General features: G+C 41.8%; 2 protein-coding genes across 6 annotated transcripts; one reads left to right on the top strand and one right to left on the bottom strand.

The window, feature by feature from the left end:
- Window positions 1-37344: 37344 nt before the first annotated feature.
- On the bottom strand, window positions 37345-70319 carry LOC132767950 (uncharacterized). Of its 4 annotated transcripts, XM_067464057.1 has the most exons (9): window positions 70233-70319; window positions 58886-59137; window positions 52227-52484; window positions 50001-50108; window positions 44739-44792; window positions 42332-42418; window positions 40779-40844; window positions 40299-40364; window positions 37345-38438 (listed from the first exon to the last, which is right to left on the bottom strand). In XM_067464057.1, the coding sequence occupies exons 1-9, from the start codon at window positions 70297-70299 to the stop codon at window positions 38413-38415; spliced, it is 984 nt and encodes a 327-aa protein (XP_067320158.1). In that variant the 5' UTR covers window positions 70300-70319; the 3' UTR covers window positions 37345-38412. The 4 variants fall into 4 exon arrangements, with proteins under 4 accessions (XP_067320158.1, XP_067320160.1, XP_067320159.1 ...); XM_067464059.1 differs by lacking the exon at window positions 40779-40844; XM_067464058.1 differs by lacking the exon at window positions 44739-44792.
- Window positions 70320-77126: 6807 nt separating this feature from the next.
- Window positions 77127-111704, top strand: PLA1A (phospholipase A1 member A). Of its 2 annotated transcripts, none has more exons than XM_060763401.2 (11): window positions 77127-77413; window positions 83507-83708; window positions 88277-88454; window positions 91096-91204; window positions 94788-94889; window positions 99358-99447; window positions 101998-102165; window positions 103217-103306; window positions 105120-105228; window positions 106612-106779; window positions 107018-107259. In XM_060763401.2, exons 1-11 carry the CDS (start codon window positions 77347-77349, stop codon window positions 107046-107048), a joined length of 1314 nt encoding a protein of 437 aa, XP_060619384.2. In that variant the 5' UTR covers window positions 77127-77346; the 3' UTR covers window positions 107049-107259. The 2 variants fall into 2 exon arrangements, with proteins under 2 accessions (XP_060619384.2, XP_060619383.2); XM_060763400.2 differs by lacking the exon at window positions 107018-107259 and adding an exon at window positions 111146-111704 and having other exon boundaries at window positions 77128-77413.
- Window positions 111705-111979: the final 275 nt, after the last annotated feature.

Genomic DNA, 111979 nt, shown 5'->3' with positions numbered 1-111979 from the left:
AGAACGAAGGGTCCAAAGACTTTACTTTTTATTCAAATAGACATAAAACCTGGTCGAGGATCGACATGGTGTGGACATCCAAAACTCTCTTCACACGAATAGACGAAATAAATATACTCCCGAGAGACATTTCGGACCATTGTCCAATAGTAACGATTATAAACAAAGAAATAAGAATTAGAAAATGGAGACTCAATGAAAATTTACTTAAAAAGGAACAAGATGTAAAAAAGTATAAAGAGATAGTTAAAGATTATTTGAATATAAACCAGATAGAGGAAACCAAACCCCAAATTGTATGGGACGCATTGAAAGCGGTCCTAAGGGGACATCTAATACAACACAATACAAAAAATAATAAAATGAAAAATCAAGAGATAAATGAGATAGAAAAACAAATATCTCTCAAGGAAAGAGAGTTAAAATTAAACCCCCAGAAAACCTCTTTAACCAAATCATTGTCTGAACTCAAACAAAAAAAACACTACCTGGAATTAGATCATCAAGCAAAACAAATTAAATTTTTGAAACAATCCCATTTCGAAAATGCCAACAAACCGGGGAGATGGTTAGCTAAACAAGTGCAGAAAAAGAAACAAAAACTCCAAATAACAAAGTTAAAAATAGGAGATAAAACTATCACGAAAAATAAGGACATCTTAGAAGAATTTCAGAACTTTTATAAATATCTATATAAGAAAGATAATATATCAAAAGAAGAAATAGTGACATATATAAGCAAAATGGGCCTGGAAAAAATAAGTGATGAACAGAGAGAGAATCTAAATAGAGAAATTACATTAGAGGAAATTGATAAAGCAATAAGTAGAATGGATCCCAGCAAAGCTCCGGGTCCAGACGGATACACAGCAGGATTCTACAAAGTCTTAAAACAGGAATTAAGCCCATTATTACACAAAATTATGAATGAAGCACTGCAACTACAAGTAATACCGGATTCGTGGAAATTTGCAGAGATAACTTTGATTCACAAAGAAGGAACGGACCCCGCAGAAGTAAGAAATTACAGACCGATATCCCTTTTAAATACTGATTATAAGATCTTTACAAATATATTAGCCTCTCGGCTAAAGGATTTTTTGAAAGATTGGATCGGGGAAGAGCAGGTGGGATTCCTCCCAAACCGCAATATGAAAAGTAATATCAGAATTGTTTTGGACCTGATAGAACATTATGAACTAAACCATCAAAAAGAAGTAGCTTTTTTGGCAGTGGATGCGGAAAAAGCTTTTGACAATTTAAATTGGGATTTTTTCAAAATTATAATTCAGGAATTGGACATGGGGTTTGGCTTTGGCAATGCGATAAATTCAATATATGATTTACAGAAGGCCAAAATTATGGTGAACGGGAGGATGGGAGAAGAATTTGAAATTAGTAAAGGGGCTCGTCAGGGTTGCCCCCTCTCACCCCTTATTTTTATCATGGCTTTGGAAATTCTGATGAAAGGGATAAAGGAAGACAAAGAAATCAAGGGAGCAAAGCTGGGAAAGTACGAATTCAAAATTAGGGCATTTGCCGACGATGTGATAGGATTATTGAAGACCCAGTGGAACATTTAGAAGGATGGGTAAACAAAATTACTGAATTTGGAAATTTAGCGGGTTTCAAATTGAACAAAAATAAAACGATGATCCTAACAAAGAATGTGGACAAAAAGAAGCAAGATTTAATTTGGAAACAAACAGGCTTGAAAATAACAAAAAAACTAAAATATTTAGGAATTTGGATCACGGCAAAGAATAATCAATTGCTTAAAAATAATTATGAGACTTTATGGAATAAGATAAAAAATGATCTTCAAAAATGGAAATATTTAAATCTCTCTCTCTTAGGACGAGTTGCCCTGGTAAAAATGAACGTTCTACCCAAGATGACTTTTTTATTTCAAAATATTCCAATTGTAAGGAATGTGGAAACATTTAAGAAATGGAATAAGGACCTAATGAAGTTTGTCTGGGGAAATAAAAGACCTAGGGTAAAACACACTGTTCTTATAGATAAGAAAAACAGGGGAGGCCTGGCCTTCCCCGATTTAAAATTATATCATGAAGCAAACGCGTTGGCATGGATAATGGAATGGATGAAACTCTCGGAGGAGAAATTATTGTCACTAGAGGGTTGGGAATTGAGAAAGGGCTGGCATGCCTATACCTGGTACGAGCAGGAAAAGAAAGAAAAAGGGTTTGGTAACCACTTTATAAGATCGGTCTTACTAAGAACCTGGCTAAAATATAAACGAAACTTTTATTCAAAAACCCCCCTCTGGGTGTCACCCATGGAGGCGAACCAAAGAAGGTTGCTAGGGTGGCAAAAGTGGCCAAGATATAAGGACCTGTTGATCAAAAATACTGACGAATTAAAACCATACGAGGATTTAAAAAAGGAATTTGGAAAATTGTCGTGGCTACACTATATGCAAATATGTAGCTATTATAAACAAGATAAGAAAATAGGCTTTTGCCTGGAAGAAGATATATGGGAGAAATTGTTAAATGCAGAGAAAAAATTGACATCTAAAATTTACAGCAAACTACTTGATTGGGCAACAGAAACAGAAGTGGTTAAAAACTGTATGGTCAGATGGGCTCAAAATGTGAGAAGACCGATCCATTTAAGGGAATGGGACATGATTTGGAATAAAAAAATTAAATATACATATGCGACAAATCTGAAAGAAAACCTATGGAAGATGTTCCATAGGTGGCATATTACACCAAAAAAAATAAGTATAATGTATAAGAATACAGGAAATAAATGTTGGAAATGCCAAGAAGAGGAAGGCAGTTATTACCACATGTGGTGGTCCTGTAAAAAAGCACAAGAATTCTGGAAAAAAATACACACGGAGTCTCAAAAAATTTTAGAAATTACATATCTTAAAAAGCCCGAGTACTATTTATTAAACATTACGGATTCGGCTATTAAATTAGACCAAAACAAAGATATCTTATTGACATATTTAACAACTGCGGCAAGAATTACCTACGCAAAACACTGGAAAACGGGAGAAATCCCAGATACAGAGAGCTGGCTAATTAAGATCTTAGAAATCAAAGATATGGACAGATTAACATTTTTGTTAAAAAAGAACTCAGGAAACCCAATTCGAGAGACAGACTGGTCTCTCTTTGAAAAATATTTGGAAGAAAAGAAGAAAGAAGTTAACTGAGGAAGAAAAGTAAGAGAAGACTTAACAAGCAACAAAATCTCAGAATGGAAGTCAACAATGTACATAATTTTTTTTATTATTTTTATTTTCTTTTTATTTTTTTTTTTATTTTTATTTTTTTATTTTTTTCTCTTTTCCTTTCAGGCAAACCTATTTTCCTGTTGTTTTTGAATTTTTTTTTTCTCTTTTACATCTACTTTCTACCCTTTCACTGTTCAGTATTGTTCTCACTCTTTCCCTGTAACCTTCACGACACTATAAAACCTCAATAAAAATTTATTAAAAAAAAAAAAAAGGGTCTGGAGAACAAGCCCTATGAGGAGCGGCTTAGGGAACTGGGCATGTTTAGCCTGAAGAAGAGAAGGCTGAGAGGAGATATGATAGCCATGTATAAATATGTGAGAGGAAGCCACAGGGAGGAGGGAGCAAGCTTGTTTTCTGCTTCCTTGGAGACTAGGACGCGGAACAATGGCTTCAAACTACAAGAGAGGAGATTCCATCTGAACATTAGGAAGAACTTCCTGACTGTGAGAGCCGTTCAGCAGTGGAACTCTCTGCCCCGGAGTGTGGTGGAGGCTCCTTCTTTGGAAGCTTTTAAGCAGAGGCTGGATGGCCATTTGTCAGGGGTGATTTGAATGCAATATTCCTGCTTCTTGGCAGGGGGTTGGACTGGATGGCCCATGAGGTCTCTTCCAACTCTTTGATTCTATGATTCTATGAATGATGAAGATCAGAGACATCCTCAATTTAAAGATGACTTTTTTACTTCTCAAAGTGACTGTGTAAATCCAGCTAGAAGATTTATCAGCAACCCCCTCTTTTTCAGATGTGATATTGTCCTTTGGTTTTTGTCAGCCTATTAGAGGGAAACACTGATCTGCAGGTTTAAAAACATGATTATTAATAATTTAATGACACCTCTTGACAATCCCAAAACTAAGATAAAATTTAAATATTCAGAACTATAAAGATTGTAACCCAACAGTATTGAAAGGAGCAGGGGAGAGAAAAAACAGTCCACATTCCAAGCAGATATAAGAGCTGAGTTTCAACAAGTGAATAAGTTATGATCTTCAATGTTGGAAACGAAAACTGTTATTACACTCTTGAAGCTTTCTCGCCTTTTTAAAAAGCAGGATTTGGGATATTCCTGTGTGACAGCAAACTACTAAAGAAAGAAGAGGAAGGAAAGTGATACCCCGCTTCTACTGCTTAGCAAGTACTGACAAAGCTAAATTACTTAAATTATTTATTCAGTTATTAATTCATTTATGTAATATTTGATATGTCTTTAATTGACATTGTTAGAGACCCTAAATTGGGTCTTCTTAGGTCCACGTCGCGGGAGCACGAAAGGAAGGAGACAGTCCCAATGAAAGATCAAAAAACAAAGTTTTATTTTAGTTTCTTCATGAAGAAGTTGGACAGCCTGACAGCATACATAGATGCTCATAGAATCGTAGAATCAAAGAGTTGGAAGAGACCTCATGGGCCATCCAGTCCAACCCCATTCTGCCAAGAAGCAGGAATATTGCATTCAAATCACCCCTGACAGATGGCCATCCAGCCTCTGCTTAAAAGCCTCCAAAGAAGGAGCCTCCACCACACTCCGGGGCAGAGAGTTCCACTGCTGAACGGCTCTCACAGTCAGGAAGTTCTTCCTCATGTTCAGATGGAATCTCCTCTCTTGTAGTTTGAAGCCATTGTTCCGCGTCCTAGTCTCCAGGGAAGCAGAAAACAAGCTTGCTCCCTCCTCCCAGTGCATGTACTGCATGTACTTTCACGTGTACTGCTCTTCCTCCCTGTGGCTTCCTCTCACATATTTATACATGGCTATCATATCCCCTCTCAGCTTGTCAATATCTCTCTTGAATTGTGGTGCCTAGAATTGGACACAATATTCCTGGTGTGGTCTAACCAAAGCGGAATAGAGCATGGGTAGCATGACTTCCCTAGATCTAGACACTATGCTCCTATTGATGCAGGCCAAAATCCCATTGGCTTTTTTTTTTTTTTTTTTTGCCACCACATCACATTGTTGGCTCATGTTTAACTTGTTGTCCATGGGGACTCCAAGATCTTTTTTCACATGTACTGCTCTTCCTCCCTGTGGCTTCCTCTCACATATTTATACATGGCTATCATATCCCCTCTCAGCCTTCTCTTCTTCAGGCTAAACATGCCCAGCTCCTTAAGCCGCTCCTCATAGGGCTTGTTCTCCAGACCTTTTATCATTTTAGTCGCTCTCCTCTGGACACATTCCAGCTTGTCAATATCTCTCTTGAATTGTGGTGCCCAGAACTGGACACAATGCTACCCTTCAAGTGACTGCCATGCTCTTCTCTTGAAATCTGCATATCTTTATACCCCAGTGCAAACAATGCAAAAAGGGAAAGTACCACTGACATCAACAATTTTAACCTTTAACAAAAGAAAACCTTTTGATGGAAAGTACCTTCTTGTTCATGCAGACTCTGCACTTTACTACAACCTTTGAAGTTAACCACAACACAACATCCTGTGTAAGAAAGTATTTATTTATTTTATTTATTTAATGCACTTATTAACCGCCATTCTCAGCCCATAAGGGCGACTCATGGCGGTGTACAGTACACATATAAGACAGTTACAAAATCCATTTCAACAACATATAACAATACACAACTTACAGACTACACTAAAAATCCGCTTCGTCTCTTAGTAGAATCATAGCCAATCTCATATTCCTTCTTGTAGCTTCTTGTACCTCTACATGTCACATCTTGTTTCTTAAAAACGTTTTCTTCCGCATTGCTCTTTAACTACAAGAAAGGGTATATTTCTCTTGTGCTGTTAATTTCATTCAAAGCCCCTTGCTTAGCATCCTTCAACATAATTCAGTGCTATGGAATTCTGGGAATGGAGTTTTAAAAGGTCTTTTGCCTTCTCTGACAAAGAGTTGCCAGTGCCTCAGACTATAGTTCTTTGGATTTAAGAGCACATTTCTTACACACAAATAATGTAGCTTGCAACATACAGGCGGCTGCCGTATTTCTGTCCTTCCTAGTCCCAGACATTGTAGAACTTCTACATGCCCCTGCATTGATCGTTGCCCCAGGGAATGGTACACGTTAACTGAGAGGGTCACTGGTGGCAGATCTACAGAAACCTGGGCCTTGAGAGGCCAGGGCTAGAGTATTTAGAAGTTTTATAATCCAAGTAATCTCATGGAGCAGTTGGAATATGTGTTCAAGAAGGGGAAGAACCTGTGGGCATTTGAAACAATGGAAACCACACACCCTTTCACTGCAAGTGAATCCCCCAGGAGAGAACACCTACTTTTATTCATTACAAAACTCATTCATTTTTTTTTAAAAAAAATCACTTTATTGCAAGAATTTTTAGCACTGTATATTAAAAAGAATAGGGATTGGTTGGGGTGGGAATGAGGGAGGGAGAAAAAAGAAAGAAAAAAAGATTGGGGATTGGGGGCTTGGCAATTTAGTCAATTCTATGGGGAATTTATTTTTATTTTCCCCTCCAGTCTTCATCTTCTTCTTGATACTCTCGCGGCTTCATATGTTTTGAATATTTTTACTATTTTTTATTTTTTTATTTTTATTTCTGATCTTCTTTACTAGATTTTTCTCTTATTTTTACGTTTCTTGCCAATACTATTCTATTTGTACCAGATTGATGAGTTTCTGCTCCTGAAAGTATGCTTCCAGTATTGTCCAATCTGTCTTATGACTATCCATCTGATCTTGAAGAAGGAATGTTAATGAGTCCATGTCCATGTCCACATAGTCAGAGGTGGCCCTAGGTAATTTTCAATTGTAAGAAAACAGTATTTTGGTGCCCCCCCCCCCCCCCAACCAATCACTGATATATATTTTCTGTTCGTCGTGGGAATTCTGTGTGCCATATTTGGTTCAATTCCATCATTCATAGAATCAAAGAGTTGGAAGAGACCTCGTGGGCCATCCAGTCCAACCCCCTGCCAAGAAGCAGGAATATTGCATTCAAATCACCCCTGACAGATGACCATCTAGCCTCTGTTTAAAAGCTTCCAAAGAAGGAGCCTCTACCTCTATCATCAAGTTTGCAGACGACACCAAATTGGGAGGGATAGCCAATACTCCAGAGGACAGGAGCAGAATTCAAAATGATCTGGACAGATTAGAGAGATGGGCCAAAACTAACAAAATGAAGTTCAACAGTGACAAATGCAAGATACTCCACTTTGGCAGAAAAAATGAAATGCAAAGATACAGAATGGGTGACAATGCCTGGCTCGAGAGCAGTACGTGTGAAAAAGATCTCGGAGTCCTCGTGGACAACAAGTTAAACATGAGCCAACAATGTGATGTGGCAGCAAAAAAAGCCAATGGGATTTTGGCCTGCATCAATAGGAGCATAGTGTCTAGATCTAAGGAAGTAATGCTACCCCTCTATTCTGCTTTGGTTAGACCACATCTGGAATATTGTGTCCAATTCTGGGCACCACAATTCAAGAGAGATATTGACAAAGCCAGAATTCTATGATTCTACCACACTCCGGGGCAGAGAGTTCCACTGCTGAACGGCTCTCACAGTCAGGAAGTTCTTCCTAATGTTCAGATGGAATCTCCTCTCTTGTAGTTTGAAGCCATTGTTCCGCGTCCTAGTCTCCAAGGAAGCAGAAAACCAGCTTGCTCCCTCCTCCCTGTGGCTTCCTCTCACATATTTATACATGGCTATCATGTCTCCTCTCAGCCTTCTCTTCTTCAGGCTAAACATGCCCAGCTCCTTAAGCTGCTCCTCATAGGGCTTGTTCTCCAGACCCTTGATCATTTGAGTCGCCCTCCTCTGGACACATTCCAGCTTGTCAATATCTCTCTTGAATTGTGGTGCCTAGAATTGGACACAATATTACTGGTGTGGTCTAACCAAAGCGGAATAGAGGGGTAGCATGACTTCCCTATATCTAGACACTATGCTCCTATTGATGCAAGCCAAAATCCCATTGACTTTTTTTTTTTTTGCCGCCACATCACATTGTTGGCTCATGTTTAACTTGTTGTCCATGGGGACTCCAAGATCTTTTTTCACATGTACTGCTCTCGAGCCATGTGTCCCCCATTCTGTATCTTTGCATTTCGTTTTTTCTGCCTAAGTGGAATATCTTGCACTTGTCACCGTTGAACTTCATTTTGTTAGTTTTGGCCCATCTCTCTAGTCTGCAAGATCATTTTGAATCCTGCTCCTGTCCTCTGGAGTATTGGCTATCCCTCCCAATTTGGCGTCGTCTTTGTCGTCATTGGTGGAATTCAGAATGCTCTTTGATTGTAGGTGAACTATACATCCCAGTAACTAGAACTCGCATATGTCAAGGTCTATTTTCCTCCAAGAGCGCCTCAAGAGCGCCCCTGGGCAAAATAAACTGCTTACTTTGCGTCCATGTAACAATTGACGGTATTTCTTTCATGTGCCATTTCTGTGCTAATAAAGTTCTTGCCACAGAAGTTAAATAATAATATATTTTGTTTATTTTGTCTAATTCAAAATCTGTCAGGTTTAGTAAGTAATATTCCAGCCTGAAATTGAACTTTAATTTTAATATTTTTGGGAGTGTTAGTGTATTTTTTCCCAATACTTCTTTACATTTCTTTGCCCAGGGCCATCTTAACAACAATATATCTCCCCTAGGCAAAGCAGTGCACTGAACCCTCTCTACACAACTATTTTCAGGAATAAAAAAGCTATTAGTACCTTTAACAAAATCAGTGTTTTGACATTTTAAAGACAGGCTGCACAACAAAGATTAATCAATGCTAGATGCGGGGAATGCCGTGGATGTAGCGTACCTGGATTACAGTAAGGCCTTCGACAAGGTCCCCCATGACCTTCTGGCAAGGAAACTAGTCCAATGTGGGCTAGGCAAAACTACGGTGAGGTGGATCTGTAACTGGCTAAGTGGACGAACACAGAGAGTGCTCACTAATGCTTCCTCTTCATCTTGGAAAGAAGTGACAAGTGGAGTGCCACAAGCAGGGTTCTGTCCTGGGCCCGGTCCTGTTCAACATCTTTATTAATGACTTAGAAGAAGGGCTAGAAGGCATGATCATCAAGTTTGCAGACGACACCAAATTGGGAGGGATAGCCAATACTCCAGAGGACAGGAGCAGAATTCAAAACGATCTTGACAGATTAGAGAGATGGGCCAAAACTAACAAAATGAAGTTCAACAGTGACAAATGTAAGATACTCCACTTAGAGAAAAAATGAAATGCAAAGATACAGAATGGGTGACGCCTGGCTCGAGAGCAGTACTTGTGAAAAAGATCTTGGAGTCCTCGTGGACAACAAGTTAAACATGAGCCAACAATGTGATGTGGCGGCAAAAAAAGCCAATGGGATTTTGGCCTGCATCAATAGGAGCATAGTGTCTAGATCTAAGGAAGTAATGCTACCCCTCTATTCTGCTTTGGTTAGACCACATCTGGAATATTGTGTCCAATTCTGGGCACCACAATTCAAGAGAGATATTGAGAAGCTGGAATGTGTCCAGAGGAGGGCGACTAAAATGATCAAGGGTCTGGAGAACAAGCCCTATGAGGAGCGGCTTAGGGAACTGGGCATGTTTAGCCTGAAGAAGAGAAGGCTGAGAGGAGATATGATAGCCATGTATAAATATGTGAGAGGAAGCCACAGGGAGGAGGGAGCAAGCTTGTTTTCTGCTTCCTTGGAGACTAGGACGCGGAACAATGGCTTCAAACTACAAGAGAGGAGATTCCATCTGAACATTAGGAAGAACTTCCTGACTGTGAGAGCCGTTCAGCAGTGGAACTCTCTGCCCCGGAGTGTGGTGGAGGCTCCTTCTTTGGAAGCTTTTAAGCAGAGGCTGGATGGCCATTTGTCAGGGGTGATTTGAATGCAATATTCCTGCTTCTTGGCAGGGGGTTGGACTGGATGGCCCATGAGGTCTCTTCCAACTCTTTGATTCTATGATTCTAACATTTGAACATTATAACATGAGCCTTGAGCAGTTGTCATCCCCAACTGTTAATTGCATCCCACAAGTCTGTTACAATATTCTCTTTCCATAAATTTGCAAACAATAAAAAGTTCACTCCTGAATCCAGTACTGCCAGCTCTTCACTAGCCATCAAATCCCATTATCTCTAAGCCAGCTGCATTCATGTCTTCCCACGCCCCTTTCCTGGATGGACCAAGAACAGCAGCTCGAATTAAAATAAAGTAATGACAGCTTATTAAATTTCCCCACTACAACTGGAGCCAATCAAAAACAACGATGCATGGTGCCCCAGCACCCAGCAAGCAGAGCCTAGACTTCACCGACCTGGACCAATCAACAACTGGCAAAGTCCCTTCGTTTGAATAGCTGTCGAAGTGCTATAAATAAATCTGTATCTCAATAAATCTGTATCTAAGGCATGGTCCACGCCTTAGTCACCTCCAGATTGGATTACGGCAATGTACTCTACATGGGGCTACCCTTGAAGACGGCTCAGAAATTTCAATTGGTCCAACGGGCGGCAGCCAGATTGCTAACTGGAGCGACTTACATGGAGCAGTCAACCCCTCTGTTTAAGGAGCTCCATTGGCTGCTGTTAATTTTCCAGTCCCAATTCAAGGTGCAGGTTCTCACCTACAAAGCCCTGAATGGTTTGGGACCCGCCTACCTGCGTGACCACATTTCTGTTTACGAACTCATGCGATCTCTTCGATCATCTGGAGAGGCTCTGCTCTCACTCCTGCCCCCTCACAGGTGTGATTGGTGAGGACAAGGGAGAGGGCCTTCTCTATGGTGGCCCCCAGACTCTGGAACTCAATCCCTAAGGATATCAGACAAGCCCCCAGTTTGGCAGTTGTTAGAATCATAGAATCACAGAGTTGGAAGAGACCTCATGGGCCATCCAGTCCAACCCCCTGTCAAGAAGCAGGAATATTGCATTCAAATCACCCCTGACAGATGACCATCTAGCCTCTGTTTAAAAGCTTCCAAAGAAGGAGCCTCTACCTCTATCATCAAGTTTGCAGACGACACCAAATTGGGAGGGATAGCCAATAGTCCAGAGGACAGGAGCAGAATTCAAAATGATCTGGACAGATTAGAGAGATGGGCCAAAACTAACAAAATGAAGTTCAACAGTGACAAATGCAAGATACTCCACTTTGGCAGGAAAAATGAAATGCAAAGATACAGAATGGGGGACAATGCCTGGCTCGAGAGCAGTACGTGTGAAAAAGATCTTGGAGTCCTCGTGGACAACAAGTTAAACATGAGCCAACAATGTGATGTGGCGGCAAAAAAAGCCAATGGGATTTTGGCCTGCATCAATAGGAGCATAGTGTCTAGATCTAAGGAAGTAATGCTACCCCTCTATTCTGCTTTGGTTAGACCACATCTGGAATATTGTGTCCAATTCTGGGCACCACAATTCAAGAGAGATATTGACAAAGCCAGAATTCTATGATTCTACCACACTCCGGGGCAGAGAGTTCCACTGCTGAACGGCTCTCACAGTCAGGAAGTTCTTCCTAATGTTCAGATGGAATCTCCTTTCTTGTAGTTTGAAGCCATTGTTCCGGGGCCTAGACTCCAAGGAAGCAGAAAACCAGCTTGCTCCCTCCTCCCTGTGGCTTCCTCTCACATATTTATACATGGCTATGATATCTCCTCTCAGCCTTCTCTTCTTCAGGCTAAACATGCCCAGCTCCTTAAGCCGCTCCTCATAGGGCTTGTTCTCCAGACCCTTGATCATTTGAGTCGCCCTCCTCTGGACACATTCCAGCTTGTCAATATCTCTCTTGAGTTGTGGTGCCCAGGAGGAGCTTGAAAATGTGGCTGTTCCAGTGTGCCTTCCCTGAATAAAGGAAATAATGGCTCTGATCTGACCGATTTTCTGCTATGTGTCCTCTGAAGCACTTTATTAACCCATTTGATTGATCTCCCTACATCATTCTCTAAAACCTCCCTGTCTAGACATACCCTACTCTGTGCATGCCCAGTGTTTTTAAAAAAAATTAATCTATTACATCTAGCCCAGCCATAGTGTTTTAAATCTCTTGTGTGTTACTGCTTATATGTTAGTTATATTATTTGTATTGTTTTATTTTTCTTGCTTGCTTTGTTGTTGTACTGATGTATTTGTTGGACTTGCCCTCATGTAAGCCGCCCCGAGTCCCTTTGGGGAGATGGTGGCGGGGTATAAATAAATAAATATTATTATTATTATTATTATTATTATTATTATTATTATTGCCCTTATGTCAGTTTTTTCAGCACAAACTATGCCGACATGCACACTTGGCCAAGATGAATAAAAGCCTGTTCTTTGCCTTCATCCCATCTGTGTTTTATCCAGTCCTTTGGGAGCTTGACATGCCGGGCCAAAAACCCACAGTTCTTGTGGTAGCTGAAAACACACAACACTAAAATGCTTTCTCCTATTTTGGAATCTTTTATGTAGATGCTAACACATTAGTCAGATATAGTTCAATAAAATGAATCTTATTTCTTAAAGAAATTGCCTCAATAATGGGTGTGATAAAGTGAGTTGTGGGGCCTTAATATCCAAAGGCACCAGAAAGAACCCAACTGATCTTAGAAGCTAGATTGGATCAACCCTGATAGGTACCTGGATGGGAGACCACCAACAGGTGCTGAAGACTACATTTCAGAGAAAGGAACTGGCCTCTTAAGTATTCCACGCCTTAGTCACCTCTAGACTGGATTACTGCAATGCACTCTACGTGGGGCTGCCCTTGAAAATGGCCTGGAAATTCCTTATGATCCAACGGGCAGCAACCAGGTTGTTAACTGGGGCTCCTTACAGGGAGCGGTCAATCCTCCTGTTTAAGGAGCTCCACTGGCTGCCATTCATCTACCGGTCCCAATTCATGGTGCAGGTTCTTACCTACAAAGTCCTGAACAGTTTGGGCCCCACCTACCTGCGCGACCGCATCTCCATATACGAACCCATGCGATCCCTCCGATCATCAGGAGAGGCCCTGCTCTCAATCCCACCAGCCTCGCAGGTGTGATTGGTGGGGACAAGAGAGAGGGCCTTTTTGGTGGTGGCCCCTCGACTTTGGAACTCCCTAAAGACATCAGACAGGCCCCAACCCTGGCAGTCCTCAGGAGGAGCTTGAAGACGTGGCTGTTCCAGTGCGCCTTCCCGGAATAATTATCCCATAGCACTTTGTCCTCTAAAGCACTTTACATTTCTTTAGGTCTGCTCATATGCCCTTACAGAAACACTACTACCACCTTCTTGCTCATGTCCCAGCAGGGCCGTAGCCAGAAAAAAAATTCGGGGAGGGTTGACAATTTCGGCGGGGGAGAGGGGGTAAAAATTTCAGGGGGGGGGTTGAAAATTTCGGGGGGGGGGTTGAAACCTGCCTCCTAGCTCACGCTGAAGCAAAGAGGCAGAGCAACCTTCAACAGCCCACAGCTCCGCCCCTGTCAACCACCTCCACCAAGTCTGGCCTCCTTAATGAGAGCATTCAACACACATACACACAACTTGGTTGCTTCACTACATCGGCTATTGCTGCAAGTAATGACAGTGTGAATAAATTGACAATATTTGCTTGAGATAGTGCTTGCAGTTCTGGAGGGACTCTTAATTTTTTTGCATCTCATAGACTTAGCATGGGGATTGGGTTAACCATTTAAAATTCGTGAGTAAACCAGGTTTTTTTGTAAAAAATCTGAAACATTTCGGGGGGGGGTTTGAACCCCTAAAACCACCCCCTCGCTACAGGCCTGTGTCCCAGCATCATTTCCAATTTTAATTTTACATTTGGCCTTCCCACTGTGTTTAATTGTGTGTTGTCTTATTGATAATGTTGTATATTTTATTGTCTATGCTTTTTATTTCTTATTTTAATTACTTGTGTTGTCGTTTTATTGCTTGTATTGTTGCATTTGGGTTCGGCCTCATGTAAACCGCACCGAGTCCCTTGGGGAGATGGTAGCAGGGTACAAATAAAGTGCTATTATTATTATTATTATTATTATTATTATTATTCCTTGCCTAAGAAAATCCTAAGAAATTAATATAGTACACCTACAAAACTTCGTCACATCTGTAAAATAAACCTGCCTAACAAAGTGCGGTGCACAGATTCGTACCAAAGTCACCTTTGGACACTGAAAACACCTAGTTTAGACTGGTTTTTAAATCAGCATAATAATTATTAAAGAAGAATACTGAAGGGAAGGGGCAGGCAAGACTGCCAACAATTCACAGCTGGAGGTAAAATACAGCTTTGGAGCCAAGACTAGCCGGATTCAGCAGTAACCGTATTATAGAAGAGATTGAAAGGTTAATAGGCAACCAGCTGATGCTGAAAGAGAACAATTAGAAAGGTTAAGGGGCTTAAAATTAGATTAATGTCTGCCTGGAGCAGAAAAGCAGATTCCAGGAAAAATTAACATTGCAGTCTTTACCCTAGACTCCTTCTCATTCTCTCTCTCTCTCAATCTTCCTCCAAGGACAATTCTGCCCTACATGTTCTGACACATGAAGTTTTGGTTCACCATACTCATTATACTAGGAGCAAAAAATGTTAGTCTTGTTAAATCAAAACTCCTATCACCCCAAGCCAATACTGAGAGCTGATGGCACTTATAATCCAACAGCTTTGGGATAGAATGAAAAGGTGTGAGGGAAATCAATATGTTTCACCCATAAACAATTTTCAGCATCCTGAAGATAAATGGAGTGGGAGCAGAAAGGGGTAGATGTCATAAAGCTAAAAAAAATCTCCTCCCCACACTATATTCCTCCCAACTTTAGAGTAATCTAACCAAATATGCATACTCGGGAATAGCTGCCAGCCCTGAGTTTAATCTGCAAATTGCAAGCAACGCTGTATAATTCTTCTCAGAACCATGAACTTAAAGAGTTGAGGTAGATACTGGGTGAGATCCTGTGATTATGGTGAGTGGCAGTTTCTCAAAGGTGTGATGTTGAGGGGACAACTGCAAACAATATCAACTAGAAAGTTGTTGTTCATTCATTCAGTTGTTTCCGACTTCGTGACCTCATGGATCAGCCCATGCCAGAGCTCCCTGTCAGCCGTCACCACCCCCAGTTCCTTCAAGGTCAGTCAATCCAGTCACTTCAAGGATCCCATCCATCCATCTTGCCCATGGTCGACCCCTCTTCTTTTTCCTTCCATTTTCCCCAGTATCATTGTCTTCTCTAAGCTTTCCTGTCTTCTCATTATGTGGCCAAGGTACTTCATCTTGGCCTGTACTATCCTCCCCTCTAATGAGCAGTTGGCCTTTATTTCTTGAAGTATGGACTGGTTGGATCTCCTCGCGTTCCAAGGCACTCTCAGAACTTTCCTCCAGCAACACAGTTCAAAAGCATCTATCTTCCTTTGCTCAGCCTTCCCTATGGTCCAGCTCTCACATCCGTATGTTACTATGGGGAATACCATTGCTTTGACTATGCGCATCTTCGTTGCCAGTGTGATGTCTCTATTCTTCACTATTTTATCGAGATTGGTCATTGCTTTCCTCCCAATAAGAACTAGAAAGCTAGAGTCATCTAAATAACGTTTCTTTCAAATGAAATTATAGTTATCAAATTCACAGACACCAAATAATAACACTCAGAGGACAAGCTCAAAATCCAAAATATCAGAACAAAATCAAAACAGATATAGGATGGGTGACACTTGGCTTTGGTCCTCCAGGTGTTTTGGACTTCAAATCTCAGAAATACCAGCTGTTCAGAATTGTGGGAGCTGAAATCCAAAATATCTGGAGGACAAAAGGCTTCGGAGAGAAGCAATAAGACCACCCTCTTCTGCTTTTGTCAAACCACACCAGGAATCATGTGTCCAGTTTTGGGCACCACAATTCAAGAAGGATATTGTCAAGCTGGAAAGTGTTCCGAGAAGGTTGACCAAAACAATTAAGGGTTTGGAAGCCGATCTCTATGAGGAAAGGCTTAGGATAGTATGTATTTTTAGCTTAGAGAAGAGAAGGTTGAAAGGGTACATAGTAGCGATATTTAAATATTTGAAATGATGTTATATTGAGGAAGGAGCAGCATTTTTCTGCTGCTCTAGAAACTAGAACATGAAGCAATAGATTCAAATTGCAGGAAAAGATATTCCATCTAAACATTAGGAAGAACTTCCTAATGGTTAGAACTATTCAACCATGAATTTTGCTGCCTCAAAGTGCGATTAAGGCCCCTTCCACACAGCCATGTAACTCAGAATATCATGGCAGATAATACAGAATATCTGAGTCCACACTGCCATATAATCCAGTTCAATTTGGATTTTATGCAGCTGTGTAGAAGGGGCTGAAGTCTCCTTCTGCAGGATTTTAAACACAAGCTAGACAGCTTATCTATTGTGCTTTGATTGTATATTGCTGCATGCAGGCCCGTAGCCAGGATTTCGTTTCGGGGGGGGGGGGGGGGGGGCTGAATTTTTTTCAGGGGGGGGTTCGGGGGGGCTGAGTTTCGGGGGGGGGGTTGAGTCTGAGTGAAAGAGAGTCTAGCCTAGCAAACCTTTTGTATCATTACCCCAACAATACCCCCATGCATATGGGATATATTGAGTATGGTGATCAGATCATGATATGAATAAACATAACAGTTTAAATAATGCACCAGTAAGGCCTTTTCGCGAACCACCATGAGAATTTGGGGGGGGGGGGGGCTGAAGCCCCTCAAGCCCCCCCCCCCCCCCCCGGCTACATGCCTGGCTGCATGGCAGAGAGTTGGACTGGATGGCCCTTGTCTTCCAGCTCTTTGAGAACCTGTTTCAACCTTGGATTCATTTTCAGATAAATTATTGGATGGAATTGTGATGGTAGATGAAAGATTATTTCAGTTAAAGACAGAACTAAATATAAAAATTTGGTCTTGGTCTTATGCATGAGATGGAATGAAGATGGCGGTGGAGTGGAGGAACTATCTACAGTTCCATTGTCATGGACCGACCATTATCTAATCAGATTTGGACTAAGTGCAACTCTGAACCTCGGCAAGGGTGGGGGACCGACGGTCCACCCCAGGGGGATTATGGATCCAGATGGATTCCTGACAGCTCTTGGGGATTTTCCTACCATCATGGAAAGTGATTCTGTCAAAGCCCTGGAAGACCTCTGGAATATGGAGGCAGTCAAGGCAATAGACACAATCCCCTTACACAGAGCAGAACCAAATCAGCTCCGTGGTATAACACAGAGTTGGCGGCAATGAAGCAAATGTGTAGGAGACTAGAGCAATGTTGGCACTGAACTCACTCCAAATCTGGCCGAACACGGTGTATAGCAAATTGGTAGTCCTACTCCATGGCAATAAAGATGGCTGAGAAATCTTTTACAGCTGCCAACAGTGCATCCATCCCCTATGAGCTCTTCCTTCATAAATATAACTTTTTCACTACTATCTCATCCAGAGTTTTATCATTTTATGTTATGCATTAGGCCCGCCCACTGTATTTGATTTTTTGTCATGTTATTTTGCACTGTTTATTTGACCTGAATGTCTTATTTATTTCATTGTGATGTTATTTTGTTGATTTTCTTTTTCTGCAATGTATTGTTGGGCTTGGCCTCATGTAAGCCACTTCAAGTCCCCTTTGGGGAGATGGTGGCGGGGTATAAATAAAGAGGATGATGATGATGATGATGATGATGATGATGATGATGATGATTATTATTATATGCAAGGAACTACCCAGAGGTGCTGTTCCAGGTGGTCAGGGGACTCCTTAATCCTGATTCTCGGGTGGAATCCTCTGGTCACTCAGTTCAGTGTGAAAAATTTGCAAGGTTCTTTGCAGATAAGTCGCTTAGAACCATTCCGACCTAGACGTCTCTATTCATACAGTCTGTGTGGATGTAACTCAGATGCCTGCTTGTCAAGTTTTAATGGATTCATTTCAATTGGTGCAGTGTGCGGATGTGGACAGGATTCTTGGAGCAGCGAGACCCACCATGTATATTCTAGACCCTTGCCCTTCCTGGTTAATCAAACAACCCAGAGGGGGGTTGGTTGACTGGGTGATGAGGGTGGCAAATACCTTCCTCAGCCAAGGCCTAAATTTTCATCTAGCCTGAAAATTGCTGGTTTTATGTCTGGCTGCAAGATTGAGATAACCGGTCACCTTGGTAGGTGATCTACACAGAGAACTAGACAGGGGGAGTGTGTCCCTGTCGGTTCTCCTGGATCTATCAGCAGCCTTTGATACTATCGACCATGTTATCTTTCTGGACCTCATGGCTGGGATGGGACTCAATGGCACTGTTTTACAGTGGCTCTGGTCCTTCCTGGAAGGATGGACTCAGAAGCTGGTGTTAGCAGGCAAATCAAAAAATCTTAGAAGAATTGGCGGGAATTAAGGTAGTACCCAAAATCAAATATTTAGGGATTTGGGTAACAGCCAGAAATCTCCAATTGTTTGAAAATAATTATATAAATAAATGGAAAGAGATTAAACAAGAAATGTCAAATTGGGAAAAATTGAACTTATCCATGTTGGGGAGAATTGCAGCGGTTAAAATGAATATTTTGCCTAAAATGTTATATCTTTTTCAAAATCTGCCAATTATAAGGAACAACAATTACTTTAAAGAATGGAATAGTGATATTACGAAATTTGTTTGGAAAAACAAAAAACCCAGGATCAATGTAACGATTATGAACACGGTAAAGGAAAAGGGAGGATTTGGTTTACCCAATTTGAAATTATATTATGAAGCAGCCGCTTTAATGTGGACTTTAGAATGGAGTAAATTAGTTAACACGAAAATCTTAACACTAGAAGGTTTTGACCTTAGAAAAGGATGGCATTCATACATTTGGTATGAAGGAAAACACAAGGAAAAAAACTTTGGGAATCATTTTATTCGGTCAGCATTATTGAAAATCTGGGAACATTACAAGAACTACTTCTTTGAGAAAACTCCTCAATGGGTCTCGCCCCTAGAAGCAAATCAAAGACGACTTCTAGGTTGGACAAATTGGCCGATCTACAGCGATTTATTAACTAAAAGTGGGGACACGTATCTGTTGAAGCCACTGGAAGAAATTAGAAATAAATTTAAAAATGTTTCATGGCTGCATTATAGGCAAGTGCAGGAAATATTTAAACGAGATAAAGAAAAAGGTTTTGGAACTAAAGAAGATTTTTGGGATAAATTACAGAAAGGGGGGAAAAAGATAATTACAAAAATATATAAAAAACTGCTAGAATGGGCAACAGAAAGAGAAGTCATAAAAGAGTCCATGATACGCTGGGCCAAAAATATTGGAAGGGCAATCCGACTCGAAGAATGGGAAATTATATGGACAAAGAGACTGAAATACACCTATGCATCGGACCTCCAGGAAAACTGGTTGAAGATGCTGCATAGGTGGTACATGACTCCCCAAAAATTGAATATCATGAATAAACAGATAGACAATAAGTGTTGGAAATGTAAAATTCAAGAAGGTACTTTCTACCACCTTTGGTGGTCGTGTGGAAAAATTAATGAATATTGGAAAATGATCCATAAAGAATGCAAAATGATATTAAAAAAGGAATTTCCGTTTAGACCAGAAATGTATCTGCTGGGCATGTTTGACTCGGATATTTTTAAAGATAAGAATACTGAGAAGTTATTTACCTTCTTAGCCACAGCAGCGAGAATGGTATTAGCCAAAGTGTGGAAACAGGAGAAAATCCCCCAAAGAATAGACTGGATAAAAAAAATTATTGATATTAAGGACATGGATGAATTAACATTTTGGTTAAGACAATGTAATGGTCAAGGGATGAAACAAACAGATTGGAACCCTGTGGAAGAATATATCGAAAAGAGAGAATGTTTAAAGGTAATCTAAATAAGAGAGTGGGAAAGAAATGTTCAAAATCCTCCCTGTATATACTAACTGGTGATATTGGAAGTAAAGTAAAGAAGGGAAGGAGACATTGGAATATGTATTAGAGGAAAGTAAGACGAAAGGAAGTCACACTAGGGTGTAGAGTAGGTTGTTTATTGTTTTTCTTTTAATCTTTTCTTCTTTTCCTATTCTTGGGTATTTCGGGGTTTTAGTTGTATGGTGGTGGGTTATCAATCTACGATTATGTTATCTTCTGTTTTTCTGTTTTTATGCTTATGTTTATTATGGTGAAAACTCAATAAAAATTAAAAAAAAAAGAAGCTGGTGTTAGGGCATGCCTGCTCAACCCAATGGCCATTATCCTGTGGGGTCCCGCAGGGCTTGGTACTTTCCCCCATGTTGTTTAACATCAACATAAAGCTGCTGGGAGAGATCATCCAGAGTTTTGGAGTGCAGTGCCATCTGTATGCAGATGACAACCAACTATATTACTGATTTCCACCAAAAGCCAAGGAAGCGCCCAGACCCTGAACTGGTAGCTGTCAGCTGTAATGGACTGGATGAGGACAAACAAATTGAAATTGAATCCAGAGAAGACAGAAATCCTCCTGGTCAGTTGTAAGGCCGATCAGGGTATAGGGTGGCAACCTGTGCTGGATGGGATAACACTCCCCCTGAAATCACAGGTCTGCAGTTTGGAGGTCCTTCTGGACTCATCAGTAAATCTGGAGGCCCAAGTTTCCACAGTAACCAGGAGGGTCTTTGCACAATTAAAACTTGGCTGCACTTTGAAAAGCCAGACTTGATCCATGTCTTAGCTACATCCCACCTAGACTACTGTACTTCACTTAGGCGATCCCTCATTGGACGAGTAAGATGGTCTTCCTTGTGGATTCGTAGGTGGCTGTGCAGCCCTATTCTTGACCCACATCTTCTCCCACAGTGAAGGCATTGGCTTCCAGGTGGAAGGTGGTCCCGGTCGGGGTTGACTTGACGCACCTTCCTCCTGGCACGTTTCTCTCTTTCACCCTTCACTTGTGCCTCCTCGAACTCTGCAGCACTGCTGGTCACAGCTGACCTCCAGCTGGAGCGCTCAAGGGCCAGGGCTTCCCAGTTCTCAGTGTCTATGTGTGTGTCTACTGAGTCTACTGAGAACTGAGACTACTGTAATGGGCTCTACATGGGACTTCCCAAAGAGTGCCCAGAACCTTCAATTAGTCCAAGGAGCTGCAGCCAGGCTACTCACAGGTGCTGGACCCAGAGAGCGCATGACTCCTCTGCTACAGCACCTTCACTGGCTTGCCAATTTGTTTCTGAGCCCGATTCAAGGTGCTAGTTTTGATCTTTAAAGCCCTAAACAGTTCAGGTCAAACTTACTTATCTGAGTGCATCTCCTCATACCAACCTGCCCAGTGCCTAAGATCATCAGGGGAGCCCCTACTCTCACTTTCGCCACCATCTCAAATATGGTTGGCGGCGATGAGAGAGAGAGCCTTCTCAGTTGCTGTCCTGAGCCTTTGGAATATTCTCCCCAAGAAAATTAAAACAGTTGTTGGGTTATTGTAGCATAAATTAATATGCCCATGTGTTTTCATTTGGAAATTGGTATAATAGGTTATGACAACAAACTTCTGCAATCCAGCCCTTCTGGGTGTTTTAGACCAATGGTTCTCAAATGAAGCTCCTCCAGGTGGTCTAGACTTCAGCTCCCAGAAATCCCAGCCAGCTTATAAGATGTTAGGAATTGTGGAAGCTCAAGTCCAAAACATCTGGAGGAGCACAGTTTGAGAACCACTGTTCTTTACTATAGTTTCTATCATCCAATCCAAAATGACAAATTGCTATATTGATGGGATGATGAGATATAATTCTATACATCTGGAAGAAAGCATTTTTGGAGAAGGCTATATTTAATAGTATTCTAAAGAAGGAGGGGGGGTGAGAAGAAGAGCACTGCAGAATAACATGGCTATTCTCTTCTCAGTACATTTAATTTTCATGTAACCCAGTAAACCTACCTTTATGTGTAATGGAAAATGCCATGGGTTTGTCTAGTAGAGGGGAAACAGTGCCACCAATTGACGGTAGCAGGACTGGTTGTCAGTTTTAAAATAAACATCCAAGTCTTCTGGGCCTCTCCCTGGGTAATCTGTTATACCAGAGGGACCCCTAGTGACCTGTTAAATTATTGACAATTCTAAATAAACCAAAGTAGTGAACCAGCATAGCATTGTATGTTGGACTATGACTGGAGATTAAGTTGTGAATTTCTGCTCAGCATGGAAACGCACCTTCAAATTAAGTTTACAGATTTTTGCATTCTTTTTGTAAAGCTAATTTCTCCCACTGTTCATTCATCTTTGGTTACTTACTTAGGCGATCCCTCATAGTCCGAAAATGATGGTCCTCCCTTCAATTGAATTGGGCACAGTGTGATTCCAGGTGTGGTCTGACCAAGGCAGAATAGAGGGGTAGCATGACTTCCTTGGATCTAGACACTATACTCCTATTTATGCAGGCCAAAATCCCATTGGCTTTTTTTTTTTTTTTGCCACCACATGATATTGTTGGCTCATGTTTAACTTGTTGTCCATGAGGACTCCAAGATCTTTTTTACATGTACTGCTGTCAAGCCATGCATCCTCCATTCTGTATGTTTGCATTTCATTTTTTTTTCTGCCCAAGTGGGGTATCTTGCATTTGTCCCTGTTGAACTTCGTTTTGTTAGTTTTGGCCAATCATCTCTCTAATCTGGTAAGATCATTTTGAATCCTGCTCCTGTCTTCTGGAGTATTGGGTATCCCTCCCAATTTGGTGTCATCTGCAAACTTGATGATTATGCCTTCTAACCCTTCATCTAAGTCATTAATAAAGATGTTGAACAGGACTGGGCCCAGGAGGGAGCCCTGCTTGTGGCACTCCACTTGTCACTTCTTTCCAGGATGAAGAGGAAGCATTGGGGAGAATCACCCTCTGGATTCATTTGCTTAACCTATTTCAACTCCACCTAACTGTAAAGACATCTAAACCCATGGGAAACCCCCCATAGCTGGTTATTTGAGATGATTGTCCTCTTCCAGAAGGTTTTAGTTTTTCAAAAGGAAATTGAACAAAGGAGGAAGGGACTTAACTGAGCACCAAGAGGGTTTGTTACATGGTGCAGGCAAGCATCGGGAAGGCAATTACATGCTAACAGCAGTTTTTAAAAAACCTCCTTTTGCCACAACTCCTTCGATGCACACACATTCATGCACACACAGCAAATATGTATATCCATATTTGGGACTAATTCCTCTTTTCACATCATACTATGACAGTGAAAGTAGAACGAAAGTATCAGCATTGCTAGTTGTGTTAGTAATTCTGTAGTATAAGGAAGACCTGCAAACCAGCCAGAGGGACAAAAGTACAAAGTTTCAGGCCATTGTATGTTGGCTATTTGTTGCAGTGTGGTCGAAGTCCTAAAACAGACTTCTGTCTGGGAGCCGAAGTATACTACTCTGCCTTGCTGTTTGTGTCTCTCTTGCTCATATTCTATTCCTTGATGTTCTAAGGAAGAGAATAAAAGTGGGTGCTCTTTCTGGCCAATCTTCAAGGATAACCAGAGGCATAAGCTCACTTATCTTGGCACTCAACCCACACTGCTGTAATCAGCAGTTACTGGGCGTTGCCATTTCCTGGAAAAAAATGTAGTTCCGATTGGGAAAAGAACACTGTTTATGTGAGATAAACTCCTCTTAAAGCAATCATAAACATTTATTTCAAGTTATAATACATAAACAAACCACAAAGTAAAATTTAGATTGAGACTTTCATAAGCATTTCTACAGTAACTTCAAGTGTTCATCAGCCGTGTATGTCCCGTTCCCACAATGCTTGCAATGAGCATATAATATATAATGTATATTTCCTCTCTCTCTCTCTACACACACACATAGAGCTTCAATTGAGAGGTGCTCCAGGCCCCCCTCCCCGAATTCTGAGCTACTATAAATCTTGCAACAAACCAAAAAAAGTTATTTATAATTAAATCCCTTACAGTTGTCACAAAATATGGAGAAAACCCTCAATATGGTTGTACTTTGGTTTGTATTTTGATCTATTAAAACATACCTTTTTTCTCATTTGAGAAATACTGGGACATTCCCACCACATGTGGGAATATATACTCCATGCCGCACAGTTCCTCCAGCATTTCTGAAACGAGTTTTGTTTATATATTTCGTTTTTACCGAGGTTTGTTGTTCATTCGTTCAGTCGTCTCCGACTCTTCGTGACCTCATGGACCAGCCCACGCCAGAGCTCCCTGTTGGCCATCACCACCCCCAGCTCCTACAAGGTCAGTCCAGTCACTTCAAGGATGCCATCCATCCATCTTGCCCTTGGTCGGCCCCTCTTCCTTTTACCTTCCACTTTCCCCAGCATAATTGTCTTCTCTAGGCTTTGCTGTCTCCTCATGATGTGGCCAAAGTACTTCAACTTTGTCTCTAGTATCCTTCCCTCCAGTGAGCAGTCGGGCTTGATTTCCTGGAGGATGGACTGGTTGGATCTTCTCACAGTCCAAGGCACTCTCAGAACTTTCCTCCAACACCACAGTTCAAAAGCATCTATCTTCCTACGCTCAGCCTTCCCTAAGGTCCAGCTCTCACATCCGTAGGTTACTACAGGGAATACCATGGCTTTGACGATGCGGTTAGATACTAACAATATATTATGTTTAAAATATGTTCTCTTATTATTATTATTAAGTTTTATTGAAGGGGTTAAAATAAAATGGTCTCGGGGGGGGGGGGTACATAGATAGAGGTGGAATATTGTGAAGGAGATAGAAAAATAGGAAAGGATAGTAGCCTCGAAGAACCAGTAAAAAAAAAACCGTACCCAAACACTCAGGAGCCCAACATAGCATCAAGATAAAAATCTAGCTGAAAACACCGAAACACGTTTCCCCCAAGTTTGCAGACTTCCGCTTGTCCTTCTGAAACTGTTCATTCTATTATGTTAATATATTTGATTTTCTGTTTTCTCTCTTTAATGGATATCCTGTTCTCTCATACAGGAAGATATAGTTTATACTGAAAGGCTTTTTTCCATCAAGAATTTAATTTAACATTTGCCATATTTGTATGCAGATCAGGAATATAGGTTATAGATTTTTGACACTAAACCTTTAGAATTTGATGTTATTACTGCATACTTGCTTACAGGGCATGGCACCTGTTCACTCTGGAGAACATGTATTTGGATCTACATTGGTTTAATTGCAGCCAATTGATCTTGGATTTGTTACCAGACTTAGCTTTACCTTTGTACAAAAGTCTAGATCAGGGGTCTTCAAACTTTTTAAACAGAGGGCCAGGTCACAGTCCCTCAAACTGTGGGCTGGATTATAATTTGGAAAAAAAAACCAGGAATGAATTCCTATGCACACTGCACCTATCTTGTAATGCAAAAAACACTTTAAAACAATACAGTAATTAAAATGAAGAACAATTTTAACAAATATAAACTTATTCGTATTTCAATGGGAAGTGTAGTCCTGCTTTTGGCTGATGAGACAGGATTGTTGTTGTTATTGTTGTGTGCTTTCAAATCATTTCAGACTTAGGTTGACCCTGAGCGAGGGCCGGGTAAATGACCTTGGAGGGCCCCCATATTCGGCCCCCGGGTCTTAGTTTGAGGACCCCTGGTCTGGGTAGTCCTTTTTTGTTTCCAACCTTTAAATAATATCTTGATGGTAAAATAAGGATAACATATAATTAGGATCAATAGCAATGGCATCCATGTGAATTTATATCTCCATTCATAGAATCATAGAATCAAAGAGTTGGAAGAGACCTCATGGGCCATCCAGTCCAACCCCCTGCCAAGAAGCAGGAATATTGCATTCAAATCACCCCTGACAGATGGCCATCCAGCCTCTGTTTAAAAGCTTCCAAAGAAGGAGCCTCCACCACACTCTGGGGCAGAGAGTTCCACTGCTGAACGGCTCTCACAGAAGTTCTTCCTCATGTTGAGATGGAATCTCCTCTCTTGTAGTTTGAAGCCATTGTTCCGCATCCTAGTCTCCAGGGAAGCAGAAAACAAGCTTGCTCCCTCCCTGTGGCTTCCTCTCACATATTTATACATGGCTATCATATCCCCTCTCAGCCTTCTCTTCTTCAGGCTAAACATGCCCAGCTCATTAAGCCGCTCCTCATAGGGCTTGTTCTCCAGACCTTTTATCATTTTAGTCACTCTCCTCTGGACACATTCCAGCTTGTCAATATCTCTCTTGAATTGGACTTTGGTTTATTCCATTTATTCCATATCTTGAAAATATTATTTAGAATTTAGTAAACAAAATACGTATTTTGAACCTTTCAGAGGCCACATGAAGCCTGGTTCCAAATGACAACCAAGAGTGAGGTTTTCTTTTACTAGCATCTCTCTTTTATGATTTCCATTCTGGTAGCCAAATCTGTGTTGTTGTTGTTTTTATACGGCTCTTATCTACTCTCTCCTTTTATTTGTTTTACCATTCATATATCCCTGCTGTAGGCAGGCACACATAACTGCATTAAGAACAACTACAATAGAGTCCTACTGTTCTCCAGTTCAAAATTTATTTTTATTGAACAGTGCTGTAACTTGACAAATAAAGTCTGTTTCCAATGTCAATGCTGCTTTACAAAAACAATTCCAGCGGAATAGAGGACAATAAGGAAAGCTAAAAGGAGAGAAGTGCCAGGGATAAAAAAATATTGCAAAAAGGAGCTTCACAATAACTGATCTTGGAAAGAAGTGACAAGTGGAGTGCCGCAGGGTTCCGTCCTGGGCCCGGTCCTGTTCAACATCTTTATTAATGACTTAGATGAAGGGCTAGAAGGCATGATCATCAAGTTTGCAGATGACACCAAATTGGGAGGGATAGCCAATAGTCCAGAGGACAGGAGCAGAATTCAAAACGATCTTGACAGATTAGAGAGATGGGCCAAAACTAACAAAATGAAGTTCAACAGTGACAAATGCAAGATACTCCTCTTTGGCAGAAAAAATGAAATGCAAAGATACAGAATGGGGGATGCCTGGCTCGAGAGCAGTACGTGTGAAAAAGATCTTGGAGTCCTCATGGACAACAAGTTAAACATGAGCCAACAATGTGATGTGGCGGCAAAAAAAAGCCAATGGGATTTTGGCCTGCATCAATAGGAGCATAGTGTCTAGATCTAAGGATGTAATGCTACCCCTCTATTCTGCTTTGGTTAGACCACATCTGGAATATTGTGTCCAATTCTGGGCACCACAATTCAAGAGAGATATTGACAAGCTGGAATGTGTCCAGAGGAGGGCGACTAAAATGATCAAGGGTCTGGAGAACAAGCCCTATGAGGAGCGGCTTAGGGAACTGGGCATGTTTAGCCTGAAGAAGAGAAGGCTGAGAGGAGATATGATAGCCATGTATAAATATGTGAGAGGAAGCCACAGGGAGGAGGGAGCAAGCTTGTTTTCTGCTTCCTTGGAGACTAGGACGCGGAACAATGGCTTCAAACTACAAGAGAGGAGATTCCATCTGAACATTAGGAAGAACTTCCTGACTGTGAGAGCCGTTCAGCAGTGGAACTCTCTGCCCCGGAGTGTGGTGGAGGCTCCTTCTTTAGAAGCTTTTAAGCAGAGGCTGGATGGCCATCTGTCAGGGGTGATTTGAATGCAATATTCCTGCTTCTTGGCAGGGGGTTGGACTGGATGGCCCATGAGGTCTCTTCCAACTCTTTGATTCTATGATTCTATGATTCTATGATCTATCTCCATGTCTAGTTCTGTAGGTCTTGATGACGATTTTGATGCACATTTTTTAAAATGGGATTAGCCTGGCACAGGTCTTCCTTAGGATATACAAGAATTCTTGGGAAAATGTATGCTAACATTTAAAGGTGTGATTCATAGACCAGAAGGGTGCAAAAATACATATGTAAGAGGACAAATGGGGTGTTTGTTCAATATTTAGGAAGCAAGGAAGGATGGAAATGACTATTTGCTCATGTAGTTAGCCACGAAAAGGGATCGGCGACCCTATATCTTCATTTATAAAGCCCTAAACGGTTCCAGCCCAAGATACCTAACTGACCGCCTCTCGGCCTATGAGCCCACGAGGACTTGGAGATCTTCTGGGGAGGTCCTGCTCTCGATCCCGCCTGCGTCACAGGCACGGCTGGCGGGGACGAGAGATAGGGCCTTCTCGGTGGTGGCTCCTCGGCTGTGGAACACCCTTCCCGTGGACATCAGGCTAGCTCCCTCCCTGTTGATATTTCGCAGGAAACTAAAGACCTGGCTGTTTAAGAAGGCATTTGAACAAGAAGTGCAATGATTGGTAATTTGACCATAGGAATGGAACAACGGAGATGATACCGGATTGTGGGTTTGACGATGAGACGACACGGAATGGCTTTTGTAGTAATGTTGATGTTTTTGATGAGGATGTTTTTTGATAATGATGAATTGTGGATTATTTTACACTATGTCTTGTATTTTGCACCTCTTTTTCTATGTTGTACACCGCAGTGAGTCGCTCCTGGGCTGAGAATTGCGGTATATAAGCGAAGTAAATGAATGAATGAATGAATGAATGAATGAATTTATGTCTTCCACTTGTATTTTTCAAGAATGGATTGTGACATTGTGGGCTTCCAGTGTATCTGAAGTGTGAAACTTCCAGCTGTGAAGTACCTACCAACCTAATCTCCTTGAGTATGGAGACCCTCCCCTCAGGAACGGGCCAGTACCTCTCCAGATTTTTTGGGTTCTGCTGAAATATGTTCCTTTATTTATTTATTTATTTATTTATTTATTTATTTATTTATTTATTTATTTGCAGATTTTTATTCCCCCTTTCTCACCCCGCAGGGGACTCAGGGCGGATTACAGTGTACACATATATGGCAAACATTCAATGCCAATTTTGACATACAACATATACAGACATTGACAGAGGCTATTTAACTTTTTCTGGCCGTCAGGGGAGCTGTCGCTTTCCTCATCCATCTGCGACACTGATGAAGCACTTCCGCATTCCCCGCATGCTTTTTGCTGGAGTGCTTTGCTGGAGTCTTTTTTATGGCCTCACAAATTAGTTAATTTAGCCTCCCCACACTTTAAGGTGGTACCTAATTTTCCTACTTGACAGATGCAACTGTCTTTCGGATTGCAAAGGTCAACAACAGGCTACACAATTGGTTGGAAACCCACTCCAACCTGGGCTGGCTTTGAACTCATGACCTTTTGGTCAGAGTGATCTTAATGCAGCTGACACCCAGCCAGCTGCGCCACAATCCCGGTGCTACTTTTTAACCCAAGAAAATCTTCTCAAAAGTCAGGGGTCGTCTTATACTTGGGAGTAGTCTTATACATAGGAGTCATCTTATATGCTGGAGTAGCTTTATGCATGGGAGTCGTCTTATATGCAGGAGTAGTCTTATACGGCGGGAGTCGTCTTATAGAGCGGGTGCTGAAACTTCCAATCCGAATTGGAGAATCTATGGTTGCTGCATATGGGGGGAGCTCAAAAATGGCAGTGGCCGCATCCTTGCCATATGCAGCGACTGTATGAAAGCATTAAGGGTGACGCTGTACAAGTATGGTAGAAGAAAATCCATTTATCAGGATCTGTGGACAAATGCGGTCCCGATGGTGAGGTGAAGGGGTGCCTCACCGGGAAGGTGTAAGGTGCAAGCTGCAGGCGTCCAGAGCACCCGGGGTATGGAAAAAAAGAGATAGAGTGGGTCTGGGCCCAGAAAAACACACCTTTTTTACCTGTCTGGCCCACCCTTGTATCCTATTACCGTACCTCCTCCTCTGCCTCTCAGATCTCGCTCCTGAAGACTGCAGTGACGTGGTGCAGGGGCGTATGTGTGAGATCTGAGAGGCAGAGAAGGAGGTACAGTAATAAGAAAATTACCAAATTGAAATCAAATCTGATGCTTTTTAAAATTTTATTTGGTGTGCATTGGAAGAGGGATAATCTTCTATCCCAAGCTCTATATTTTAACTGGAAAGTTGAGGGTTGTCTTATACGCCCAGTCGTCTTATATGCCGGAAAAGTAGTATAGAATCATAGAATCATAGAATCATAGAATCAAAGAGTTGGAAGAGACCTCATGGGCCATCCAGTCCAACCCCCTGCCAAGAAGCAGGAATATTGCATTCAAATCACCCCTGACAGATGGCCATCCAGCCTCTGTTTAAAAGCTTCCAAAGAAGGAGCCTCCACCACACTCCGGGGCAGAGAGTTCCACTGCTGAACGGCTCTCACAGTCAGGAAGTTCTTCCTAATGTTCAGATGGAATCTCCTTTCTTGTAGTTTGAAGCCATTGTTCCGTGTCCTAGTCTCCAAGGAAGCAGAAAACAAGCTAGCTCCCTCCTCCCTGTGGCTTCCTCTCACATATTTATACATGGCTATCATATCTCCTCTCAGCCTTCTCTTCTTCAGGCTAAACATGCCCAGTTCCCTAAGCCGCTCCTCATAGGGCTTGTTCTCCAGACCCTTGATCATTTTAGTCGCCCTCCTCTGGACACTTTCCAGCTTGTCAATATCTCTCTTGAATTGTGGTGCCCAGAATTGGACACAATATTCCAGATGTGGTCTAACCAAAGCAGAATAGAGGGGTAGCATTACTTCCTTAGATCTAGACACTATGCTCCTATTGATGCAGGCCAAAATCCCATTGGCTTTTTTTGCCGCCACATCACATTGTTGGCTCATGTTTAACTTGTTGTCCACGAGGACTCCAAGATCTTTTTCACACGTACTGCTCTCGAGCCAGGCGTCCCCCATTCTGTATCTTTGCATCTCATTTTTTCTGCCAAAGTGGAGTATCTTGCATTTGTCACTGTTGAACTTCATTTTGTTAGTTTTGGCCCATCTCTCTAATCTGTCAAGATCGTTTTGAATTCTGCTCCTGTCCTCTGGACTATTGGCTATCCCTCCCAATTTGGTGTCGTCTGCAAACTTGATGATCATGCCTTCTAGCCCTTCATCTAAGTCATTAATAAAGATGTTGAACAGGACCGGGCCCAGGACGGAACCCTGCGGCACTCCACTTGTCACTTCTTTCCAAGATGAAGAGGAAGCATTAGTATATGATGATTACTTAGTTTTTCTTCCTCATTTCAGTGTAGCATCTCTTCTGCTTTGTAAATTGTGGTTTATGTTTGTGACACTGGTCGGGGCTGGGGTGGGGGAAACCCAGGCTGCTCTCACTCCATGTCTTTTTTTAAAAAGGGATTTTTTTTGTCTTCTTGAACTCCTTTTCCTTCTCCTTTTTCAGTATTCAAAGAGCACTTATACATAATCCTATTTCTGGTATTTCCTTCTAATAAAAACAGTATATACAGAGATAGTATTTATGACTACCCCATCCAACTCCGAGGTTCTTATATTTGCATGGATTTAGTGTGCAAGGCACACTAAATCCATGTGTGGCACATACAGTGTCAGCCACCATATAGTAAATTCAAGAGGGGATTCTCAAACAAGCCAGTGCTTATTCTGAATATTCCCTGAAAAACATCTGTAAATAATTCTTAAGAGTGTAGATCCAGCCTAAGGCATGCCCAGTTACATCTGAAATCACCAACAGACCTTTTTTTTCCAAAAGGCTCCAACAACATCTGACTAAGCCACTAAAAGTCCTTCATAGAAAGCAAGACATTGTTGTAACAAACATCCAAAACATTGTTGTAACAAACAGGATTCTTTGACAATTTTCCCTTTCTTCCAAGAGTTCCTTGGGCAACCAATTCAAATATTTTAATTGAGAGACTTTATGTACCAACGGAGCCCCCGGTTGCGCAGTGGGTTAAAGCACTGAGCTGCTGAGCTTGTTGATTGAAAGGTCGCAGGTTCGATTCCGGGAGCAGTGTGAGCTTCCGCTGTCAGCCCTAGCTTCTGCCAACCTAGCAGTTCAAAAACATGCAAATGTGAGTAGATCAATAGGTACCGCTCCGGCAGAAAGGTAACGGCGCTCCATGCAGTCATGCTGGCCACATGACCTTGGAGGTGTCTACGGACAACGCTGGCTCTTCGGCTTAGAAATGGAGATGAGCACCACACCCCAGAGTCAGACATGACTGGACTTAATGTTAGGGGACAACCTTTACCTTTTACCTTATGTACCAACAGGAAATTGCTTTTTTCTTAATATTTAAAACAATGGCAGAAGTAATAATACTTCCCTTGTATTTCAACACCTTGGAGGCCCTGTGCAGCCATTCTCAAATCCTTGGCTTTCTGATGTGGTGACGCATTTATAACTCTCTGCCACAGAAAAAAACTACATGTCCCAGAGAATGCTTTTGCCCAGAGGCGGCCCTAGGTAATTTTCAACGGTAAGCAAACAGTATTTTGGCCCCACCACCACCAATCACTGGTATATATATTCTGTTTGTCGTGGGAGTTCTGCGTACCATATTTGGTTCAATTCCATCATTGGCGGAGTTCAGAATGCTCTTTGATTGTAGGTGAACTATACATCCCAGTAACTACAACTCGCATATGTCAAGGTCTATTTTCCCCCAAGAGCGCCTCAAGAGCACCCCTGGGCAAAATAACTATACTGCAAATGCTTACTTTGCGTAATGGGTTAAGCCGCCCCTGCTTTTGCCACGGTATAGGTTTGGGTTAGGGTTAGTAATGTGCTGTAATTTCACATTGCACAATCTTTTTAATAAAAGCAGTCTAGAATTCTATTATCAGAATATGTAATTCATATTGGCAAGGAAAAAGAGCATGTATTTAATGTATTGGCCTGTTTTGAAAGCATCAGCTGTATTGGCAAATGTTGTTTGTGAAGGGAAAAGGTGCGGTGTTCTAGTCTGACATAAAAAAATGAAAGTGATCTTAATATTATTACTTCTGCAATGTGAATTTAATAAGAACATAACATGTAACATGGATGGAGAGTAAATTGTCCAGTATTCCTTTAAATCTAACTTGATCGTCAACATTTGTACCTTCAAGGCTGGTCAAATTGACAGTGTTGTAGACCAACCAGAGGCTGATGGTTTAACTGATAATTTAGAGAGGATTGTGAGCTTCCCTGTGGCACAAAGTGATGGCCTATCAATTCTGGGAAATGATAGTTCTCTCTGTGAGAAAACTGTCTTGGAAAGTGCAGAGCCTCAAGGGCATTCAGGGGAGTCAGAAGTAGCAACAACAGATAAGGAATCAAGTGAAGAGCTGAATGATAACGAGGGTTCCCAGGAGAATCCACCTGTAGCTACAGAGAACAACAAAAGTGTTTGTTTACAAATCAAAGCCAAAAATAGATTGTGTCATTCAGAGTTTATGTGGGAAGGTTGTGAAGGAAATTAATGGGAAACTTTATTTCATGGGTGTCATTAAACAAGTTGTTTGCCTTAAGATACATTCAGGCAATTGCTGTGTTAGAGTGAGAAGCTAAGACAGAGTTCTCTTGTTCTTGATTCAAGTCAAACTTTGATTTTGGATTTAATGTATCTTGGAAGTTCTCTATGTTCCTATTCAAGTTTTACTAGTTATACCTTCTGAATTGTGGAACTTATGCTGTATTTGTGATTTCTGTATGTTCCTGGACTTTGTCACCTCTGGAACTTTGAGACATTTGGATTATTTTCTGGTTATCACCTGTTGCTAAACCTTTTCAAATTATATATTTTCAATTCTTATTCCTGATTTTTATATGCTTTTTATATGTTTTTACAATAACCCGCTTATATTCCTGGGCTCCTGTGTGGTGTGGTGATCATAAGCCTGGAGTGCAACAGGCAGCTGTGACATCTTGACTTGTAGCAAGTTCCATAATTTCAGTGCATTTGCGTCAAATTGTGTTTTTAAATATTATTTCTAGACAAGGAATTTCTAGAAATGATTGTATAGATATCTTTAACTAAGTTTGAAAGAATAATAATTAATTTTGTTTCTCAAAAAGGACTAAAGAAGTACAGTAAGATATGAATAAAATGAAATAAAACATGTTTAATAGAAAAAATAAACACTGAGTAATCCAAAACAACATGTACATTGCAGGAGATGAAAGCAATAATTTATGTTTTTTTAACACTGTACATATTACATAAAATGTATGCATTTAGGACACAGCCTAGGAAAGGTGTGGACAGGCCAGTGTGATGGACTTGAGGCATAAATTGTTTAAAAAGTAGTTGTGAACTAATAAAGTCATGATTATAGAGCAATTAATTCTGTGAGGGTGTAGTTATTGGGGCAGAAAAAAATGAGAACATTGCCCCACAAATAAGAACACTGTTCTACTCATTGTTGAATGGAATGCCTTCAAAGCTTTCCCCCTCCTATAGAAACCCAAAAGGAAGGAAGAACTTCCTGACTGTGAGAGCCGTTCAGCAGTGGAACTCTCTGCCCCGGAGTGTGGTGGAGGCTCCTTCTTTGGAAGCTTTTAAACAGAGGCTGGATGGCCATCTGTCGGGGGTGATTTGAATGCAATATTCCTGCTTCTTGGCAGGGGGTTGGACTGGATGGCCCATGAGGTCTCTTCCAACTCTTTGATTCTACGATTCTATGATTCTATGAAAAGTGATCTTATAATCCTCCATCAAGCAAAACACATATTTAAGGATCACTCTCCAGGTTGTCCTCCATTAAAGACATTTAAGCAAACATTGCATAAGAAGCAAAGTCTTATGGAAACCCTGTAGGGAAAACCTTTTTGTGGAAGATGGAAGAGTCCATGATATGGTACCTGAATGTTTTGGTTGAATCCCTAACAACTATAAGTCTTTGCTGGAACAAAGTCATAGAGCGCCTGAAGTATCGGGAGAGTATGTTATCAGGCTGGCCTCTGGCTTTAAGGAAGGATGGTTTCAAGAATTCAGCTCAGCCTTGGTTCATTAGAGGTACCTGGTGGAAAATTACCCAGGAGGGTTAGCATAAGAGCGAGGCTTTTTTTTCTTTTTCAAGGCTTTTTTTCTTTTTCAAGGCTTTTTTTCTTTTTTCTGGAACCTCAATGCAGGTATAAACCAGTCACTGCATGAACTGGCCAAATCCGAGTTTTCCTTCTTGCTTTTCCGGGGGTCCCGCAACAGAAAGAGGAAACTGGTTTTTTTATATCTTGCTTTCTATCTACATCTATGTCAACTTTGCTGTAAATAAATCTTTCCTTATTCATCAATCATCAGTGTGCTTATTGTTTCTGGATCCACAAAAACTAATTAACAATTTGAAAAACAAACCCTTAGCTCTGTGAGCCAAAGCAGTACAATAAAATCAGGACCACTCCCCAGGTTGTCCGCCCATTCAAGACATTTGGTGACACAATGCATAAGAAGCAACGTCTAAAGGGAACTCCAAGCTCTGTGAGCCAAAGCAATACAATGAAATCATTCATGCCTTTGAGCAGGGGTCCTCAAACTACGGCCCGGGGGCTGAATGCGGCCCTCCAAGGTTATTTATTTGGCCCTCGCTCAGGGTCAACCTAAGTCTGAAACAATTTGAAAGCACACATCATCAACAACAGCAACAACAATCCTATCTGATCAGCCAAAAGTAGGCCCACACTTTCCAATGAAATACTAATAAGTTTATATGTGTTAAAATTGTTCTTCATTTTAATTATTGTATTGTTCTATAGTGGTTTTTGCACTACAAATAAGATACATGCACTGTGCATGTGATGTGGCGGCCAAAAAAGCCAATGGGATTTTGGCCTGCATCAATAGGAGCATAGTGTCTAGATCTAGGGAAGTAATGCTACCCCTCTATTCCGCTTTGGTTAGACCACACCTAGAATATTGTGTCCAATTCTGGGCACCACAATTCAAGAGAGATGTTGACAAGCTGGAATGTGTCCAGAGGAGGGCGACTAAAATGATCAAGGGTCTGGAGAACAAGCCCTATGAGGAGCGGCTTAGGGAACTGGGCATGTTTAGCCTGAAGAAGAGAAGACTGAGAGGAGATATGATAGCCATGTATAAATATGTGAGAGGAAGCCACAGGGAGGAGGGAGCAAGCTTGTTTTCTGCTTCCTTGGAGACTAGGACGCAGAACAATGGCTTCAAACTACAAGAGAGGAGATTCCATCTGAACATTAGGAAGAACTTCCTGACTGTGAGAGCCATTCAGCAGTGGAACTCTCTGCCCTGGAGTGTGGTGGAGGCTTCTTCTTTGGAAGCTTTTAAGCAGAGGCTGGATGGCCATTTGTCAGGGGTGATTTGAATGCAATATTCCTGCTTCTTGGCAGAATGGGGTTGGACTGGATGGCCCATGAGGTCTCTTCCAACTCTTTGATTCTATGATTCTATGATAGGAATTCATTCATTTTTTTCCTTCAAATTATAATCCGGTCCTCCAACAGTTTGAGGGACTATGACCTGGCCCTCTGTGTAAAAGGTTTGTGGACCCCTGCCTTTGATGATCACTCCCCAGGAAAAGGAGAGGTAACTCTTTGAAAATCTCAGGAAAAAGCAGCTGCATAGTATCGAAAACAGAAAGTGGAAGAGGAGAAAAGGCGACAACGAGAAGAGATGAAGCAGAAGCACGAATAGCACTTTCACAGACTAGAGAGTGGGCAGAACAGGAAGAGAAACAGCTTAAGCAAAAGCTGGCTCAACCTGAGGAGAAAAATGAGAAGGTGCAAGGGGGAAAATTGGCAGATGGCAAAGTTAAGAAGAAAGTGGCTGCTATCACCATCACCATCATCATAGGCTATCACTCGTGGCAGAGTATGATTGCCTTCCATGTGTAGGATCTTGGCAGTGGGTCAGTAAATGATTGTAGAGCAGTGGTTCTCATCCTGGGGTCCCCAGATGTTTTTGGCCTTCAACTCCCAGAAATCCTAACAGCTGGTAAACTGGCTGGGATTTCTGGGAGTTGTAGGCCAAAAACATCTGGGGACCCCAGGTTGAGAACCACTGCTGTAGAGATTTATTCTGAGTCTTCATATTCTTTTGCAGTGAGGATATTGATTTTCACATGGAAGGCAGTCCCGACAAAGATTGTCTTGACATACCTTCCTCTTGGCACATTTCTCCCCTTTGCCCTCTATGTGTGCCTCTTCACATTCCACAGCACTGTTGGTCACAACTGACCTCCAGTTAGAATGCATGAGGGCCAGGGCTTCCCAGTTCTCAGTGTCTATGCCACAATTTTAAAGGTTAGCTTTAAGCCCATCTTTATATCTCTTTTCCTTTTGGTGGCTGCCAAGAAGATGGAAGAAACTGATGCCCAGCACAAGGATGAAGAAGCATGAAAACAGAAAGCTCTGCAGCTGGAAATCAACTGAAGCAAGCAATCATCTAATGTCAGGATGTTATTTCGTTTTTATAAAGTCCCAAGCGGGAAGAAAAAAGCCAATGGGATTTTGGCCTGCATCAATAGGAGTATAGTGTCTAGATCCAGGGAACTAATGCTACCCATGCTCTTTTCTGCCTTGGTTAGACAACAACTGGAATATTGTGTCCAATTCTGGGCACCACAATTTAAGAGAGATATTGACAAACTGAAATGTGTTCAGAGGAGGGCGAATAAAATGATCAAGGGTCTGGAGAACAAGCCCTATGAGGAGTGGCTTAATGAGCCGGGCATGTTTAGCCTGAAGAAGAGAAGGCTGAGAGGCGAAATGATAGCCATGTGAGAGGAAGTCACAGGCAGGAGGGAGCTTGTTTTCTGCTTCCCAGGAGAATAGGATGCGGAACAATGGCTTCAAACTACAAGAAAGCAGATTCCATCTGAACATGAGGAAGAACTTCCTGACTGTGAGAGCCATTCAGCAGTGGAACTCTCTGCCCTGGAGTGTGGTGGAGGCTCCTTCTTTGGAGGCTTTTAAACACAAGCTGGATGACCATCTGTCAGGGGTGCTTTGAGTGCAATATTCCTGCTTCTTGGCAGGGTTTTGGACTGGATGGCCCACGAGGTCTCTTCCAACTCTTTGATTCTATGATTCTAAGAATCTTCTGTAAGAGCAAACCACTCTTATAGTATGGAACTCTCCACCATTCCCGGGTGGTAAATCTGAAACCATCTACTTTTCAGAGATGGTAATATTTCAGAGCAGATTTTTTTTTGGATAAAGAAAAATATTTTAAACATGTGTAGCTTCTTTACCCATATAATATCAATAAAAATATATATATTTGAAACTCTTAAAAAAAACAACAAAGGATTTTTTCTTGGCAAAATTTGTTCAGGATAGGTTTGTCTTCCCTCTGAGGCTGAGAATGTATGATTTGCCCAAGGTTACCCTGTGGGTTTCATGACTAAGCGGGAATTCAAACCCTTGTCTCCAATGTTCGAAGCACTCCACCACCATTGCCTGTGCTGCTGCTACGAAGTTCCACAACCCATCACTAGTCTTTAAATCTGTGCCAACTCCTTTTCAATCTTCAAGTTTTTCCAGTTGTAGAATTTCCTGAAATGGATACCACATCAATGCATTAATAAGAAAATTTAGCTTATACTATATCAGCACTTACAACCAGCAAAGGCTAGATCTACACAGCCCTATAATGCAGTTTGAAACTCATTCTCATTGTAGGGCACATCAGCCTAATGCTTGCCTTCAAAGAGCCATTGAATCCATGGATGAGGAATGTGTCAATATTCTGTCAGAGGCCCAACTATATTTTTTTGCTTAGTGGTCAGTGCTCTTTAATTTTTACCCAATTTGCCTCCCAGATGTGATTGAACCACAATGCTCAACATCGTTGATTATTCACCATGCATACCCATTGTATAATGGGAATTGCAACCTAACAGCACTTGTGGCTCTGAGGCTGGGGAAAGGTTAAAGGACATTTTAATGTTGGGTATCACATCCAGAGGTCTTGTATCCAAATTCAAACCCCACTATCCTGACTAAACAGAACATTTGGGGCCATTAATGCTCCGTTCAGTGGAACAGTTTTATGAACAGACTAGCCATCCCCTGCCACGAGTTGCTGTGGCCCAGTCTGGTGATCTGGAAAATAAATTAATGAGAAAGTGTTGGTAATGTCATTATGCTTGTGGGTAAACAGTATTTCTTGTTGTTTCTTTGTCAGTGTTGATGTGGAGAGTGTCTAGTTTGCCTACTCTGGAATATGCAACGTATCATAGTCCTTCTTTAGGGGTCCCTTTCAAACCTATGATACTATCTGTGTGTGCGCGTGTGCGTGTGTGAATCATTATCTATCTATCTATCTATCTATCTATCTATCTATATATCTATATTTATGACTGGATGGCTCTTTGTCAGGAGGGCTCTGATTACATTTTCTTGCCCTGGTGAAGAGGACTGGACTGGATGGCCTTAAGTATTTTCTGTTGGTCATGGGGGTTCTGTGTGGGAAGTTTGCCCCAATTCTGTGGTTTGTGGGATTCAGAATGCTCTTTTATTGTAGGTGAACTATAAATCCCAGTAACTACGAATCCAAAATGTCAAGGTCTATTTCTCCCAAACTCCATCTGTGTTCATTTTTGGGCATATGGAATATTTGTGCACAGTTTGGTCCAGATCCATCATTGTTTGAGTCCACAATGCTCTCTGGATGTAGGTGAACTACAACTCCCAAACTCAAGGTCAATGCCCACCAAACCCTTCTAGTGTTTTCTGTTGGTCATGGGAGTTCTGTATGCCACGTATTGTTCAATGCCATAATTGGTGGAGTTCAGAATGCTCTTTGATTGTAGGTGAACTATAAATCCCAGCAAGTACAACTCCCTCATGACAAAATAAAAAAAAATTGAGTGAAGAACATATATTGGGTTGTTAGGTGTATGCTGTCCAAATTTGGTGTCATTTGGCCCACTGGTTTTTGAGTTCTGTTAATCCCACAAACGAACATTACATTTTATTTATATAGATTAACAAAAAGAAGTCAACTCGAAATAAACACTAATACATTACTCACTCTAGGAGTAAGTGTGTGTTTTTACACCATGTATGCTTTGTCTAGTCTCTTAGTGTTCTTAAACTGAACTGATATTATCCATCCAGAGAATTAATAAGAAACACTGGTGGTTGAAAAGCAAGAAGGACTGTCCCATTTGGAAGAAAATAAAACTTCCTGAATTAAGTATATTGCTCTCTACTATTCTAGAAAAACTGTACGCAGCTGAGACTCTAACGTAGAGTTCAAAACAGGATGCAGAGACGAAAATCATTTAGGGAGGTAAGAATTAAAACCATTGGGGGGGGGGGGATAAGGGGTTTCTCTGCTACAGGGAGCCTGGTAAATCTTGCTAGAGGTTGTATGGAATAGGCAACTTGGTCCCACCTCACACATCTTACCTTCCCTCCTATCATCTTTTGAATTCTCATCAGGTGTTTCATTCAGCGGAACATCTTCACCATGGCCTTATAAACAGAAAACAAGAAGAAATCAACTCAAAATAAATGCTGGAACAATAGTCACTCTAGGAGTGTGTGTGTGTGTGTGTGTGTTTGGCCTTTGACCTGTGGGGTCCCGCAAAGTTCCATTCTGTCCCCCATGCTCTTTAACATCTACATGAAACCGCTGGGAGAGGTCATTTGGAGTTTTGGAGTATGGTGCCATCTCTATGCAGATGGCACGCAACTCTACTACTCTTTTCCACCAAACTCCAAGGAAGCCCCTCAGGTGCTGGACGAGTGCCTGGCCACTGTGTCTGTCTGGATGAGGATGAACAAGCTGAAGATTAATCCCGACAAGACAGTGGTCCTCCTAGTCTTGGTAAATCTTGCTAGAGGTTTTATGGAATAGGCAACTTGGTCTCACCTCACACATCTTACCTTCTCTCCTATCATCTTTTGAATTCTCATCAGTTGTTTCATTCAGCGGAACATCTTCACCATGGCCTTATAAACGGAAAACAAAAAGAAATCAACTCAAAATAAATGCTGGAACAATAATCACTCTAGGAGTTAGGTTAAACTTTACCTTACTCACGTCAGCACAGGTTGCCACCCTATACCCCGTAAGCCGGATCGGGGTATATGGTGGCAACCTGTGCTGGACGGGGTTGCACTCCCCCTGAAGTCACAGGTCCGCAGTTTGGGTGTCCTCCTGGACTCATCACTTACGCTTGAAGCTCAGGCATCGGTGGTGGCCAGGAGGGCCTTTGCACAACTAAGACGTGTGCGCCAACTGCGACCATACCTCGTGAAGGCGGATCTGGCCAGGATGGTCCATGCCTTAGTCACTTCCAAATTGGTTTACTGTAATGCACTCTACGTGGGGCTGCCCTTGAAAACGGCCCGGAAATTTCAATTGGTACAACGGGCAGCAGCCAGGTTACTAACCGGTGCTTCTTACAGGGAGCGGTCAACCCTCCTGTTTAAGGAGCTCCACTGGCTGCCATTCATTTTCCGGTCCCAATTCAAGGTGCAGGTTCTTACCTACAAAGCCCTGAACGGTTTGGGACCTGCCTACCTGTGTACGAACCCATACGATCTCTTCGATCATCTGGAGAGGCCCTACTCTCGCTCCCACCTCTTTCGCAGGGGCGATTGGTGGGGACAAGGGAGAGGGCCTTCTCGGTGGTGGCCCCTCGACTCTGGATCTCACTTCCCAGAGACATTAGACATGCTTCAATGTTGGCAGTCTTTAAGGGTTCCTTCCCAGAATAAGGAGAATCTCTCAGCAATATGCCCTCATAATGCACTTTAATACTGACTTAGTATGGACTGCATCCCTTAGTTTCTCTTTGAAAAATCCTATCCCAGTTAAACTTTACCTAACTCATGTCAGCATATTTTCAATTTTAATCTATTACATTTGGTCCAGCCATTTTTAAAACTGTTTATATGTCACTATTGCTTGTTGTTTTTTGTTTATGTGATTAAATGATTTGTATTTTATTGACTTTTTATTAATTTTGTGTTATTGATGTTTTTTGTTTGATGTACTTTGGGCTCGGCCTCATGTAAGCTGCACCAAGTCCCTTGGGGAGATGGTAGCGGGGTACAAATAAAGTATTATTATTATTATTATTATTATTATTATTATTTTACACCATGTATGCTATGTCAGACGTCTCTTAATATTCTTCAATCAAACTGATACTATCCATCCAAAGAACTACTAAAGAAATGCTGGGGATGGAAAGGCAAGGGTGACTGTAATGATTTGGAGAAAACAAAACTTCCTACAGTTCTCTAGAAGAACTGTATCCAATACAGCTGAGACTCCAATGCAGCAGGTTGTGTAAGTGAGAAAAAGACCTGAGAAGGTGGGAATTAAAACAATGGGGAGCAGAAATGGGTTTTTCTACCTTGTGAATCTGGATACCTCTCACTAAAGATTTTATGGAACGGGCAACCTGGCCTCATCTCACACTCCTTACCTTCGCTCCTGTTATCGTTTGAATCCTCTGATTCACCTCTGGGACCATTATTGGTCGGCATTTCATTCAGTGAAACATCAGCATTGCCTTATAAACAGATAACAAAAAGAAGTGAACTCAAGGGAATCTCTAATACATTCATTACTCTAGGAGTAAATGTATGTGTTTTTACACCATGCATGTTATTTTAGGGAGCCCCTGATAGCGCAGTGGGTTAAACTACTAAGCTGCTGAACTTGCTTACTGAAAGGTTGGCAGTTTGAATACAGGAAGCAGGGTGAGTTCCTGCTGTTAGCTCCAGCTTCTGCCAACCTGGTAGTTTGAAAACATTCAAATGTGAGTAGATCAATAAGTACCACTCCAGCAGGAAGGTAACGATGCTCCATGCAGTCATGCCGGCCACACGACCCAGGAGGCATCTTTAGACAATGCCGGCTCTTTGGCTTAGAAATGGAGATGAACACCACCTCCCAGAGTCGGACATGACAAGACTTAATATCAAGGGAAAACCTAAACCTTTACTATGTTATGTTAGACTACTATTTATTTATGACATTTATATGCCACTCTTCTCACCTCAAAGGGGACTCAGAGTGGCTTACAAGATATATATACATACAATATATTATATTATTAGCATAGTACAATATCAGTATTCTCTTTCTCTCTCTCTTTCTTTCTCATATATATGTGTGTGTGTGTGTGTGTTCGTTTTGAGTGACATCATAACTCAAAATCTGTTGGACAACTGGCTCCAAATTTGGCCATAAGACATCTACTAATCCAAGGAGTGACCATCACTCAAAAAATTGATTTTGTCATTTGGGAGTTGTAGTTGCTGGGATTTATAGTTCACCTACAAGCAAATAGCATTCTGAACTCCAGCAACGATGGAATTGAACAAAAGTTGGCACACAGTTCTCCCATGACCAACAGAAAACACTAGAAGGGTTTGGTGGGCACTGACCTTGAGTTTAGGAGTTGTAGTTCACCTACATCCAGAGCGCACTGTGGACTCAAACAATGAAGGATCTAGACCAAACTTGGCACGAATACTCCATATGTCCAAATATGAACACAGATGGAGTTTGGGGGCAATAGACCTTGACATTTGGGAGTTTTAGTTGCTGGGATTTATAGTTCAACCTTCAATCAAAGAGCATTCTGAACCCCACCAATGACAGAATTGGGCCAAACTTCCCACACAAAACCCACGACCAACAGAAAATACTGTTGGTTTTTTTGTGGTCTTTGACAACCCTTCTTATACCCCCTCCCAACCCCCATGTTGAGAGATGCTGCCTTAAGGCCAACCAGTCCAACTCCCTTTAGCAGAGTAAGAAAACCTAATCAAAGCCCTCCTGACAAACAGCCATCCAGCCATAGATATAGATATATGTGACTCTCTCTCTCTCTCTCTCTCTCTCTCTCTCTCACACACACACACACACACACATATGACACATATAGTATCATAGATTTGAAAGGGACCCCTACAGAAGAACAATTATATGTTGCATGTTCCAGTGTAGGTAAACCAGATATCTCTCCATCAACACTGACAAAGAAACAACAAGAAATACTGTTTATCCACAAACATAAAGAAATTACATATATTAGAAACCAACACTTTCTTGTCACTTTATTTTTCAGATTACCAGACTGGGCCACAGCAACATGTGGCAGGGGGCGGCTAATATTGTACTATACCAATATATTGTAATATTATTAGTAATATTACATATAATATAAAATATATAACTATAATATTGTATTATTATTAGTAGTATTTATTGTATTGTATTATAATATTATAAATATTATATGTATATACAATATATTATATTACATTATATTATTAGCATAGTAGAGCAGACAAGGTGGAACTGTCTTCTGGTCCCCTCACTCTTCACTCTGGCCCGGAGCAGAAGTTGGTGCTGGGGAGGGGGAGGGGCTCCCAACTGGTGACATAGGCAGGAGACAAGGTGGAACTGTCTCCTTAATGTTCTTCAAATGAACTACTGCTTTAGTACTTCCAGAGAAGTACTAAATAAACATTGAGGATGGAGAGGAAAAGGTGACTGTACCAATATGGAAAATAAATGCTTCCTGAATTAATTATACTATTTTCTACTATTCTAGAAGGACTGTATCCAATCACCTGAAACTCTAAAGCATACTTAGGGGATACCAGGGCAGGTGGGTGGTGAGGAAAGAGAAAGAGCATAGAGATTGGTGCACTGGTGGAAACACTGAGGAATTATTCAGATGTGTGCACCTAAGCACCTCTTTCTAATACAAGTTTTTATCCTGTTAAGCAAGTAGAAATGTTCTTGGAGATTGCGCCCTTCAATTGCCATAATCACTTAAGAGGCTTACATCTGGCACATGTGTCTCATGTTCATACCTGTATCTTCTTTGTCCTTGCTTTTCCGCTTCCTGATATCACACAAACGCCAACCTAGTAAAGAAATATATACTTCGTTGCCTATGCAGACAAATGAAGTTAAATAAGTTGATATTGACTTCTAACAACCATTGAGACTGATATTCTGGCCAAAGGAAATAAGGCCTTTTCTGCTCCTTCAAGGAAAATAAAGAAATCAGCACACACATATGCATCAGCATTTTAGACATGAGAAGGGAACACTTTTACTAGCTGCCTAATCATCTCTCCTCTTAGCACTTTTGCCGTCACCTTCTGTAAAAAGTCTTGGTGTCTTATTGGACCCTCTGCTCACAATGGAGGCCCAGGTCTCTGCTGTGAGCAGATCTGCGTTTTTCCATCTACGTCAGGCTAGGTGACTGGCTCCCTACCTATCTAGGAACGACCTGGCTACAGTGATCCAGGCAACGGTCATCTCAAGACTTGACTACTGTAACGCCCTCTACATTGGCCTTCCTTTGTCAGTGATCCGGAAACTGAAGCCCACCAACATTCCGTTTTCCGTTCTTGAGTTCGGAGTAGAGCAACTGCTTTGGGAGATGGTGGTCGGGCATCCTGACAACGTGGCCGGTCCAGTGGAGTTGATGGCGGACCATCGCTTCAATGCTGGTGGTCTTTGCTTCTTCCAGCACACTGACATTTGTCCGCTTGTCTTCCCAAGAGATTTGCAGGACTTTCCGGAGGCAATGCTGATGAAATTGTTCCAGGAGTTACCTGTGACATCTGTAGACAGTCCACGTTTCGCAGGTATATAGCAGAATTGGGAGGACAATAGCTTTATAAACAAGCACCTTGGTATCCCTACGGATGTCCCGGTCCTCAAACACTCTCTGTTTCATTCGGAAAAATGCTGTACTCGCAGAGCTCAGGCGGTACTGTACTTCGGTGTTGATGTTGACTTTGGTGTAGAGGTGGGTGCCAAGGTAGCGGAAATGGTCAATATTTTCTAATGTTACACCATTAAGCTGTATCTCTGGCATTGGAGAGGGGTTGGCTGGTGACTGCTGGAACAGCATTTTGGTTTTCTCAATGTTCAATGAGAGGCCAAGCTTCTCGTATGCTTCTGTGAAGGTGTTTAGAGTGGCTTGTAGATCTTCTTCTGAATGTGCACAGACGACATTGTCATCAGCATACTGGAGTTCTATAACAGATGTTGTTGTAACCTTGGTTTTGGCTTTCAGTCTGCTGAGGTTAAACAGCTTGCCATCTGTCCGATAGATGATTTCCACTCTGGTGGGAAGCCTCCCATCAACAAGGTGAAGTATCATAGCGATGAAGATGGAGAAAAAAGTTGGGGGAATAACACATCCCTGTTTGATGCCTGATTCCACCTTAAATGGGTCACTTTGGGAGCAATGGCTCCCAAAGTTTGACTCATCACAGCATGGAGGGTTGGCTTCTCCCAATCTGTTTGAATGCATCCCTGCATCATCCCCCCCCCCCCCCCTAATATTGCACAGTGACATCACCTGGAAGTCTCAAACTAATGTCCCCATGCATTTTTAACTGACAGAATGCATACTGATTTTCCAATCACTGTGAAAGCAGCACATTAGATAGTTATTAAATCGTAGTAAATAAAAAAAACACGATTAGAATCAAGTGAGCAGTTACTCTTTCTGTGATGTTTTGCAAACAGATTCCAATGGATTACTGACGAAACGGGGCAAATGTCATGTGATAGGACCTATTCAGACTCACTTTCAAAGAGCCTCAGAATAAGAGTACATCCCAATGTGCTAAGGTCTTAGGAGTGTGTGTTTTACATCATGTATGTTATGTTGGTGACTCTTAATGCTCTTCTAAAGAACTGATACTATCTAGCCAGAGAATTACTAAAGAAACACTCAGGATGGAGAGGCAAGGAGAACTGTGCTATTTGGGAGAAAAATAATACTTCCTGAATGAACTATGTTACTCTTTATTATTCTAGAAGGACTGCATCCAATGCAGCTGAGACTCCAACATAGACTTGTCCAAAACAGGATGCAGGGAGAAAAATAATTTAGGGAGGTAGAAATATTATTATTATTTATTCATTTCTAACTCGCACCTCTCCCCCAGAAGGGATTCAGGGCAGTTCGGGGGGGGTGTTTATGAAGTGGGCAACCTGGCCCCATTTCACACTCCTCAACTTCCCTATTGTCATCTTTTGATCTTCTGATACATAATCTTGCTAAAGAGCCCTTCCACACAACCATTTAATCCAGAGCAGAATGTGGATTATAAGACAGTTGATTAGCTCTGGAGTACTTACACAAGACCGGCTGCACATTCCCAAGAAATCCACACAGAACAATTGAATCTCTTAATCCATTCTAATCTGAATTTACCCATCAAAACCAAGTATTTTTTTTATTTTTCCTTATCTAATAGCAAGGAAAAATGTATTTCCTGACTAGCTTCTGATGCTGAAAAATGTTGTAAACGACTGAAAGGGATGGTTTTCCCGTGGAATGCTGTGCTTCCACTGATTAGGGAGAAACTGTTTTTTTTTTTTCAATTTGAAGAAGGGAGGAAGGAAAGTAAGAAAAAAGAAAGGGTCTTCTATTACGCAATTGCGTAATAGAAGACCCGAAGAATAACTTAGAGGAGTGGATAAAAACAATAAAAGAATTCGGCAAAGTATCAGGTTTTAAAATTAATATGGAAAAAACTAAGGCAATAACCAAAAACATTGAGAAAAAGGAACAGGAAGAAATAAAAAACAAATGGAATATACAGATAGTTAAAAAGTTGAAGTATTTGGGAATAATATTAACATCAAAGAACCTACAATTACTACAAAATAATTATATAGAAAAATGGAAAGAGATAAGGAAAGATCTGGAGAGATGGAAAAATATAAACCTATCACTATTGGGGCGAATCGCAATAGTAAAAATGAACATCCTGCCAAAACTTTTATTTTTATTTCAAAATCTGCCAATTATTCGGAATAAAAAAATCTTAAAGGAATGGAATAAGGATATTAAGAAATTCATCTGGAAAAACAAAAAACCGAGGATCAGCTTTGATAACATGACAGAAAGAAAAGAAAAAGGAGGTCTAGCAGCGCCGGACTTTGAGCTATACTTAGAAACGATAGCACTACTCTGGGCTAAAGACTGGGCAAAATTAGAAAAGAAAAAATTGTTAATATTGGAAGGGGCAGATTTACAAGAAGGTTGGCATACCTACGTATGGTACAAGGGGGAAAAAAACGAGAAGAATTTTGGAAACCATTTCATAAGATCAACAGTGCTGAACATATGGGAGAAGTACAAGGATAAATTATACAATACAACCCCTATGTGGGTATCCCCCCTTGAGGCAGGACAGAGACGATGTACAGGGTGGCGTGAATGGATAAAATACAAAGACTTACTAAAAATAGAGGAAGGGAACTTAATTTTGAAATCACAAGAAGAACTGAATACAGTAGATCAAAAGGTCTCCTGGCTGGAGTACTGGACCATAAAAGAAAAGTATAAAAGTGACAAAAAGATTGGTTTTAACCAAGGAAAAAATTTCTGGAACAATATTATGGAGTCAAGAAAGAAATTAATAACAAAGGTATATAAAAAACTACTAGAGTGGAAATTAGAAGCTAAAGAAGATAAAAATTATAAAAAGAGATGGAATGAAAATATCAGAAGGAATATTAAACAAGAAGAATGGGAAAAAATTTGGAAAGAAAAATTAAAATATTGCCAAGCCATTGACCTGAAAGAGAATTGGCTAAAAACAGCTCATCGCTGGTACATGACGCCGAAGAAATTAGGAAAGGATAATAGAAATTCTAACACGGACTGTTGGAAATGCAAGGAAGAGGAGGGGTCATACTTCCATCTTTGGTGTACGTGCAAAAAGGCAAAAGAATATTGGAGGGGGGTACAAACAGAATTACAGGAAATGTTAAAAATCAAAATACCATGGAAGGCAGAATTCTTTTTATTGGGGATGCATGAGTTAAAGATAGGGAAAAATACAGATAAAATCATATTCCTGATTACAACAGCAGCTAGGATCTGTTACGCCAGAAGGTGGAAACAGAAGGAAATTCCGGACGAAAATGAAAGATTAACAAAAATTTTAGAAATTCTAAATATGGACAGACTTACCTTTTTACTATCAAGAAGCAAAGGGATGAACATGAAAGAAACAAATTGGAAAGATGTGATGGACTACTTCAAACATAAAAATAAGAAGATTCTAATCTAATGGAAGAAGAGAAAGACCAAAGGAAGAAAAAGAGAAAGAATTTGAGAAGAAACAGGAAAGAAAAGGAAGAGAAGAAAGAAGAAGGAGAAGATCTCGTGATGACCCCAGGAAGTCAAAAGCAGTTACTACTCTGATTTTTAACCAGGTTTTTGGGCTTTTCTATATTCTTACTCTGTTTCTTGTTTCTTTTCCCTACCTTCTTTTTCCTTTCCCTATTTTCTTTTACATTTAGCAAACACAATTTTTCCTTTCGGGGTTTCTTTTAGATAACATATTACACATATTTAAATCACTTTGCATTTTAACTGTAACTATGAAAAATTTAATAAAGATATATTAAAAAAAAAGAAAAAAGAAAGGGAAAAGAAAAGGGAGGAGGGGGGGAGAAAGGATGGAATTAATAAAGAAAGACAAAAATAATAATAGAAAGAAAAGAGGGGAAAGTGTGTGAGAGAAAAGAAGGGAAGAGGAAAGAAAAAATAGAGAATGGGGAAAAGAAGAGGGAGAGAGGAGGAAAGGGAAGTTGGAAATGTATGAGGGGGTCAGGAAAGGCAGAAAAAGAAAGAAGGGATGAACAAGGGAAGAAAGCCTAGAAGAGAAAGGAAGAGAATGAAGGGAAGAGAAAGGAAGAAAGGGTTATATGATGGAAAGCAAGGTGAGATGGATAGATGGGTGAATGGATGGAAGGAAAGAGAGAGAGAGAAGGAAAGAAGGAAGGAAGGAATATAGGAAGGGAAAGAGGGAAGAGAGAGCCACAAAGAAAATGCAGGGTATATACATTACTACACCATAAAAGGAAGCTTTGAAATTGATAAAATAAAATCTGATATTAATATTGCCATTATTTTTAGATATTTGTTTAAAAATCTGTATGCAAACACAAACAAGTGTACAGAACCAGGATTTTAACATCAAACAGTTATCTTGCCAACTTGCTTGCATTTGTGTACCTTAATCCTAGTAAACTAGGTCTATTGAAGAGCAGGGTATTCTGGAATAGAAAAAGTTAACTTGGCATACCTTTCTTCCACAGACAAAATATAACCACTGCAATCACTGCAGTCACTGCAATCACTGTAACCACTAGCGGAATCCACCGTGTTCGTCGACTTCGCCCTTGATCAGGTTCTTAAAAACAAGTCAAAAGTTAACTGAAAAAATGTCTGCTCAAATCAATATGGCCAATGACTTTAGATGTTCAAAGAAATTAATACCATGAAAACAAATTCAAAACACTGAATGCAAAATGGTCAGCGTTTTCACTGAATAATTTTGATCAAATCTGAGAAAAGAAGTAGATGGTCCACCTTTTCAAACTCAGAAGCCAATTTTAATCCTACTTACAGTACAAAACTTTGTACATTCCAGTAACTTTCTCCCCTACCCATACAGTGATCTACTCATAATGTCTTTAGGCAATATTTTTCCTCCTGCCTTTGCACACACACACACACCCCCCCCACACACACACACATACAGAACACTAATTTGTCACCTCTCACCTACCTATAGGTTTTGCATTTCTATGTAAAGCTCTATTCCTAGGAACATTGAGGAAGTAGACAAAGGTCCCAGTTACACAGCCATATAACAAAGTTAGAAACTTCTTTCTCTAAGGGAGCTTCCAGACAGGAAAAAACCACAACAAAGTGAGTTTTTAAAACCTGCTTCTGTGTGGGTTTCTGTCCGCACACCTCCCCTCAAAACCCAAGCTTTCCCGGGAGGTGTCTAGATGAAGGGATGGGTGCCGGGAGCCCAAAAGTGCAAGATGGCTGAGGGCACTCACCCCCCCCCCCCGGATTGTCCCCGAAGTGAGACCCCACAGGCCCAAAACCCTATTAGACCCAAGTTTTTCAGGAAGGCCCAGGTCTAATGAGGTATTTAATTAATTTGGAATAGCTGTGCTTTACTCCAAATTCATTTTTCCTGGAGGCATCATTTGGTCATTTCTGGTAAAAGCCTGCATTTTGGGGCCTGTCTGGAAGGGCCCCCAGTTAGTCTATGTTGCCACAAGATCCTTTTTGCAAACTGATTTGACAGTTATTCTTTCCCCCAAGAATTATCATATCATCATCTTGCATTTATTCCCTAAACCAAAATTCAACATAGTTTATAAATGTAATTATTTTTGTCTATGGATACAAACATCAGTTAAACTGTTAATCATATGAAAAACCAAATAAAAACATACTATTTCCTCATTCGAAAGATCAACCTCAACTGAGATGAAGACATAAAAACCCAAAGCCATTAGGAAATTGGGTTGTTTTAGGTTTTTCCGGGCTATATGGCCATATTCTAGAGGCATTTTCTCCTGACGTTTCACCTGCATCTATGGCAAGCATCCTCAGAGGTAGTGAGACCTCACTACCTCTGAGGATGCTTGCCATAGATGCAGGCGAAACGTCAGGAGAAAATGCCTCTAGAACATGGCCATATAGCCCGGAAAAACCTAAAACAACCCAGTGATTCCAGCCATGAAAGCCTTCGACAATACATTAGGAAATTCTTTCAATTCACCAGCCTTTTAGGGCAGACCCACAAACCTGGAGAAGCTCTGAGTCCTATTGAATCTAAACCCACCACACACCGAGGCATACAAGATAATCTAGAAAGTGTAGTTCTGTCATCATAAAAGAGGACAAGGATCTCACAGTAACCACATTATTTATTTATTTATTTATTATATTTATACCCCGCCCTCTCTCACCCCAAAGGAGACTCAGAGCGGCTTATAAGTTATAGGTACATACAATACATTATAATACTAGCATAGCATAATATTAACATTATATGTTACTATATTGCACCATACCACTATACTGTAATATTATTAATAAGATTACATGTAATATATAATATATAAGTAATATTATTATATTGTATTATTATTAGTATTATATTGTATTACATTATAATATTATTATCAATATTATATGTATATACAATATATATTATTAACATAGCACAATATTAGCATTATACATTACTATATTGTACTATACCATTATACTGTAAAATTATTAGTAATATTGCATGTAATATATAATACATAATTAATTAGAGTGCTACTGCCAAGAATTTTAGAAGGAGAGCATGACAAATGTCTCAGTGTTAAATAATAAAAACATCATTGTGTGATGTATTTGACTAGTTCCACTTAACCTTGGTTAGGCTGCAATCTGCTGATGCAATCTCACTTATTAGTTGAGAAAGAACATAGGGGCAAATAACCAAAACACTTACTTTTTGAAAGACATTCCGTTAACGTGATGGACATATTGGTCTGAACATTGTAGATGTGAATAATGCATGTAATTTTCTCAGAAAGGCTTTCATTCTTTGGCAGTATAATAGACTGTCCACGACCAAAATCTTTTCCTCTGTCTTCCCAATAGTATGACACAGGCAGATTGTGGGTGTCTATCTGTGGAGGCGGTGTACAGTTTACCTGGATGTAATCACTGTGATCAGAACAGTTTAAAACAGGTGGTTCTAGATATTCTGGGGGATAGAAGAGAAAAGAAATCTGCATTATCTACTCAAAAACTGCATAACTTTCAAAATTAGATGATTTTATTCTATTTTTTAATTAAAAACTTGTTTTTATAAAGAACAAAAACTGAAGATCGGTTCTATGATGGAACAGCAACATATTTAATTTTGAAAGAAGATGTAAACAGTGTTCCCTCGACTTTTGTGGGGATTACACAAGTAATCGACAGTGCAAAACCACAAATATCTTGGGTACAAGGGGAATAGGATGCCATTGCCACAATTCCCAGGGGACTAACTATCATAATCTCAAGGATAAGAAGAGGAGGAGCTGGCCTCACACACCACTTTGCTTACCCTGTGCGATTCCAGTGCCATAAGAGCCTGTTTTGCCCAGGCAAAGAAAGGGGGAGAACGGAAACATGAGGCAAACAGGAAGCAGAGAGGAATCAGTCTTGTTGCATAACTGCAACATCACTTACCCTGCAGATCTGACTCTGCCTCCTCTTCCTGTCTGCTGTATGTTTCTGTTCTTCCCAATATCCCCTTCCTTGCCCAGGTGGAACAGACAATTGCGTGTGGATGGGCGACACTCCTCCCGCCCACCAGGAAAGACATGGACACATAGATGGAGTAAAAATTTAATTTATTGATTACAGGAACAAAGGGTTGGCTGCCAGGCATGGGTTCTGGATCAAGATCGATCAGCCCGCTGCTGACTGATACCTAAAGAGTCCAGGAGGGGGCCCATCGGCACAAAACATGGCACCCCTGGGAACCACCGGATGTTCCCTCCCCGGCCAGTAACAAGATTCAAGGTCCATACCAAATGCCAACCGAAGTTGTGACGAACAAATAAGGAACAACAACTGCAACACTGTACCAAAACATAAAACATGCAGGGTGGGCGGGAGGACAACACGAAGCAGGCCTGGTGCCTGCCTAGCCCTGCACAGCCTACTTAAGGCTGCTGGGCAAAAGAAGCGGCCGGCCCCTGGCCAATGCCAGGTGCTGGGTGGGGCCGGCCGCTGATTGGCCCACTGACCAAGCGGCGGAAAAACTTCCCGCCACGCAGGGGGCTTCTGGGAAGGAGAAGCCCCCTGCTACCTACATGTCCGGCGGGAGGGCGCCCCCCCCCCCCACCGCAACAGGCCTTGCCAGATAAGTGGGGCAATGAATTTGCAGCACACAGGGAGAAGGTGAGGGTCAGATCTGACTAATCTTCTAAGCTGCATGCTGCAAGTGCCAGTTTCACCCAGGCAAAGGAAGCAGAACAGAAGCACATGGCATGCAGGAAGAAGAAGAGCGGGCCACACACACCGTTTCACTTATTCAGAGGATCCAGCTCATCTTGCCCTTCCTATGTGCCCTGAATGTCCATTTCACCCAGGCAAAGGAAGAGAGATACCAGGAAAAACAGAAGCATGGGGCATGCAAACCTTCTGAACAGCCTCCCTGCTTATCTCCTGCCACTGAATGTTCACAGAGCAGTCCTAACTTCAGGAAGACTGATGGTGGCACAAGCTCATGAATAATCAAGTCATCATGAAACAGAGGAATAAATGCAGTATTTTAATAGGATATACACTCAGTTGTTCATATTCATTGGATTAGTGCTGCAAAAGTGGAGAAACTGAGAAATAAAAAACCACAATTTTGTTTACCTGGGAGAACACCTTTCTAAGAATAACTAGATCCTCAAGTGCAACTCAATGGCAAAATTTCACCACAGGAGTCATGCTGGAGGACTTAAGAGATTTCTAAACAGAGACAGCATTAAATCCTCAAATAATCAAAATCCACAAAAGTGAAATCCAAAAATGTGGAAGAATGGCTGTATTTATGAAGATCTTATTTTGATAGTCCAATATAGTGCAAAAGGAAGATTAGCAGAGTCAGAGACTGAACATTAAAAGATGAAGTCTTACAATGGTTATTCAAAAATAATTGAAACTCCTTTACCTATAAATGATGTGGCAACAGGTCTGGTTATTTATCTTATAACGTCAAATGGTAAAGGACAGGCCCGTAGCCAGGATTTCGTTTCGGGGGGGGGGGGGCTAAATTTTTTTCAGGCGGGGTTTCGGGGGGCTGAGTTTCGGGGGGGCTGAGTCTGAGTGAAAGAGGGTCTACCCTAGCAAACCTTTTGTATCATTACCCCAATACCCCCATGCATATGGGATATATTGATTATGGTGATCAGATCATGATATGAATAAACATAACAGTTTAAATAATGCACTAGTAAGGCCTTTTCGCGAACCACCATGAGAATTTCGGGGGGGGGGGGCTGAAGCCCCCCGAGCCCCCCCCCCCCCCACTACATGCCTAGATACAGACATGTTAGAGCAGGATGAGAGAAGAGCAACAAGGATGGTAAGAGTTATAGAAGCCCCTCAAGCACCTCCCCCCCCTTACTACATGCCTGGTAAAGGATTTTCCCCCCCAAAACTATCTGGGACAATTCAATCATTGTAAATCTCCTTTTGAAGATCTCTTATCCAGAAAACCCGATGATGAGATCCAAAATGAAATAAGTGCCAGTGCCAGTGCCAGAAGATGAAACACCCAGATTGGATGGTACTCAATACAGTTGCCTAAGAGATTGATTTGATTTGGGGGTGGCATCAATAGGCACAGCTATGGTGACAGAGTTCTGTCTTGGTAGCTGTTTGACAATGCAGGATCTCTCTCATAGTGTTTGTTTGTTTGTTTGTTTGCTTGTTTGTTTTGCTGCACCAGGAGTGGCAAGGCTAGAAAAATGTGATATGCTAGACTGGCTCCCTCCCAGAGGGTCCTGAGGCCTTTGAGAATTATTCAAGGAACAAGTGCTTTTAATAGTTGTGCGGCAGTTATTTTTTTGGTCTATAAATTCATTCATTCTCTCTCTCTCTCTCTCTCTCTCTCTCTCTCTCTCTCTCTCTATCTATATATATATATATATATATATATATAATTGATTTTAATTCTATTGCTTTAATTACATATATTTTGTTTTCTGGAAACTAGAATTAGATGAAAGGCAGAATAAAAATACAGTTAAAATAATGTTGTTTAAGAGGTTCAGAATAGCAAGCTGAAAATAGCAAAGACATGAAATAACTACTGAAAAATGGCAAGAAGTGCAAAAGCAGAGTTACAGCTAAACACTCGAGAAAACAAAAATAATGATAACTGCAAATTTATATTATTTTAAAGTGGATGATAAAAACACTGGCATGGTATAAGGTTTTGTATAACTTGCCTCATGCATTAATCAAAATAATGCATGTCTATATAAATAAAAATGCAATGTTCGTTTGTGGGATTCATAGAATCATAGAATCTAAGAGTTGGAAGAGACCTCATGGGCCATCCAGTCCAACCCCCTGCCAAGAAGCAGGAACATCGCATTAAAATAACCCCCGACAGATGGCCATCCAGCCTCTGTTTAAAAGCCTCCAAAGAAGGAGTCTCCACCACACCCCGGGGCAGAGAGTTCCACTGCTGAACAGCTCTCACAGTCAGGAAGTTCTTCCTCATGTTCAGATGGAATCTCTTCTCTTGTAGTTTGAAGCCATTGTTCCGCATCCTAGTCTCCAGGGAAGGAGAAAACAAGCTTGCTCCCTCCTCCCTGTGGCTTCCTCTCACATATTTATACATGGCTATCATATCCCCTCTCAGCCTTCTCTTCTTCAGGCTAAACATGCCCAGCTCCTTAAGCCACTCCTCATAGGGCTTGTTCTCCAGACCTTTTATCATTTTAGTCGCTCTCCTCTGGACACATTCCAGCTTGTGAATATCTCTCTTGAATTGTAGTGCCCAGAATTGGACACAATATTCCAGGTGTGGTCTAACCAAAGCGGAATAGAGGGGTAGCATTACTTCCTTAGATCTAGACACTATGCTCCTATTGATGCAGGCCAAAATCCCATTGGCTTTTTTTGCCGCCACATCACATTGTTGGCTCATGTTTAACTTGCTGTCCACAAGGACTCCAAGATCTTTTTCACACGTACTGCTCTCGAGCCAGGCATCCCCCATTCTGTATCTTTGCATTTTGTTTTTCCTGCCAAAGTGGAGTATCTTGCATTTGTCACTGTTGAACTTCATTTTGTTAGTTTTGGCCCATCTCTCTAATCTGTCAAGATCGTTTTGAATCCTGCTCCTGTCCTCTGGACTATTGGCTATCCCTCCCAATTTGGTGTCAGAACTCAGAAACTCAGAAACCACTGGACGAATTGACACCAAATTTGAACAAAAGACAACAACTAAAGCAATCTATGTCTTTCACTAAAAAAAAAAATAACTGGAAAGAACTTAAACCCCCCACAAAGCTAAATGACTATACAGAGCATGCATTAAAAGAACACCCTCCCCCACCCCTCCCTCCTGCACGAGTGGAAAAAACCCAACAGCTTGAGAGAGGGAGGGAAAGGTGGCCGGTATATCCCTCTTGCTATCCCCTGCCTCTCCCTTCCCAAAGGTTTCAGAGAGAGGGAGGAAGGGAAGGAGGGAGAGAGAGAGAGAGAGAGGACACCCTCCTCCAGATCCACCCCTCCCTTTCCTTCCTTTCCTTTCTCGCTGTCGGCAGCATGGAGGTGCCTCCGCTGTGAACTCACACAGGAGGGATTCTATGTGTGTGTGTGCGTGTGCCCAGAAAGCTCATCCATACTGAGTTATGGGAAGGAATTCTGGGAAACAAAGTCCAATATTCAAAGAAAGGGCAAAAAGGCACACTCTGTGAGTTAGAAAAGGCTGCCCAGGAAGGTACAATCAAAACACTCTCAAAAGATGGCCATTCATGTTTACTTTATAGCAAACCTTGGCTATAATATATCTACAATAATAATATCTATATATCTATCATAATAATATCTATAAATCTATTATATATGTGTGTGTGTGTCTATGATATCTATATGTCTATAACAACAATACCTACATGTCTATAATAATATCTGTATGTTTGTAATAATAATGTCTATATGCCTATAATAATATCTATAGGTCTATAGTAATATCCATATGTCTATAATCATAAAATCTGTCTGTCAATAATATCTATACATCTATAATAATAATATTTATATGCCTATAATATCTGCCTATAATGATAATAATAATAATAATAATAATAATAGCTATATAATATCTATAGTAATAATATATATATGCCTATAATAATATCTATAGGTCTGTAATTATATCCATGTATCTGTTGCCTGTTTTTGCTCAAAAGATGTTTAGCCCTGTGCTCCTTCTATTTTTTATCAGTTTTATACTAATTCGTGCAATGCTTCGAGTCCCCCCAGGGGTGAGAAAGCCGGTATATAAATACTGTAAATAATAATAATAACATTTTGATATGAAATAAAAATAACATCTATATACCTTTAATAATAATATTTGTGTCTATAATAATAATATTTATATGCCTATAATAATATCTATAGGTCTATAACAACAACAATAATAATATCTATTTAATATCTTTGAACCGGATTATATGGCAGTGTGGACTCAGGTAACCCAGGGCCCTTCCACACATCCATATAATCCTTTGGCCTCGAGGAGACTGAAAAGGGGCCTATATTAGGTTGACACTTTGCCACTTCAGTTGTGTATTGATAGCTTAGAAATCAGCTCTTCCTCTTTTCTTTCTTTCCCATTTCTCCACAATGGGCCACAGCAACGTGTGACCGGGTACAGCTAGTCCAAAATAAAGAAATAAATAGAAGAACAGTTATGACGGTATTATACATTGTCCTAAGTGTAAAGCTATATCATGGAACCAGGTTTGTCCATGCCATAGTCTTATCTGATTTCTATATATACTTGTGAAACCTGGACAGTGAAGAAAACTGACAAGAAAAATGTCCATTCATCTGAACTGTGATGCTGGAGGAAGGTTCTATGGGTACCATGGACAGCCAAAAAGACAAATGAAGGGGTCTGAAATCAAAGAAAGCCTCAACTTTCCCTGGAAACCAAAATGCAGAGGATGTATCATGAGACAACACAACTAATTAGAAAAATGGCAATGTTCAGCAAACTGAGAGAGAAAAAAACATATGAAAGGTGGCTAGACTAAATCAACGAAACCTTGGCTTGACTCAATAAGATATTGATGTATTTGTAGGATGGCCACTGTTGACACTGACCTAATGGAAATTACACTGGGTTAAGTTACATAAAATACATTACTTTCATTCTAAGTGCCAGCACAATCTGCAATGCAATATAGCACTCCATCTATTAGCCTACTATATTATTTGAAGTTTTTACTACAGTAGCCAAACTGTTTATTGCTCTGTACATTTTTACAAATAGTTCAAATTGTTGGGAAAAAGGAAAAAAAAACCTCTGCTCTGCACTTAGTATTTCTATGCCAGTAGAATTTACAATCGATCTTGCATATTGCTACTTACCTAATATTTTCAGACAGAAATATCTGTATTCTATTATACGTCCAATTTCGATTTCTGCTGTGTAAAGTCCATCATGACTGCGTGACACATTTTTGATAATATAGTTGCCATTTAAATTATCAGAGATCACCCACTCAGCCACAATGTGTTCTTCTTTTTTCCAGGTAATATAGGTTGGCGTGCCATCAACTACTGGCTCCAAGACAGTATCTGTTCCTTGAAAGGCAATGATCGGGTTCTGCAAACATTCGCCTACAACCAAAGAAATAAAAATATGGAAACACCAGTAAGCTACTTGATTGATCCTGAAATGGGATTCAGCATATTAACTAAAACATTTATGGGGGAACGAAAACACTGGAAGAGGCAACCTGTTTTCCCAAAACAATAAACCTCACAATGATGTCTGTGTGCTTCAAGATGCCAGTCGACTTATGGAGACCCCATGAATTGCATTGTTTTTTCTTTGGCGAGAAACACTCAGAGGTGATTTTACCAGTTCCTTCCTCAGATATATAGCCTACAGCACTTAGTATTCATTGGCATTTCCCTGTCCACAGCTGACCCTGCTAAGCTTCCAAGATCAGGCACAGTCTGGTGCCTTTAGGCTGGTGTTTCTCAACCAGGGGGTCGGTACCCCTGCGGGGGGGGGGGGGCGCAAGGGGGTGTCAAAGGGGTCGCCAAAGACCATAGGAAAACACAGTATTTTCTGTTGGTCGTGGGGGGTTCTACATGGGAAGTTTGGGCCAATTCTATCATTGGTGGCTCTTTGATTGTATGTGAACTATAAATCCCAGCAACTACAACTCCCAAATGTCAAGGTCTGTTTTCCCAAGCTCCACCAGTGTGCACATTTGGGCATATTGAGGATTCATGCCAAGTTTGGTTCAGATCCATCACTGTTTGAGTCTACAGTGCTCTCTGGATGTAGGTGAATTACAACTCCCAAATTCAAGGCCAACACCCACCAAACCCTTCCTGTATTTTCTGTTGGTCATGGGAGTGCCAAGTTTGGTTCAATTCCAATACTCTTTGATTGTAGATGAACTATAAATCCCAGCAACTGCAACCCCCAAATGACAAAATCAATCCTCCCCAACCCCACCAGTATTCAGATTTGGGTGTATTGGGTATTTGTGCCAAATTTGGTCCAATAAATGAAAATACATCCTGCACATCATATATTTACATTATGATTCATAACAGTAGCAAAATTATAGTTATGATGTAGCAACGAAAATAATTTTCTCATTGGGGGATTACAACCACATGGGGAACTGTACTGTTTTATTATTATTATTATTATTATTAATAATCATCATCATCATCATCATTTTTATATACCGCCACTCCCCGAAGGCTTAGAGTGGTTTACAATATACATATGCGATACATTACATTTAAAATCAAAGAAAAATTTTGATCAGCAAGATTCAAATGCCAGCCTAAATAAATAAGTTTTACAAGCTCTACAAAAAGATAGTAAGTCTTGGAGAGCTCGTGTTTCTGCTGGCAAGGCATTCCACAGGTAAGGAGCCACCACTGTGAATGCTCTACGCCTAGTAGACATCAGGTGAAAGGTCCTATAATTGGGAACTTCAAGGAGATTCTGATCGTCTGAACGGAGTGATCTCGGGGGTTGGTAGGGGGTGAGGCGGTCCCTCAGGTACTCTGGCCCCAGGCCATATAAGGCCTTAAAGGTAAGAATCAGCACTTTGAAGGTAATCAATCGGCAACCAGGCAGTTGCGGCAAGATTGGAGTGATATGACGCCTCGCTTGAACCCCTGCAAGAAGCCGGGCGGCAGCATTTTGCACTAGTTTAAGTTTCCAGATCACCGATAAAGGCAGGCCTATGTAGAGGGCGTTACAGTAGTCCAACCTTGAGATGGCCATAGCCTGGATCACCATGGCCAGGTCATCCCTGGACAGATAGGGAGCCAGACGCCTAGCCTGACGCAGATGGAAAAATGTGACTTTGCTTGCAGCGGAGACCTGGGCCTCCATTGTCAGCAGAGGGTCTAAAAGGACTCCCAGACTTTTTACCAAAGATGACGGGCATAATGTCATGCCATCCAGGGTAGGTAACCAGATCACTCCTCCATCCAAGCGACCCAACCAAAGGATATCTTTGCTGGATTCACCCTCAACCTGCTGGCACACAACCATCCAGCAACGGTCTCAAGGCATTGATGGAAATTATCGGGTATGGAGTCTGGTCGGCCTTCCATCCTCAGAATGAGTTGAGTGTCATCAGCATACTGATAGCACTCAAGCCCAAAGCCTCACACCAGCTGGGCAAGGGGTCGCATAGAGATGTTAAACAACAGGGGGGAAAGTATAGCCCCCTGAGGGACCCCACATTCAAGAGGGGCCCTCTTAGAGAACGACCCTTCCCTCTCCACACATTGGCCCCGCTTTTGAAGGAAAGAGGACAGCCATTTAAGGGCCATCCCCCTAATTCTAGCCACGGCTAGGTGGTGAATCAAAAGGTTGTAATAGACTATATCAAAGGGGTCACGGCAATAAGAAGGTTGAGAAACACTGCTTTAGGCTATTTAATCCTTTTCACAAGTAACTAAAAAGCCTCCAAAAACCGATAGCGCACATTTACTGTGTGCTTTCAGCAGGAAGAGTGGGAGACTTTTTTACAAAATGCTTAACTGGGGAGAAAGTGGGATCTTTGAAAAAACTGTATGCATAAGGTTCTTGTGGGTTTTTTAGGGCCATGTTCTAGAGGCATTTCTCCTGACGTTTCGTCTGCATCTATGGCAAGCATCCTCAGAGGTAGTGAGGTCTGTTGGAAATAGGAAGATGGGTTTATATATCTGTGGAATGGCTGGGGTGGGGCAAAGAGCTTTTCTCTGCTGGAGCTAGGTGTGAATGTTTCAACTGACCACCTTCATTAGCATTTGAAGGCCTGGCTGAGCCTGGGAAAATCTTTTGTTGAGAGGTGTTAAGATGTGCCTGGTTGTTTCCTCTCTGCTGTTTTGCTGTTGTAATTTTAGAGTTTTTTTAATACTGGTAGCCAGATTTTGTTCATTTTCATGGTCTCTTCCTTTCTGTTGAAATTGTCTATATGCTTGTGGATTTCAATGGCTTCTCTGTGTAGTCTGACATGGTGGTTGTTGGTGTGGTCCAGCATTTCTGTGTTCTCAAATAATATGCTGTGTCCAGGCTGGTTGTACTTTCACCCACCCATGTGCCTGCCCCTTGGAGCTATAGGAGCTTTCCTTAGTTGGATGTGACTATTATACGAGGAATCATAAAAAACCCAAAACCGGGGCCCCAAAAAGGAGGGTGCGACTATTATGTGATGGCAATTATTATGCAATGAAATACAGTAATTACTTGTTATCTGAACATTTCTCTACTTCTGGTTACTGAGAGTTAAACAGGCTTAATTTAGTTTTGTCCCATGTTAGTAAAACTTGGGGGGAAATCCGGAATTTGCTTGAATCTCTGGAATAGCTTTGCAGCAGGGTGGGCAGCAAGACTGTATCCAATTTGGATTGGTTCAAGACACTGTGTGTGATTGCTTCCAGGGTCAGTCCGGACCATTTCTGCTCCACACTGGCCCTGAATTTACCAGCCAATGTAGACATGGCCTTCGATTCAGATCCCCATTTATTAGTAATGCATACTTGGTAACCCAGCAATTTCTCTCAGATCAACACTGTAACACAATGTAGCTAATGTGATACATTGAAATTGTGTTCTCAAGCTCTTTCCTCTTTTGTCATTCACATTACTATTCCTAATCAAGCATGCAATGGCCAGAATCTGGTACAAGCTTCAACTGCAAAAATATTAGAACCAACCGTGCCATCCTATCCCCAATTTCTATGTATGGTTGTGAAAAATGAAATGAAGAAGACCAACACGACAAATATCAACATTTTAGAAATATGATGTTGGAGGATAGTTCTATGGATTGCAAAAAAGATAAATAAATGGATCTGAAACCAAGTGACAAGAAAACTCTCACTAGAAGCCAAAATGAATGAAATGAGGTTATCATACTATTGACACATCAAGAAATGACAAGGAAAAAAATGTTAATGTTAGGAAACATCAAAGGCTATTGGAAAAGAAAGTGAAATGATAATATGAAAAAGGATGACCAATATACAGATAGGTTTATTCATTTAAGGAAGCCACAGCCTTGAGTGTGTAAGACTTGAGCAGCTATATGGTGTGATCTCTCATTCACCAGAAGAATCATAGAATCATAGAGTTGGAAGAGACCTTATGGGCCATCCAGTCCAACCCCCTGCCAAGAAGAAGGAATATTGCATTTAAAGCACCCCCGACAGATGGCCATCCAGCCTCTGTTTAAACGCTTCCAAAGAAGGAGCCTCCACCACACTCCGGGGCAGAGAGTTCCACTGCTGAACGGCTCTCACAGGCAGGAAGTTCTTCCTCATGTTCAGATGGAATCTCCTCTCTTATAGTTTGAAGCCACTGTTTCGTGTCCTAGTCTCCAGCGAAACAGAAAACAAGCTTGCTCCCTCCTCCCTGTGGCTTCCTCTCACATATTTATACATGGCTATCATATCTCCTTCTCAGCCTTCTCTTCTTCAGGCTAAACATGCCCAGCTCCTTAAGCCACTCCTCATAGGGCTTGTTCTCCAGACCCTTGATCATTTTAGTCGCCCTCCTCTGGACACTTTCCAGCTTCTCAATAGCTTTCTTCAATTGTGGTGCCCAGAATTGGACACAATATTCCAGGTGTGGTCTAAGAGGAAGCTGACAATAGCAACAAATGGAATAAGTGAGTGGGACCAGGCTATATTTGCCCCCTTCTGCACTTACCACCCCCTGCTTCCCAACTTTGTGTCTTTTTCAGTCGGCCAGCAGAGGTTGCTGCTGTTGCCAGTGTATGGCTGCAGTTCCATGTACTGCATCTCCCAAACCCTCCCTTTGGCTGCTTGCTTCTTTTAAACACGTTTCCTGAAAACTTGTTCTGATTCAGACTGTGCCCCCACTTTGCAGAACTTCCGCTTTCAAGAAATACTATCTTGGAACAGCCCTCCTCCCTCCACTTTGCAAACTGTGCTCAGAAACAGTCCTTGAGAGCAGCTCTTGTTACATCCTATATAGATTTCTGCAGCATGCTCTACATGGGGTTGCCTTTGAAGACTGTTCAGAAGCTAAAAATGGTCCAACAGGCAGCAGCCAGGTTTCTAACAGGAACGGCATACAGAGAGCATACCACTCCCCTGTTACGTCAGCTCCACTGGCTTACCGAGCACAATCCAAAGTGGTGGCTTTGACCTACAAAGCCGTAACAGTTCTGGACCAGCTTACCTGTCTGAACATCTCTCTCTCTCTCTCTACGATCCACCACGGAGGTTAAGATCTTCTGGGGAGGACCTGCTCTCAATCCCGCCTTCTTCGCAGGGTACGAGAGACAGAGTCTTCTCAGTGATGGCCCCTTGGCTATGGAATTCCCTCCCCAATAAAATTAGAGCAGCCCCCTCCCTCCTAACCTTCAGGAAGCAAGTTAAAACCTGGTTACAGGACCAATCTTTTGGCTAACAAGTTAGTGCAATACGAGTATACAGAGTTGTGAAATGACTAATGGAATGGCCTTGGATTTGACTCTGGATAATGTGATTTTAATAATTGTGAAAGGGAAAACGGAGATGAAATCATTTGAACAGTTAAAGATCTTATACAGTAATATAACTTGGTTAAACTACCTACAAATTAAAGAATACTTTAAACAAGATCAAAAAATCGGTTTTGATTGGAAGGAGAATGTATGGGATAAAATTTTAAAAACACAAAAGAAAATGGTTACAATACTATATAACAAGCTGCTTCAATGGCTGACAGAAACTGAACAGGTGAAGGCCTGTATGATCAAATGGGCTGAAAATATAAGAAGGCCCATACACTTCGGTGAATGGGAAATGATGTGGAACAAAAAATTAAAATATACATATGCCATGGATTTAAAAGAAAATTGGTATAAAATGTTTTATAGGTGGTACTTAACACCGAGTAAACTAAGTCATATGTATCAAAATGTATCAGATAAATGTTGGAAATGTAGTGAGCAAGTAGGTACTTTTTACCACATGTGGTGGACCTGTAAAGAGACATGTAAGTTCTGGTCTATTATCCACGAGGAGATGCAAAAAATATTAAAGAAAAGATTTAAAAAGAAACCCGAATATTATCTTCTTGGATTCACAGACTCCGATCTCAAACTGGAGGAGAATGAAGATAAATTATTTACTTATTGCATAACGGCGGCAAGGATGGTTTTTGCCAAATATTGGAAGAATGAAGATGTACCGAATATGGAAGACTGGTGGAAGAAAATTAAAGAAATAAGAGATATGGACGAACTGACTTTTTTGTTGAGAAGGAACAATGGAAAAACTTTAAGAAGGACGGACTGGTCCCCAATTTATGATTATGAGAAAAAAATTGAAAAAACATTGGGATGAGAATAGATATTAAGGAGAAGAAATATATGGAGAAGATCCTGAGGCTGGAGTGGAAGTCATTTTAGAATAGTTTTAGTAGTTTTATTGTTTGTACTGAGTGTTGGTTATGTATTGACTATTTTGTTTGTATTGTTTTTTTTTTTCTTTTTTCCTTTCCTACTGTTCTGTATTCTTGTTATTGTTCCCCCTCTTTCCTTGTGTGGACTTGTTGAAACTTTAATAAAAATTATTTTAAAAAAATAATTGTTTTAATTATTACTGTACTTTTTGAGTTTTAATGCATATGTTTATTTTCACTGTATTTGTGTATTTATGTATATGTATGGCATTGAATTGCTGCCTTTTGTGAGCCGCTCTGAGTCCCCCCGCTGGGGTGAGAAGGGCGGGATATAAATATAGTAAATCTATATAAATAAAATTTTAATGTTCTTTTGTGGGATTAACATAACTCATAAACCACTGGACGAATTGACACCAAATTTGGACAGCATATATCTAACAACCCAATGTATGTCCTTCACTTTAAAAAATGATTTTGTCTTTTGGGAGTTGTAGTTGCTGGGATTTATAGTTCACCTACAATCAAATAGCATGATAGAATTGAACCAACCGGGGCATACAGGACTCGCATGACCAACAGAAAACACTCGAAGGGTTTGGTGAGCATTGACCTTGAGTTTGGGAGTTGTAGTTCACCTACATCCAGAGAGCACTGTGGACTCAAACAATGATGGATCTGGACCAAACTTGGCACGAATATTCCAAATGCCCAAATATGAACACAGATGGCATTTGGGGGAAATAGACCTTGACATTTGGGAGTTGTCGTTACTGGGATTTATAATTTACCTACAATCAAAGAGTGTTCTGAAGCCCACCAACAAGAAAATTGGGGCAAACTTCCCACAAAGAACCCCCATGCCCAAAGAAAATACTTGAGGCCATCCAGTCCAACTCTCTTCACCAGGGCAAGAATATGTAATGAGAGCCTTCCTGACAAAGGGCCATCTAGCCTTAGATATAGATAGATATGATTCACACACAGATATAGTATCATAGATTTCAAAGGGACCCCTAAAGAAGGACTATGAAATGTTGCATATTCCAGAGTAGGCAAACCAGACACTCTTCACATCAACACTGACAAAGAAACAACAAGAAATACTGTTTACCCACAAGCAGAAAGAAATTACATATATTAGAAGCCAACACTTTCTCATCACTTTATTTTCCAGATCACCAGACTGGGCCACAGCAACGCCTGGCAGGGGACAGCGAGTAAATAAATAAATAAATAAATAAGAGGACTCATCTCCTGCTAGTGGATCTGCCTGAGGGCTGGCAGCAGCTGATAATAAGTCCATGTTCAGATAGTCTATTGCAGGGGTCCTCAAACTTTTTAAACAGAGGGCCATGTCACAGTCCCTCAAACTGTTGGAGGGCCAGATTATAATTTGGAAAAAATGAATTCCTATGCACGAATGAATTCCTATGCACACATACACACACACACACAAAACACACACACACACACACAAAACACTGTGTTGCTGTGGCCCAGTCTGTGTATATACACAGACTGGGCCACAGCAACATGTGGCAGGGGACGGCTAGTTTATATAAATAATAATGTAATGTTTGTTTGTGGGATTAACAGAACTCAAAAACCACTGGACGAATTGCCGCCAAATTTGGCCACAAGACACCTACTAACGCAAGGAGTGACTATCACTCAAAAAATTGATTTTGTCATTTGGGAGTTGTAGTTGCTGGGATTTATAGTTCACTTTCAATCAAAGAGCGTTCTGAACCCCACCAATGATGAAATAGAACCAAACGTGGCACACAGGATCCCATGACCAACAGAAAACACTAGAAGGGTTTGGTGGGCATTGACCTTGAGTTTGGGAGTTGTAGTTCACCTACAACCAGAGAGCACTGTGGATTCAAACAATGATGGATCTGGACCAAACTTGGCACGAATATTCCATATGCCCAAATATGAACACAGCCCCCTCCCCTCCCCAGCTACATGCCTGCCTACATCCTTATGCATTTTCTAATGGGAGCATTCATAAAAAAAACAACAGCAAAGACTGGCTTTTTCCTAAGAAATAGAGCTACAAATTACCACACCGATATTACCAGAGGCGGCCCTAGGTCATTTTCAAGTGTAAGCAAACAGTATTTTGGCGCCCCCCCAAGCAATCACTGATATATATTTTCTGTTCGTCATGGGAGTTCTGTGTGCCATATATGGTTCAATTCCATCATTGGTGGAGTTCAGAATGCTCTTTGATTTTAGGTGAACTATACATCCCAGTAACTACAACTCGCATATGTCAAGGTCTATTTTCCCCCAAGAGTGCCCCTAGGCAAAATCAACTCTACTGCAAAAGCTTACTTTGCGTAATGGGTTGAGCTGCCCCTGCATCTGTCAAACGCCCTCTCTAGCAGGCGTCTGACACTTGGACCAGATTGTGGTGCAGCTAGTTAGTGGCCAGCTGTGTTAAATGACTACTGACCAAGAAGTCATGAGTTCGAAGCCAGCCTGGGACAGAGTGAGCTCCCGACCATTAATAGTCTAACTTGCTGTTGACCTACGAAGCCCGAAAGACAGTTGCATCTGTCAAGTATGAAATTTAGGTACTGCTTTATGCGGAGAGACTAATTTAACTAATTTATGAGGGCATGAAACCTTCCAAGAATGAGGAAGTATTCCATCAAGGGCTCAGTGTCAACTGGGACTTGTAGTTGCTGGGGTTTATAGTTCACCTACAATCAAAGAGCATTCTGAATTCCACCAATAATGGAATTGAACTAAACTTAGAATCACAGAATCATAGAATCAAAGAGTTGGAAGAGACCTGGACTGGATGGCCCATGAGGTCTCTTCCAACTCTTTGATTCTATGATTCATGGGCCATCCAGTCCAACCCCCTGCCAAGAAGCAGGAATATTGCATTCAAACCACCCCTGACAAATGGCCATCCAGCCTCTGCTTACTTGGTACACATAACTCTCATAACCAACAAAAAATACTGGAAGGGTTTGGTGGACATTGACCTTGAGTTTGGGAGCTGTAGTTAGCATCCAGAGAGCACTGTGAACTCAAACAATGATGCATCTGGACCAAACTTGGCACGAATACTCAATATGCCCAAATGTGAACACTGGTAGAGTTTGGGGAAAATAGGCATTGACATTTGGGAGGTGTAGTTGCTGGGATGTATAGTTCACCTACAATTAAAACGTACGCCTTCTGAACCCCATCAATGATAGAATTGGGCCAAACTTCCCACACAGAACCCCCATGACCAACAGAAAATGCTGAGTTTTCTGATGGTCTTTGGCGACGCCTCCAGGGGTCCCGACCCCCAGGTTGAGAAACACTGTTCCGTGCAAAAAGAATCTGCGAACCCCACCTCCTCCAAGATGAACTGAACCACCTCAACTGGGCTTTCCAGGCCAATGGATACTCCACCTCAGACATCAGAAGAGCTGCAAGACCAAGAACAAGCCACGAGAGTAAAGATGAAGATCCACCCAGAGGAAAAGTGTTCCTGCCATACATCAAGGGAACCACTGACCGCAAAGGGAAGCTGATGAGGAAACACAACATACAAACAATCTACAAACCCACCAAGAAAATCCAACAAATGCTACGTTCAGCAAAGGACAAGAGGGATCCTCTCACCTCTGCAGGAGTCTACCGTATACCATGCAGCTGTGGACAAGTCTACATAGGGACCACCAAACGCAGCATTGCCCAGACACGAGTCAAGGAACATGAAAGGCACTGCAGACTCCTTCAACCAGAGAAGTCAGCCATAGCAGGGCACCTGATGAACCAGCATATTATTTGAGAACACAGAAATACTGGACCACACCAACAACCACCATGTCAGACTACACAGAGAAGCCATTGAAATCCACAAGCATGTGGACAATTTCAACAGAAAGGAAGAAACCATGAAAATGAACAAAATCTGGCTACCAGTATTAAAAAACTCTAAAATTATAACAGCTAAACAACAGAGAGGAAAAAACCAGGCACAGATTAACACCTCCCAGCAACAGATTTTCCCAGGCGCAGGCAGGCCTTCAAATGCTAATGAAGGTGATCAGCTGAACATTCACACCTAACTGCAGCAGGGAAGAGCTCCTTGCCCCACCCCAGCCATTCCACAGATATATATAAACCCATTGTCCTACTTCCAACAGACCTCACAACCTCTGAGGATGCTTGCCATAGATGCAGGCGAAACGTCAGGAGAAATGCCTCTAGAACATGGCTCTATAGCCCGAAAAAACCCACAAGAACCTAAACACTGTTCTAATGGGAGAATTCATTAAAAAAACAACAGCAAAGACTGGCTTTTTCCTAAGAAATAGAGCTACAAATTACCACACTGATATTACCCAACACCCCAAAACAAACAATGCCTTTCTCAAGCAACCCGGGGATCGCTGGGTCCCCAAGCTAGTCTTTAAAATTAAAAAAAAAACTCAGTTCTTGACTGAGCTTTGCCCCCATTTACTTCCCGGTTATGTTCTGCCTTGTGTGCCTTGAGTCTGATTGAGAAGCGACTGGAATGGGCCAGGTGTGTTGGACTTCAACTCCCACCATGCCTCACAGCCTCAGGTCCCTTCCATTCCCTTCCTTTTTGCTTAAGCGTTTGAGGGGGGAAAGGGAGAGGCCTGTGGGAGTTGAAGTCCAAAACGCCTGGAGGGCCCAAGTTGGTCCATGCTCGGTAGATACTTTTAGCCGCCTTGAGTCCCTATTGTCGGGGAAAGGCGGGATTAAAAAAGCAAGGAAGCCAATAGTATACATGGGGGGGGGGGGGGGGTGTTAGAGAGAGTGGGGAGCAGAACCAAGGCAGCTTACCCTCCGGGGGGTCCCCCTTCGCCCAGCCCAGCAGCAGGAGGAGGAGAAAGAGCAGCCGCCCTTTCATGGCCGCCCCGAGGAAGAGAATCCGAAAGTGAAAGGGAAAAGGCTCAAGGAAAGGGCGGCCCTTTCCTTGCCTTTGCTGCCAGAATGCTGGACTGTGGCCTGAAGCCTGGCTCGGGCAGTGGGCGCCACCATTGAAGGGGGATCTTGACAAGCTGGAAGGTCTCCTTCATTTATTTATCGTGTCAGGAGCAAACCAAACAGTTGTATTGCATTTATTAACAAACAAACAAAACACAAAGTTTGCAAGCTTGGTAGTTGATTAAATGTCCTTTGACCAGTTGGATAGAATCATAGAATCAAAGAGTTGGAAGAGACCTCATGGGCCATCCAGTCCATCCCCCTGCCAAGAAGCAGGAATATTGCATTCAAATCACCCCTGACAGATGGCCATTCAGCCTCTGTTTAAAAGCTTCCAAAGAAGGAGCCTCCACCACACTCCAGGGCAGAGAGTTCCACTGCTGAACGGCTCTCACAGTCAGGAAGTTCTTCCTCATGTTCAGGTGGGATCTCCTCTCTTGTAGTCAGGGGCGGCTCAACCCATTACGCAAAGTAAGCATTCGCAGTATAGTTGATTTTGCCCAGGGGCACTCCTGAGACACTCTTGGGGGAAAATAGACCTTGACATATGCGCATTGTAGTTACTGGGATGTATAGTTCACCTAAAATCAAAGAGCACTCTGAACTCCACCAATGATGGAATTGAACCGAATATGGCACACAGAACTCCCATGACAAACAGAAAATATATATATCAATGATTGGTTAGTGGGCGGCACCAAAATACTGTTTGCTTACCATTGAAAATGACCTAGCGCCGCCTCTGCTTGTAGGAAGCAGGAAACAAGCTTGGTCCCTCCTCCCTGTGACTTCCTCTCACATATTTATACATGGCTATCGTGTCTCCTCTCAGCCTTCTCTTCTTCAGGCTAAACATGCCCATCTCCGTAAGCCACTCCTCATAGGGCTTGTTCTCCAGACCCTTGATCATTTTAGTCGCCCTCCTCTGGACACATTCCAGCTTCTCAATATCTCTTTTGAATTGTGGTGCCCAGAATTGGACTCAGTATTCCAGGTGTGGTCTAACCAAAGCGGAATAGAGCGGTAGCATTACTTCCCTAGATCTAGACACTATGCTCCTATTGATGCAGGCCAAAATCCCATTGGCTTTTTTTTGCCACCACATCACATTGTTGTCCACGAGGACTCCAAGATCTTTTTCACACGTACTGCTCTCGAGCCAGGCATTGTCCCCCATTCTGTATCTTTGCATTTCATTTTTCTGCCAAAGTGGAGTATCTTGCTTTTGTCACTGTTGAACTTCATTTTGTTAGTTTTGGCCAATCATCTCTCTAATCTGTCAAGATCGTTTTGAATCCTGGTCCTGTCCTCTGTAGTATTGGCTATCCCTCCCAATTTGTTGTCATCTGCAAACTTGATAAACATGCCTTCTAGCCCTTCATCTAAGTCATTAATAAAGAGGTTGAACAGGACCAGGCCCAGGACACAACCCTGCTTGTGGCACTCCGCTCGTCACATCTTTCCAGGATGAAGAGGAAGCATTAGGGAGAATCACCCTCTGGGTTCGTCCATTTAACCAATTACAGATCCACCTCACCTTTCCCTAGCCCACATTGGACTAATTTCCTTGCCAGAAGGTCATGGCAAGGTCACACTACATCCACGGCATTCCCCGCATCTACCCAGCTTGTAACTCTATCGAAAAAAGAGATCAGATTAGTCTGGCATGACTTGTTTTTGATAAATCCATGTTGACTATTAGCGATGACCGCATTTGTTTCTAAGTGTTTGCAGACCACTTCCTTAACAATCTTTTCCAGAACCTTGCCTGGTATCGACGTGAGGCTGACCGGATGGTAATTGCTTGGGTCATCCTTTTGAATATTGGGACCACATTGGCCCTCCTCCAGTCTGCTTTGTCCAGTATCTGGCCACTTGGAGTGCCTCTGGTGTCACTATAAGAAGGCCCTCCATTGTGCATGTGGCAGGGCTCAGGTTGCATTGCAGCAGGTGATCAGTGGTTTGCTCTTCTCCACACTCACATGTCGTGGATTCCACTTTGTGGCCCCATTTCTTCAGATTGGCTCTGCATCTCGTTGTTCCAGAGCGCAGTCTGTTCAGCGCCTTCCAAGTCGCCCAGTCTTCTGTGTGCCCAGAGGGGAGTCTCTCATTTGGTATCAGCCATGGATTGAGGTTCTGGGTTTGAGCCTGCCACTTTTGGACTCTTGCTTGCTGGGGTGTTCCAGCGAGTGTCTCTGTAGATCTTAGAAAACTATTTCTTGATTTAAGTTGTTGTAATGCAAAACAGCATGAAAAAATTACAATATTTAAAATGAATCATAGAATCATAGAGTTGGAAGAGACCACATGGGCCATCCAGTCCAAGCCCCTGCCATGAAGGAGATGCACAATCGAGGCAGCCCCAACAGTTGACCATCCAGCCTCTGTTTAAAAGAGTCCAAGGAAGGAGGCTCCACCACAATCTGAGGCTGAGAGTTCCACTGCTGAACAGCTCCTGTGGTCAGGAAGTTCTTAATGTTCAGGTGGAATCTCCTTTTCTGGAACTTGAACTCCATTGAGTCCTAGACTCCAGGGCAGCAGAAAACAAGCCTGCTCCCTCTTCCTTTTGACACCCTTTCACATATTTAAACATGGCATTCATGTCTCCTCTCAACCTTCTCTTCTGCAGGCTAAACATGCCCAGCTCTTTAGTGTCATTTTATGTGACCCTCTAGATGCTGGACTACAACTTCTGTATTTCTCATCATTAAACATCATAACTAGAGCTGATGGGAGTTTGTGATACAATAGCATCTCTGTTTCTTCTGCTTAGTCAGGACAGTGTGGTCTGAATTTCGATAGAAGGCTTGTGGATGTGATGTCTGACTTTAAAATGCCCTTTAACCTTTCCCCAACCTCAGAGCCACAAATGCTGCTAGGTTGCAATTTCCATCATCCCCAGTCTGCCTGGCAGATAATCAGAAGTGGGGAGAGTAACATCTGGGGACCTAAATTGGGCAAAAACTAAGGAGTACTATATTATATATATATATATATATATATATATATATATATATATATCACATAGTACTCCTTAGTTTTTGCCCAATATATATTAGGCCTGGGTGGTTTCGTTCGTTAATTTTGTAATTCATTAAATATTTGTTATTTTTAGCAATTACAAAATGAATACAAAACATATTTTCAAACCCGGAAGTGTTTTTAAATATCGAAACGGCATCCTCCATCTTTTTTACGGGCTTCCGCCCGTTTCGGAAATGACGTTTTAGGGATGGAGGATGCTGGGTGTGCTGGGAGCCAATCCTGCGCTCCCAAGCACCGTGGCTGATTGTGATTGGGCGGGCTGCCCTTTAAAAGCGGCTCCGCGTGGCCGCATTGCTCATTGCTGGGGAAGGCGAGGAGACGGGAGGTTCGGGAGGGAGGCTTGGCTTGCATTCATTCATTGCTTGCATTCATTCATTCCCTGGGCTGGGAGCAGCGGGGAGGCTTTGCCGTTCGCTCCACAACAGGGCAAGCATTTTTAAATATTTCTGAAAAATATCTTTCTTTTATTCTTAAAAAAATTCAAAAATATTCTAAAAAAAGAAAAGACCCTTGTGTGCCTGTGTGTGTGAGTTTGTCCCTGTCCTGTGGCTGTGTTCGCTCCACAAGAGGGCAAGCATTGTTAATTTTCCATTTTTAAATATTTCAAAAAATATTTATAAATAAATATTTCAAAAAAATTCAAAAAATATTCTAAAAATGAAATTAACGAAATTTCGTAAATACTGAACTTTTTCAAAGGAAAGTTTTGTAACTATTTTAAATATCCAAACACAAAAACCCCCCAAATACAAATAGATTTTAGAAACAAATTTTTGCGTTGTTACCCAGGCCTAATATATATATGGCTGCCCCACTGTACCTAGGGATTCTCCATCCAAAGATTCAACATCTCTTTGAAGGCGACCATAAGATTAAATGAAAATGAATTAAATATCCTAATGACAGAGTGGCTGCAGCATCCAGAAGAGATGCTGAGTTCTTTCTGCCTCCCGGTGCTGCTGTACATAGCTCCTGTCGTTGTTAATAGTCTTAGGATGAAAGGATCAATTTGAGCCAAATTTATCTCAAGTATGCAGAGCTGGCAGAGCTGATTAGAAGTCTCTTGGGCTCCCATGACATGTAAGAAGTGAAAGCATAGTCTATTCATGATGTAAAAGTGGCATTTCAGGCTTCTTTGCTCTTCCCAAAGTCCGTTACCAAAAGAGTAATTACAATGGACCCTGGGTGTCTCTTGGCATCTGGTTCTAGCCACACACACACCCATAGATGTAAAAATCAATGGATGCTAAAATCCTATTATATACAGTGATACCTCTTGTTGAACAACTCTTGTTGAACAACTCAAACAAGTGCCCCAGAACACCCAAGGCTGCAACAGGGAACGCCAACACATCAACAGAGTATGCAAACACAGTATTGGCAAGCAACAAAGTCAAGGTTTGCTTTTGAGACGACACAGTGATACTTCCTGCCAATTTTGGAGGGTGGCAGTCCAAGTTGTAAAGGTGCTCCACCATGGAGTTAATATAAAAGTTGAATAGTAGTGGAGCCAAAGTGCACTTCTATAAGGATATTCAATCTATTTATTTATTTTTTGCTCCCTTTGTACAGAAGGCCCTGGGAGAAATGAAGAATATTGTCTAAAACATCTAGGATAGGGATCCATTGATCACTTAGAGCAGGGGTCCTCAGACTTTTTAAACTAAAGACCAGGTCACAGTCCCTCAAACTGTTGGAGGGCTGGATTATAATTTGAAAAAAACATGAATGAATTCCTATGCACACTTATTTGTAGTGCAAAAAACACCTAAAATAATACAATAAGTAAAATGAAGAACAATTTTAACAAATATTAACGTAGTAGTATTTCAATGGGAAATGTGGGCCTGCTTTTGGCTCATGAGATAGATTGTTGTTGTTGTTGCGTGCTTTCATGTGGTTTCAGACTTAGGTTGACCCTGAGTGAGGGCCAGGTAAATAACCTTGGAGGGCCATATCTGACCCCCGGGCCTTAGTTTGAGGACCCCTGACTTAGAGAGTGGCTACATTTAGAGCAGTAGCTATACAAATAAGGAAGGAGTTTGTGGATAATTTTGGCGGATAAAGTTTCAATTTATTTTATTATCCATACCCACAGATCTTATAAGCGTCATTTATGATTCTGCTTTTAATGTTGTAAATTTCTGGTCTTAATTTTTTTAATCTCTCTTTTTAGTGTTTTAAGTTTACACTCCTGGCCTGTGACCATAATCATAACAGTCATCACCAACTAGTGGTATAATTTTAAAAGGTGGGTCTTGCAGTGTTGTGAGAACATTTTTCCCAAAACAATAAATGTGCCATCCAGATTCATAGATTCATAGAATCATAGAATCATAGAATCAAAGAGTTGGAAGAGACCTCATGGGCCATCCAGTCCAACCCCCTGCCAAGAAGCAGGAACATCGCATTCAAATAACCCCCAACAGATGGCCATCCAGCCTCTGTTTAAAAGCTTCCAAAGAAGGAGCCTCCACCACACTCTGGGGCAGAGAGTTCCACTGCTGAACGGCTCTCACAGTCAGGAAGTTCTTCCTCATGTTCAGATGGAATCTCCTCTCTTGTAGTTTGAAGCCATTGTTCCGCGTCCTAGTCTCCAGGGAAGCAGAAAACAAGCTTGCTCCCTCCTCCCTGTGGCTTCCTCTCACATATTTATACATGGCTATCGTATCCCCTCTCAGTCTTCTCTTCTTCAGGCTAAACATGCCCAGCTCCTTAAGCCGTTCCTCATAGGGCTTGTTCTCCAGGCCTTTTATCATTTTAGTCGCTCTCCTCTGGACACATTCCAGCTTGTCAATATCTCTTTTCAATTGTGGGGCCCAGAATTGGACACAATATTCCAGGTGTGGTCTAACCAAAACAGAATAGAGGGGTAGCATTACTTCCTTAGATCTAGACACTATGCTCCTATTGATGCAGGCCAAAATCCCATTGGCTTTTTTCGCCGCCACATCACATTGTTGGCTCATGTTTAACTTGTTGTCCACGAGGACTCCAAGATCTTTTTCACACGTACTGCTCTCGAGCCATGCATTGTCCCCCATTTTGTATCTTTGCATTTCGTTTTTCCTGCCAAAGTGGAGTATCTATCCCCTTATGCAGGAATCTTGAATCTTACTGCCTTTCTCCATAGTTATTAATGTCTTGGTATTTCTGATTGTCAAACCTCTCGATGCATTTTTAAAATTGCACAGCAGAACCTTGTGCCACCCCTTTGTGCATGTGGAATATCACGAGCTGGCAGCAACATAACAGACCACATTTTTAGCAGCGTGGATGTTGTAAATCCACATGCAACAGCAGCACCACAAACAGAAAGAATAGCCGCTCTCAAACTTCAAACAGTGCCTCATCTGGATGCAGCCATAACAGTGCCTCATCTGGATGCCTATACTTCTGGCAAGTGAACAGCACAGCTTCAAAACTTGAAATTCATGAAATCCGACATTAGGATGAAATCAGACCTTGGGACAAAACATTCTCTTGTCTATTTGGGGCATCTCACTTGCTGGCCTCGGTCTTGGGTCACTTCCAATCAACAGCATGCCCCATCTTTGTCTTTGAAATACAAATAGAAAGCAGTGTGTATTGAGGCTTCTGCAGATGGCAGAGAGGCTTTCATTTGTTGGTGTTGTCTAGCAATCCGAAGAAAGGGGTTATTGAAATGCACCACGGTAACACCCTTGTCATCCAAAACTCCTCCTACCAGCTCATTCCTGTTACTGAATTGATTCTCTACACACATGAATATCACAAACAAGGCAAGAGGCGACTCTCTGAATTCCCTCATCCCAGAGTCTAGACCTGTGGATCATTAACCGAGACAAAATCAACTCAGAAGCTGGACTTCAATTCACACTTCCTTCCGTTCTAAGTGGATATTTAATCTGCAGCTTTATTGAAAAATCTGGTTAGAAAATTGGCTATGGCCCCAGGCAGATGGCCTGTTTTAGTGTTCACACTGCAACTACTTTTCATCTTTGCTGATGCAGGTAAGCAAAGTTCTGAAAGGAATCGGATGGTAAACATGGAGGGTCAGGATGAATCAAGTGGTAACTTCAATTGGTCAAAAAGCAGATAGAGATTTATATGCAGTTCCAGGAGTTAGCTTAATGTCTGTTTAGAGTAAACTGCTGGAAAACATCGTGAAAGATAAGTTATAAGTCGCAGAAGAACAGGAAAGGCGTTGCAGAAGAAAAGTCAACATGTTTTTTTGCAATGATCTCTTATCTGACCGTGCCATTTCTTTATGTATTGATAGGGAAGGCCTGTATAGTAGTGCAGAACTTTCCAGACTGTGTGTTGTGACATCAATATGTTGCACAAACTTAACGAGAAATGGCGAAAATCTTGAAAACATATGTTATCTTACAAATCATATATTTAAAAAATATAGATGCAAGGTGTTTCGTGAGATGTGTTATGTCCCATACATTTTGCTATCACAAATTATTTATGTGGCCATATCTCTTATGAGGGATTACTTTAACCCCCAGATTGCCAGTACAGCTGAATGCTGTATCACAAAATGATTAATGTCTAAAAATATGTCACCAACATGAAATATCTAAAAAATTCTGGCATAGTGGTTTGAGCGTTGGACTACAACTCTCAGGATTCAAATTTGTGCTTAGCCGTGCAAACCCACTATTTAGCCCTGAGCAAGCCATACTCTGAGACTCAAAGGAAGATAATTGCAACTCCCCTCCCCAACAAATCTTGCCTGTGACTGGGTGCCATGATTCAGATACAACCACCTGAAGGCACAACAACAAGCACAAGGAATCATTTATTGCATCCCACCTCTTCATTAACTTGAGCATTTAGATCATTTTAGCGCACTAGGAGAATTTTACAAGCAGGCTCCATTCCTGGCAGCCGCTTTCAAGTAAGCTTTAGGAGCTAAATTTGGAATGAGGGGATGGCCTCATACTATCCAGATTTCAATCAGGACAGCATGTAGCCACCCCCAAGAAAAAGTCCAGGGTTTGGCTTGTGGGTGAGGACTATAACCTGCACCGAAGCAGGTTACTTTAACCCGTTCTGGCATGGGTTTTAGCAATGTGCGCCCTTGACATCTGTCATCATTAGTGTTTTGCACTTCATATATACAGGGAAAGTAATCTTTGCTGTCCTGACATCTCTGAAGATTTTTTGTTGTTAGTTAGTTTGATTTTTTTATTACGAGACAGCTACCATTAGTGCTTTGATTGTGATTTTCCTGCATGGCAGAGAAACGTTCAAAAAGAACCTTAAAACCTGGCTCTTCCGCTGCGCCTTTGGTGAGTAGGTGCACAACATGACACTATTGCTCCCCTCAACGCTTCTGCCACTGGAGTACACGCCCTCCAAATGGGAAGTTTAGTTCCACTACCCTGTGTGTTTCTTTGAGCTCCATGCAAATAACCTGTTCCTATTTTTATCTCATTTAGAGTTTTTAATCATTTTATCCTGTACATGTGGCCCGCCCACTGTTATTGTGATTGTGTTTATTGGAATGTTTATTTTGTTACTGTGTTTATACCTTTTTTTCTATGTAATTTTGATGATGATGCTTGTTGTTTATGTTCTGGTTTTACATGGCTTGGCCCCATGTAAGCCACTCCGAGTCCCCACTGGGGAGATAGTGGTGGGGTATAAATAAAGATTATTATTATTATTATTATTATTATTATTATTATTATTATTATTATTGGACTCGGTGGCCCTTGTGCTCTGTTCCAACTTTATGATTGAACAATAATACAAAGCACCATTACAAGACATATTATGAATTGGGGAAGGACCTGGAAGAAGGTGGGTTTATTTGGAAAGATTTGCTGTAATCTCATAAGATGTTTTCACTGCACAGTTGTGATCATTGCTTTGTTGTTGGCAAAATTATTATGTCCCTTATAGAAATTATGGCAAGGTCCACAAATACAAAAGAATATGTATTTCATTGGAAAGATATACAGGGCTGCTTGAAAAGTCAATTGCAGATGATGAGAATTTGCTTTCCATTTTCCTCCCGCACATGCTCATAAGGGACTGCCCCCCTCAAGCGGGTGCAGAACATTTTAAAGGCCAAAGTACAATGAAGTAAATACAAGGGCATTTGAATGGGGAAGAATTTCAAAGCAAAGTGCTTTAAACAAATACGGGGGCATGAACTGAATTTTTTTTTATATAATGCAAAAGATCATGTTTAATTTTTCTTTTGCACAATTAAACATATGTGAACACAAATGTATTAAAACAAGAATTAGAAGCCTGGACTTCAAAATTAACATGATACATACTCACGTATGCATCAAGAGCGAGTTTGGGGTCCCAAATTATACATTTTGATATGACCTGCAGAGAAGGGAAAGCACCAGTACCTCCGCCATTGCCATTTTTCCAGCCAGGCATTGAAAAAGATGAGAAGAGAGGGCACAGCGGGGAAAACAGAGAATGGCAATGTCTCTTTTCAGTTCTCCCGGGACAGACTAAGCTCTACCCCTTTTGCCATTCCAGTTGAAGAAGGGAACAGGTTAGGGTACAGTACTTACACTGACTTGTGGGTACATTGACCCAGGTTTTGGGGCTTGATCAGTATTTGACATACTCAGTAATATCCACTGTGAGATAGATAATACGAGGACAGAGTGATTTTGGCTGTGGTGAGAGTTAGGATTGTCTCTAATTTTTCAATCTGCTAGAAGTTACAGACAGTAACTGGAGAAGAGAAACAATAAATTAACAATGTCTTTCTTTTCACTGCAGCTAATGGAAAGGAAAGGGAAAAAAGGAAAGGGGGATAACCAATGGGTAGAAACCCAACCTATCCCTTGACACACACATTTCTGGTAATACCCTAAAATTCTGGTGTAACCTAATTGGATCTGGTATCACTCCAGTTAAAACAGGTTCTATGTCAAATAAATACTGAACCACAGCTTTGGCTGTGGCCTTGCCCTAGTAGCCTATATCTTCCAGATTTTTATATTAGAACATATCAGAAAGAGATCTTTATACCTGAATTTCTCCTTAGGGTACCTCTGTACTGTAGAATTAATGCAGTTTGACACCATGTTAACTGCAATGGCTCATTGCTATGGCATCCTGGAAGTTGCAGTTTGACACCATGTTAACTGCAATGGCTCATTGCTATGGCATCCTGGAAGTTGCAGTTTGACACCATGTTAACTGCAATGGCTCATTGCTATGGCATCCTGGAAGTTGCAGTTTGGTGAGGTCCTGGCACTCTTTGGCAGAGAAGGATACAGACTTTAACAAACTACAGCGCCAATGATTCCATAACATTGAGCCATCACAATTGAAGGAGTGTTAAATTGTAGAGTGTATTTATTTATTTACAGTATTTATATTCCGCCCTTCTCACCCTGCAGGGGACTCAGGGTGGATTACAATTTACATATACATGGCAAACATTCAATGCCACAGACACATAACATATATAGACAGATACACAGAGGCTATTTAACATTCCAGCTTTTTTCATTAGGGTATTCTGGCCACTAGAGGAGCAGTCGCTTCACTGTCCATTTGTGACACTGATTAAGTACTTCCTCATTCTTTGCATGCTTGCTGGAGATTTTTATGTCATCGTAAATTAGCATCCCCGCATAAGCGGTACCTGAATATCTGTTTCGACAGGCCTTTGATCTTTGATACTGCTGGTTTTAAATTGTTTTAAATTGTTTTTAAATTGTGTTCGATTTTAGCCTGTTCTTGTAAGCCGCTCCAAGCCCCAGGGGAGTGGCGGCATATAAGTTCGAAATAAAATAAAATTAAAAAATTAAAAAATTTCCTTCTTGACAGATGCAACTGTCTTTCGGGCTGCAAAGGTCAACAACAAGCTACACAAATTCATCAGAAGCTCACTTCGACCCGGGCTGGCTTTGAACTCATGACCTTTTAGTCAGTTGTGATCTTAATGTAGCTGACTTCCAGCCAGCTGCACCACAATCCCAGTCCCAGTGTACATGTCCTTTGATACCAGGCAAAGGAAAAGGGCCCATCAGTTACCAGATTTTCTAAGCTTTAATTGAAATATTGACTAGAAGGAAATAAAATCCCATCAGAAGAACAGATTTTTTTTTTGTCATGTCAGGAGTGACTTGAGAAACTGCAAGTTGCTTCTGGTGTGAGAGAATTGGCCGTCTGCAAGGACGTTGTCCAGGGGATGCCGGGATGATTTGATGTTTTTATCATCCTTGTGGGAGGCTTCTCTTATGTCCCCACATGAAGATCTGGAGTTGATAGAGGGAGCTCATCCGCCTCTCCCCGGATTCGAACCTGCGACCTTCAGTCCTGCCGGCACAGGGGTTTAACCACTGGGGGCTCCTAGAAGAACACATAATAATAATATAATAAAACTTTATATCCCGCCCTGTCTCCCCTAGGGGATTCAGAATGGTTTCTACATATGCAAAAATGCAAAAGACTTACAAGGTGAAACATAGAATATAAGCATAAACTATTAACACAACATATATATAAAGACCAATTTAAAAGCCAGTTCTGCTCTCTTCTTTTGTGCAAAGTAAGCTACTAGGGGCCAAAATTCCAATAAAGGGCCTCAGCTGTTGAGCGGGCTGGGCTGAAGCTAGGGCAGAGAAAAGGGAGCCATGGGGCCGACAGAATGCAAGAACTGCATTATACAAGAACTGGCCAAACTCTGTGGCACTGGAATGCATGCAGTCCTTGGCTTGAGCTGTCTAAAAACACAGAAATTTTCAAGAGGAATCTCAAAACCTGGCTTTTCCGATGCACTTTTGGAGAGTAGCCATATTATCATACACAGTTGCTCCCCCACAATGGTTTTTGTCCCCAGAGTATATTTTCCCACCTGTATGAAGGTCTATATTAATGACCCCGTTCCTTACTAGTTTCTCCCCCACAAACAATCTGCTCCATCGCTATCTCATCCTGATTTTAGTATTTTTAATATCTTAGTTATATCTTGCACATGCGGCCCGCTCATTGTTATGTTATTTTATTTTATTTTACCGTGTATGATTTTGCTTTATCATTTTTGTACTCACATATTGTATGTATTTTACTGTGTTGTTGTTGTGTTTTGGTTTTACTTTATTGTAATATGCTGTTGGGCTTGGCCTCATGAAAGCCGCCCCAAGTCCCCATTGGGGAGATGGTGGCGGGGTATTAAATAAAGATTATTGTTGTTGTTGTTGTTGTTGTTGGCAGATAGAGTTGGCTCTTCTACATCTGAGCATGAAGAGAAGAGTTATCTAAAAGCAGACACCCCACAGGAGTTTTCCTTTGAAAGCAGGTCCCTGCCCAGGTTGGTGGTGCTCTCCCTGTCAAAGCAGAAACCAATGTGTAGGAAGGCAAGGAGGTTTTGCCATCATGATGGCACCAATGCATCCAGGCATTGTAATTAAGTCTAGTTGTGTCCAATTCCAGGGGATGGTGCTCATCTCCATTTCTAAGCAGAAGAGTCAGCGGTGTCCGTAGATGCCTCCAAAGTCATCTGGCTGGCATGACTGCATGGAGTGCTGTTACGTTCCTGCCTGAATGGTACCGATTGATCTACTCACATTTGCATGCTTTCAAACTGATAGGTTGGCAGAAGCTAGGGCTAACAGCAGGAGCTCACCCCGCTCCCAAAATTTGAACCGTCGGCCTTTCGGTCAGCAAGTTCAGCAGCTCAATGGTTTAACCCGCTGCACCATTAGAGGGCTCTGTAATTAAGATTAGGAATCACAATATCATGGAGGGGTTTCAAAGGCTCAGCTAGTCTAACCCCAATTGAAAGAACAGGCTTACATATAAGAAAGCATACTTTTGCCCAAACAAGGTGGGGGCGGGGGGTACCGAAGCAGTAAAATGTGCCTTGGACCTCTGATTCTGCAATCTTGATTATTCCCAGAATCTTGAGACAATAACCACTTCAAAATCCAAAAGCTTGAGAACTTTAACACCTCTCTATGTGCAGTAATATAAGCCATCATGAAATACAAGCAATCAAAACTGATCTCTGTCATCCAAAACACTCATAAATCATGTCTGGAAATGTATATTCCATTGAATATATAACATCTGGATTTTCTTCTTTGGTTAAAATCTCATTTCAGAATCTGAAACTATCAAGGCAAGTGAAGGATGCACTGACTTCCAGCCTGCAAGTTTACTGAGGGGTACCAATCTCAAAGTGCAGTTTCTTCTATTCCCATCTTCAAACCCAAGATGTGGGCAACTGCTCTCAGTAAGGGAGGCTATCCAGAACTCCAGCTTCAACACCAACTTGGGAACCAAAATAATCATCCACGGTTTCAGGTACAGTCACACAAAAGTAGACAATATTCTCTTGCACAAATCTATAGGACCAAAAGAAGGAGGACATTGGTGACAACTGAAATTAATGGGTTTGGCATATTTTAACCAAAATATGGAGCCAAACATGCTCTCCCGTCTTTCTGTCACTGAATTTTTATATATTATTTATTTCAGGATTACCATTTGCAACATAGCTTACAAGATATTAAGACACAACATATCAAAATCATATTACAAAACGGCATCTGACCACCCTCCTGTTTTCTGTGGAAGCTTCTGAGATACATTTATTATTATTGTTTCCAACCTTTGTATCCCCATCCTTCTCAACCCCTGAAGGGACTCAGGGCAGCTTACCATGGCAACAATTCGATGCCAACACATACAGAATACATACACAATACTGTCATGGATGGGCCCTGAGACAGTCATACTGTGTCGTCATTTCCAAACATAAACTGTATGCCAGTATCCCATACTGTTAGATTTCTCTGGCTTTTACCTGAAATAACTGACCATATAATCCTGTTTCTGATTGCAGGTTATCTGCTTAAAACTGGATTGTGTGTCTACACTGCCATATAATCCAGTTTAAAGCAGATAGCATTCAGAAACTGGATTATTTGGCAGTGTAGACGGGGACCTAAGGTTTTAAGAGTGTAGAATCACCTGACTCTTGCATTTTGTAAAAATACTCATTTTTCCTCCAGCAAAGGATCACTGCCTTGTCGGGGCGCTGGAGCTTGAGCACCTCAATGATGTCATGAGCGAAACCGTGAAGGGCCACCCAAGACGGGACGGTTGTGGCAGAGAGGTCAGACCAAGCGTGATCCCTGGGGAAGGCAATGGCAAACCACTCCAGTATCCTTGCCAAGAAAACTAAATGGACCAGTACAACCAGAGATATGTCGGTATGCCATTGGAAGATGGGACTCCCAGGTCAGAAGATGGCCAAAATGCTACTGGGGAGGAGCAGAGGATAAGTTCAACTAGCCTCAGATGTGATGACGCAGCTAGCTCAAAGCTGAAAGGAAGGCTAGCGGCCGACGGTATTGGAGGCGAACGACGAATCCGATGCTCTAAAGATCAACACACCATAGGAACCTGGAATGTAAGATCTATGAGCCAGGGCAAATTGGATGTTGTTATTGGTGAGATGTCAAGACTAAAGATAGACATTCTGGGGGTCAGCGAACTGAAATGGACTGGAATGGGCCACTTCACATCAGATGACCACCAGATCTACTACTGTGGACAAGAGGAACATCGAAGAAATGGAGTAGCCTTCATAATTAATAAGAAATTTGCTAAAGCGGTGCTTGGATACAACCCAAAAAATGACAGAATGATCTCAATTCGAGTGCAAGGAAAGCCTTTCAACATCACAGTGATCCAAATATACGCCCCAACCACAGCTGCTGAAGAAGCAGAAGTAGATCAGTTCTATGAGGATCTGCAGGACCTACTGGATAATACACCAAAAAGAGACATTATTTTCATTACAGGAGACTGGAATGCCAAGGTGGGAAGTCAAATGACAACTGGGATCACAGGCAAGCATGGTCTGGGAGAACAAAATGAAGCGGGACGCAGGCTGATAGAATTCTGCCAGGAAAACTCGCTGTGTATAACAAATACTCTCTTCCAACAACCTAAAAGACGGCTTTATACATGGACCTCACCAGATGGTCAACACTGAAATCAGATTGACTACATCCTTTGCAGCCAAAGGTGGCGGACATCCATCCAGTCGGTGAAAACAAGACCTGGGGCTGACTGTAGCTCAGATCACAAACTTCTTATTGCCCAATTTAGAATAAAACTAAAGAGATCAGGGAAAATACACAGACCAGTTAGATATGATCTCACTAACATTCCTAGCGAATATACAGTGGAAGTGAAGAACAGATTTGAAGGACTAGATTTAGTAAACAGAGTCCCAGAAGAACTATGGACAGAAGTCCGCGACATTGTTCAGGAGGCGGCAACAAAGTACGTTCCAAAGAAAAAGAAAACCAAGAAGGCAAAGTGGTTGTCTGCTGAAACACTGGAAGTAGCCCAAGAAAGGAGGAAAGCAAAAGGAAACAGTGAAAAGGGGAGATATGCCCAGTTAAATGCGCAATTCCAGAGGTTAGCCAGAAGAGATAAGGAACTATTTTTAAATAAGCAATGCATGGAAGTAGAAGAAGACAACAGAATAGGAAGGACAAGAGACCTCTTCCAGAAAATTAGAAACATTGGAGGTAAATTTCAGGCAAAAATTGGTATGATAAGAAACAAAGATGGCAGGGACCTAACAGAAGCTGAAGAGATCAAGAGAAGGTGGCGAGACTATACAGAAGATCTGTATAGGAAGGATAACAATATCGAGGATAGCTTTGACGGTGTGGTGAATGAATTAGAACCAGACATCCTGAGGAATGAGGTTGAATGGGCCTTAGGAAGCATTGCTAACAACAAGGCAGCAGGAGATGATGGGATCCCAGCTGAACTGTTTAAAATCTTAAAAGATGATGCTGTCAAGGTGATGCATGCCATTTGCCAGCAAATATGGAAAACACAAGAATGGCCATCAGACTGGAAAAAATCAACTTACACCCCCATACCAAAAAAGGGAAATGCGAAAGACTGCTCAAACTTCCGTACAGTGGCCCTTATTTCTCATGCCAGTAAGGTAATGCTCAAGATCCTGCAAGGAAGACTCCAGCAATACATGGAGCGAGAGTTGCCAGATGTTCAAGCTGGGTTTAGAAAAGGCAGAGGAACGAGAGACCAGATTGCCAATATCCGCTGGATAATGGAGAAAGGCAGGGAGTTTCAGAAAAACATCTACTTCTGCTTCATTGACTATTCTAAAGCCTTTGACTGTGTGGATCATAATAAATTGTGGCAAGTTCTTGGTGGGATGGGCATCCCAAGCCACCTTGTCTCTCTCCTGAGGAATCTGTACAAGGACCAAGTAGCAACAGTCAGAACTGACCACGGAACAACAGACTGGTTCAAGATTGGGAAAGGCGTACGGCAAGGCTGCATCCTCTCACCCAACCTTTTTAACTTGTATGCAGAACACATCATGCGATGTGCGGGGCTGGATGAATGCAAAGCTGGGGTGAAAATTGCTGGAAGAAACATTAACAACCTCAGATATGCAGATGACACCACTCTGATGGCCAAAAGCGAGGAGGAGCTGAGGAGCCTTCTAATCAAGGTGAAAGAAGAAAGCGCAAAAGCCGGGTTGCAGCTAAACGTCAAAAAAACCAAGATTATGGCAACAAGAATGATTGACAACTGGAAAATAGAGGGAGAAACCGTGGAGGCCGTGACAGACTTTGTATTTCTAGGTGCAAAGATTACTGCAGATGCAGACTGTGGCCAGGAAATCAGAAGACGCTTACTTCTTGGGAGGAGAGCAATGTCCAGTCTCGATAAAATAGTAAAGAGTAGAGACATCAGACTGGCAACAAAGATCCGCCTAGTCAAAGCCATGGTATTCCCTGTAGTAACCTACGGATGTGAGAGCTGGACCTTAGGGAAGGCTGAGCGAAGGAAGATCGATGCTTTTGAGCTGTGGTGTTGGAGGAAAGTTCTGAGAGTGCCCTGGACTGCGAGAAGATCCAACCAGTCCATCCTCCAGGAAATAAAGCCCGACTGCTCACTGGAGGGAAAGATACTAGAGACAAAGTTGAAGTACTTTGGCCACATCATGAGGAGACAGGAAAGCCTAGAGAAGACAATTATGCTGGGGAAAGTGGAAGGCAAAAGGAAGAGGGGCCGACCAAGGGCAAGATGGATGGATGACATCCTTGAAGTGACTGGACTGACCTTGAGGGAGCTGGGGGTGGTGACGGCCGACAGGGAGCTCTGGCGTAGGCTGGTCCATGAGGTCACGAAGAGTCGGAGACGACTGAACGAATGAACAACAACAACAACACTCATTTTTCAGAGCCAGTGTTGTACTAAAATTTTGAAACACTAGGTTTAAATTTGCATTGAGTGACCTCGAGCACAATTTCTCAGACTCAAGGGAAAGCCCTCATAAACCTCCTTTGAATAAATCTTGCCCAAAAAAAACCCAACCCACAATCAGGTCACCATAAGCCAGAGGAGACTTAAAGGCTCATAACAGCAACACCTGTTTCCTGCAAGTCTGGCACTTTTATTTTACTTTCTTCCTTTTGATTCTCTACATCCCCCAGTAGAATAGGTTTTACTATGGATGTGACTCATAAGTATAGGAAATGTACAGCACATTGCGCTGTCACAAAAGACAACTTGAAACATTTGTTCTGATGTTTTTTTCAACTCTCATGGTTAATACATTTTGAGCGAGATGATCTGCCATATGTCAAACCTTGTGGGTAAGGTCCCATTCTAAGGCAGTGGTTCTCAACCTGTGGGTCCCCAGGTGTTTTGGTCTACAACTCCCAGAATTCCCAGCCAGGTTACCAGCTGTTGGGATTTCTGGGAGTTGAAGGCCAAAACATCTGGGGACCCACTGATTGAGAACCACTGCTCTAGGGGAAGAGGCAACCACATGCATTTTGCTGTTCCTCCTTGTGTTCCTTCAGGGCACTAGGCACAAAGCCCTCCTGGATAAATGGGCTAATTGAGGCCTTGCTGCAAGCAAACCAAGCCAACGTTATTGCTGTTGATTGGGTCCAAGGAGCGACAGCAGCCTATCCAACTGCAGTAGAGAATGTTATGAAGCTGGGGCTGGAAATATCCACTTTCATCCGAAGATTGCTGGTAGGTGGACATATAGAGATTTTATTGTAATGGTCACAGACCAGGAATACAAAGCATTAAAGCATTAAAATCTCAGATAGAGATAGATAGATAGATAGATAGATAGATAGATAGATGATAGATAGATGATAGATAGATAGATAGATAGATAGATAGATTGATAGATAGAGAGAAAGATTTTTAATGCTCTCTCTCTCTCTCTCTCTCTCTATATATATATATATATATTAGGCTCGGTTGATCCAGTTCGTTAATTTCTTATCTCGTTATTAATCGTTAAATAATTACCTTTAGAAGCGATATGGACGCATTTTGGCAACCCAGAAGTGTTTTTGCCATATCGAAGCTGCGTCCGCCATCTTCCTTACGACTTCCGCCAGTGAATCGTAAATGCTGGGGGCGTGGCCTTCAGGAAAAGCTGTTCTTACCCACGCCCACCTCCTTCCTCTTTGCATCGGCGGCTTTGCCAGGTCGGCGTGACTACCTCCCTGGCGACAAGCGGCGATGTGGAAGAGCTGGGCATAGCCACGCCCACCTGGCAAAGCCGCCGATACAAAGAGGAAGGAGGTGGGCGTGACAAAGTACAGCCCTCCTTGGAGGCCTCACCCCCAGCGACCTCCGAGGAGCGCTGTGCTTGGCCATGCCCACCTCTCCCTTTGACAGCTTGCCAAGGAAGAGAAAGAAAGGTGAGAGATTTTAAAAGTGTTAGTTGTAAAATCTCCAAGGAGCGCTGTGCTTGGTCGCTGGGGGCGAAGCCTCCAAGGAGGGCTGTGCTTGGCCACGCCCACCTCTCCCTTCTGCATGGAAGCTCGCCGCAAGGGAAGGAAGGGAAACTGCGAGATTTTAATGGTTCTGGAAGGAGCGAAGGGCACCTTCCATTAATGAAACAAAGAAAACAATTCGTATTTCCTGGTATTTTCGAACTTTTTTAGAAGAAAATTTTGGAAATAATTTAAAAATCGAACCTCCAGCACCCCCTACATACAAAACGAGTTTAGAACCTTTTTTTTCTTGATCAACCAAACCTAATATATATATATATACATATACAAAACTGTCAGCTCACGACAGCTGGCTCAATGATGACACGAGACTTCCATCGCAATCAAACAAATTACTTTACTATCAGATACGCAGACACAGAAAAAGCCGGGATTGCCTGGTCGCAGCAGGCAACCCCTTATATACACTCCCACTTGTTCGAAAGGCAGACTCCCGCCAAACCCAGAACCCCGCGCAAAAGTTTCCCACCACCAAACAACTGCCTTCCTTCAAGGCCACAAGCTGCAGGATCCTTATCAGGGTCAGGAGTCTAGTTTTCGGCGCCAAAGTCTGGGCTCCGGAAGCTGGATCCTGACACAAAACATTAAGAGCAATGATTCAAAACATTAAAAGCAGAAAGTTCCCAACGTGGGGTCATCTGGATCGGCTGTTATAAAATCTGGATAATGTGGAAGTGTAGAAGGAACCTGATATTATATTCCAGTATGAAGGTGGATTAAAACAATCTGGTTTTTTGTGCTACGCCTACACAAACATCCCAGAAAGTACTATGAGGCAGGGACAGCATCTACCGATTTCTGATGGAAACTGAAACCAAGAATCTCAGGTCCCATCTACACTGCCATTATAATGCAGATTGAACTGGATTATATGACAGTGTAGTTTAGTCTGCATTATATAACTTCTCTTCTACACTGCCATATAATCCATATTATCAAATCAGATAATCCACATTATCTGCTTTGAACTGTATTATATACATCTACAATGCTATATACTGCATATACTCGAGTATAATCCTAGTTTTTCAGTCCTTTTTTAGGTTGAAAAAGTCTCCCCCGGCTTATACTTGAGTCAACGTTATTTATTATTTTCCTTTGTTGTTGTTATTGTTGTTGTTGTTATTATTTTACATTGTTGTTGTTATTACATTTATTATTTTACTCTATTATTATTATTACGTTTATTATTTTACTCTATTATTATTGGAAGGATACATGAGCATATTTACATTGAAGAAGGTTAGAATAATGGTTGAATCAGGGTTGAACTACAGTTTTATGTAAATATTCAAAAACATTTAACCAACTGATGCCTCAATTAATGTAATTTTATTGGATATCTATTTTTATTTTGAAATTTACCAGTAGCTGCTGCATTTCCCACCATCGGCTTATATTCGAGTCAATCCATTTCCCCAGGTTTTTTTTGGTAAAATTAGGTGCCTCGGCTTATATTCGGGTCGGCTTATATACGGTAATCCAGTTCAGTGCCATATAATCCAGTTCAATACATGGCTAGATAGCAGCCAAACAATGGGGCTGAGATGTGCTGATGCACATATCCCTGTCCATGACAGTGTACAGGAAATGAAGATAAAAGGGCAGAAAGCAAGTGTTCCCATAGAAATGATGTGGATTTCTCTCTTGGGAGAGTAATTGTTTACTTTCTCGTCAGTTTAAAGAAGGTTTTAAGCCCTAAATCAGCTGCAGTGCATTGATATGGTTTACTCTGGACTTTCTGGTGAGTTTTTTGCACATGCTATTTCTGGCTTGTAACATGCATTTGAAGTGTGTGTTCTGAAGTCATCCCACTCTCAAGCCTGCTTCAAACTGCATTATCTCCTTTGAATCTTTAGGCTACGGGAGTGCCAGAGACCTCTATCCACCTTATTGGGGTGAGCCTTGGTGCCCACGTTGCAGGCTTGGTGGGTCATTTCTATGATGGGATGTTGGGAAGGATTACTGGTAAGGAAAAAAAAAGATCAAAGTGCAGAGAGTTTACCAGACTCCTGTCCTTCTAGACATCAGAAACACTAACCTTCCATTATGCCTGGTGTGAGAGATAATTTTTAAAAATTCAAATTTGCACCAGTATCATTGTGTGTCTTACTACCAAATCACAGTAGGTTGGCTAAAAAAAATACTGTCCATGCTGTTTTATAAGATCAGAATGCCATGTACATGTTCTCTTACTTGTGTGAAGCTTCACAAGACAGGTTTATTATGGGTTTCAAGTTCCTCAGAATAAAGGCAGATAACCCTAACCCAAACCTTTCTGTCCTATTGAACCTTCCGACTGAGCAGAAGGGGAAGCAGATAGACTATAGTAAGGAAGACAACTTCCGTAAGCCACACTGGTTCCAGAGTTGTGATTTAACTGAGTTGTAACATTGCCAGGGTTTGTGGTAAGACGTAACACTTCAGTGATTAGAAGAAGTGCATCTCAAACCTATTTCCCCTGGAGAAAGACTTTAAATATGTGTAGCCAGCGTGGTGTAGTGCTTTGAACATTAGACCATTACTCCAGAGACCAGGTTCAAATCCCTACACAGCCATGAAACCCACTGGGTGGCCTATAGCAAGTCACAGTCTTTCAGCCTCCAAGAAAAACAATGGTAAATCTTTTCTGAACTACCTTAATCTTGCCAAGAAAACTCCGAAACAGGATCACCTTAGAATCACCAGAAGTCAGAATCACTTGAAGAGATACAACAACATTTAATGTGTGTCCAGAGGAGGGAGACTAAAATGATCAATGGTCTGGAGAACAAGCCCTATGAGGAGTGGCTTAAGGAGCTGGGCATGTTTAGCCTGAAGAAGAGAAGGCTGAAAGGAGACATGATAGCCATGTATAAATATGTGAGAGGAAGCCACAGGGAGGAGGGAGCAAGCTTGTTTTCTGCTTCCCTGGAGACTAGGACGTGGAACAATGGCTTCAAACTACAAGAAAGGAGATTCCATCTGAACATTAGGAAGAACTTCCTGACTGTGAGAGCCGTTCAGCAGTGGAACTCTCTGCCCCGGAGTGTGGTGGGGGCTCCTTCTTTGGAAGCTTTTAAACAGAGGCTGGATGGCCATCTGTCAGGGGTGATTTCAATGCAATATTCCTGCTTCTTGGCAAGGGGTTGGACTGGATGGCCTATGAAGTCTCTTCCAACTCTTTGATTCTATGATTCTATGATTCCTGCTTCTTGGCAGGGGGTTGGACTGGATGGCCCATGAGGTCTCTTCCAACTCTATGATTCTATGATTCTATGTAGGACAAGTTCTCCTCCAAGTTGTGAAAGCCATGTGCCACATCATGTGATTGCCCTTAACTGTATGTCTTGCAGTTTAAATGTTTTGAGTGGTCATTGGAAGGTAGCACAATGGGTTAAATCCTTGTGCTGAAAGGACTGCTGACCGAAAAGTCAGCGGTTTGAATCCAAGGAGCAGGGTGAGCTCCCATCTGACAGCTCCAGATTCTCATGTGGGGACATGAAAGAAGCCTCCCTCAGATTGGTAAAACATCCTGGCATCCCCTGGGCAACATCCTTGCAGACAGCCAATTTTTTCACACCAAAAGCGACTTGCAATTTCTCAAGTCCCTCCTGACACGAAAAAAAATTGGAAGATAAATGCAAACTTGATTTCATGTTCTTATCGCTGAAGCTCATAGGAAGTGTCTGATGTGTCAATCGCACTCAACTTCTAATTTGACTCTTACAATACAGAGCAGGACATCATAGGGAAGAGGAAGAGTGTGCAAATCTAAAATTATCTTGTACTATCTCAGACCTTCAATACTCTCTGCATAGTGCAGAGACATTATGGGTGTTAATGGAGTGACATGCCTTTTGCTGGTCTTGGGACCTTTACCTTGCCACTCTCTACTTTCTAAAATAATAGCACATTAACATGTTCTAGATGCATTCATTTCTCCAAAATAATTGCAGACATTTTAAGCACATGTGTTTAAAGGCACAACTTCTACCATGCGCAGATATCTCTGGGTCTTTATGGAACAAAATTCTTGGTCCCTCTAGGCCCCTTCCACACAGCCCCTATATCCGAGGATCTGATCCCAGTTAATCTTTTTACCCCTGATTTTCTGGCAATAGAGACTCATATAATCCAATTGAAAGCAGATAATGTGGGATCAATGTGTTGTCAAAGGCTTTCATAGCCGGAATCACTGGGTTGCTGTAAGTTTTTTCGGGCTGTATGGCCATGTTCCAGAAGCATTCTCTCCTGACGTTTTGCCTGCATCTATGGCAGGCATCCTCAGAGGTTGTGCGGTCTCTTGGAAACTAGGAAAATGGGGTTTATATATCTGTGGAATGTCCAGGGTGGGAGAAAGAACTCTTGTCTATTGGAGGTAGGTGTGAATGCTTCAATTGGTCACCTTGATTAGCATTTAATGGCCTGTTGTTGTTCATTCGTTCAGTCGTCTCCGACTCTTCGTGACCTCATGGACCAGCCCACGCCAGAGCTCCCTGTCGGCCGTTACCACCCCCAGCTCCTTCAAGGTCAGTCCAGTCACTTCAAGGATGCCACTTCAAGGATGCCACTTCAAGGATGTCACTTAATGGCCTAGCAGTTTTCAAAGAGTGGCTTCTTACTGCCTAGGGGCATCCTTTGTTGAGAGATTAGCTGTTCCTGATTGTTTCCTGTCTGGAGCTCCCCTGTCTTTATTTACTGTTATGATTTTAGAGTTGTTTTTTTTAAACTGGTAGCCAAAAAGGTTTCCTCCTTTTTGTTGAAATTGTTCATATGCTTGTGGATTTCAATGGCTTCTCTGTGTAGTCTGACATGGTGGTTGTTTGCTGTGGCCTGTTAGTGCCTGGGGCGATCTTTTGTTGAGAGGTGATTAGATGTCCTTGATTGTTTCCTCTCTGTTGTTTTGCTGTTATAATTTTAGAGTTTTTTAATACTGGTAGCCAGATTTTGTTCATTTTCCTCCTTTCAGTTGAAATTGTCCACATGCTTGTGGATTTCAGTGGCTTCTCTGTGTAGTCTGACATGGTGGTTGTGAGAGTGGTCCAGCATTTCTGTATTCTCAAATAATATGCTGTGTCCAGGTTGGTTCATCAGGTGTCCTGCTATGACTGATTTCTCTGGTTCAATGCCTTTCATGTTCCTTGATTCTTGGCCACTAATCAAGGTGGCCAATTGAAACATTCACACTTGCCTCAAACAGACAAGAGTTCTTTCTCCCACCCGGGACTTTCCACAGATATATAAACCCCATTTTCCTAGTTTCCAACAGACCTCACAACCTCTGAGGATGCCTGCCATAGATGCAGGCAAAACGTCAGGAGAGAATGCTTCTGCAACATGGCCGTACAGCCCGAAAAACTTACAGCAACCCAATCTGGGATCAGATCCTGGGATGTAAGGCAGTGTAGAAGGGGCCCCAGAAGAATAAAATGTGTGACACCCTTTTGCTCAGCATTCCCCAGCTTTTTCTTGGTGTGCCTTGTTTCCAAAACAAATGTCTAATCTTGCAAAATATTGCAAGGAGAAATACTGCTGTAGTTTGTTTACATTATTTTTCACAATATTCCAGGTCTGGATCCTGCTGGGCCCAAATTTACCCGAGCCAGCCAAGAAGAGCGCCTGGATCCTGGGGATGCTTTATTTGTGGAAGCTATTCACACGGATGCAGACAGTAAGCTGTGTGTTTGTGTGTGTGTGTGGTCTGCCCTGTGCTCTGCTAAACCTTTACTTGTCCTCCCAATGGTGCAGGAAGACCTTTCTGGTTTTCTACCAACAGCATGGCATGGTATGTCATCCCCTTCTTGGTTTCACATACAGGAAGTCTCTAATACTCTACTACTCTTTTCCACCTAATTCCAAGGAAGCCCCTCGGGTGCTGGACGAGTGCCCAGCCGCTGTGGATGTCTGGATGAGGATGAAAAAGCTGAGGATCAATCCTGACAAGACAGAGGTCCTCCTGGTCAATCGCAAGCCGGATTGGGGTTTAGGGTGGCAATCTGTGCTTGATGGGGTTGCACTCCCCCTGAAGGCTCAGGTCCGCAGCTTGGGTATCCTCCTAGACTCATTGCTAACGCTTGAAGCTCAGGCGTCAGCGGTGGCTGGGAGGGCATTCGCACAATTAAGACTTGTGTGCCAGCTGCAACCATACCTCGTGAAGTCGGATTTGGCCAGGGTGGTCCATGCCTTAGTCACCTCCAGACTGGATTCCTGTAATGCACTCTACGTGGGGCTGCCCTTGAAGACAGCCCGGAAATTTCAATTGGTACAACGGGCGGCAGCCAGGTTACTAACTGGAGCGACTTACAGGGAGCGGTCAACCCCCCTGTTTAAGGAGCTCCATTGGCTGCCATTCATTTTCCGATCCCAATTCAAGGTGCAGGTTCTTACCTACAAAGCCCGGAACGGTTTGGGACTTGCCTACCTGCGTGACCGCATTTCTGTGTACGAATCCATACAATCTCTCTGATCATCTGGAGAGGCCCTGCTCTCGCTTCCACCTCTCTCGCAGGCACGATTGGTGGGGACGAGGGAAGGGGCCTTCTCTATGGTGGCCCCCTGACTCTGGAACTCACTCCCCAAGGACATCAGACAAGCCCCACATTGGCAGTCTTTAGGAGGTTCCTGAAAACGTGGCTGTTCCAGTGTGCCTTCCCTGAATAAAGGAACAATCCCCTGCAAAATATCTTGAGTAGCACTTTAATTAAATCAACTCAATGTATATATTACAAATACATATATCAAAAAAACAGGACTGCCACATTGACATTAAGTAGAAACAACTGGTTCTTCAAGAGAAGAACCAGTTGTTTCTACTTAATGTGAATGTGGCAGTCCTGTTTTTTTATATGTGTATTTGTAATATATACATTGAGTTAATTTAGTTATTTTCACGTTACCACAATCAGTGGATTTTGGTCTCCACAGTTTTAGGGGGACCCATTTTGCTTTTTAGCACTTTAATTACCCATTGGGTTGTTCTCCACTTTTGGTTTAAAACCCTCCTACTAGATACACCCTCTGTTCATGTCCAGCATCTTTTTTTCGGTGCTGGAGATGAACATGTGAGAGGGGTTCAGCAGTGGAACTCTCTGCCCTGGAGTGTGGTGGAGGCTCCTTCTTTGGAAGCTTTTAAACAGAGGCTGGATGGCCATCTGTCAGGGGTGATTTGAATGCAATTTTCCTGCTTCTTGGCAGGGAGGTGGACTGGATGGCCCATGAGGTCTCTTCTAACTCTTTGATTCTATGATTCTATGATTCTGGTGTTGGGCTTCTTGTTTGCTTTCAAGTCATTCCTGATTTATGGCAATCCCATGGCAATTTTCTCATGGGTTTGGGGTTGCTTTTTTGCCAAGTTTTGTTCAGAGGAAGTTTGCCATTGCCTTCCTTTGAGACAGAGAGAGGCTGGATCTACACTGCAGATTATTTTGAACTGGATTATATGGCAATGTAATCTTATATAATCCAGATCAAAGCAGATAATATGGATTATCTGCTTTGATAATCTAGATTATATAGCAGTGTAGATCCAGCCAGTGTAGACTTACCCAAGGTCACCCAGTGAGTTTCCATGACAGAGTAGGAGATTGAACCCTGGTCTTCTGGAATTCTAGTCCAGCAGTCATACCAGTCCACCCCGTTGGGTCTCTTGAAAACAAATTGCTTATGTAGCTAAACAGTAGAAATGTAAAGGTTTTCCCCTGACATTAAGTCCAGTCATGTCCGACTCTGGTCATGTCTGACTCTTGGTGCTAATCTCCATTTCTAAGCCAAAGAGCCGGCATTGTCCGTAGACACCTTCAAGGTCATGTGGCCAGCATGACTGCATGGAGCGCCGTTGCCTTGCCGCTGAAGCGGTACCTATTAATCTACTCACATTTGCATGCTTTCGAACTGCTAAATTGGTAGAAGCTGGGGCTGGCAGTGGAAGATCACGCCACTCCCCAGATTTGAATTGGCAACCTTTGGTCAACAAGTTTAGCAGCTCAGTGGTTTAACACACTGCGCCACTGGGGGTTCCAGCTATACAGAACTGGTGGTATATATTATGCTTTATGGGTAACACATTGCACAATCCCTAACCTCAAGAAGCTCATAATATGAAATATGATATAGGCAAAGGATTCAGTCAAAGGCAGTGAAGTTTGATTATTGTTTGGGGTCCCTTCTACACTACCACATTATTTATTTGCGCCATTTATATGCCACCCTTCTCACCCCTAAGGGGACTCAGAGCAGCATACAAGGTATATATACATGCAATATATTGTATTATTAGCATAGTACAATATCAGTTTTAAATATTGCTATACTGTACTATACCAATTATATTGTAACATTAGTAGTAGTGTTACATGTAATATAAATATATAATTATATATAATAATAATAATAATTATTATTATTATTATTATTATTATTATGAGGGGTATTTTTAAAGGAAGGTCCATTTTGTTGTAGACACTAGTAGTTCACGCGCATACCGCAACGAGCGCTTGCGTCGTGTACCGGCATGCCTTGGGAACAACTGTGCTCAGTTTCCGCTCTGTAGCTAACCTGTACGGTTCTGTTCTGTGCTTTAAAAATGTTTAAGACTATCAACTCACCCTCCGCATGTGAGGTTTGCTCAGTGATACGGTTTTTGTCAGCAAGGAACCTGCCTGCTGCATAAATTCATCGACAGATTTGTGCAGTGTACGGTGATACTGTTATGAGTGAAAGCAAAGTGCGTAAGTGGGTACGACAATTCAAAGATGGCCGTGACAACGTCCATGATGAGGACCGCTCCGGTCGCCCTTCTTTGATTACAGTGAACTCTTGGTTATCAGAGCAGGTGGCAAGTTTTTATGAAGAGGGTATTTTAAAATTGGTTCAGAGTGTTTGAACAAACTTGGCAACTATGTCGAAATATAGAGTGAAAATAAATTTACTTTTTTGAAATAAACTTTCGTTGTGTACTTATGTTCAAATGGACCTTACTTAAAAATACCCCTCATATTATATAATCTTATCAATATTGTATTGTCGAAGGCTTTCATGGCTGGAATCACTAGGTTCTTGTGGGTTTTTTCGGGCTATAGAGCCATGTTCTAGAGGCATTTCTCCTGACGTTTCGCCTGCATCTATGGCAAGCATCCTCAGAGGTTGTGAGGTCTGTTGGAAGTAGGAAAAATGGGTTTATATATCTGTGGAATGGCTGGGGTGGGGAGAGGAGCTCTTCCCTGCTGCAGTTAGGTATGAATATTTAGCTGATCACCTTCATTAGCATTTGAAGGCCTGCCTGAGCCTGGGAAAATCTGTTGCTGGGAGGTGTTTATCTGTGCCTGGTTTTTTCCTCTCTGTTGTTTAGCTGTTATAATTTTAGAGTTTTTTAATACTGGTAGCCAGATTTTGTTCATTTTCATGGTCTCTTCCTTTCTGTTGAAATTGTCCACATGCTTGTGGATTTCAATGGCTTCTCTGTGTAGTCTGACATGGTGGTTGTTGGTGTGGTCCAGCATTTCTGTGTTCTCAAATAATATGCTGTGTCCAGGCTGGTTCATCAGGTGCTCTGCTATTAAAAAACTCTAAAATTATAACAGCTAAACAACAGAGAGGAAAAAACCAGGCACAGATTAACACCTCCCAGCAACAGATTTTCCCAGGCTCAGGCAGGCCTTCAAATGCTAATGAAGGTGATCAGCTAAACATTCACACCTAACTGCAGCAGGGAAGAGCTCCTTGCCCCACCCCAGCCATTCCACAGATATATAAACCCATTTTTCCTACTTCCAACAGACCTCACAACCTCTGAGGATGCTTGCCATAGATGCAGGCGAAACGTCAGGAGAAATGCCTCTAGAACATGGCTCTATAGCCCGAAAAAAACCCACAAGAACCTACTTATAAATATTATTTGTATATACAATATTTTATATTATATTAGATTATTAGACTAGCACAGGAGACAAGATGGAACTGTCCCTTGGCCTCCCCTCTCTTCACTCTGGCAGTGTAGACTCAGGTAATCCCGTTCAAAGCAGATAATGTGGAATATCTGATTTGGTGTTCTGGATTATATGGCAATGTAGATAGGGCTCAAGAGGTCTTTGTGCTGAGAAAGGATTTGAAGGAAGTGGAATTCTAACAATGATCTCTTTTAGATTTTGGCATCCGGATACCTGTGGGACACATTGATTACTATGTCAATGGGGGCAAAGATCAGCCGGGATGTCCTCGTTTCATCTCATCTGGTAAGAATGGTTCAGGATTATTATCAGAAGGTGCTTTTCACTGTCATTTGCTGCTTGCACCCATTTCTTTCCAGTTTTGAAGGACAGAATTAAAATGCAGTAATGTCAAATGAGCATGGCACTTCTGAAAAAATAGCCTAGTATCAGAGAAGTCTTTTCCTCTCCACCTTTTGCCTTATCGCAACAAATGTTCACTAGATCCTGGGATTGGGATGCTCTCAAAGAAATCCAAGCTCTCAGCTTGGAAGTAGTGCATTTGGATCATATTTCTCCCCTTAAGGGCCTGGTCTAGGGGATGCTGAGAGATGTAATCCTAAAGAGAGTGTGGATATGCTATTGTGTGTGTTGTTTGCTAGGTGGAGTCTTTTTTGCGCATGTGCTGTAGCGTTTTTTTTTGCTTTTTAAGTCCCTTCCGCTGTTTTTCAGTATTTATTTGTCGTGTCAGAACAACCAGTCAAATTATATTACATTTCTAACAGAGCAAAGCAAACAAGCAGATTACAAAATTTGTGAGTATGAGAGTTGATTAAATGTCCTTTGACCAGTATCTGGCCACTTGGAGTGCCTCTGGTGTTGCTGCAAGAAGGTCCTCCCTTGTGCATGTGGCAGGGCTCAGGGTGCATTGCAGCAGGTGGTCAGTGGTTTGCTCCTCTCCGCACTCGCATGTCGAGGATTCCACTTTGTAGCCCCATTTCTGAAGGTTGGCTCTGCATCTCGTGGTGCCAGAGCGCAGTCTGTTCAGTGCCTTCCAGGTCGCCCAGTCCTCTGTGTGCCCAGGGGGGAGTCTCTCATTGGGTATCAGCCATTGGTTGAGGTACTGGGTTTGAGCCTGCCACTTTTGGACTCTCGCTTGCTGAGGTGTTCCAGTGAGTGTCTCTGTAGATCTTAGAAAACTATTTTTCAGTGTTTTAATGAGTGATGGTCATTCATTGGCCTGATATGAATTCAATTATTTGATTATAATTGAATTCATATCTTAATTTTTTACCAAGATGGAATTCAAATTATCTTATAATAATTTAAGAAGGATTAAACAAAAATATACACATTTTCAAAAATTAAAACAATACTTAAACAGCAATATTATTTTTAAAACATGGTAAAATTTGTTTAAAAGCCATAAAACCATAGGGTCCTTCTACACTGCCATATAAAATCTAGATTATCTGCTTTGAACTGGATTATATAGCAGTGTAGACTATAAAATCCAGATTATCTGCTTTGAACTAGATTGTGTATTCTATCTGAAAGCAGATAATGTGGATTATCTGCTTTGATAATCTGGATTATATGACAGTGTAGAAGGGGCCATTGTTTCTGGCTGAAAATTAGGCCCCTAGGAACACTCTTTGCATGTTTATTTTGTTACTTCAAAGTACCATATATACTCAAGTATAAGCCGACCCGAATATAAGCCGAGGCACCTAATTTTACCACAAAAAAACTGGGAAAACGGATTGTCTCAAGTATAAGCCGAGGGTGGGAAATGCAGCCACTACGGGTAAATTGCAAAATAAAAATAGATACCAATTAAATTACATTAATTGAAGAATCAGTAGGTTATATATTTTTGAATATTTACAAAAATGGTAATTTAAGATAAGAGTGTTCAACTCTGATTAAATGATTATTTACCTTCTTCAATGTAAATGTGCTTATGTATACTTCCAATAATAATAAAGAGAGTAACATAATAAATGTAATAACATCAATAATAAAAAGAGCAAAATAATAAATGTAGCAATAACAAGAATTATACAGTAAAATAATAAATGTTTAATAATAGAGTAAAATGGTAAATGTAATAATGCTAAATATAACAAAATAATAAATGAAATAATAATAATAATAATAATGACAACAACAGAGTAAAATAATAAATAACCTTGACTCGAGTATAAGCCAAGGGGGACTTTTTCAGCCTAAAAAAGGGCTGAAAAACTAGGCTTATACTCGAGTATATACAGTAACTGTTCTATACGCAAGAATCACTGTCTAAAAGGAGAAATGCTACTCTACCCATTGAGCTGATAGCCATCAGGAACTCCCATGTGTTTGTGGAACTGCCAGCTGGCCTTGATCTTCTATGCTTTTTCCTAAAATGATAAAAGGTCTGGAGAACAAGCCCTATGAGGAGCGGCTTAACGAGCTGGGCATGTTTAACCTGAAGAAGAGAAGGCTGAGAGGGGATATGATAGCCATGTATAAATATGTGAGAGGAAGCCACAGGGAGGAGGGAGCAAGCTTGTTTTCTGCTTCCCTGGAGACTAGGATGCGGAACAATGGCTTCAAACTACAAGAGAGGAGATTCCATCTGAACATGAGGAAGAACTTCCTGACTGTGAGAACCGTTCAGCAGTGGAACTCTCTGCCCCGGAGTGTGGTGGAGGCTCCTTCTTTGGAAGCTTTAAACATAGGCTGGATGGCCATCTGTCAGGGGTGATTTGAATGCAATATTCCTGCTTCTTGGCAGGGGGTTGGACTGGATGGCCCATGAGGTCTCTTCCAACTCTTTGATTCTATGATTCTATGATTCCTCCTCTTCCGCAGGCTATCGCTACCTCATCTGTGACCATATGAGAGCCGTGAATCTCTATATAAGTGCCCTGGTGAGCCCCTGCCCCATGATGGCTTTCCCTTGCTCCAGTTATCAGAATTTCTTAGCTGGTGGCTGCTTGGATTGCTTTGATCCTTTCCTCTTGTCCTGTCCCACAATAGGTACGTAGACTTCTGCTTTCAAGTGAACATGTCAGGAACTAAAAATCTAAAATCTAACTGGTCCAACATTCCTAGGGAAAGATTCACAGGATGAAAAGTGAAATCAGGGGATGCATCTACAGCAGGCGTCCTCAAACTGCAATTCTCAAGCTTTCTGGACCTCCAATTCCCAGAATTCCTGACCATTGAACAAGAGGACCAAGGTTTCTGGGAGTTGGAGGCCAAAACAGATGGAGGGTCACAGTTTGAGGATGCCTGATTTACAATGCAGAAGTAACACAATTTGAGACCTCTTTTGCTGCCATAGCCCAATGTTGTGGAATCATGGGTCATAATTTTACAAGGCCCTTATCCTTCTCTGCCCAAGAGTGCTACAAATCGTAGGATTCCCTATCATTGAGACATGGCACTTAAATAGATGTCAAAATATTTTAATGCTACAGTGTAAATGCACCTTAGGTCTACTTGTAACTCTTAAGAATCAGACTGGAAGTTTTGCCGAAATAGTAAATAGATTGAAATGCTGACTTCTGGACCTGTAAAATATTAAAATATCAAAAATCTTGTTTGTGTTTCTTTTCTGTACCATCTGCATTCATCTGTAGAAAAGTCATCTATTATGAAGCATTTACCTACCTAATGTGCCTCATTTCCAGAACATTTTGTCTCGGTCTTGTTTACTATTTTGCATGAACCACTGTTATTTATTCATTCATTTATTTATTTACCATATTTGTATCCCGCCCTTCTCATCCCCGAAGGTGACACTCAGTGGCTTCACATATTGACAATATATATTTCTGCAGTATCAATCATTGAAAATACTTTAGCCATGCTTCCCTCAGGCCGCATTTACATAGCCATATAATCCAATTTCTGAATCCAGATTATCTGCTTTGAACTGGACTATTTTAGTCTAAACTGCCATATAATCCACTTCAAAGCAGATAATCTGGATTTTACTTGGCAGTGTAGAAGGGGCATTGTGCGTTGTGTTCTTGTAGAAGGGGCGTTGTGCGTTGTGTTCTTCTGCGTTGTGTTCTTGACTTAGGACTTCTGGACAATGGAGGAGTTGACATGAAAAAGCTGCCCATGGAGGTAAAAGTCTACTTGGCCACAGCTGCATCTCCACCATACTGTGGTGAGTAGTGAAGCACATCTGGAAAGCTCAGTACTTTTCCTGATATCATCCTAGACCTATAGGATAGAGTTCGGGATCTCACAGATGCTAATCTCTTTCACAAGTTAACAGAGGCAGGAATCTTATGGGTTAGGTATGTTGGCATGTCTTATATGTCAGTGGACATTATTTAGAAACATTGTGAAAGGAGGTATCTGCTATCTTCTTGTGCAAACACAACTGCAAGCAGAGGGAGGTGCCTGCTAATGGCCAGTGTAAGTGAGAGGATGCTTAGGCAGCATGCAGATGCAATTGAACAGCCAAGGAACAGCTGTTGTGTCTTTGGACCTCTGGTATATATGACAGGATCATCAAGTTTGCAGACGACACCAAATTGGGAGGGATAGCCAATACTCCAGAGGACAGGAGCAGGATTCAAAACGATCTTGACAGATTAGAGAGATGGGCCAAAACTAACAAAATGAAGTTCAACAGGGACAAATGCAAGATACTCCACTTTGGCAATGTGATGTGGCGGCAAAAAAAGCCAATGGGATTTTGGCCTGCATCAATAGGAGCATAGTGTCTAGATCTAGGGAAGTAATGCTACCCCTCTATTCTGTTTTGGTTAGACCACATCTGGAATATTGTGTCCTATTCTGGGCACCACAATTCAAGAGAGATATTGACAAGCTGGAATGTGTCCAGAGGAGAGCGACTAAAATGATAAAAGGTCTGGAGAACAAGCCCTATGAGGAGTGGCTTAACGAGCTGGGCATGTTTAGCCTGAAGAAGAGAAGGCTGAGAGGGGATATGATAGCCATGTATAAATATGTGAGAGGAAGCCACAGGGAGGAGGGAGCAAGCTTGTTTTCTGCTTCCCTGGAGACTAGGACGCGGAACAATGGCTTCAAACTACAAGAAAGGAGATTCCATCTGAACATGAGGAAGAACTTCCTGACTGTGAGAGCCGTTCAGCAGTGGAACTCTCTGCCCCGGAGTGTGGTGGAGGCTCCTTCTTTGGAAGCTTTTAAACAGAGGCTGGATGGCCATCTGTCAGGGGTGATTTGAATGCAATATTCCTGCTTCTTGGCAGGGGGTTGGACTGGATGGCCCATGAGGTCTCTTCCAACTCTAGGATTCTATGATTCTGCTATTTAAAGTGGTGCCCCATGGGTTGGAGTTGTAAAGGTTCCTGGAGGGGGTTTCCAAGAAATAAAGAAACAATTGTAGACAATGGGCACAAAGCCACTAGCATATTTGGAAAGAAAAGTGCTGGCCCCCTTCCCTAGTGCAGCGTTCCTTAGGATTTCTTAAGGAACACTATAACTAGAAAACAGGCAGTTCCCGAGTTACATACATTCAATTTCCAAACAGCAAGACAACAGGAAATAAGAGGAAATCTGCCCCTAGGGAGGGAAATTCACTCCTGGAAGAGTTATCATGTAGTAAGGAGCAAGGTAAGAGTTATCATGTAGTAAGGAGCAATAAACCTCTACAATTAAGGTTTATCACTGATCCTTGTTTTCACAACAACTTAAAATTTTCAAAATCTAGTTTTCACAGAGAAAGTGATGTGAAATCTTCTGAACTGGGGCACAGACAACAAAAGATGGATTATAGGATGGATTATAGGATGGATTTTTCAGAATAGTTTAAAAGAGAACAGAAAAATATACCTAATTATCGTTCCCATACAAAGAAACATTGTAGGGTTTCATTTTGTTTTGTTTTCCTACATGATTTAAGGATCTGACAAGAAATAATGTTACAAGAAAATATACTGTTTTCTATTAGGGTTGAATTGACAGAACATGATTTTTTTATTATCTAGTGTACCACAGCCTGGTGGAATTTAACTTACAGGAAATAACATCTTTGGATATAAACATTGAGATAACCTTCCTCAGTAGCAACTCCTCATTTCACACTAGCATCACCATGTGAGTAACAATGGAAACTTTGGTGTGCCTTTGGTTATTTATGTTATTTACGTTCTACACAATGCTAGAAGTAACAGCACAGGCCCAACTCCAAAGACATTACCTCTGTGGAATGCAGTCTTAGAGCCGTAGCAAACTACTGGAAGCGAGAGCGAGCTTGTGCTCGAGCTCGCTCCGAAGCCCCGCCTTTCCCCCCCCCCCCCCAGGCTGCTCTCTCTCTTGCTAGTGTGCCTGTTTTCCCTTGCTAGGGAAGCGATGCGAGTGTACTCTCGCAGTTGGCAGAATTCAACTGTGAGCGTACGCTCACATCCCTGCCCTCTGCAATGGAAAACAGGCATGCTAGCAAGAGAGAGAGCAGCCTCGGGGGGGAAAAAGGCGGGGCTTCAGAGAAAGCCCGAGCGCAAGCTTCCTGTAGTTTGCTGCGGCACGAGCGTATGCTCGCAATGCTGCCCTAGCAAAAGGGAAATAGGCGGGAAAAAAGGCGGAGCATCGCTCGTGCTGGCTTAGTTTGCTCTCGCAAAATCCTAGTTTGCTACAGCTCTTAGAGCCGTAGCAAACTACTGGAAGCGAGAGCGAGCTTGTGCTCGAGCTCGCTCCGAAGCCCTGCCTTTTTTCCCCCGAGGCTGCTCTCTCTCTTGCTAGTGTGCCTGTTTTCCCTTGCTAGGAAGCAATGCGAGTGTACTCTCGCAGTTGGCAGAATTCAACTGTGAGCGTACGCTCGCATCCCTGCCCTCTGCAATGGAAAACAGGCACGCTAGCAAGAGAGAGAGCAGCCTCGGGGGGGGGGGGGGGGGGAAAGGCAGGGCTTCGGAGCAAGCCCGAGCGCAAGCTTCCTGTAGTTTGCTGCAGCACAAGCATATGCTCGCAACGTTGCCCTAGCAAAGGGAAATAGGCGGAGAAAGAGGCGGAGCATTGCTCATGCTGGCTTAGTTTGCTCTCGCAAAATCCTAGTTTGCTGCGGCTCTTATGGAGCAGAAATCAGACTTTCTCTTCTTGCTTGCTCTTTTCTTTTCTTTTCTTTTTTTTTTTTTTTTTTGCAAAATGAGGAACTTGGGCCGGTGCTGGGATCATGGGAAAAAAGTATTAATTAATAGTTGTGTGACCAAATTGAAAATTGAGGAAATTGAAAACTCACTGTAGTTGCTTGTTACCAGTCTGACATCATCTGGTATCTTTCTAGTATACCCCTGCCTCCAAAACCCTATTGCCCATCTACTTCTTCCCTTGTACATATATAGAATCACGTAACCATCATGCTTGCTCTTCTCTACAACAGTCAGTTCTGTTATGATTCAGTGAGGTTCAAATTGCTGAAAAAAACTGCATATTTTATCCTGCAAATAAGATCTCTGTACTTAGCCATATCTCTTTGGAGCTTTGCAGACCCAAGCAGCAGAACCTGGGCAAAGGCCTGCTGACTCACTCCGTCCCACTGTGCCAGATGGAAAGAGTGACACTGCTGTCCCGTCCTTCCAAAACCTGGAGTAGGAAGAAAAATGGGAACCCCATTGTTGGACAGTTCTGTACAGCCCTACTGCCAGTAGACAACGGGTAAGCAGGAAATACATTTCCTTTTAGCAAGGAAGTTGTACTGAATACAGTAGAAGCTCTTTTTGTTTTTATAGCTGGGAGTCACACAACAAATCACGATGTTAATTGGAGATATTGCGTCCTTTCATTTGGGAAATCCCAACCCCCTGAGACGAAACAATACACACATAATCTTGTCTAAGATTTAGCTTTGATGTAAATGTTAATTTATTGTCATTTTTGCCCATCCAATCCCAAGGTACCTTACACATAGCAGGATGCAAACTTAAAACCAAGTGACAATATATACATTGTCACAGCTCTCTTTCTGCTCAACAATGGCTGCGGAACAATGGCTTCAAACTACAAGAAAGGAGATTCCCTCTGAACATGAGGAAGAACTTCCTGACTGCGAGAGCCGTTCAACAGTGGAACTCTCTGCCCTGGAGAGTGGTGGAGGCTCCTTCTTTGAAAGCTTTTAAACAGAGGCTGGAAGGCCATCTGTCAGGGGTGCTTTGAATGCAATATTCCTGCTTCTTGGCAGGGGGTTGGACTGGATGGCCCATGAAGGTTATAAAGGCGAGTATATGGCACCGATATATCTGGACAGGGGGGAAAACAAATCCCACCGCTGCCAGATATTATAATGGCGAGGTAGATGGCCAATATCGATCAATACCACATCACTGCCATCAATATAACGTTTGAGGGGATGTCTCACTAATTAACCTTCGCTGCCACCATAAACTGCAATGTACAAGAACACCCTAGCTGTTCAAAAATAGTAAAACTGCTTTTTAAGACCACCAAGCACTGTGTCTTCTTATTTGCTTCTTTAACGGAAAACAGTTGAGGTTGATTGGAAAAGAACTATAGCCACAAAGGCACACTTGACTCAGGCTTATTAAATTTTAAAATAATCAAGGAAAGTTTATTGAAAGAAATACAAGAGAAAGTAAGTGCTGTTTAGAATTCTTGGCTGTTACAGAGAAATGTTGGTTCTTGTCTTTAAAGCGTAATGGTTACATGTAAATGGTTCTTTCTTTGTTACAACACAGAGATTTTCTTCTCTTTATAAACAAGTACTCTTGACAGGAACTGAATCTCTGTCAAGATACATCTGTAGCTTAGCTACCCTAAACTATGGCCTAGCTAACTACAATCCAGCTATTCTTTCCTTAATAGCTGTTTCCCGTTTGCTACAGCTTACTTCGCTGGCAAACCTAAGGCAAACTGCCTACTCTTAACTAATCTCAAACACGAACTCCAAAACTACCTTTCTATTCCTACTCTAATCTCCAACAACAACATACTGCCTGAAAAAGCCCTCTTCTTTCCCTCCAAACCTATCTAAACTCCGCCCCCTTTTCTAAACCAATCCTGGCTGTTCTAATGCTGACTCAAGCCTAGGACACTCCCCCTCTCTAAAATGGTGCTTTCCCTGAACTAAAATGGCTACTGCTGCCCTTTGCCAGGCCTACAAAAGCTGCAAATAACTGGCCTGCTTCTCCTAGGCCCTGCCATCCAGGCTGGAAAGGTAAGGGATCTTTACAAAGGTCTCTTCCAACTCTTTGATTCTATGATTCTATGATTCTATATCCATCTACTTAGACTACTGTCTAATAATTAGTAATCCTTGGTAAAGGACATTCAGAAAGTTGTAGTTGACATAACTACAACTTCCCTTCAGTGAAATGTATCTATTTTAGCTAACATCTCCGGGGTTATGTAACTTCTTGCTGGAGGAAGAAGAAAGGCAGATATAAGGGTAGATTTTAATAGATAAAAGATTCAGAAGGAGTAGTGATGGAAGTCATCAATGGTGGGTTCACAGGTGTGGAGTTGGAGGGAAGGGTGCTCTAAATGTATAGTTTTCGTTAGTTATTGTATTTTTTGTTTTAGTTTTTTATGTGTTACATGTCCATAATAAAAAAATATACCCCCCATGATGTTTGTCTTGCTCATCTCCCTAATTTAACTCAGAGAGTTAAGGCTAGAGAATTTATTTTGGGTAATCCGTCCTCTCCTTTTCATCACTTGGCTATCTCAATATTCCCACCCAAGAGCCTGCACTGGACTGTTAAAGACAATAGTAGCTTTTGTAACTAATAAGCTACTAGGTCTTAAAACTAGGTTAGATTGCAACTCCCAGAATCCACAAGCTAGCATAGCAACTGGAGGATTCTAGAAGTTGTAGTGTCATGAATACTTTTTAAACAAAGGTTCTTTTATTGCATTTTCAGTGAGAGAGTACATCAGAGCAACTTTACATAGAGAAAGAAGGTAGACACACAGGTCATCTAAGCTACATTGGTTAACAAACAAAGGGAAATTATATTTTACTTAGCATTCATACCCATATAACATTCAGTCATCATTATGCATATATTACCATCTCTTTTTCCTTCACCTGGAAAAGAGATCCAAAGTAGGCCAGCAAATTTGCGTTCCCAGCAAATTTGCTGTTCTGCAAATACAGCATCTTCCTCTGTCCCTTGGAGAAGATCGGCAGGTAAACCAGACTCTTCAGACTCCACAATATTGCAATATTAGAAGGTCTCATATAGCAATTTTCTGCTGATGCTGTTCCAAAAAGTTGAAGAAGCTATAAATGAGCAACAGGTGTTTTTCCAACTAAGACATCCTGACTCCATCAGTTCCTGGACAGATGTTGACTTTGTTTCCTTAAGTGATAATTGATTTTGGTTTTTAAGGAGCATTGTTTGCTTCCTGATGTTATGTTGGTTTTTATTCTAGACGTAAGGAGCCACTGCGTTGCGTTCCTTACTTAAAAGAGCCATTGTCTTTAGTAATGTAAACATGTTGTTTTCCACCACTGAGTTAATTATTGGTTACAGTCCATGAATTTTCACCTTCTTGTAGTTTTCCAGGCTTCAATCTTAGGATGGCATCTCTAGACTGTATAGACCAGGCATGGACAAACTTTGGCCCTCAAGGTGTTTTGGACTTCAACTTGGTTAGACCACATCTAGAATATTGTGTCCAATTCTGGGCACCACAATTCAAGAGAGATATTGACAAGCTGGAATGTGCCCAGAGGAGGGCGACTAAAATGATCAAGGGTCTGGAGAACAAGCCCTATGAGGAGCGGCTTAGGGAACTGGGCATGTTTAGCCTGAAGAAGAGAAGGCTGAGAGGAGATATGATAGCCATGTATAAATATGTGAGAAGAAGCCACAGGGAAGAGGGAGCAAGCTTGTTTTCTGCTTCCTTGGAGACTAGGACGCGGAACAATGGCTTCAAACTACAAGAGAGGAGATTCCATCTGAACATGAGGAAGAACTTCCTGACTGTGAGAGCCGTTCAGCAGTGGAACTCTCTGCCCCGGAGTGTGGTGGAGGCTCCTTCTTTGGAAGCTTTTAAGCAGAGGCTGGATGGCCATTTGTCAGGGGTGATTTGAATGCAATATTCCTGCTTCTTGGCAGGGGGTTGGACTGGATGGCCCATGAGGTCTCTTCCAACTCTTTGATTCTATGATTCTATGATTCTATGATCCCACAATTCCTAACAGTTGGTAGGACCATGGTAGGACCAAGGTGTATGGTATAGATCATACACCTTTCATACAATTCCATTCAAACTGTACCACATATTTCATAACAGTAGCACTAAAAAGCATTGTCCAAAATCTCTGGGAATTATTCCATCCTACTGTGAGCCTTCCCTTTTGCATACTTCCTTGGGTGGCTGGGCCTTATTCCTTCATTTACCCCTCTGAGGAGGACCCAGATGTGCACTCCCTACAAGCAAACATCCTAGTGAACACAGTAACTGGCTACTCATGGAATGAATGTCCAGTAAAACCATTCTACTGTACATTGGGAAAAGCCTGCATGTAGAAGGATATAGACTCCACATTGTGGATTCTGGACACTTCCAGTCTTTAAACACTGCTTTTTGGGAATCTAAAAACAACTCTGAGAGTGAAGTTACATTTAACTGGCAAATAATGTGTCCCCAAAAGAAGCAGGTTAAAAATAGTTAAGGTGGTGTTTTGAGGGTTGTTGGGAAGGACTGGCAGAAAAGTGCACCACCCACCCATCAACAAAATATGATCCAATGCAAAACCCAAAAATTGTCCAAAAAACTCCCATGAGTTTAAAAACTGGAACTCACATTTTGTCAACAGTGTGCCTTACCAAGGCCTCTTCTACACTGCCATATAATCTACAGTATTTTTTTCGAGTCCTGTAAAATTTGTTCAGATGGATTTGTTACCTTCTGGAAACAAACTCCACCAATAGCCTGAATCAGTGTAGTGCCAGAGCTCCTGCATACATGATGAATTTAATAAGACATGGCTATTAATATGATTGTATTATTGGTTCTTTTAGCATTTTTTCATTTTAGTCCGTTTCTTTTTCAGGGAGATGTTCTGCCTGCCTGAAACATTGTCTTTGACGGCAAGCACCCTGCTTTCCCATCGCCTTACAGTTGCCTGTGCCTGACAGAGCTCAGGGGATGCAAAAGGCAATAGCAGGTCTCTAAGGTTGGAGAGGACCTTCTAAAATAACAAGGAGTGAAGGTGATGCATAGTTTCTTCCATAAGAAAGCAAATGCACATTCATTTCTTCTGTGCCTGCATTTAGCCAAACCTCCGCAGCTTTGCACCTAAGGAAACCACATGTGGAAGATGACTGTGCAGATCTAGAAACATCGTCACAGTTTTGCATTCAGCTATGGCTGTTCCTCTCCAGAGATGTGTTGAAGGAGGGATGGTAGGAGTAGGATTGTAGCCGACACCAGATATCTGATTTCCTTTTCCTGTTTTTGCCTGTCTTTATGCTTCAGTCATAGCACTAATTACTAAAGGACAAAAGACTGGATGAAATGTGTTTTATTTCTTAGATCTGCAGTTTCCCACAAACATAGAGGTTAGGAGGAGTAATAACTCTTAGAAAATAAAATTCAAACATGGCTTAGTATCAGAAGTGCCTGGCTCAATTTTTTTTTGATACAAGGTTATATGTGGAGGGGGCGCTGCTACTGTAGCCGTCACTTATCTTGTGGATCCTAGGTCCTTTTCCTTTTCCTACAAGCCATGAGTGGCTGTTTCAACTGGGAAAGGAGATACAGCGGGAAACAGAAACATGTGACATACAGGAAGAAGAGGAGGAACCAGCCCCCCACACACATGCAATATCATTACCCAGCAGATCTGTTTCATCCTCTTCCTCCTGTGTGCTGCGTGGTCCTGTTC

Source organism: Anolis sagrei, chromosome 2 (genome assembly GCF_037176765.1).
Source record: "Anolis sagrei isolate rAnoSag1 chromosome 2, rAnoSag1.mat, whole genome shotgun sequence".
Lineage (NCBI taxonomy): Eukaryota > Metazoa > Chordata > Lepidosauria > Squamata > Dactyloidae > Anolis > Anolis sagrei.
This window is presented reverse-complemented; position numbering and strand designations above follow the sequence as displayed.

Excerpts from the sequence above, each read along its gene's own strand:
- LOC132767950 (XM_067464057.1), bottom strand. The coding sequence starts at position 70,299 with ATGAAAGGGCGGCTGCTCTTTCTCCTCCTCCTGCTGCTGGGCTGGGCG. Across the intron at positions 50,109-52,226 it reads AACGGAATGTCTTTCAAAAA|AACCTGATCAAGGGCGAAGT; the intron begins GTAAGTGTTTTG and ends CTTGTTTTTAAG. Across the intron at positions 38,439-40,298 it reads AAAAGATGATAGGAGGGAAG|GAAATTCTACAACTGGAAAA; the intron begins GTAAGATGTGTG and ends TATCCATTTCAG.
- PLA1A (XM_060763400.2), top strand. The coding sequence starts at position 77,347 with ATGGCCCCAGGCAGATGGCCTGTTTTAGTGTTCACACTGCAACTACTT. Across the intron at positions 77,414-83,506 it reads TTTCATCTTTGCTGATGCAG|AATCTGAAACTATCAAGGCA; the intron begins GTAAGCAAAGTT and ends ATCTCATTTCAG. Across the intron at positions 106,780-111,145 it reads CTACTGCCAGTAGACAACGG|GGAGATGTTCTGCCTGCCTG; the intron begins GTAAGCAGGAAA and ends TTTCTTTTTCAG.